Source organism: Lacerta agilis, chromosome 8 (assembly GCF_009819535.1).
Source record: "Lacerta agilis isolate rLacAgi1 chromosome 8, rLacAgi1.pri, whole genome shotgun sequence".
Classification (NCBI taxonomy): domain Eukaryota; kingdom Metazoa; phylum Chordata; class Lepidosauria; order Squamata; family Lacertidae; genus Lacerta; species Lacerta agilis.
In genome coordinates, this window is record NC_046319.1 from 82681220 (window position 1) to 82816979 (window position 135760).

At 46.9% G+C, this 135760-nt stretch overlaps 6 protein-coding genes across 6 annotated transcripts in view; 3 read left to right on the plus strand and 3 right to left on the minus strand.

The window, feature by feature from the left end:
* Nucleotides 1-17887, plus strand: part of LOC117051893 (calcineurin B homologous protein 2-like) — an 18359-nt gene extending 472 nt beyond the window's left edge. The window contains exons 2-7 of the mRNA XM_033158612.1: nt 3767-3839; nt 5137-5217; nt 6510-6619; nt 8358-8419; nt 15874-15996; nt 17760-17887. Of these exons, the coding sequence (XP_033014503.1) occupies nt 3767-3839; nt 5137-5217; nt 6510-6619; nt 8358-8419; nt 15874-15996; nt 17760-17813 (503 nt within the window). The 3' untranslated portion in view covers nt 17814-17887. The remainder of the gene's footprint in view (nt 1-3766; nt 3840-5136; nt 5218-6509; nt 6620-8357; nt 8420-15873; nt 15997-17759) is intronic.
* A 6300-nt stretch (nt 17888-24187) lies between these two features.
* LOC117051894 (ras-related protein ORAB-1-like) lies at nt 24188-31772 on the plus strand. The gene is made up of 6 exons (XM_033158613.1): nt 24188-24317; nt 24467-24539; nt 26957-27052; nt 27754-27849; nt 28870-29001; nt 31518-31772. Exons 1-6 carry the CDS (start codon nt 24295-24297, stop codon nt 31740-31742), a joined length of 645 nt encoding a protein of 214 aa, XP_033014504.1. The 5' UTR covers nt 24188-24294; the 3' UTR covers nt 31743-31772.
* A 6202-nt stretch (nt 31773-37974) lies between these two features.
* On the minus strand, nt 37975-52835 carry ADAD2 (adenosine deaminase domain containing 2). The gene is made up of 10 exons (XM_033158614.1): nt 52640-52835; nt 49678-49779; nt 48713-48757; nt 47853-47978; nt 45840-45990; nt 44459-44623; nt 42562-42776; nt 40849-41083; nt 39638-39770; nt 37975-38591 (listed from the first exon to the last, which is right to left on the minus strand). The coding sequence occupies exons 1-10, from the start codon at nt 52818-52820 to the stop codon at nt 38481-38483; spliced, it is 1464 nt and encodes a 487-aa protein (XP_033014505.1). The 5' UTR covers nt 52821-52835; the 3' UTR covers nt 37975-38480.
* A 6174-nt stretch (nt 52836-59009) lies between these two features.
* Nucleotides 59010-67603, minus strand: LOC117052096 (ribonuclease Oy-like). The gene is made up of 9 exons (XM_033158820.1): nt 67488-67603; nt 66624-66681; nt 64989-65056; nt 63306-63363; nt 61475-61539; nt 61199-61312; nt 60293-60341; nt 59278-59352; nt 59010-59194 (listed from the first exon to the last, which is right to left on the minus strand). Exons 1-9 carry the CDS (start codon nt 67601-67603, stop codon nt 59027-59029), a joined length of 771 nt encoding a protein of 256 aa, XP_033014711.1. The 3' UTR covers nt 59010-59026.
* Nucleotides 67604-70454: 2851 nt separating this feature from the next.
* LOC117052493 (cytochrome c oxidase subunit 7A2, mitochondrial) lies at nt 70455-81869 on the plus strand. The gene is made up of 4 exons (XM_033159470.1): nt 70455-70648; nt 76840-76929; nt 79700-79784; nt 81595-81869. The coding sequence occupies exons 1-4, from the start codon at nt 70634-70636 to the stop codon at nt 81651-81653; spliced, it is 249 nt and encodes an 82-aa protein (XP_033015361.1). The 5' UTR covers nt 70455-70633; the 3' UTR covers nt 81654-81869.
* A 5472-nt stretch (nt 81870-87341) lies between these two features.
* LOC117052494 (synaptosomal-associated protein 25-like) lies at nt 87342-98682 on the minus strand. The gene is made up of 7 exons (XM_033159471.1): nt 98630-98682; nt 94030-94071; nt 92250-92298; nt 91336-91453; nt 90448-90567; nt 88348-88492; nt 87342-87438 (listed from the first exon to the last, which is right to left on the minus strand). Exons 2-7 carry the CDS (start codon nt 94048-94050, stop codon nt 87370-87372), a joined length of 522 nt encoding a protein of 173 aa, XP_033015362.1. The 5' UTR covers nt 94051-94071; nt 98630-98682; the 3' UTR covers nt 87342-87369.
* Between the last annotated feature and the right edge of the window lie 37078 nt (nt 98683-135760).

Below are 135760 nucleotides of genomic sequence, written 5' to 3' on the forward strand. Positions count from 1 at the left end.
TAAAGGGAAATTCCTTTATTCCGAATAGGATTCCTCGCAAGGAAAGGGGAAAAGTTGACAGCTATGGACCAGAGAGAATCAGAATGGGGACTTCGGAGCTGAAACACTGGTCAGTTTGCCAGCTGGGAGAGGAAAGGGGCGTCAGGACTCCTGAGATCCAGATCAAAGCGCAGGGCAGGGAGCAATTTAAGAGGTGGTGAAGGGGGCGGGCAGCTGCTGTGGGTCTCTGGTCCGCATCGGCTGCCGTGATGCCAATGCACCCCTCTCACCATGAGCCAGAGAGGGAGCAGGCACTGGAAGAAGAGGCTGATCCGGATCTTCGGCTTCCAGCGCGCTGGGCCTGTCCCGTTCCAGCCTCACCCCAACAGGGCTACCTGCCTCCTGTCCTGTCCCCCCAGCTCAGGGCACAGAGCAGAGGTTAGGTGACAAAGGGAGATCAGAGATCCACAAAGTCTGTTCCCAGCCAAGGAAATGGGAGTAAACTACAGCGCATCAGCTAGCATTGTGTGAGTGCAGAACTTCTGGACAATTTGCAGCTGTGGAATAAATTGTTTTTTTTCTTGTTCTGCTGAGTAAGCCAAAAGCAGAGACTCGGGAATCTTTTGTCTGGGGTGCGGTGTGCAGTCAGTTTGGGAGAGATCTTCATGCCCCTGGGATAGGATGTGGAACCCCCCCCCCTTTTAAGACAAAGTAAAATAAAAAAAATTCCTTCCAGTAGCACCTTAGAGACCAACTAACTTTGTTCTTGGTACTGTATGAGCTTTCGCGTGCATGCACTTCTTCAGACACGAAAGCTCATACCAAGAACAAACTTAGTTGGTCTCTAAGGTGCTACTGGAAGGAATTTTTTTACTTTATTTTGTTTTTACTATGGCAGACCAACACGGCTACCTGCCCCTTTTAATAGTTATTTTACCAAGTTTTGGACGAAAACTGAGCTGTTGTTACTGAGCTTGGCACTGTGCCCCCACCCCAAAGCCTTGCATCTTATCTGGCAAGCTGGCTTCCCATTGTTTGCAAAATCTCAAGAGGAGGAAAGGGAGGGGAGGGGGGCTGACTTTGAGACTTCCGTCCTGTTCCCCACTTCAACAATTCCCTCACTGGGGGGCAGAAGGTTTGAATGCGTGTGTTTTAAACCTGGTGTGACACGGACTTCTTTTATCATGCTGGGCCTGTCACTTTTCCCTGGAGAGAAGATGCAGCGCATTTCAAAGCAAGAAATGCTGTGGCAGGAATAATAGTCACAGGGGGCCCCTCCATTCCCCATCCACCCGTTAGCATGGATAATAGGAGGTTGGGGGGGGGGGCGCAATGAGATTGGAATGGCAAACTTTGCTCTTACCTTTTCTCCTGGTACGTGGAATTTTAGTTGCTGCTAAAATTCATTTACATTCCATCGCTTCCATTTCTAAGGAACTCGTAATGTTCTTAGAACAGAAATGTGGGTTTAAATAAAGCCATTATGGCCAACTTTCTCGCTCCCTCCCACAGTACAAAATAGGCAGCGCCAGAGGTGGGTGTGGGGAGCCTCGCTGAAGGGTGCTGCAAAAGCTATCAAGCTCACCCAAAGCCAGTTGGAGGTTGTAACCAGAATCACAGACTTGCAGAGTTGGGACCACGAGGGTCATCTAATCCACCCCCCCCCCGCAATGCAGGAATCTTTCACCTAGCGTGGGATTCGAACCCATAATCCCTGAGAGGCTGTGGAGTCTCTCCACTTCCTGGTGGAGGCGCTTTGGTGCTGCCCCAAAGGGATTATATATATATATATTCATTCACGAAGAGACTGGCATGAGTTTGGCCAAACTGCGGGAGGCAGTGGAGGATAGGCGTGCCTGGCATGCTCTGGTCCAGGGGGTCACAAAGAGTTGGACACGACTGAATGACTGAACAACAACAACAATGGACAGTAAATCAAAAAGGCTAAAAACATGTTAAAAGTAATAATACAACTGAATTAAGTAAGTGAAAATATCAGTAAAGGTAAAAAAAAAAAAAGGTAAAGGACCCCTGGACGGTTAAGTCCAGTCAAAGTCGACTCTGGGGTTGCGGCACTCATCTCGCTTTCAGGCTGAGGGAGCCGGCGTATGTTCGCAGACAAAATAAATTTAAAAATCTTGAAAAGAATTATTAAGAATTATTTTAAAAAATTCTTCAAAAAAAATTCCTTTAAAATAATCAAGTCCTTAAAAAAGAAAATCTCCTTAAAAAGTCTTTAAAAGAATTCTTCCCAAAAAATTGTCCGGTAGCTCCTTAGAGACCAACTAAGTTTGTTCTGGGTATAAGTTTTCGTGTGCATGCACACTTCTTCAGATACACGGAAGCTTATACCCAGAACTGCTCTGGTTCACCAGAAGCGGCTTAGTCATGCTGGCCACATGACCCGGAAGCTGTACGCTGGCTCCCTCGGCCAGGGACGCAAGATGAGCGCCGCAACCCTAGAGTCGTCCGCGACTGGACCTAGTGGTCAGGGGTCCCTTACCCTTAACCTAAGGTACAACTGGACAATTTTTAAAAAATATTTTTGGAAGGATTCTTTGAAAGACTTTTTTAGGACAAAATTTTTTTTAAAGGACTTGATTCTTTTAAAAGAATTTTTTTGGAAGAGTTTTTTTAAATAATCCTTTTCAAGATTTTTTTATTTATTTCGACTACGGCAGACCAACACGGCTACCTACCTGAATCTGTCCACAGACAGCTTTCCGGGTCATGTGGCCAACATGACTAAACTGCTTCTGGCGCAATGGAACACCGTGACAGAAGCCAGAGCGCATGTAAACGCCGTTTACCTTCCCACCACAGTGGTACCTATTTATCTAGTTGCACTGGTGTGCTTTCGAATTGCTAGTTTGGCAGGAGCAGGGACAGAGCAACACTCAGTTGCGGGGATTCGAACTGCTGATTGGTAAGCCCAAGAGGCTCAGTGGTTTAGGCCACAGTGCCACCCGCGTCCCATCAATAGACCATCGGGGGGGGGGGGATACTCTTAATTGCCTGCCTTGGCCTGGCAGAATAGAAAAGTTTTCAGCGGGCATTTAAAATTTGGCACACTGAATCTCCATTGGCAGAGAATTCAGCAATCCTGAGCCAGTGACACTGAAGTTTCTCATCATTGCCAAATGAGCCTCCCCAGCTTGGTGAACGACCAAGGACACTCCTGCAGATGATCTCAGGGATCGAGCTGGGAGAAAGGGGTTCAGGCAATCCCTGAGGTATCCTGGTCCCAAGTTGCTCAGGGCTTTGTAAATCAATACAAGAATAGTGACCCTGTCTTGGTAGCAGACAAGCAGCCACAGGGACTGCGGATGTGCCGCACGTTCTCGACCAGAAGCTCGCTTCTGCTCGCAGCATTGTGCACCAGCCGGGGCTTCCAAACCAGGCCCAAGGGCCGCCCTACAAAGAGAGCATTGCAGTAATCCAGCCTCAAGGTGACCAATGCATGGACTGCAATGGTCAAGCTATCTCTGTCCAGCAAACCAGACAAAGCTGATCACCAGCCCTGCCTCAGGCCTGGGACGTTCTTTTCCCCAGTAACCGCTTTGCACGGTTCCCATGTGCACCCGGAGACTGCCCTGAATCTGGACACTCCGTTCCCATTTCCGTGCTCAAGCCTGCTCTCCAAGTTTCAAACAGTTCGCCTTTTGATTCGGGGGAATGTTAATTGCATCTGGCTTCTTCTTCTTTTTCCGTTCCAAGGTCATTATACCTGCTGCTCATGGCACTTCCTTGGCTAATCATTAAACCTCTTCTTTCCTCTTGCACCCAGTCTCAGAAGCTAATGTTGTGCGCCTTTACCAGCGCTTCCAGGCCTTGGACAAGGATGAAAAGGGCTTCCTCAGGTAAGGAAGAGGGAAGGGAAAGGAAGAGGGTGGCAATCTGAGAACAAGGAAGGAACTCACGAGGGCATCCGGCCCAGCCTCCTGCAGCAAGGGCACAGCCTCCGTCTGTAGGCATTGCCCCATAAGCACCACCCCACAGACCTTTACACAGTGGAGATTCAGGCAGCTCAGTTGAGCTTTGTGCTTTTGCTATCCTGCCATGTTCTGTTCACACTTGTGGGCGTGATATAGCCATGGGAACAGGGAGGACAGAATTCACATGAGAAGCTTTTTGTTTTTAAATTAAAAAATAAATAAATCTGAACTAATGTGCTTCTTCAAGCGCTATTTCCCCGAGAGCCAGTGTGGTGTAGTGGTTAAGAGCAGTGGACTTGTAATCTGGTGAACTGGGTTTGATTCCCCGCTCCTCCACATGCAGCTGCTGGGTGACCTTGGGCAAGTCACACTTCTCTGAAGTCTCTCAGCCCCACTCACCTCACAGAGGAAGGGAAAGGAGAATGTGAGCCGCTTGGAGACTCCTTCGGGTAGTGATAAAGTGGGATATCAAATCCAAACTCTTCTTCTTTCTCCTTTCAAGACAGGTAAAAGGTTTTAAAGCTTGATTCAAGAGCAGCCAGAAAATAGAGTACTAAATAAGTCAGAGCAAATTGGTCAAAAATAAATAAATGGGACATATTCAAGGTGAGCGGAGTGGCAATAGGTTCACCTGTCCAATATGACAGAGCACACGTCAGAAACACGCTGCTCTAGAAGTCTATGATTCCAAGAGTCAGCAGAGTAGAATTAAGAACAATTCACACCTGCAGAGAACTGCAGTTCTGCTCCATAGTTACTTTTTCCTGCAGGCAGAAGACCCACAAGAGGGGAAAACTGCAGCGGAGACAGGGATTTTCATAACCATGTCACACCGATGCCCCATAAAAAGCTAGTAAACGCAGCAAGGACACCCCACAGTAAATGCCTACAGAAGCCCCTTAGCCACTGCTTTTGACCACCAAATTCCTGCTCATTTGTCAACACCTTCAGTTTCACAGTGCTTCATCCAGACTTCACACCAGGAAGACAAGGAAACCTGGGGGTGGGGGGTGGGGGTCTGACTATGACCAGAACTGATTCCTTTTGTGTGTGTCAGCCACATCAGATATTCAATGTGAACAGAAAAGCTAGATGGAATAAAATAAAATAAAAAACCTAACATAAGCCCCCTTTGCATTGTTGGGGGGGGTTGGGTTAGATGGCCCTTGGGGATCCCTTCCAATTCAATACATTTTGTTATATATGTTTTCTCACTCTGCAGCAAAGATGACTTCGAAGGGATCGGAGAACTAGCAGTGAACCCCATCGGTGACCGGATCATTGGTGCCTTCTTCCCAGATGGGTGTGTATGTGTGTTGGGAAGTCTCTGGCCCTGCCCAGTACCATAAAAAACAGAAACGGCCCTCGTTTGCCCCTTGCCCTCACTTCACCACCCTGTCCTCTTCTAGCAAATACAGGGAATCAGACCGAGCGTCTCCCAGCCCCAGTTCCCAAGTCTCATGAAAGGGCCTGAGACCCAGCCAGGCAGGAGTGGCCTCTTGCAGGGAGTTCCCCAAAGTCCGTGCAAAGAGAAATCGCAGATATCAAACCCAATCCCCCTGTGTCGCAAGCACGAAAACAAGGCAACACGTGACCCAGGGGCGTAGCAAGGTAAATTGGTACCCGGGGGCAAAAATAATTTTGTCAAACCCCCCCCCCCCCGGCATAGGAAGGTCAGGTGGTACCCGGTGCAGAAAATTTCTTGTCAACCCAACCCCCATTGATTCCCCCCCCCTGCAAAAATGGTTTTACGTTATTTCATATTTTCTTACAAAGGAATAATAACAAGTAATAATAATAATAATAATACACTTTTATTTATATCCCACCCTCCCTGGCCGAAGTCGGGCTCAGGGTGGCTAACATCAGATACATAACATTGGTATAAAATCAAACAATAATTAAATTACCTCCTAAAAACATCTCAAAATCAAAGTAAAAGTTTAATTAGATGGCTTTCCACAGGGTTAGGGTTGGGAACAGTAAGTGCTCCACTGAACTGAAATTTCAGCCTTCACGACGTAGGAAAACAGCCAAGTGAACAGCTATTTTGTTGGAGGAGGGTCAAGATATTAACCGATATGCATGAAATTTCATATATAGCTATATAATCCCTAGTATAGTAAGATAAGACCTTTGGAGCAGGCATTTTCAAAAAAAAATCAAAACAAATTGTTCCTTGAAGATTTGTCACCCCCTCCATTATGGAACCCGGGGCGGCCCGCCCCCCCCCCCCGCTACGCCCCTGGCGTAACCAAATTGCAAACGTTCAATATGTAAATCAGAGGACTGAGAGGCGTGGGGCAGGCACAGGCCTTGTCCACCGTTAGCGAGTGCACAAGGCCAGCCTCTTTTGCAGCCCTGATACAAATGCAAAATTAAGAAACACCCTCAGACTGATCAGGCTTTCTCAAGGAACGGCGTGCTAAAGAGAGGGAAGGAAGTCTGTGTGCTTTGCATGCAGAAGGTCTCAAGATTCAAACTCCAGCATCTCCAGGTAGGTCAGTGAAAGCAATGGGGAGCTAGATGGGCCAGAAGATTCCTGTGTTCCTTCTTAGCAGGTAAGATTCCACGAAGGGTCTTGTTTCTCCCCAGGAGAGAGACTACGGACTTCCGGACATTCACTCGTGTCCTGGCCCACTTCCGGCCAGTGGAAGGACCCGGAGGGTCACAGAACGCAAACAGCCGGCTTAGCAAAATGAAGTGTGAGTGGATATCAGGGGTGTTCCAGGGAAAACAACTAAAGGAGGGTGCCAACCCCTTGTAGCTGTAAGCGCCACAGGTGAAACTGGAAAAATTAGAATATCGTGGATAGGTTCATTTCTTTCAGTACTTCAACTTAAAAGGTGAAACTAATATATGAGATAGACTCGTGACATGCAAAGCGCGATATGTTATGTCAAGCCTTTATTTGTTATAATTGTGATGATTATGGCGCACAGCTGACGAGAACCCCAAATTAACAATTTCAACTTTGGGGTTTTCATCAGCTGGACACCATAATCATAATTATAACAAGAAAAGGCTTGACCTATCTCGCTTTGCATGTCATGAGTCTATCTCGTATATTAAACTCCAGTAGCGAATGACAACAATTGCTTACAAAAATGGACTTTTCCACGATATTCTAATTTTTCGAGTTTCACTTGTAGACCATGAGTAGGCAAACTAAGGCCTGGGGCTGGGTGCAGCCCAATCACCTTCTAAATCCTGCCCACGGACGGGCCGGGAATCAGTGCGTTTTTACATGAGTAGAATGTGTCCTTTTATTTAAAATGCATCTCTGGATTATTTGTGGGGCATAGGAATTCGTTCATTATTATTTCCCCCCCCCAAAAAAATATAGACCGGCCCCCCACAAGGTGAAAAGGTTTGCTGACCCCTGGGCTAGACACTTGGTTGATTTCATTTAAATGAAAACTGAAACGCTCGTGATGCGGAGTTCCCCAGTCACTGCCCAGTCCCCCAGTTATGCTGTGCGGTAACAAAAGCACAACACTATCAAACCGATAGTTACGTAAATTCAACTAACAAATATACCCACAATGTAACTGACTGTGTTTAACTACATAAATTCTTTATACATCATATAACTCTTTTCACATTATCTAATTGAGAAGCAATTGTTGCTTTTGTTGTTCCGTCGTGTCCGACTCTTCGTGACCCCATGGACCAGAGCACGCCAGGCATGCCTATCCTCCACTGCCTCCCGCAGTTTGGCCAGACTCATGCCAGTCGCTTCGAGAACACTGTCCAACCATCTCATCCTCTGCCGTCCCCTTCTCCTTGTGTCCTCCATCTTCCCCAACATCAGGGTCTTTTCCAGGGAGTCTTCTCTTCTCATGAGGTGGCCAAAGTATTGGAGCCTCAGCTTCAGGATCTGTCCTTCTAGTGAGCACTCAGGGCTGATTTCTTTAAGGATGGATCGGTTTGATCTTCTTGCAGCCCATGGGACTCTCAAGAGTCTCCTCCAGCACCATAATTCAAAAGCATCCATTCTTCGGCGATCAGCCTTCTTTATGGTCCAGCTCTCACTTCCGTACATTACTACTGGGAAAACCATAGCTTTAACTATACGGACCTTTGTCGGCAAAGTGAATTCTCTGCTTTTTAAGATGCTGTCTAGGTTTGTCATTGCTTTCCTCCCAAGAAGCAGGTATCTTTTAATTTTGTGACTGCTGTCACCATCTGCAGTGATCATGGAACCCAAGAAAGTGAAATCTCTCACTGCCTCCATTTCTTCCCCTTTTATTTGCCAAGAGGTGATGGGACCAGAAGCAAATAAGGACCAGTTATGTTGTGGGTATATTTGTCGGTAACAAAAGCACAGCACGTCCCCCTTGAAGTTGGACAGATCTGTTGGCCAGCAGCACAACACAGTGCCTCGCCCTAAACCTTCCCCATTGCTAACCTCTGACCCCTGTTGTTCTGGTTCCTGTTCAGTTGCTTTTCAGCTCTACGATCAAGACAAGGATGGGAAGATCTCCCGAGCGGAAATATTACAGGTAACTGTTCCAAACAACTGGGGAAAGCTGCAAGGGCGGGAAAGGGGTGTGCATATGAAGAATTAAAATCAGGAAGGGGCAGTGCTTAAAGAGGTTACCCAAAGGCAAGGCTGCCTGCCTGCCCCCCAAATACATCCTGCCCCCTAAACCTCAATGGAGGAGAGCTGACGTCACCCTGAATGTGCTCTTTACATGCTTGGAAGCACTTTTTAAAATTCACACGTACCAGGCTTCAAACGTCTTGGGCTCAAAGCTGGCTGCTGGAAGATTCAGGGCGGGTCAAAGAAAGAACTTATTCATGCAGCACATAGTTAAACTGTGGAACTCGCTGCCGCTGGAGACAAGTGACAGTGTTCAAGAAAGAACAGAGCAATACAAAAAAAGTGTTGAGAAGAAAATAGCAGATCTTAAGAAATATAATCAGATAAAATAGAACTGGGGAAAACTTGTGACAACGAAGAACGCATTCTCTGTGCTACAAATGTCATATAATGGACTTCCGGTTAGGTGCCGGTCAATGGCGGACGGGAGCCGTATAGCTCCGTCCTTTGTGAGGCTATAGGGATTACCGTGCCTGCGCCGCGGGTCCCTTAAAGCCACGGGAAGAGCGTCCCGTGGACCTGTGTCTTGTGGGTCCCAGACGTGCCGTCTCCGCTCCTGGTCGACCCTCGTAAGGGGGGAAATCAGGCGAGCGGAGCGCCGGCACGGGACTGAAGAGACGGCCGCCTCCTCTGGGCAAAGCAGCGATCCCGCCAGACTCGAGCACCCGGCACTTCCGACATAGGAACTTCCAAAGAAACTCTGTAAGTAAAAGTTTTGGACTATTTGATGAGCTTGGAGAACACTGCTTACAGAGGAAACTTTAAAAGGAAGCCTGTTCCCTTTGAACTGTTTGCGCGAGCTTGGTAGCGCTAAAAGATCAAAGCCGCAACTAACGGGAAAAGTTTTGCGAACTCTGCCAAACTTTTTAAAAGTTGATTAAAAGTTGTTTTAAGGATGTTTAAAGATTCAAAAACAGTTGATATGGCAAAAGAAGACACCGCTCGCCCTCTGGATTAGGATTCCGGGTCGGTAGCGGGCTGCAATATATTGTTGCCATTTTTTCTTTGCTACTGTTTCAGTGACTGTTTACCAGTGGAGACATTTTAACTTCTTTGCAGCCAGATACAAGTAACTCTATGGACTTGGTGGTAACACTGCAAGTGAGAAATAGCTACTGACTTGGGCTATTTAAAATAAACTCTTCTTGGCTATAAGGAAGTTTGCAACTTGGGAAAATTTGAACTCTTTGCCTAAAAGTTGGATTTTTGGGCTGGTGTGGGACTCCTGGCTCAGCAGACTCTTTGTTCTCAGAAGTGAGCTGCTGGCCACCTGGTGTTTACTTTTGGGACTGTTGGCCTTTTGCTGTGAATGTCTGAGATAGTTACCACAGCAACTGGAGTGACCTTGAGACTGAAATTGCAGAGCCCACAAGAAATGCAAGATAGCACTAGATCCAAAACAAGCAGCTCTACACAAAGAAAAACAGAGAAGAAATTAATAAAATTGGGCAGGAGGTGACAACTTTGAAAAAAGATTCGGAGGAAATTAAAGTGGTCAGAGAAAAAATAAAAAAGGTGGAGGAGAAATTGGACAATTTAGATTTGGAGCAGATAGAGCAAATTGGAACAAGACAGAGAACTGTAGAAGAATCTCTTGCTTTTCTTCAACTCCACCAGAGAGAGGGGAACATTCGTTTGAGGAGTCTTCCAGAACTGGAAGGGGAAGACCTAAAAGCCTATATTGTGGAGCAATTCTCAACATACTGGGAGTTAGAAGAGGTAAACGTCTCAGCACGCATAGTGAAGGCCTTCAGATTTGGACCTAGAGGTTCCAGAGGAAAGAAAAATACCAAAACAGTCAGTGACTGTTTGATTGTGCTGCATGATAGACACGACAGAGACTACTTTCTGGACCTACATTATAGAAACAACCTGGTGGTACAGCAGAATAAAGTCATCTTTTATAAGGACATCCCCAAATTTTTCCTGGACAAAAGAGTCCCTTACAACGACTTGGTTACTGAGCTAAGAAGAAGAAAGATCTCCTTCAGTTGGGAATTCCCAGAAGGCCTTGCATTTACGTTCGAAGGAAAAAAGATAAGAATAAAGTCCCTGGCGGAAAAGCAAAAGTTTTTGGATAAATATCTGGAACAATTTAAAGGCACCCCACTTGATCCAGCACAGCTCTACAAGTTTCCAGAAGTATTTCCACCGCCGGGAGTACCAGGGCCGAGTCAAAAGGATCCAGAGGAAGGTAAGAAAGGAGAGGCAACTGGAGGAGAAGAATAAATAAAGGAAAATGGCGCTCAAGTTGATGACCTGGAATGTTCGGGGATTGAACCAGAGACCAAAGAGACGCAGAGTGTTTTATAGCATAGAAAAGAAGAATCTAGATATAATATGTTTACAGGAGACCCACATAGTTCGACGACACAGAAGATTATTACAGAACAAAAAATTAGGCCAAGAGTTTATATCATCGGATAAGGTCAAGAAGAGAGGAGTAGTGATTTACGCAAAGGAGAAATATAGCCCAAGACAGCTATTTAAAGATGAAGAAGGGAGATACATCGCAATTGAAATTAACGTACAAGGCGAAAATTTTTTGATTCTGGGACTTTATGCACCAAACGATGGAAAGTCGATTTTTTACAAGAAAATACATGATCTGCTGTTGGACTACTTGGATTATAAGTTAGTTTGCCTTGGAGATTTTAACGGTGCAGTTTCCACATTAATGGATAGATCTCAAAGAACTAAATTAACGAATGATGGGAAACTCCCAAAGACTTTTTTCGAAATGGTGGATAATTTGAATTTGGTGGACTCTTGGAGATTAAAAAACCCCATTGAAACAGAGGCAACTTATTTCAGTGAATCCCAGCAGTCATGGTCGAGGATAGATTATATTTGGATTTCGAATGAATTGGCTCCAAAAATACAAAAGGCAGAAATCGGTCCAAAAACTTTTTCAGACCACAATCCGGTACAGTTAAATTTAAAAATGATTTCCAAGGATTCTTTTAGATGGAGAATGGATGACGCTTTGATGAGAGATACCAAGCTAGTAGAAAGAGCGGTGAAAAAGATGAAAGAATATTTTCAAATTAACTGGAGTTCCGAAGTGGAGAAAAGGATTGCTTGGGATGCAAGTAAAGCGGTAATGAGAGGATTCCTCATAAGTGAAAAAGCAAAGAAGAAGAAGCAACAAAATGCGGAAATGGAGAGACTGTTGAAACTAATCAAAGAAAAGGAAAAAGAATTAAGAGGACATCCTAAATGTGTTAAAATTCAAAAAGAAATTAAATACTTGCAATCCCAATATGCGAATATTATGAATCAGGACATTGAATGGAAAGTGAAAATGATGAAGCAAAGAACATTTGAATCTGCAAATAAATGTGGAAAACTACTAGCTTGGCAATTAAAGAAAAGACAAAAGGCAAATGTCATCAGTAATTTGGTAGTAAATGGAAAAAACGTGGAGAATCCGGAGGAAATCAGATGGTGTTTTCAGAAATTCTATAAGCAATTGTACAAGGAGGAGAAGATAGATGAAGCAGAGATAGACCGATTTCTGGAAAAGAATGGATTGCAAAAAGTCCCAGAGGAAAAACTAATAACTCTCAACCACCCAATATCAACACAAGAGATAGAGGATGCAATAAACAACATGCAATTGGGGAAGGCCCCAGGACCTGATGGATTAACAGCAAAGTATTATAAGACATTGAAAGATTGGCTATCGCAGCCGTTGAGAGAAATTTGCAATAAAATCTTAGAAGGAGATAGGGCACCTGAGACGTGGAAAGAAGCCTTTATCACACTGATTCCAAAACCAGATACGGACAAGACTCTAATGAAAAACTATCGTCCAATATCCCTTTTGAATGTGGATTATAAAATTTTTGCAAATGTTTTGGCTACAAGGTTGAAAAGAGTGCTGAAAGACTATATACATAGAGACCAAGCAGGTTTCTTACCAGGAAGACAAATAAGTAATAACACGAGAATTATTGTGGACATTTTAGAAAAACTGGAGAGAGACATAAATACAGATGCGGCACTATTGTTTGTTGACGCAGAGAAAGCATTTGACAAAGTATCTTGGACATTTATGAAAAAGAATTTGGAAAAGATGGGAGTTGGAGAAAAATTTTTTAATGGCATCAAGGCCATCTATACAGAACAAAGAGCAAAGGTAATAGTAAACAGTGTGATATCGGAGATTGAAGTTGAGAAAGGAACAAGACAAGGGTGCCCTATCTCCCCTTTACTATTTATTACGGTCCTGGAAGTCCTCCTAAATATGATACGAAAAGACAAACAGATAAAAGGAATTAGAGTGGGAGAGAAAGAATATAAATTACGCGCCTTCGCAGACGATTTGATGTTATCCCTGCAGGAACCGGAAAGCAGTGTCCCCAAAGCCTTGGAATCAATTGAACAATTTGGACTTGTAGCTGGCTTCAAATTAAATAAGCAGAAAACCAAAGTTTTAGGCAAAAACTTGAGTGCAGAACAGACTCAAAGAATACAAGAAGGCACTGGCCTCAATTTTGTTAAAACTGTAAAATATCTAGGTATCAATCTCACAGCTAAGAATCTGAACCTGTACAAGGATAATTACGAAAAACTGTGGATAGAGATAAAGAAAGATATGGAAATATGGACAAGATTAAAACTGTCGTTAATGGGAAGAATAGCAGTGGTTAAAATGAATGTCCTACCAAGGATGCTGTTTTTATTCCAAGCCATACCAATATTGGACAAATTGGACTGTTTTAAGAAATGGCAAAAGGACCTATCGAAGTTTATATGGCAGGGCAAAAAGCCTAGAATTAAGTTTAAGATCCTAACAGACTCTAAAGAGAGAGGAGGCTTTGCCCTGCCGGATTTAAGACTTTATTTTGAAGCAGCGGCCTTTTGCTGGTTGAAGGATTGGTTTAAATTAGAGAACGTTGATGTGCTGGACTTGGAAGGACACAATAACATGTTCGGTTGGCATGCATACCTTTGGTATGACAAGGTTAAAATTCACAGAACTTTTAAGACTCATATAGTTAGAAAATCCCTGTATCAGGTCTGGACTAGATATAAAGACTTATTGGAGAGAAAGACTCCTAGATGGATTTCACCAGTGGAGGCCAAGGCCTATAAGAGACCGAATATGTCTGCAAGTTGGTTACGATATATGGATATATTGCAGCAGGAAGGGGACTCATTTAAGTTAAAAAGTTATGACCAAGTTAAAAATCAGGTCCCCGACTGGCTGCAATATTACCAGGTGTATGAAACATTCAAAATGGACAAAAAAATTGGTTTTCAAGTAGAAAAATCAAAACTGGAAACAGAACTGATAGAATCCAACTTTAAGAACCTTTCTAAAATGTATAATCTTTTGCTAGAGTGGCATACGAAAGATGAACTGGTTAAATCGACAATGATAGATTGGGCGAAAGATGTAGGACATAATATTATGATGGATGACTGGGAGAGACTGTGGCAGAAAGGTATCAAATTCACTGCTTGTAATAGTTTAAGAGAAAACATAATGAAAATGGTATATAGATGGTATTTGACACCAGTTAAGATAGCCAAGATGAATACCAAAATGTCAGATGTATGCTGGAAATGTAAACATGCGAAAGGTACCTTTTTTCATATGTGGTGGTTGTGCCCAGCGGTAAATGCCTTCTGGGATAAGATTTATAATGAGCTGAAAAAGGTAATGAAAGTTACCTTTAGCAAGAAACCAGAGGCATTCCTCCTGAGCATAACCAATGAAGAGATACCCAGTCAGGATAGAGTGTTTTTTATGTATGCCACAACAGCAGCCAGAATCCTATTGGCAAGAACATGGAAAGGTGAGGAGGTACCAACAGTGGAAGAATGGCAAATGAAGATGATGGACTATATGGAACTCGCAGAACTGACCGCCAGAATCCGGGACCAGAGGGAGGAGAAGGTGTCACAGGATTGGAAAAAATTCAAAGACTATTTAGTTAAATCAGTGAAATTGAACATTTGAGCAGAATTAAATAGAAGATTGGCTTTAGTAGGTTTATGTTAGATAAAACTGTTAGGAAGAAATTTTTGTGTGATGATTTATTTGTTAGAAAATATGTTAAGATTTGGTGTTTAAGTTAAGATTTATATTTGATTAGGTATTTGATTAAGTAAAGTTAAGCATATCAAAAATTGGGCAAATGTTAATGGAATAAGATACAAAGCTACCTAGAAGATAGATACGATTTTGAAGACAGTGGAGGGAATGGGGGAAGCCCCCAAAACAGAGAAGATAGTACCAAGAAAAGTAAGAAGATAAGTGTTAGTTTAAGGTTTGTATATGTTTCTTTTTATTGTTATTGTTTGATTATGTTTATGTATTGTGTTTTTATAGTGTTAATGTTGGTGTTTATGTTATGTTTTCTTTTGTTTTAATGGAAAATAATAAAAATCTTATAAATAAATAAAAATACAAATGTCATATAATGTACCTTCAATTGGTTTGTGCTACAAATGATATATAATGTACCTTCAATAGGTTTACCTGTAATAAACTACAAATGGTGCTGCAAAAAAATGCCAGCAGAGTCATCAGTAGGGTTGAAACATGTATACAAACACAGCCAAATTTGAGCAACTGGGATAAATTAATGGAAATTAATACACATTCCAAGAACCATAGTTACAAAAAGCAGTAAAATCCTAGCCATATCACAGTCAAAGTACAAGATAAATACAGTTGCACCTTGGCTTACATACTTAATTGGTTCCGGGTCGCTGTACGTAACCCGAAAAACACACATTGCGCGTGTGCAAAGCGCGCAAACCACTTCTGTGCATGCGCAGACCACTTGTGCGCATGCACAGATCGCGTGCGTGGCGGGTTACACTTCCGGGTTACGGGAGTTCGCAACCCGAAAAGTACGCAACCTGAAGCGTACGTAACCCAAGGTACGACGGTACTACATTCTTTTAAACTGCTTTTTAATTGTATTTTTTTTTATTTAAAAAAATGTTTTAAACTGTTTTATGGGGTCATTCAGCTATTTATATTTTATGTATTTTGTGTTTCTATGTTGTAATTTTACCCTGTGAACCGCCCTGAGACCTGTGGGAATGCAACGGTATATAAATTTAAATAATAATAATAATAATAATAATAATACCTGTATGGCTTTAAAAGAGGACAGGACAAATTCACAGAGTGTTAAGGCGATCACTGGCTACTAGCGATGGTGGCTATGCAATGCCTCCATGCTCCGAGGCCATGCTCCGAATACCAGTTGCTAAGAATCACAGATGGGGAGAGCTGCTCTTGTGCTCCAATCCTGCTTTCAGGTTTCCCACTGGGCGTTTGGTTGGCCACTCATCTCTCTCTGGCTATCCCTCTTCCCCAACGCCCAGGTGCTGAGAATGATGATTGGGATCGAGGTGACGGATGAGCAACTCGAGAGCATCACAGACCGAACCATCCAAGAGGCTGACAAGGATGGAGACAATGCCATCTCCTTTGAAGAGTTCGCAAAGGTCTGGTTGGGTCTGGGATAGGGGAGGTTCTTCCACGCTGGCCATTCCCAGCTTAGTGCCCTCCAGATGTTTTGGCCTCCAACTCCCATCAGCCCCCAGATGGGAGCAGGAGAGCAAAACATCTGGAGTAGGACCAGGTTGTGGGAGGCTGGTCTGCATGCTGCAGAGACATGGACCCCGAGGAACGTAAGTTTAATTTCTAAAAAAATTTTTTAAAAGCAAAAGATATCAGACAAGTAGATCTGTGTCTTCAAGGCAGCCATAGCCCAGGTGCAGAGAACCTCAGGCTTGGGGGTTGGTTCTATCTTCTATCTGTCCCTCAGGACTCTACCCAGAACACTCCATCCTCTCTCCCAGGGCCCCCCCCCACACACACACACACGTCCTCCGAACTCTGCTTGCCTGGATGGCAGAGACGGTTGTGTAAATGTGTGCATGTAGAAGCTGGCCCACAAAGGTAATGTTTACATTTATTGCCCCACCCAGCACATCATATAGTCACCAGAAGATTGCCCAGAAGAGGGCCATGTCCCTTGGGCCGAAGGAGGTCCCCCCACCCCTACACTAGCCCCTTGCGGACACTTGGCTCCTTAACCCCTGAGTCAAAAGATTTATAAACTGCCCTTCCTCTAAGACACCAGGGTGGTGAACAGCGAAGAGGCACCTTCTCAGAGGCACACACTGTATTATCCTTCAGCCACATTTCCAAGGACTGGGGTTCTGGCCATGAAAAGCAGATCTAGGTGTGAAAAAGGCTAAAAAGCCCCAGCAAAGCTGCTGCTGCTTCCTCTTCCTCTTCTTCTTCTTCTTCTTCTTCCACTTCTTCTTCTTAGAATAGAATCCTAGAATCCTAGAGTTGGAAGAGACCCCAAGGGCCATCCAGTCCAACCCCCTGCCAAGCAGGAAACACCATCAAAGCATTCCTGACAGATGGCTGTCAAGCCTCCGCTTCAAGACCTCCAAAGAAGGAGACTCCACCACACTCCTTGGCAGCAAATCCCACTGTCGGACAGCTCTTACTGTCAGGAAGTTCTTCCTAATGTTTAGGTGGAATCTTCTTTCTTGTAGTTTGAATCCATTGCCCCGTGTCCGCTTCTCTGGAGCAGCAGAAAACAACCTTTCTCCCTCCTCTATAGGACATCCTTTTATACAGGTGAACCTCGAAAAATTAGAATATTGTGGAAAGGTTCGTTTCTTTCAGTAATTCAACTTAAAAGGTGAAACTAATATATGAGATAGACTCATGACATGCAAAGCAAGATATGTCAAGCCTTTATTTCTTATAATTGTGATGATTATTGCGTACATCTGATGAGAACCCCAAATTAACAATCTCAACTTTGGGGTTTTCATCAGCGGGACGCCATAATCATCACAATTATAACAAGCAAAGGCTTGACATATCTCACTTTGCAGGTCATGAGTCCATCTCATATATTAAACTCCAGTAGCTAATGAAAACAATTGCTTACATAAATGGACTTTTCCATGATATTCTAATTTTTTGAGTTTCACCTTAACCTTCTCTTCTCCAGGCTAAACATACCCAGCTCCCTAAGCCGTTCCTCATAAGGCATCGTTTCCAGGCCTTGGACCATTTTGGTTGCCCTCCTCTGGACATCTTCTTCTTCTTGCACTTCTTCTTCCTCTTCCTCTACTTCTTCCTCTTCTTCTTCTTCCACTTCTTCTTCCTCTTCTTCCACTTCTTCTTCCTCTTCCTCCTCTTCTTCTGTAACACCAATCTTCTCCACTTTATTTTGCAGTCTGTGGAAAAGCTGAACATTGAACAAAAGATGAGCCTCCGGATTCTGAAGTGATCCGTCAGGGACCAGAGAAACCCCTGACAACTTGGAAAATGAACAAGCCTGGCTCCTGGCAGGAAAGGCTGCAATTGCAAAAACAAAACCATGTGGGATACTGCCGGATCTCACCTCTGCTCCTGATGGGCCGCAAAGAAACCAAATTAGAGATACCCATCTAACAAACATCCCTCACTGACAAAAGATGGGATCGGGAGCTGCTGGCCAACGGAGGCCTGCCATTCCGTCTGCCATGTCTAAGCAGACCTCCATGACAATATATCAACTAGAAGCGTCTCTGCCTTTTTGTCATTTTCTGAGCAGCTGTGCACTCCCTACGCCATGTACTGAAACACGCATTTCCTTTTTCCTAACAGGAGGGCGCAGAAAGCAACTTTGGGATTCTCCCCTCCTTATTCGTTGCAAGTCATAACCTTGTAAAGAAACTGTGGAGCATCATGCAAAGATTTCAAAATGCAGCAGGGGGCTAAAATGATTACTGGTACTTCCTTTGGAGGGTTGAGGGGGGGGAGGAGAGAGAGGAGTTCATACTTTTGTGAGCTCCCCTCCTTTTACGAAAAGCTTTGCAAAAGCAGTAAAATTTAATGCTGCCCAACAGTAAACGAACGAGTCAGAATTCATTTCCGGGAGATTTGATTTCAAGGTTTCATCAAAAAGGTAATACATACTGGAACTGAGGCAATGGTACCTGAAAACCTCCTTGGGAGTTATCTTTCCTCGATCGCATTTTCATTCATTAAAAGATACGCAGATTGCATCCACACAAAGCTAGAAGCGGTTTCAAATTATCTGCCCTATTTTATTTCCATTCTGGCATTCTGCAGCTATGTACAGGTGTACAGCTTACTGTACAGGTGAAACTCGAAAAATTATAATATCTTCACGCAGCAAACAGTTAAACTGCAGGACTCCCTCCCGCAGGAGGAAGGGGTGGCCACCAACCTGCATGGCTTTAAGAGAGGATTTGACAATTTCATGGGGAAGAAGACTATCAATGGCTACTAGCTGTGATGGCTATGCTGTGATTCCACAGTTGGGAGACAGTTACAGGTGGGTAGCCGTGTTGGTCTGCCGGTCAAAACGAAATAAAAAATAAATAAAAAATTCCTTCCAGTAGCACCTTAGAGACCAACTAAGTTTGTTCTTGGTATGAGCTTTCGTGTGCATGCACACTTCTTCATAGACACTGAGACAGAAGTCACCAGACCCTTATACAGGTGAAACTCGAAAAAATAGAATATCGTGGAAAAGTCCATTTATGTAAGCAATTGTTTTCATTCGCTACTGGAGTTTAATATAATTGTGATGATTATGGCGTACCATAAAGAAGACTGATCGCCGAAGAATGGATGCTTTTGAATTCTGGTGCTGGAGGAGACTCTTGAGAGTCCCGTGGACTGCAAGAAGATCAAACTTATCCATCCTTAAAGAAATCAGCCCTGAGTGCTCACTAGAAGGACAGATCCTGAAGTTGAGGCTCCAAGACTTTGGCCACCTCATGAGAAGAGAAGACTCCCTGGAAAAGACTCTGATGTTGGGAAAGATGGAGGGCACAAGGAGAAGGGGACGACAGAGGACAAGATGGTTGGACAGTGTTCTCGAAGCTACCAACCTGAGTCTGACCAAACTGCGGGAGGCAGTGGAAGACAGGAGTGCCTGGTGTGCTCTGGTCCATGGGGTCACGAACAGTCGGACACAACTAAACAACTAAACAACAACAATGGCGTACAGCTGATGAAAACCCCAAATTAACAGTTTCAACTTTGGGGTTTTCATCAGCTGTGCACCATAATCATCACAATTATAACAAATAAAGGCTTGACATATCTCGCTTTGCATGTCACGAGTCTATTTCATATATTAGTTTCACCTTTTAAGTTGAATTACTGAAAGAAATGAACCTTTCCATTATATTCTAATTTTTCCAGTTTCACCTGTATATAGTGGAGAGTGGGAGACAGTTATGCCTCTGAATACCAGTTTCTGGAAAGGGAAGAGTGTTCTTGTGCTCGGGTCCCGCTTGTAGGTTTCCCACAGCCAACTGGTTGGCTATTATTAGAACTGGGTGCTGGACTAAATGGGCGAATGGCCTGATCCAGCAGCCTCTCCTCATGCGCTTAAGGAAAGGGATGTGTTGCCAGCTTGGGACCTTGTGCATGCAGAACAAGGATGGCGCTGCCACTTAGCCAGGCGTCTCCCTGTCTCGGGGGTTGGACTGGATGGCCCTTGTGGTCTCTTCCAACTCTATGATTCTATGATTCCTTTATGTTTCCTACATCTTTGCTGCTCTTGGTTTACTCGCTGCATTTATACACTTTCTCCTTTCCGGATCAGCATACAGATCTTAGGATCGGGCCCAGCTCAGGCACTGTAAAAAAGGAACGAGACAATTGAGAAATATGCACAGAGCCCCTTTCTTCGTATGCTTTGCTGAGCTACAGAAAAATAGGCGGCGTGTTGTTGTTTTTAGGGGGAAACTTGCAGTTGAGAATCTTGTGCAAAGCAGCTGTGCAGGGAGAAGGTATCCTGACAGACAGGAAAAGGGGTCCCATCAACCAAATGATACTAGGGAGCAGCATGTTAAAGGCAACACAAAACCTCTTATCTGGTACGAACTGTTGCCAGAGCAAATACTTTTATATGCAAAGACCCCCACATGTCAGCTGCTAGTCAGCTGGAGACGTGGGATGAACAGCAACTACACAAAGTATTTGTGGTATGCTCTGGTACAAATCATGCAAAAAATTTGCTGGGGCATACATTTCCGCGAGAGTTCCTTGTGTCAGGCAAGAACTCGGATCTTTGTCTCATTAAGAGGCCACAACATCTCCCCTCACTGAACTGTTGCGTTGCAGCATTTCTGGAAAGCCGGGCACAGAATTATAAATCTTTGATGACACCATTAGCAGACTTTCATCCAAGGTCCATCTTCTGTTCTCCGTTCGCAAATCTGCAGCCAAATCCAACTCGGGAGACGAACCTTTCGAGAAAGCCTGCATCGTCCAAGCAATGCCTCTTAGCCTAACTGTCCTGCGGACAAGAATCGCACCTCTCGCCTCAAAAGCACACCAATGTGTGTGTGTACAGCACACACACGCCCACCCTTTACGTCATTGTAACATTTGAGGAAAAACCTCAACACAAGATCCCATCTCTGTATTCCATGCTAATGAATGTGGGTAGTCTATCACTCCCTGTTTCTGTATGGAGCCATTCAATGCAGATCACAACCACTCATAAACATGCCCTGAAACTCCACCCTGTGAGTGACCATGACACAATGTTAAGCCCTATTAAGTGATATTCACGACACGCCAGTATTTGCCCCGTATTTCCCCTTCAAGCCCACAGGCGCCCAGCCCACCCCCCCTGCCCTGCTACCCCCCCACACCATTTCTCCTGCAGGGACCCCTCCTCCCTCTTTGCAGATCCAGCCCTCCCCCTGCAAGATTAAAGATGCCAGCAGGCCGGTCCTCCCCTGCATCATCAGATGATGTCATCTCCAACAGCTGGCCAATAGGGGAGCCCCCAGCTGGGAGCATCTTTGCTGCAAGAAAGGAGGGCTGGGGAGGGAGCAAAACCAGCTGCTGGGGGAAACTGGTGGGGGGGCAGGGAGGGTAGGGTGGGGAGCTCCTTTGTTTCTCTTCCCTTTGAGGCAGAAATCCCGCTGCTGCTCCGAGATCCAACCTGGACTCTCCTCGGGCGGCTGGCTTTGACATTTGCAGGTCCTAACATATCCACCTGCGGCAGGAGCTCATTCATCCCTCTCGAGCGGATGCTTCAGAAAAAGGATTGGTCTCCCCCAGATTCTTGAAAAGAAGACACACTGCCCACCCTCTTGCCTCTGCAGAGCAAGACTCTCCGAACTGGACTGCAGCTGCTTCAGCTAGGAAAACGCAGAATCCAAGGCCGCACAGAAGGTACCTTCCCTCTTATCAACCTCCGTATCAGCATCATATTACCTTTATTCTAGAGCAGGGAGATAAATGAGGGTGGAGGTGGGGAGGGGAGAGACCAAGAAGGGAACGAAGACCCCTCTTCCTCAAGCAGGGTGGGTTTCCAAGAGGGATCACGCAGAAGAAACCGGGAGACATTTTACTGCATAGCTACCAGCTTGCGAGGTGTAAGACAGCCAAAGGCTTCCAGCGGGCAGATTAAGGGAATGAAGTGTGTTTCTGTGAATGTGAATGGATATGCCGGCAATGTTGCTAGCCTTCTTTCAAGAGACGTCATTTTTTAAAACATTGCTCTTACCTTGGCAATTAGATTCGGGACTCATTTTATTGGGGGGGGGGGGGAAGGAGGTAGAGTCAGAAATAAATCTTTTTGCAGATCCATATCCAGCAGTGCCGAGTATGGATTGCAAACATCTGCTGAAACACTCCCCCCAAGTTAACCAGGGGTGGGGGTGAGTGTTCCCAATTTTGGACAAATCTGAGCATCTCTGTTAGCTTCATGTCCCCCCCCCAACTGAAAAATCCCCGGCCTGACCAAAAATCTGCTTCACGTGTTTCTATCCTACCTCCCCTCCACCACCACCCAAAGGTTTTGCCCTTAAAAGATTGTGGAGTCTCAGCAAACTGTCGACTTGCCATGATTTATTTTCTTAGCTAAGGCAGAAGAATTAAGGCATCGCCACCAATCCTACATTTGTATTTCAGTAAACACTGGCTGTTTGCATGGATGTAAAACAAGGAGTAACTCTGGTTAAACACGGAAGAGCAGTCGGTGTCTTAACAGTGAAAATGACATAGCCCAGTAACAACTTTGTGCACATCTAAATCAAACTGGTCTGATAGTTTTTGCTCTTCCTAGGGAGGGTTCCCTGGGAACTGTAGTTCTGTGACAGGGGGTGGGATGGCTAGGGAACTCTGTCTGTTATTGCAGCGGACTACCATCCCCATAATCCTTTGAGGGAAGCCATGACAGTTAACACTGTTATAAAACTATTATGGTTTGTTGTTGCACAGAGAGGCCCTTGGAGAGTAGCCATTTATTGCGGGGCAGGATGCTTCATAGGCATGAGCCGGCTTCACCTGTGCGGTGCACAATGGGAATTGAAACAAGACCTAATTTGAGCCAGGGCTGAGCCTGGAAGAACCGAAGAAGCTTCTGTGCAGACTGCCTTTCCCTCGCCACAGTAAAGGCCCTGCAGATCTGGAAGCAATGGGCTCATGACTCTAATTTAGGAGTGGCTATTGAGAAAGCCAAAGGCAGATAAAACCACGAGACGGGGCACATTAACCAGGGGTCAGCAAACTTTTTCAGCAGGGGGGTGGTCCACTGTCCCTCAGACCTTGTGGGGGGCCAGACTATATTTTGGGGAAAAAAATGAATGAATTTCTGTGCCCCACAAATAACCTAGAAATGCATTTTAAATAAAAGCACACGTTCTACTCATGTAAAGACACCAGGCAGGCCCCACAAATAACCCAGAGATGCATTTTAAATAAAAGCACACGTTCTACTCATGTAAAAACACCAGGCAGGCCCCACAAATAACCCAGAGATGCATTTTAAATAAAAGGACATGTTCTACTCATGTAAAAACACCAGGCAGGCCCCACAAATAACCCAGAGATGCATTTTAAATAAAAGGACACATTCTACTCATGTAAAAACACCAGCTCATGAGAAGAGAAGACTCCCTAGAAAAGACCCTGATGTTGGGAAAGATGGAGGGCACAAGGAGAAGGGGACGACAGAGGATGAGATGGTTGGACAGTGTTCTCGAAGCGACTGGCATGAGTTTGGCCAAACTGCGGGAGGCAGTGAGAGATAGGCCTGCCTGGCGTGCTCTGGTCCATGGGGTCACGAAGAGTCGGACATGACTGAACGACTGAACGACGACAACAACAACAACACCAGGCAGGCCCCACAAATAACCCAGAGATGCATTTTAAATAAAAGGACGCATTCTACTCATGTAAAAACACACTGATTCCCGGACCAGCTGCCGGCCGGATTTAGAAGGCGATTGGGCCAGATCCGGCCCCCGGCCCTTAAACTAACTGCCTACCCATGACATTAACCAAGTGTAGAAGCAGGCTTAATGTGGCACAGCCAACCAGCACCAAATGCCAGAACATCAAATATATGGATGGTTTGACACCCAGCCAAAAAACAGGAAGACAATGTACTTTTAATGGGAAAGACTACCTGGTACCTGTGACAAACATAATCAGAACCGAAAACATGAATTAGAAAAATACTAAAAAGGAAAAACCTTTTGACAATTTAGTTTGAGGCACCTTGCACACGCAAATCCCAACTTCCTTCTCCAAACGCTTTGAATGCATTTTTAAAAAAACTAACAAACACGGAAAAGTGCAGATTCAAAAATTCTCTGCGCAACGAATCTTCTTGTTTATCACACAGCAGACACAAGTTGGGGAACGGCAACCTTCCACACCGGCTTTCTGAGTGCTCAAAACAGCGGGACACACCTGGTTTTCTGCATGCCTGCCTGCCTGCCGACATGTCAACTATCAGTCCTGAATAGTGAGTATCTAGCGACACAATTAAACTTGCCCCTCTTCTCTTAAGAAGAAGGGGGTAGGGGGGGAACCATGTATGTGGCTCACTTCGACCCAAACCAATTTATAGTTGCTCACCAAAACGTCTTTTCTCTTTTTCTACCTTCTCAACAGTGACTACTTGTTTAAGCTGCTGCTGATTGGCGATTCTGGAGTTGGGAAGTCATGCCTCCTGCTCCGTTTTGCGGTAAGGGGTGTTCCGGCACCTTGGCTAGCTTTTGCTGAAGTCTCAGAGAAGGGACGAGGCAAGCAGGACTCTCAGCCACATTTCCAACGTCAGGTCTTGCCCCAAGATATAGAGAGGAAGATGCCTCTGAGCATGCGCAAAGCATATTGGAAGTAAAGCTCCTTTCTTTGGCCAATCGGACTATTGGGTCTTGTGCTGTCTACTCAGGGCCTCAGCCAAGGGTCTTTCCTATCACCTACTCCCAGGTGCTAAGGGATGCGGGTGGCGCTGTGGTGTAAACCAGAGCCTAGAGCTTGCTGATCAGAAGGTCAGCGTTCGAATCCCGGCAATGACAGGGTGAGCTCCCGTTGTTCGGTCCCAGCTCCTGCCCACCTAGCAGTTCGAAAGCACATCAAAGTGCAAGTAGATAAATAGGTACCACTCTGGCGGGAAGGTAAATGGGGTTTCCGTGCGTTGCTCTGGTTTGCCAGAAGCGGCTTAGTCCTGCTGGCCACATGACCCAGAAGCTGGACGCCGGCTCCCTTCACCAGTAATGCGAGATGAGCGCCGCAACCCGAGTCGTCCGTGACTGGACCTAACGGTCAGGGGTCCCTTTACCTTTACTCCAAGATGCTAGGCCTTACTCTAGCCTGAATCCAGCGCCCAACCACCAGACGTCCACCTAGTCAATGCAAACCACAGAAGTCACAAGCTGTGCCACAGAACAAACTTACAAACAGCTCCAGACCCAGGGAAAGGAACACAAAAATAACAACACCAAGCTAATTTTGATCGGGGATGGTGGTGGTGAGGGGAATCTGCGATCCAGGCTGCCGCCTGTTCTTTGACAGCGTGCTTGGCTTAACAGAGATAGACACCAGGCGAGTCTTTTCTAAGGGTGTTCTCCCCATGTCAGAAAAAGGTTTCCTGGGGCACTTCCAGGAAGGAGCCTTATACTGTGTTCACAGGTCATAAACATCTAGTTTTTCCTTGTTCAGGCTTGGCACGTTAGCTCCCGTGCAAATGCTATCCTGTCTCTTTTTGTCCATATTAGTGAGCGGAGCTTAACAAAAATGGAGGTGTGCCGTGATCTGTTTTGTGTTTTTTTAAGAAATCCCCGACTTTGAATTCCCCAGATTTTTCATTTTAGCGTTAGGATCGCCATGAAGGTAGCCAAGGAAACTGAACTGGCAGAAGTGTGCATGCACACGAAAGCTCATACCAAGAACAAACTTAGTTGGTCTCTAAGGTGCTAGTGGAAGGATTTTTTGATTGGCAATCAGGAGATATGGTGGTTCAAGTGCTGGACTAAGACCTGGAAAGTTAGGGTTCAAATCCCCACTCTGCCATAAAACTCACTGGGTGACCTTGGGCCAGTCACTGCCTCTGAGCCTAATCTACCTCACAGGGCTGCTCTGCTGCAGGAATTAAATGAGGAGGGGGACAACGCATGCCACCTTAAGCTCCATGGAGGAAAAGGTGGGATACAAATGCAATGAATAATAGTGGGTTGGGTTTCAAGGTAAGAAGCAGACCTTGTAAAGAGACAGACCACTGGTCCATCTACCTTCACGGACAGGAAGGAGCCAGTGTGGTGTAGTGGTTAAGAGCGGTGGACTCATAATCCGGTGAACTGGGTTCGCTTCTCCGCTCCTCCACATGCAGCTGCTGGGTGACCTTGGGCTACTCACACTTCTCTGAAGTCTCTCAGCCCCACTCACCTCACAGAGGGTTTGTTGTGGGGGAGGAAGGGAAAGGAGATTGTTAGCCGCTTTGAGACTCCTTCGGGTAGTGAAAAGCGGGATATCAAATCCAAACTCCTCCTCCTCCTCCTCTTCTTCTCCGTCTCTCTCTCTCTCTCTCTCTCTCTCTCTCTCTCTCTCTCTCTCTCTCTCCTGTGTGTTGTAGTAGTTAAGAGCAGTAGACTCATAATCTGGTGAACCGGGTTTGCGTCTCCACTCCTCCACATGCAGCTGCTGGGTGACCTTGGGCTAGTCACACTTCTCTGAAGTCTCTCAGCCCCACTCACCTCACAGAGGAAGGGAAAGGAGAATGTGAGCCGCTTTGAGACTCCTTCGGGTAGTGATAAAGCGGGATATCAAATCCAAACTCTTCTTCTCTTCTTCCAAGATTTGAGGCAGAGGTCTTTCTCAACTCTACCTGGAGATGCCACCATGGAAAGAAGATGGCTGTACCTCTTCAGTATCTTACAATTTCTTAAAACAAAATATAAAATCAAAAAATCCTTCCAGTAGCACCTTAGGGACAACTAAGTTTGTTCTTGGTATGAGCTTTCGTGTGCATGCACACTTCTTCAGATACACTGAAATTTCTTGACTTGCAAACACCTTGCTCTAGTGCTCCCACTCAGGCACAGCACATTATCTCAGCAGAATGCCACCACTCACACACGCACACTTTCTTTTCTTCTCCTCTAGGATGACACCTACACAGACAGTTACATCAGCACCATCGGCGTGGACTTCAAAATCCGGACAATAGAGTTGGAGGGAAGGACCATTAAGCTGCAGATTGTAAGTATATTCACAGGGCTGTGGAAACAGGAGGAGGCTGGAGACTGAGCCTCCTGGGTTCCCTTCCTGCGGTACAGGTTGCAATGGCTAAGAGGAACAGCAGAAGAAGAAAGCTCTTGTACCTTAAACAGCTGCACAGAATCTAGACTCACAGCAGCTACAGCTCTTTCTTATCCATCTTGACAAACTGTTCCGCTCAGTCACTTGTAATTAAGGACCCCATAAAAACACCTTGAATGTTCGGTGAAAGGACAACCTTCCAGTGGAAGTTTTGACATTCTTTAAAAGCAGTCTTAGGAGTCACTTCAAATTCTAGATTTGCTGACAGGTCCAAGGGATGAATCCAAGGAGAACAGTGTGCTGAAATATACAGTATGTGTATTTATGTAAATGTTGTGGCAATTGAATATACATGCATTAAAACAGACCTGTATATAATAACTTCCCCTAGTATATAATTACACATATAGTATATATATTTGCATGCCATTCACCTTGTATACAATGCAGTGGGAAACGAAGCCACTGTCTTGATTCAGACCTGTATGAACAGAATCAAAATTTCCGTTGAGTTACATTTTGGTTTCACTCATTTTCTCATACTCTTATTACATTCTCTTGTTGAAAACCGAGTCACATTTCTAACACTGCCCGCTAGAAGGCAGCGCTGACCAGAACAAACACATTTCTTTGCCCCACAGTGGGATACTGCAGGACAGGAGCGCTTCCGAACAATCACGTCCAGCTATTATCGAGGTGCGCATGGCATCATCATTGTATACGATGTGACAGACCAGGTAAGTTGAACAGAGAACAGCTTTTCATTCAAGAAAAGCAATGGGGAGACACTACACCTTACGTAGGACCTTCCCCTGAGGGCAGCTGTGACCAGCACAGCACAGAATCATAGAATTGTGGAGTTGGAAGGGACCCAAGAGTCGTCTGGATCAACCCCTTGCAATGCAGGGTATCTTATCCCTTCCTAGCCAGCTACCTTGGGCCACCAGTAAAGCTAAGGGACCCCTGACCAGTAACGGAGGCCAAATGGCAGACTCCCACAAAAATTCACTACCACAAGATGCAGCAATGTCCACTCCACTAACTTAAAGGTAAAGGGACCCCTGACCGTTAGGCCCAGTCGTGTCCGACTCTGGGGTTGCGGCACTCATCTCGCTTTACTGGCCGAGGGAGCCGGCGTACAGCTTCCGGGTCATGTGGCCAGCATGACTAAGCCGCTTCTGGCGAACCAGAGTAGCGCACAGAAACGCCGTTTACCTTCCCGCCAGAGCGGTACCTATTTATCTACTTGCACTTTGACGTGCTTTCGAACTGCTAGGTTGGCAGGAGCAGGGACCGAGCAATGGGAGCTCACCCCGTCATTGCGGGGATTCGAACCCTGACCTTCTGATCAGCAAGCTCTAGGCTCTGGTTTACACCACATCGCCACCCGCATCCCTTAGCACCTGGGAGTAGGTGATAGGAAAGACCCTTGGCTGAGGCCCCGAGTAGACAGTACAAGACTCATGATTATTTTTCTCCTTCCTAAGTACAACAGAAAAGTTGTCCAAATATGAATGATTAACCTATTGAACTGGGGATAAAAAAACTAATATGAAAAGTTGTTATTCTAAAAATCTTCATCTACTTGCATATTAAAGTTATACCAGCAAGAATTAGTCTTTATGTAGGAAACTGATTTAAATCAAGCCTTACTGACTAGTGATCTAAATCGTGATTTAAATCAGTTTGATTTAAATCAAATCCACCCTGTCCTTAAATGAACCACTTCTCTGAACCTTGTCCCTGCCCCTTTCCAGGATTCCTTCAACAACATGCATCTATGGCTGGAAGAAATCAACCGCTATGCCAGCGAGAACGTCAACAAGTTGATTGTGGGAAACAAGAGCGACCTCACGAGCAAGAAAGCAGTGGATTACACTACAGCCAAGGTGCATCAATAGGGGAAAGGGAAGGGCATGCATGCATGCATCAAACCAGCTTTTACCCTTAAAATTGCTGAGAAAGCAATTTCACCTTCGGTGAAACTAGCTGCATTCGCACTCTTTCGTTTTCATTCATTCATACTCTTTGTTGTCTCCCCGACTCTTTTTTTTTTTTTTACAAAGATTTTATTGGTTTTCCACAAAAACAAAAAACAATACAGTAAAACAGATACATCATCAACAGATACAACAATTAAAGACAAAAATAAACAAAGATACAAACCTAGACTGGAATACCAACATTCCTTTCACTAATTAAAAAATCTTGTTTTGAATCTACTTGGGGGACTTCCCCCGTTTTCTCTCCTTTGCTTCCAATTCTACTTTACTTTAATAACTTCTCATCTCTAAAATTTAAATCTATTACCATCAAAATATCCAAATATAACTTCTTAATATTTAATTTTACTTCATAATACAACATATTACTTCTTAAATCGAATCTTACATCTTATTTTACTTAAACTGCTGCTAATAATCAATTCACATATCTCTTCACTAGTTCAAAATCATAAATTCTTAACACACTGACTTCAGGGTACCATGATGAGCCCCCCATCTCCTAAAGGGGATTTTAGATTGTACATTTCCTGATACAAGAACCTAAGCAATGAACATATCGCTTATGTTATTTCATAAACTGCAGTGGCGCTAGATCAAAAAGCAGCGTCTGCCTAATGAAAAGCTGGGCAGCAGAGAGAGGGATCAGTCACCTACTGATGGTCTCCTCTTGTTCTCTTTCGGATCACCCCATACTATTACCATTTCTACTAATAATTTTACTATTTGTACCCTGCCCATTTGACGGGGCTGCTGATAGCTACCAGGGCTGCAACATTTATTTAACAAGTTTATTTAGTTATTTTTAAAAAAAAACGGATTCCAGGGCGCTACAGAAAGAAATCTAAAATTACAGAAATGCAATTTACATATTAACATTTATTTATTTCTTATGGAAAACAACAAAGCGCCTCTTGTGACCTGCTAGAGATTCTTAGTTGCTTTCGCTGCAAAAGGCTTAGCATGGTGTGGGCGGTCACGCCCACTGGGTGGGGCAAGGCAAAGCTGGGAGGAGCCTCTGGCTTGACTTATTTCATTATTATTACTATTATTAATGAGTAAAGAAGTATTAATTTGGGGGGAGGGGAATATATTACATTACATTAGAGTCCAATCACTGCATTTCAATCAACCAAATCTTTATTACGGTAGTAGACCAGCATCAGTAAAGTGGGGTACAGTCATTTACAATCTGTAAAACGTTTTGGAAAGCTAAAAAGTAAAGTATATATAAAAGTCTAAAAGAAGCCCAAAGAATCTAAAAGAAGGGTTTAGGAACATTCAACGGATGTGGAAGAGAATAAAAGGTTAGCATATAAAGACTATGGCTATCAATTTACAGAGCACTTTCATATGAGTGTTCATTAAACCTAGTTTAATAACAATAATAATGAAAAGGTGTTGCAACGCAGGAGTGCAGGGAAAACAAAATTCCTGGCACTCATTCTTTCTTGCTACAGAATTAAAAGATTTCTCCGCTTTTCTTCTTCTTTTTCTCTTGGGGGGGGGGTGCTAAGCGGTCACCCGAAGGGGAAACAGCCCCCCCCCCCCCACTTAGAGAAAATGGACTGATCGGAACCTGTCTGTGACATCGGCTCAGAATCCCCACCTCACTTTGCAGTTGAAGCCAACCCCAGCCTTGGCCCAACCGCCTTTGGGTGGCTTAACTGCTAATACGTGGTATTAGACAGAGAGAAAGACTCTCAGCAAACTCCAAAATGTCAGCCTCTGAGGGTCCAGAATCCTGTGGCCAAGTGGCCAAGTGCAGCAGGAAGACGGTGGCAGGGAGGAGACCCCCAGACAACTTGACCTCCTGAGTCCTGATTGGGTGCCAAAACTGTCGCCATTTAGCTCACTAAGCTCAACTGAATCCTTGTCCTCCTTGGATTCCTTTTTTGATTCAATCAATGAGTCAGGGTCTGAGGACAACGATCTCCTGAAGGAGGTCGATACCAAGGAGGACAAGGCAATAGAAGAACTAGGCACCCCCATGGAATAGGAAAGTGACCAGGAGTCAGAGGATGATGAAGACCAGCGCTCTCTGCCCCCTGGCCCAGAGGAGGAAGCGGGAGAGGGGAAGGAGGTCTGCGACAAAGAGAGGCCTCCGAAGACCCCCAGCTGCCTCCCCCCCCCCCCCCGGTCCCTCGTTTCATGGGTCCGGAGGGTGTTGAGAATACCATCAGCGCCAGCAGCACCAGGGCAGAGGAGGCTCTGCACAAGGCTCAGACGCTGGATGCGCCAGCACCAAAGCTCTGTGCACCCTGGGGTGGGAGGGAATCTATAAAGGGGACTTTTTTTGTTTGAAATAAATAAGTTGATCATTAAAAAAAAAAAGAAAGGCTTAGCGTGGCTACCTCTCTGCAGCCCTCATTGTTGTTTTGTCTCGACCTCCCTGCACGCAGGAATACGCAGACTCCCTCGGGGTGCCCTTCCTGGAGACGAGTGCGAAAAACGCCACCAACGTCGAACAGGCCTTCCTCACCATGGCGGCAGAGATCAAGAACCGGGTGAGCAGCGGCCCCACCCAGAACGACAGCCATAAGTCCAACCTCCACATCCAGAGCGGCCCCCTGAGGCAAGAAGGGCCTGGTGGCCAGGGAGAAGATGGCGGAGGAGGCTGTTGCTAGGGGAGCAGCCACCCAACGAGCGAAGGAGTGGGAGCTTCAAGGAGCGTACAAGGGGGAGGGAGCGGTGGTGAGCCTTGGGCCTGCAGGACGGCCAGAGGCGACTGGACCCCCTTTTTCTTCACAGCACCCCAACGTATCTCTACGGACTTGGAATGCGCAACGGAACTTCTGCCGGCAATCTGTGTTTGCTTCATCCCGTTTCCCTGACTTTGGAGCTGTGATATCTTTTCCTATTTAGCAACCACCTCCTGACCTGCTGTACCAACAAACACACACATACACACACAGCCCAATTTCCTTCTCCTAGCAAATCTCCTCCCAGCCCAATGGAACGTGGGACCTACCAATTGTCATGCAGCATAGAAAGAGGGAGTGGAGGGTAGCAAGAGGGCAAAGAGACCCTTATACCACATTCATTCGCCTAGAATTACCATCATTACCTGGTTCCGCTTCCACACACACCAAAATGGGTTTCGAAGCCGGCACGGCCGCGCTTCGGAGCATGCCATCAAGATCACTTGGCACAGTCTAACAGCCACCAACTCCCTCTCAAGCCTTTACTATTTTTTAACAAAAATCAGTACTGTATCTAATTGCTGAAGGCTGTTTGACTGACAGAAAGGGTAGGCTTCCACCCTTCTCTCGGCCACCCCATCCCGCTACTGTCTCCCCCAAACTCCCGCCTGCTAGCTCTGGGAGCATAACTTCATTACAAACTTACATTAGTCCATGGGTCCTGGGGGGTCGCAGTTTGGTGAGGGTTCAGAGAAGTTTCTATTCCATAGAGTTCCCCACCAAAGAACTACAGAACCCAGAATTAAGGGGAGAAACTGGAGTAACTCTTTAACCCAACTTAAGCGTGTGATGCAGCCATAAGCACAGTACATCCACGCCCAACATTTCACGGGTGAAAATACGGACACTGTTGCGCATGTGTAACATGCCTATCCCGCCGCTACAGATCACTGTCTTGGCTCTCCCCAAACCCAGCAATGCACAGATATTGTTGAAGGTTCTCCTCTCCCAGTGCACCTTAATGCTCGTTCATTTATGTTCATGTAACTTAGATATGGCAGTGGAGGATAGGGGTGCCTGGCGTGCTCTGGTCCATGGGGTCACGAAGAGTCGGACACGACTAAACGACAACAACAAAACTTAGATATTGGTGGGAAGGGCTGAAACTTGAGAAAATCCTAGTCTGCGCACATGTGCTAGCTAGTTCAAAGAAGGGGAAAGGACACTCCTCGAACCCCAAACAGGGATGATGTTTCACCGTGGGCAGCTACTAGGAAACGGGGACAGGCAACCCACCTGCCAGCGTATGGTGTGCTATTTGCAATCTCATGGCGCTGCAACTGTAACCCCATGCCTGCAACAGGCCAGAAGTCCAGGGCAACGGGATTTAACATTTTCAATAATCCACTTGCCTTTTGGAGGGTTTGCAGGCCTTATGGTGCTCCTAACACCGACAGCATCAAGATATGGTAGCAACCAACTCTTGTTGGCAGAGCACAATGTCTAACTCCTTTTTCCTCATCTGTTGTTGTTTTGTTTTTTTAACATTTGGCCCTCAAGGGTTGCAATGCTAATTTGCCCTTTGTTTAAATAAGTAGGTTGGCAAGTTTTCTATTCATCCAACAACGTACATGCGTAGTATGTACGTTGGTACCCTACTGATTTATCTGTCACTCTGGAAAATACTGAAAAACTGAAAGGTGTTAAGAGAGAGCAAGCCTCTAGTCCTCATGGATGTGAAATATACAAGGCTTCTCTGTGGAAAGCTCCAAAAGGTAGGGGCCCCAGGGCTTAAAAGGGGAAGGGAGCTGCGGTCCTACCTGGTTCCCTGGTTCCCTTCTCCACATACCTATTTCCCATGCAATCCTGATTTCAATACCCCTGCACTAATTTTGAGGCCATATTCCTCACCGCCACAGATGAACGTCAACAGGAGGGCGAGGACTTTCCCACTGTCAATGGGAACTATTGAAATCAAACTGCCCAGCATATGAAACATGTGGTGTGACAGAGAAGAGGACCCTGAAGAACATCTGTCCCTGTGAACTCACTTTGCTGCTATCACCATATTCGGGGGGAACACAGCCAGGAATCACATGATACCATAGGCTTTTCTCTTTTTTTAGGTCAAAAGCATTCCCTTATAAATGTTTGTATGTGTGTCTGGGGTTTTTGCTTTTTTTAAAAAAACCATGAACTGCTTAGAGAACAAATACGGTTGAAAATATTTTGAAGGAAACTCCACTTCTCTCCTTGCCCTGGGTCTCTCACCCAAAACGAAATTTTCTCTTTTAACAGATTGGATTTGTCAGCCGGACTAAATGCGGAGCCAAGCAAATGCACGCAACGTTTATAACTCTGGCGGTTTATTCGAACGGCAGAATTCAGCGTGAATTCCTCCAGAACTTGGGGTGGGGGGGCCGGGGTATAAAACGAGGGCAAGGGTTTCGTGTGTTTCTGGACTGCGTCACAACGTCTTATGAAAACGGAAAGCGTTGCTGGGTGTAATTTGTCTGATTAAAAGCTTGACGGGGTGCAGATTAAAACAGAAAACAGCTCACCGATTAAGTGGAGTGATCCATCTGTACTCTCTTGGGACGCTGGGAAACAGAGGGCCTGGTTTCTGGCCACAGCCTCTGAGCTTAGCCCCAGTGGAGGTCACGGGTCTGCCAGCATAACAGATGAAGGACAAAAGTGCAGGGTTTCAGAGTCGCTGCATTTGATGTTTTGAACTGTACACTGCCCTGGGAGTTTTGCCCTGAAAGGCAGCCTAGAAACAGATCAATGCTGGCAAGGTCCTTTGCCAAACCCACGGAGCGACAGCAATGCAGGGGGAGGGGAATTCTCTGCAGCCATACAGCCCCTTTTTCGGTGCTTCTTGTTATTAATTTATGGATTTCTTTTGATGTTGCCTTTTATCTGCTACGCTGTTTGCGTTTTAAACCTTGCTATTGTTCACAGCTCCAGACATCTTTATTTTTAAAAAGATATTTGACATTAAATAAATCCAATGGAATTCCCCATGCAGCCTGCTGGAGAATGTAAGAACCAGCCAGTTCCTTTTGTTTCTGAGGTGTGACTATTTTGCACAAGACAAAGACTTCCTCGGTTATCAACGCCACACGCTCACCCACCCCCCAGCATAACACAGCAAATGAGCAGAGAACCAGGAAGACCCAAGAAGATGAGAGCTGCTCTGAAGTTGGGTCAGAACAAAGGCCCATCTAATCCAGCATTCAGGGGCGGAGCAAGGGGGCGGGGGGTGGGCCGCCCCGGGTACCGCTCTGGAGGGAGTGACACTTGGGGCCGCGCCCCTGCACCTCGCCTCCGCCCGGCAGCGTCGAAAAAGCTGCAGGGAGGCGCACCGGCCAAGCGAGGTTTTGGGTACGGCTGCCTGCTGGAGGGGGGGTGACACACTCCCTGGCCCCTCCCATGCCACCCAGCACCCTGTTCGCTGCTCCTGCAGGGAGCCAGCAAGTGAGCGGCAAGTCATGGGGCTGCCTGACCCGCCGCTCACTCGCCGCCTCGCGGGAGCAGCGGACGGAGTGCCAGGTGGCATGGGAGGGGCCGGGGAGTGTCACACCCCCCCCACCCGGGCCGGCAACACTCACTTGCTGGCTCAGATCCACTACGCATGCCCGGAAATTCCGGGCATGCGCAGTGCATCCGATGTGCCGTGACATCACGACGCACGCGCCCTGATGCCCCGCCCCCAGGGGTGCCTCTGCACCACCACCCCGAGCGGTGCGGAGGCTTCCTCCGCTGCTGCCAGCATTCTGTTCTCCCATTGGCCAGCCAGGTGCCCAAATGGAAAGCCCATAAGCAGGACACTGGTTCTGCCAAAAGCTCACTGCGTAACCTTAGGCAAGTCAGTTACCTCCCCAGCCCATCCTCAAATACTTTCATTTATTGCAGGGATGTCCAACCAGCAGATTGTGATCTACCAGTAGATCCCCAGCTGATCCTGGTAGATCACAGGATCCTTATCGTGTACAAAAAGTAATGGGGGGAGCTAAAAAAACAACAACCGGGCAATCCCCCCCAAAAAACTGGGCAATCCCCCCCCTCAAAAAACCTCAATAACTCTGGGCACTTCCCTCCTAAGAAAAGCTCAACAATTCTGGGCAATCCACCCACCCCATGCACGCTCCTCCTCCCTCTAATGACAATGGGTAGATCACTGCCAGTTTTTTTATACTGGGAGTAGATCACAGTCTCTTGGGAGTTGGACATACCTGATTTATTGGAATACTTCTATGCCCCCTTTTGGTCAAGCAGACCAGGCAAGTTATCTAACAATACAAAGAAGGGGGAAAGAAAACACACAACAACAACTCCCAAACAGAACAAAACATCAAGCTAACACACACACACACACTAAATTCAGCATTTCAACTCCCCAAGCTCAAAGTCTTGGGTAAAGAGCATTGCCTTCACTACCCACTAGAAAGCAGGCAGCGAAGAAGCCAGGTGCCCCCTGGGAAATTCACCAGCAAAAGACGACAGAGCCGAGTCACCCGTCTCGATCCAATTGCACCTAGGCAGATTCATCTGGGAGGAGGTGGTCCTCAAGGATAACGGTAAACTACTTGGCAAGGTTGCTGAAAGGATTGCTGCAACATGTATTGGAAGTAGTTCGAAGACTCTAAAGCAAAGGATGGCCTAACTTTGTTGTTCAGTTGTGTCCAACTCTTCGTGACGCCATGGACCAGAGCACGCCAGGCACCCCTATCCTCCACTGCCTCCCGCAGTTTGGCCAAACTCATGCCAGTCGCTTTGAGAACACTGTCCCACCATCTCGCCCTCTGTCGTCCCCTTCTCCTTGTGCCCTCCATCTTTCCCAACATCAGGGTCTTTTCCAGGGAGTCTTCTCTTCTCATGAGGTGGCCAAAGTCCTGGAGTCTCAACTTCAGGATCTGTCCTTCCAGTGAGCGCTCAGGGCTGATTTCTTTAAGGATGGATAAGTTTGATCTTCTTGCAGTCCATGGGACTCTTTTTGCAGTCCATGGGCCTAACTTAGGCCACCAGCAAATGTCCTGTCCCTCCACCCCAACTCCCCCAATTTTGACACTGGTGACAAAAGAGCAAATGATAATAGAGAATGCTGAGGGGGGGGGGTGTTAACAGGGGGTTGGGGGGCATGCAAGAGCATGTGTCCAAGAGTGTGGACTGGCCACAACCACTGCTGGCATGCAGCTCCCAGAGGACTGGCAAAGGATGAGTGTGGACCTCCTCCTCAGGCCAAAAAATATTAGCCACCACCTGCTCTAAAGTAAAAGTGCTTGTTGTTACCACTGCTGCTCATTTCTCGCTCGTGAGATCACAAACTGCTGAGCCCCTGAAGCTCCAAATCATCACCATCTTATTATCTGTATACCCTTTTCCCACAATGGTGCTCAAACCAGTGCATCAGTGTCTGAAATAAGGTGACCAGGACATCTCATTTAGATCAAGGCATTCAGAGTTTGTACGGAAAGCCTGGCAATGCGGTTAACAAGACACGCTAGGTACTATTTTAGAGTATTAAGTCAAGCTCACAGCTTTGCCTCGATTTGCACAAGCAGCCACACACCAGTTCTAAGGTTCGCAGTTCTTTACTTCAGTGGTAATGTCTGCAAAGACCGTTCCACAAAATTAGCAGCCAAAACAATTGCATTTCCAAACAAACACAAAACGGCCAGCTCTCAAACCCCTTGTCATAAAACACATCCAGTTAAGTACAACCTGAACGTGTGACAATTTCTCATTCATTTCCACCATGAAACAGAACCATGGTGTGAAAAATTGGTGGAGAGGAGCTGATGGAAACCAAACTGAAAAATTGGCCTAGGATGCTCAACTGGATCCTGCCATTAACTGTTAAAGTTTCAATTGCAAATAGCAAAATAAATGAATAAAAATCCCCAAAGCTAAGCCTTCAGATCCACAGTAATGAAATCTGAAGGTGTTTGCTTACGTGTCCTCTGAGATTAGTGTGTGCATATTTAAAGATCAAGGAAATCTTTATAGAGGTACACAGAGGTTTGTCACACAGCCTCCTTCTCACGTGGTTGTGCAACTCATGTGTATTTCACATGTTACCCTGACCTTCCTGCAACACACAGAGACAGAAACTGAATTCAGATGTAACAATAAACTATGGTTCAATAGCCCATTGTATATTATTCCAGGAATAAACTGCAGAGAGAGGCTGCCCACTGCAGGGTTGAGAGATCAGAAGATTTCACTTCCTTTTTTGATTAACCACAGCCTGTCATTATGTGCAAATCCTAAACCAAGGTTAACCTTAACTATGGTCTGTGTTGAAACAAGCCTGTTTTATTACCCATCCCAGAGGAGAGGCAGGGGAGTGGGAGAGCTTGGGGCTCTCTGTGCCTCATTCCCCTAATAATCGCCGTAGTTTGTGGCTGTGTTTGGACACAGCCCCAAAGGAGGTACAAAGAACAAGTAGAATTCTAAGTAAATGTTGTCAGAACTTTCAGCCTCAGTTACACACCCGACTTTCCTATTCCACCGTAGGAAAGGACCGCTGTGAAAACGGCATCACAGCAAAACGATGTATTTAAACATTTATAGCCCCATCCACCCCAAAAGTACAGCAACGTTTAGAGCTCTCCATTTGCTAGCTGAAGGTTTACCAGCCTTGTGCACAACCACCCATGCATCCACCTTAAGCCAGAAATGTCTTCAGTATGCAGGCAGTAGCTTAGCCGGCAGGGCACTCTAACTGGGGAAGATGTCCACCAACTTCTTTTGGGGCCACTTGCCAAAGTCTTGCGAGCTCAGCTGGGCATACACCTGGCGCTTGGCTGTCTGATAGACCTCAGCTTTGACCTAGTTGAGGGAAAGAATGGAGGAGTCTACAAGGGATGCTCGAGAGAAAGATTTGAGAGCCCACCAACACCCACCTGGAAATTCTCCTTATTTACTTATTTTCTTCATCATCTTTTTTCTCGTTATTAAATTGATATACTGCCCTTCATCCGAAGATCCCAGGGCGATTGATTCACAACATAAAATACAAAATGAGAATACAAAATACTTTGTAAAACAAATACAAACCAAAACCCCTCTCCCGCAATCACATTTTAAAAAGCCATGGAACGTTAATCAGCCGAACGCTTTGTTGAAGAGAAATGTTTCTGTCTGGCGCCTGAAGATATGTAATGAAGGCACCAGGCAAGCCTCCTGGGGAGAGCATTCCATAAACAGGGAGCCACCACCAAAAAGGCCCATTCTTGTGTTGCTACCCTCTGGACTTCTCACTGAGACACATGAAGAAGGGACACAGGTGGCTGGGCTTACCCAGTCAGATGGGTGGCATATAAATATATTACTACTACTACTACTACTACTACTACTACTACAGAGTCTGGGTCAGTTCATATGAGGAGAGGCAGTCCTTGAGGTATTGCAGTCCTCAGCTGTTTAGGGCTTCATAGGCCAAAACCATCACTTTGAATTGGGCCCAGAAACTAATTGACAGAAACTGCAGTTGGGCCAGGATTGGCAATGTATGCTCAAACTGTCTTGCCCCTGTGAGCAACATGTCCACCAAATTTTGCACCAGCTGAAGTTTCTGAACCGTCTTCAGAGGCAGCCCTATGTATAACATGTTGCAGCAATCTAACCTAGTTACCAGAGCATGGACAACAAAAGTTAGACTATCCCTTTCTAGATAGGGGCACCAGCCGAAGCTGATGAAAAGCACTCCACACCTGAGACTCAAGCAACTTCAATGGATCCAGAAGTACCCTCAAGCTACGTGCCCGGTTCTTCAGAGGGTGTGTAACCCCATCAAGAACAGACCACCTCAATGAAAGGAAAACAAGGGAACCAAAACCCACCACGCACTCTTTGGGGCAACTGAAAAGACTCACCTTGGCTTCGTAATATGTGGGCAGCAGCACCAAGTCGTCTCTCTTCATCTCCTGAGCCACCTTCCTGAAGGATTTCAGCATGGCAGCCTTGCAGAGCCGACTTGGGCGGTACTGGTCATGTGGATTTGCCATGCTGGCGGAGGCAAGAGCGATCCATCAACAAGGGGCTTGACGTGAATCAACACCTCACAACGAAGCAGGACCTCAACAACAACAAAAGCCAGTGTGTCCCAGCACACAATTCAACCACGGTACCAAGACTCAAGACTCTGACTCAAGAATCCAAATTCAATAAAATGTGTGGAATTAACAGAATCTGAATCCTTTTTACATGACCCATGCAAACTTGCATTTGTGTGTGTGTGTTCGCACACACGCACACACACTTCCTACACGCAATGTGGTTGTATGCAGGAGGAGTAAGTCCTCGTTTTAAGAAAAAACAAACTATAGTGTTCCATTGACATGCAGCCATTTTTAGCCTATCACTTTACTATTGGATTTGAATTTCTTTATGATTTTATTGCCAATGTTTAGAGCTTAGAGGTAGGGAAGACTGCATTGGACTCCCAACAGCTGGAGGGCCTTTTCTTTCTCACCTCCCTGCCTCCCAAAACACAGGCCTAAAGCAAAAATTGGCATCAAACAGGCACTCAGGTAGCTAACCCTCAACTGTTTCCCATTGCAACCCCCTGTAAAGCAGTCAATTCTCAGATACCCAAACACATAAAGACGTTCCAGTTACAGGTAGGTGGCCGTGTTGGTCTGCCATAGTCAAAACAAAATAAAATAAAATAAATCCTCCCAGTAGCACCTTAGAGACCAACTAAGTTTGTTCTTGGTATGAGCTTTCGTGTGCTGGCACACTTCTTCAGATACCATACCAAGAACAAACTTAGTTAGTCTCTAAGGTGCTACTGGAAGGATATTTTTTTTTTTTTTTTACATAAAGACGTTGTTGGTCTTTACTTTTCACTGGCTGCCCCTGCTCCTGAACAATCCAAATGATTTATTAGGACAAGACATGCCTGCATAGAGAGCATCATTTACAGAAACAGAGAAGCCACCGAATTCTGCTTGTCGAGTTCGGATCCTTTTATTAGCAGTAAAACCACAACTGATTCCTAACACACACACACACACACAAACACACACACACACCCTTGGCCCACCCCATTCCCACACCCAAGCCCTCCGTGCCCCAAACTCACTCCTGTACTGCCTTCCCGACAGCTGCATTCACTAGTTCCAGCATCTCGTCTCCCCCACACCAGTTGAAGCTCAAGGAGCGAAACTCTGCTGGCGTGTCAAGGGAAGCGACACAGGGACCCTTAAAAAGGTATATCTGTCTGTGGTTAAATGGCTTTGGCAAGCGATCCCAGGTTGCCAGGTTCAGTCGCTCATTGATGACCTTATGGAGGGTGTCATGGTCTTGGTAAGGATCAGCTGAAACGTGAAATTCAGAGAGAGAGCAAGTTACTTGCGAGGAGAAGGTGGAGAATTCCAAGGCCGATGTAGTCTGGGAGCTTAGTGCACAGCCAGCCCCACACCTGCACCCCACTAGAGGACTCTAGGGGCTGCCAACCCTGCCCAGGACAACTGAGGCACTCTTGTGATTTAAGCTGCAGCCAGAGAGAGAGGCAAGGCAGTAAATAGCTCAGCTGCCATTTAAGGAGCCCCGACCTGCCCCCGCACTTACTGTGCCATGGGGCATTACTAGAACTATTTTATTGACTGTATTTTTCACTCCATAAGACGCACCTGAACATAAGGCGCACCTAGTTTTTTGAGGAGGAAAGGGGGAAAGCCCCGTTTTTTTGAGGATCAGCTCACAGTTGTGCAGCTTCTTTAGGAAAGGAAAGGGAGCCATTTCTACAGTTTCCAGACAGATAATTTAATCAGCCAGTCCCATGTCGCTGGGGAAACAAACAGCCTCCTCTGCAGAACATTCAACAATGGAGGCCTGGGCATGAGGATGGGGCTGGAAAGGGAGCCTTATCTCTCTCCCGATCGCTTGCTGATCAGCTGTTCAGCGGCTTCCTTTCAACACCCCCTTCTCTCTTTGTTTAAAAAAAAAAAGCACAATCTGCTTTGGGCCCCTGGGCAATTCGGCTCCAGGGACTGTGCATTTGCTTCATAAGACGCACAGACATTTCCCCTTACTTTTTAGGAGGGAAAAAGTGTGTCTTATGGAGCGAAAAATACGGTATTAAATCTGTATACCACCCTTCATCCATAGATCTCCGAGTGGTTCACAACATGGTTACGATATAAAAACACAAAATACAAAATTAAAATAACAAAAACAAACCAATAATCTCCCCCCATCCACAAGACATTTAAAAGGGCATCAGACGTCAATCAGCTGAAAGCCTGGTTGAAGAGGAACATTTTCAACTGGCATCTAAAAGTGTGCAATGAAGGTGCCACACAGATCTCCCTGGGGAGGGTATTCCACAAACAGGGGGCCACTGCAGAAAAGGCCTGTTCTTGTGCTGCTACCCTCTTGACCTCTTGTGGAGGAGACAAACGAAGGAAGGCCTCAGAAGATGACCTCAGGGCCCAGGTTGGTTCATATGAAGGGAGGTGGTACCCCTGAAGGGCGTGTCCCCTAATTTATTATTATTATTATTATTATTATTATTATTATTATTATTATTATTATTATTATTTTGCAATCCCCAGAGTTGGCTTTGGGGGCATCCCCTGCAAGAGGGTCCCCTCAGAGGCTCCTTAGGATCCTGTGTACTAACATGCTGATAAAGCTCAAAAGGATTTTTGTTCATTTAGTGCCCCGAGGCAAGGAAAACCCAGTGTCCTGGGATGTACAAGCGTGGAATGGAAACATTTCTACGGTTTGGATGCCGCCAATACAATTCATGGGCTCTTTATGCGAGTTCTGTAGTAACAAAAACATACGTCACCTAGGACAATGCTGGTGATGTACACAGGGTGGATGATGTGGCTGAGAAGGGCCCCTTGCACTCCCAAGGCACTCCAGCGGGTCAGCTTGTCGCTGCTGGAGACACAGTAGACGTAGGCAGACAGCGCGCTGGGGCGGCAGTAAGAGATGGGCCTGAGCACCCCTTTAACGCTGATGTGCAGCCCAATGGATGGATTCGGCTGTGGAGACACAATCCTGCAGGCCATAGGAGGGGAAGGGGAAATTCCATCAACTCAGAGAGGGCAGTGTGGGGAGGATGCACGTACAGGAACTGGGACCGGAAGATCCAGGGGGTGGTCTGAAGAAACAGGGTGCTACCTCTGTGCTGATGCTCAGTAGGTCTGCACCCTGCCAACTGGATGCAGAGACCGCCAGGGAACCCTGCATGTTACCTGGAAAGCTATGATGGAAATAAGGCAGAATATAATAAATTAAAAGTATTATTCTTTTATTCTTAATGCCAAAAGCAGCCTCGTGAATTGGAGGAAATGCAAAAATCACCATTGGCAAAATTTCGCCAGGTGCAAGCTTGGCTGCTATTTTGTCAATTGTCAAAAAACCACACACAGAGAGAGGATAAACAGCTTTTACAGGTTTTGGGAGGTTGCTTCAAAAACCTGCCCGACCAAACACAAGAGTGGGCCAGAAGTAATTACTGTGCACCTTACAAATAGTGAATGCCTCTCTCAAAACACTTGCAGTTCTCCTATAATCTATTGCAGGGGTCCCCAAACTAAGGTCCGGGGGCCAGATGCGGCCCAAACACCTTCTAAATGCAGCCCGCGGACGATCCAGGAATCAGCGTGTTTTGACATGAGTAAATGTGTCCTTTTATTTAAAATGCATCTCTGGGTTATTTGTGGGGCCTGCCTGGTGTTTTTACATGAGTAGCATGTGTGCTTTTATGTAAAATGCATCTCTGGGTTATTTGTGGGGCATAGGAATTTGTTCATATATATTTTTTTTCAAAATATAGTCAAGCCCCCCACAAGGTCTGAGGGACAGTGGACCGGCCCCCTGCTGAAAAAGTTTGCTGACCCCTGATCTATTGCCTTTCTGCAGTCTGAGTGGGGATCAAAACCCTTCTCCTGGGTTTCTTAGCTTTCTCTAAGGGGGCAGAAGGCAAGGAGGCAGTGGCGTCGCGGGGGGGGGTGGGGGTGAGCCCCCGGTTCCAGGGGAGGGTGGGTGACACTTGGGCCGGCCCCGCCCCACCCCTCTGGCGGGCCCCAAGCAAGCCATGGAGCGAGGCAGCCTCGCCCCGCAGCCTGCTCGTAAACCTGCTCGGCAGCCTGCAAGCAAGCCATGAAGCGATGCCACTCCGCCCTATGGGGCTGCAGAGCTGCCCCCGCCCCTCAAGCCGCCGCGGAAGCAGCAGCGCCGCCCCAGGCGGAGTGTGCACGCGCGACATTTCACGTGTGCGCACTCCGTCCTGACGTCACGGCGCCCTGACCCCAGGGGGGTGCCTCCGTTCGCCACCCTGGGTGGCGAGGAGGCTTCCTCCGCATCTGCAAGGAGGCCAACAGTTAAGTGGAGCCATAATGAACAGGCAGAACCAGCTCCATCTAGTTCTGTCCCCCTCCCTCCGAAGTTCTGCAAGGGCAATGCCTAAGACAAGAGGAAGCTAAAAGAAAGTGCCAGTCCCCAGAACGGTTACAAGTAAGAAGGCAGGTGTGGCAGGGGCTGGCGGAGGTTGATGGGGTAGGGCCTCATTTGCCCTAACAGACTCAGCCTCCACTTGCCCCCGAGATCCCCACCACAAAGACAAAACAGCCCATCTGACCTGCGCACTCTCTCCCCTCTCCCCTGCTACCTCTCCCTTCCACACACTGAGGCCTTTCTGCTCTGTATCCTGCTCCGAGCCACAGGCAAACACTCACCGGGTGTTCTCTGAAGCTCCTTTGGGCCTCCGACTCAGGTAGAGATGCAGAAAGTAATTTGGTTTCAGAGTCAGATGCACCCCGTCCTCTGCCAGGCGGAAGATGCACTTCTCAAGGGTGGTGGGGTCTTGGCAGCAGAACATCAGTAGCTGCTTGTAGAAGTACCTGAGAATACCAAATATTGTAGCTTGTAAAGGCTGTTGTGTCTTTGGGCCTTCAATCAGATTGCAAGGCAACCTCCTGCCACCCATCTCCAGATACTCCCTTCTCTTCTGTTTGTTTGTTTGTTTCCTTTCTTCTCCTTCTCCTTCTTCCCACCCCCTTCCACATATACCAATGGAAGAGATAGTAGTTTGCCTACTTTGCCCTCTGTTACCATTGTTTCACATCTCAGTTGATTGTTAAGAGTTTGTTTTGATTCATAAAAAAACTAAAACTGTAAAATTCCAGATTTTGAAAGAGAGCTGTGTTTCAGTTTGCACATTGGATAGTGAACTTTGAATTCAGCAGTTTCTCATTAAAGTGCAAACAAAAATTGAATTTCTCTCCAATCCATGTAATTGAGACATGTATTTTGCAACATGACACCAACCAAAGGAACTGGGCAACCCGTTGCTCCTCAGTCTTGTTGCCAAACTCCTCTGCTCCTCTGTTTGATCAACTCCCTTTTCCAGTGTGGGGGCTATGGCTAGCTGCCAACTCCAAACACAAACTCCAATCATGGGCTTTCTAGTGATAAGAGGGTTCATTTCTACAACATGCAAGGCAGCGTTAGAGAAGAATAAAAGGACCCCGACCATTAGGTCCAGTCGTGTCCAACTCGGGTTGTGGCACTCATCTCGCATTACTGGAGGGAGCCGGTGTACAGCTTCCGGGTCATGTGGCCAGCATGACAAAGCCGCTTCTGGCGAACCAGAGCAGCGCACGGAAATGCCATTTACCTTCCTGCCAGAGCGGTACCTATTTATCTACTTGTACTTTTGACGTGCTTTCGAACTGCTAGGTGGGCAGGAGCTGGGACCGAGCAACAGGAGCTCACCCCATCACGGGGATTCGAACCGCCGATCTTCTGATCAGCAAGCCCTAGGCTCTGCGGTTTAACCCACAGTGCCACCCGCGTCCTTAGAGAAGATTACCTCTGAGCAAATACCAAGTGAGTTTCCCTATCATTAGGTTATCCCAACCAGTCCCCAACATCTGGGATTAGAAATAAGAAGTAAGAACCTCTTGCGATTTCCAGGCACGATTCATTCCTGGCCCCCCTCACTTGTAAAATTACATCCTGCCTTCAACCTGTTGCTTCCCTCCTAAATTGCTCTTCTTTAACCTGGCAAATAAAACCAGCACTGCACATCAGCGCTGGGAAGAAGGGGTGCCTTACCTCAGAAGTGCTCTGCGGGCAACCACTAGCCCATGCATATCGTGGATTCTCCTGCCTTTGAACTCCATCCAGCCTTCGTAGCATACATCTCCTGTTCCCAGGGCAACCAGCTCGTAGGTCTCCTTGTAGGAGCTTGGGCTGTTGGCAACCTCTGAAGGGGCAGGAAAGGAAGGGTGAAAATGTTAACTGCGACTTCAAAGGCTGGCTCAAAACAGGGAGGGAATTTCCAGGGAGGAAACAACCATTCCGGAACAGCCCCTTGCCTAGCTAAACGTTATGCTGAGAGCTCTGCTGAGTGGGGAACGAGCCAAAACTAGCCAAAACTGCTGCAACATCTTGCTGGGAGCTGGTATAGGACCACAACTAGATGGAGAGTTTCCATCTGTCCCACCTTTAGAACTACTTTGCATTTCCGTCCTCTTAAGAATTTAAGAAGAACTCTGATGGATCAGAGCAAGGATCCATCTAGACCAGAGGCTCCCAGTGGGCTGTACCGGTGGGATTAGCTAGGAGGGCACTAAGAGACGAGGGGTAAAAGGGGGCGTTGAAAGCACAAATGATTGTCAGTCTTGGTTGTTGTTTTTTAATATGCTTTATTGGTTGAAAACTTTTTAACAGAAATGTACAATAGATGTTATAGGCAAAATGAGAAATAAAAAATAAACAATCATTCATACTTGCTTTGTGTATAGTATACATTGGTGATTCAATTTTACAAGGTTTCTTATCTTCCCCTTGCATTCCCGAATTAAACTCCTTCAATACGTGCTTAGACTTTACTTTCTCCATGTTATTTAACTTACTATCAATTTTGTTTTTAATATGGTAAAGAACCCCCTGGACGGTTAAGTCCAGTCAAAGGCGACTATGGGGTTGAGGCTGTGAGGGATCCTATTCCCTCCCCTGTAGATTCTTCCCAACTGCCGTGACTCTCCCTAAGTTTCACTGACAACTAGGATGAATCCTTCAGTGTTTATATGGGAGTTGTCTCTGGGGGTACCTCAGTGCTTTACGTTTGAAAACCTCTTGCCACCTATGGGATCTCCCTCCTAGGGTTCCCCCCTACTGCAGTTTGCCTTCACTTTAGGCAACTACGTGGCACACTTGGCTTCACTGTCCAGCCCTCTGTATGACAGGAGAATAAGCAAACAGTTTCCTCTTCCCCAGGAAAGCTTTGTTCTCTCCTCTTAGTCAAACCTCTTAAGGTACTGATACACTGCCACAGTCAGCGAACGTTTAAGCACTTTTAACTTTATTAGGTAACTTGAAAACATGGATGTCTCAGGTTATTACTTATACAAATCTTCTTCTCATGTAATTCAGCTTAGTTATATTTCCTGCATCCCTTTAGCAATGGTAATGACTTTTCCTCCCATTCCCCAAAGCCTAACCTCGCAGTTTCTCTTTCTAATCCTCCACACCCAACTGCCAAACCTCCAACTGCCTTTCAAGGTTGTTCCCCCTCCTTTTAGAATGCCAACTAGCTCCGCCTCCCAGGGAACACCTACCTAACATGGGAGTGATAGGTTAACCAAGAATGAACCAGGCATTATTCCGCCACAGAGGCGTTCATCTCACTTTCAGGCTGAGGGAGCCGGCGTTTGTCCGCAGACAGTTTTCCAGGTCATGTGGCCAGCATGACTAAACCGCTTCTGGTGCAACGGAACACCATGATGGAAACCAGAGCGCACGGAAACGCCGTCTACCTTCCCGCCACAGCAGGAAGGGACACTGGAGATACACTATGGAACCAGAGGAACAGTGGGCCAAAAAAGTATGGGAATTCCTGCTCCAGACCAGCATCTCATTTCCCATGGCGGCCAACCGGTTGCCTCCAGAAAGCAATCCAGCAAGCCATGAAGTTGTTGCTCTTCAGCAGCTGACACTCAGCGGTATTCTGCCTTTCATCCTCTATAGTCAGCATAGCCATCATGCCTAAAATCCAGGTAGGATTCCACCCCCACCCAAAAAAACCAACAACAACCCAAAGAAGACAGGCCGCAAGTGGCTCACCTCTCTCCAGTATGAATGCTGCCACACTGCTCATACAGCCTTGGTACCGCACGTCTTCTCCAATAAGCATTTCACAAATATCGCTGGTAATAGCGGCACAGCGTTGTGTGTGGGAAACTTCATTTTCTGGTGGAGAGAAACGGGGCAGGTTGTTTTCCTTGGGGTAACTGTTTGGACACCTCTGCTTATTCCGCAAACGTGACAAAATCCAGAGGCGTCTTAGCCATAGAGGCTACTGGCGCAAGGCACCACGGCTTGGAGGGCGCCTCCGCCATGCCATGCCACGAGCCTCCTTCCTGCTGCCAGAGGAGCCACCCTCCAGCCCCGCCGGCAGCACCGCTCTCGCCCACCTCTTCTTGGGCTGCGGACGCCATCGCGGGGAAGTCGGCGAGCTTCCCGTCGGCGCAGCAGCCAGGGCTCCCTGGATGGCAGCGCCACTTCGGCGGATTGAGAAGGCGATTGGGCTGCCCACGGACCTTAGGTTGCCTACCCCTGGTCTAGGAGTATTTTGGGGGTTTTTTTTAATTAATGCAGAGATACTGTGGAAGACCTCTTTATATTACTCCTGTGCAAGCCTTAGTCAGGTAAACAACACTCTTGCACAAGGTATCAGTACAAAATATTTGTAAAAAAAACCACTGCAAATCGCAATGAGTATTGCACCACCCGTCGCCCCCCCCCCAGCATGAGCTTGCTCCTCTCTCTCTCCCTGCTCCTCCCGAGTAGTCCCTCTTTCCCTGACAAAGACTATTAAAAGGAATAAATGGATTCAACATTTGCTATGAACAACACGTGAAAGTTGTGGATATAGGAATTAATAAGTTAAAGAAAAGCCGTTTTTTGAAGAATTTCATTCTTACCAGCAGGCTGAGGTTTTACAGAAGAAACTGGGAGAACAGGCAAGCCTACAAGACACAAAAGGCAACTGAGGTGAGGAGGTGTACTGAGACACAGCAACCTTGTATTAAATGTGCCTGTTAGTTTGTGGTACAGCACACTGTGCCATTCCCAGGATAACCTCCTTTCTACATTTGTGTGCGAACCCACCCGCCCAATTTAGGATTGGAAAGGAAATGTTAAGCCTCCACCAGTTTGGAGAGACAGCACTCAACTTGAGAAACGTCTCTCGGCGCGTTGGGACATACAAGGCGACAAGAGTAGCTCTGAACATGTGCAGATCACCTGCCGCCGGGAGTCGCATAACCACAGAGGACGCACCATGCTACACACCATCAGAAAACCATAGCTCATTCCTAGCCCTTATGAGAATGGTGGGGAGGGTGCCTATCCAAGCTGTTTAGACCACTCCGCTATTCTAGAATTCAGAGTATCCCTGGAAAGGGAGTGAGCGTTTACTGGGTAGAAACTTTAGATTCAAAGTACAGTGGTACATCGGGTTAAGTACTTAAATTCGTTCCAGAGGTCTGTTTTTAACCTGAAGCACCACTTTAGCTAATGGGACCTCCTGCCGCTGTGCCGCCAGAGCACGATTTCTGTTCTTAAGCGGAGTTCTTAACCTGAAGCGTACTTAACCTGAAGCGTACCACTGTACACTGCATGCCGAGAAGTATACTGGGAACTGTAGCTCTGTGAGGAACACACTGCCATCTGTTCCCAGGATTTTTAACGTCACATCAGGCCTAGGCAGACTCGGCCCTCCAGATGTTTTGAGACTACAATTCCCACCATCCCTGACCACCGGTCCCGTTAGCTAGGGGCGATGGGAGTTGTAGTCCCAAAACATCTGGAGGGCCGAGTCTGCCTATGCCTGCTTTAAATACACAGTGTGGATGTGACCGAGCTTTGCAGTTCTCACAAAACATACTTTCATTTTGCTTCTCCGGCTGTGCCTCAGAAACATCATCGATTGGTTGATCCCATCCATCCAGGAGCGGCTCCTTAAAAGAAGCCGAGGGCAGAAGGTGTGCTGCAGAAAGAACAGCAGTGGGGGAGTGAGGAGGGGTGCCAAAGCAGAGAAACAAAACACAAGAGTGGGGCAGAAAGAGTTGTTACCCTCAACACCCACAAAATATACTGACCTTCCAGCTTCCATGGGAGCACACAGGAAGAGGAGGAAAACAGGCGGTAGACCTGCAGCAATCATGCATTTTATTTACAAAAATCCACAATTGATATAAATCTTACCACAAGGCAGGGCAAAAAGACCTACTTAAGGTGGAAACAGTTGGGTTGGGTGATGGTTACAAGACCCAGGCTGCTTTGTGAGGTCACCCGTACCTCCTGTATGGCAGAATGTGCTTTTAACCTTTACTAAGTTTAACAAGAAGGGACACGGGTGGCACTGTGGTCTAAACCACTGAGCCTCTCGGGCTTGCCGATCGGAAGGTCGGCGGTTCGATTACCCGCGACGGGGTGAGCTCCCGTTGCTCGGTCCCTGCTCCTGCCCACCTAGCAGTTCAAAAGCACGTCAATGTGCAAGTAGATAAATAGGTACCGCTCCGGCGGGAAGGTAAACGGCACTTCCGTGCGCTGTTCTGGTTCGCCAGAAGCTGCTTAGTCATGCTGGCCACATGACCCAAAAAAAACTGTTTGTGGACAAACGTCTGCTCCCTCAGCTGCAACCCCAGTCGTTCGCGACTGGACTTAACTGTCAGGGGTCCTTTACCTTTACCTTAAGTTTAACAAAACAAAATTTTAAAAAATCCTTAGAGACCAACTAAGTTTGTTATTGGTATGAGCATTCGTGTGCGTGCACAAAGCTCATACCAAGAACAAACTTAGTTGGTCTCTAAGGTGCTACTGGAAGGAATTTTTTTATTTTGTTTCGACCACGGCAGACCAACACGGCTACCTACCTGTAACTAAGTTTAACAATTACAGGTAGGTAGCCGTGTTGGTCTGCCATAGTCAAAACAAAATACTGTAACCAAGAACAAACTTATACCGAGAACATACCAAGAACAAACTTAGTTGGTCTCTAAGGTGCTACTGGAAGGAATTTTTTTTTTTGTTAAGTTTAACAAGTTCTCATTTTTTCATTGCAGAGTTGAGAAGTGTGCGCATCTGGCTACCTTTTATCAGACATTCACCTCCAGTGCTTTGTAAAATATTTATTAAGAAGTATTTCACATACAGAAAGCTTGACAAAATAAATGGATCGTATGGTTAGAATTGTGATTGCACACGAAAATGTGTAGCTGCTGCAGGTCTGCTACTTATTTTCGAACTCTTGACTTTTCTAGAAATCACTTTCTGCACTATTCACCATATATTGTAAGAATTCGCCTTTGAGCTGACACGGCTCCAGCACTAAAAGAATCCTGTGGCAACTTTTAGCGTATGTATTACAGCTTAAGTTTAGGAGGATGAGTGGGATACAAATTTAATATAAAAAATAATAATAATAGGGAAATGAATTTGTCACTAGAATAAATTAAGCCTTTGGATCCCTATGAAGACTGATTTTGCAGGAAAAGGCACCGCCAAAGAGGTCAAATTGCTAGTGTTAAAAGCATCAGAGCCCTGCAGCTGGATGAGACCAAAGACCCATCTGGTCCATCATCTTGTTTTCATGGTGGCCAACCAGAAGCCCCAAAGGAATCCCACAAGCAGGACATGAATGCTACAACATTCAGCAGGTTTAACCTGGCAAATTCACTTTCCCTCTTAGTGCTGCTAGATTAAAGCTATGGTAACAATATTCTGCCACCCCCCACCCCCCACTACAGCAATGGTAAAAAGGTAAGTCCAGTCAAAGGCGACTATGGGGTTGCGGCGCTCATCTCGCTTTCAGGCCGAGGGAGCCGGCATTTGTCCACAGTCTTCCGGGCAGAGCCGTCCTAAAGGGATCTGCCGCCCTGGCGCGGCTATCCCTCCGTCGCCCTCGCCATGCCGCCTCTCCGTCGCCTCCCTCCCGCGCTTGCCGCCCCTTGGGAGGGGGGTGGGCGGGCGGGGGATGAGGGGCGTGGCGCTGGAGCGGCGCGGGGCTCTGCGCGTCCTTCCAGCGCTTCCGGGACGGGAGGCGAGGGCGGCCGGCTCGCGCTCCCGCGCGCAGCCGGATGGCGCGGCGCAGCCAGGCAGCTCGCGCTCCGCGCGCAGTCGGAGGGCGCGGCGCGGCTGGCCAGCTCGCGCTCCATCGGGGGGCCGGCCAGCTCGCGCTCCTGTGCTCTGCTGGGCAGCCAGAGGGCGTGGCGTGGCCGGCCAGCTCCCTTGCTCCGCTGGGCAGTCAGAGGGCGCTGCCGGCAGGCGCTGCCAGCGGGGCTGGAGGGCGGAGGCGCCCTCCAGGCCGTTGCGCCCTGGCGCGCCGCGCCACCAGCCCCAATGGATGAGACGGCTCTGCTTCCGGGTCATGTGGCCAGGAGGACTAAACCGCTTCTGGCGCACGGAGGGCTGTGACAAGTGCCAGAGCGGACGCAGGCGGCGTTGTGGTCTAAACCACTGAGCTTGCTGATCGGAAGGTCGGCAGTTCGAATCCCCACAACAGGGTGAGCCCCTGTTGCTCTGTCCCAGCACCTGCCAACCTAGCAGTTCGAAAGCACGCCAGTGCAAGTAGATTAACAGGTACCACTGTGGCGGGAAGGTAAACGGCGTTTCCATGCCTTCTGGCACTCATCATGGTCCTCTGCGCGCCAGTAGAAGTTTAGTCCTGCTGGCCACATGACCCAGAAAGCTGTCTATGGACAAACGCCAGCTCCCTTGGCCTGAAAGCGAGATGAGCGCCGCAACCCCATACCGCCCAGGGGTCCTTTACCTTTACCACAGCAATGTTACATCCACAGCACTATTCATTCTCCTTTCATGCCCAGTTCGCCCTGTTCCGCATCTACCCTTTCCTTGTGTGGCACCGCTAGCAGATCCAGAGAGCTCTGGAGAAGGAAGAGGCTCCTCAACGGCAACGGTTTGAAGTTGTCCTTCCCTCCAAGGGGACTGGCTCCAATCTTTCTGCAGAGGCGCTGCGACCTTTTTTCTCTGGCAACCCTCTCCTGACGCCTCTTCTTTGTCCGACATTTTTTCTGGGAAGAAGGGAAACAGATAAAATTTAAAACTCTCTGCTAGCAAGAAGAAGGGATGTTTATAATTACACCTTTTTGCTTGCACGTCAAAGTTTTGTATCAATGTAGGGGCAATATATACTGTATTTTTCTATGTATAAGATGCTCCCATGTATAATATGCCCCCTTCTTTTGGGGACCCCCAAATTTAGAAAATGGGCATATGCACTATCTGTGCATAGGACGCCCCCAGATTTTTAACCTTATTTTAAAGTAAAAAACAAACAAAACTAGTCTTATACACGGAAAAGTACGGTAAGTTTTATTATGTACCAAGGCTACTGTATTGTTGGCATCCATCTGCCTCGAGATGCTACTTTGATATTATTATATTTGTCTATTTTCTGTGAACTGCTTTGAACAAACTATATAGCTTTGAGTTGGGAAGGGTCTGTCTGGATGCCCTTCCAAAACCTGTGATCTTGTGAGAGTGGAAGGTATAAGGGGGCAGGCGGGTAGGTGTGGGGGACTCCCTGGTCCTGAATGGGGCAACTGTGCCCTTGAAGGACCAGGTGCATAAATTGACTTTTCCACAATATTCTAATTTTCCGAGTTTCACCTGTATTCCATTACTGCCGTTTTCAACATCAGCAATTATCTTGTTTTCATACCCAATCCGTCGTTCGAATGTGTTTTCGGGGCTAAACAGCAGGGAAGCAGCACGCAAGCGGAAATGGGTTGTTTTTTAGAGACGGCCAGATTAAAGAAACATGAGTTTCACACAATTATCTGACTGACCGTGAATCATTTTGACGGGGCCTTGTTTTGTTTCTGTTTTACAATTAAGTGGCCATGAACAAAAGAATTAGGGTTGCCAGGTGTCCACTATTTGAGCGGACAGTCTACTTTTTCCACATTATGTTCACTATTTTTTTCCATAAAATAGTGGATTTTTTTTATTCAAAAGTTTTATGATGAAATGGTATTTTAATACGTGTTAAAATGTTTGTAAGAAAATACAGTATGTAATTTAATTTAATTTAAACATGCACACACACACACACGCTTGTCCGCTATTTTTTGGAAGCAGACCTGGCAACCCTAAAAAGAATTAAAACTGTGTAAACATGTACTTGTGAAAAACATGATAGATCAATCTTTTGTGTGCTTTAAAAATAATTTTTAAAACTTCCATTTTCATGGGATGATGGCACACCTGCCTTCTTCTTCCCCAGCAGCAATAAGAGATATACAAAAACAGAAAACAAAAGCAGAATGGAAATATGTAGAAGAATATTTAAGAAAAAGTTTGAAAACGGAACTAATGATTTCCTTAGATTAAGTTACGCACGTGGGGAATTTAAATTATATAAAATTATATTTTAAAAATTTGTTGTTGTTTTTTGGTTGTTTGTAAGAATGAGAGTAATTAAATTATTAGTTAGTGTAATGAAATGAGTATTATACTAAAAAAACCGTTGTAGAAGCAATATGAAGTCATATTTTAAATTTGATGTATAATTTGAAAGAGACGATTGTAAATTTATGTCTGTTATTATTTGTGTGATGTAAGATTTAATGTTTTGTTTTGTTTTATGGATGAAATCCTTAAAAAAAACACACACACACACACAAATTTAATAAAGGCTTATTTTAAATTTTTTAAAAAAAAGATGGCGCCTGAGGTGCTAAACCAAAAACTGCCGCCCATGTATTCAAATTCAAAATCTGTTGCCCGGTCAACCGATCAAACGGTTCATCCGCAAATTACTGTACTTTGCCGTGTAGAAGACTAGGGTTTATTTATTTTTTACTCTAAAATAATGCTCAAAATCGCGGCTCGCCTTATACATGGAGCCATCTCCGCCCGTTTTCTTAAATCGGAGTCCCCCAAAATAGGGGGGCGCCTTATACATGGGGGGGGCGTCCTCATAGATGGAAAGCCACTTAAGATTCAAGCCACTTAAATTTTGTTAAAAACGGAATAAAAAAAACACAGCAATGGTCGCTATTCTCTCCCCGACCCCGAAGCTTTTCCCTCACAAAATGGCCTCAGCGCACCCCAAGTCGCCCCTCAGGTTTCCCCAAATATCTGTGGAGGACCCCCCCAAAAAAAAACATACACATGGCCTCCCCCCCCAAAAAAAACCTGGAGGGAATCCCCTCTAGAAAAATGGCCCCAATTTTTGCCTCGGTGAGGAGGATTTCATAGAGAAGGGGGGCTGACTTTTAATATTTCTCCCCCCCCCAAAAAAAGCCCCACATTCCTTCTCACTGCCCCCTCACAGGGGATACGCCATCAAAATCCTCCACACAAGGGTCCCCCCCCAAAAAAAACCCTTCCCAGTACTTTAATTTAACCCAACACAGCAGCCCTTCTTTGCCCCAAAGCTCAATAGCCCCCCCAAAATAAAAAAAACATCCCCACCAAAATCTCCCTCCCTCAAATTTGAAGGTGACACACCCCGCACAAAATCCCTTAAAAATCTCTACGGCCCCCCCCAAAAAAGTTGCTTCCACACAAGCACCTTTCTTGCCTCTCTCCCCCCCCCTTAATTCGGATTAATTGGGGAGGCGCTGAGGAGAAGATGGGGCTTCGGAGTGTACCAAAGCCAGCTGCGGGGGGGAGGGAAATGAAATGGAAAGGGGTATCCTATGAAATGTGCAAGGCAGGGAAAGCGTTAACTCCGGCAGTTTGTGGGGGGGGGGTTTGCAGAAAAATGGGGCGCGTGGAAGAGAAAGGGGGGGCGCTGAAAGAAATCACACAAAAAAACTGCCTTGGTGCAAACAGTGGGAAGGGTGCAAAGGCGCCTGCTGCAAATTAAAGAGGGGAGGGATGGAGCTGGTTCAATGCAACCCTTGGGGTGCAAAGGAGGGGTGCAATGGGGGGGGAGTATTTTTTGGGGGGGGTCCCTGCTTGCAAACACAGCTACCTAGAAAGCTGGATGGGCCCCAGAGGACGCGAGATGGGTGCAGCAGGGAGAAGAAGAGGTGGGGGGGGAGAGAGTTTGATACCACGGGGGTAATTCATGGGGGGGGGGTAATTGGGTTTTCCTTGCCCCCCATGTTGGAAGGGAAGACCACGCAGGCTCGATCTCCCGCCATCTAGGAACCCCGCTCCCAATCCCCCCCTACCAGTTGCAAATGAATTAAAACAGCCGCTGCTGCTTCTCCACACGTTACGGGTTCTCCACGTGTTAAGGGAGGATCCACGCCTCTCCCCCCACTTTGCAGCTAATAAGAGGGGTGGGGTGGGCGGGAGAGGAAGAAATCTGCAACGGCGACCAATCCGGTTAAAGAAAAAGGAGGGGGGGATCGGTGTCGTCACCCTCTTGCAGGCTCCTCCTCCACCCCGCTTGGGGATCCGTTGCAACGCCTTTAAGGATCGCACGCGCCCCGAGTAATGGGATAAAGATCACCTGTAGCAAAAAGCAGGGTTAAGATTTGTGCTGCTTCAGGTTTGAAAGGAAAATTAACCACCCTCGCCCCGGGGGGGGAATCTACTTGGTTTTCTCAGCTAAAGCCAGGTGCCTTTGGTTTATTTAATTTTTATTTTGCACGTGCAATTCTTGCTGCAGTTACAGGTAGCTAGCCGTGTTGGGTCTGCAATCAAAACAAAATAAAAAATAAAAAATAATCCTTCCAGTAGCACCTTAGAGACCCAACTAAGTTTGTTCATGGTATGAGCTTTCGTGTGCATGCACACTTCTCCAGATTCTTGCTGCTGTTCACGCTCCCGTTGCTCCTAAGGGCGCTTTGCATACGGATCCCGTGCAAATGGACTCAGAAGCAATTGCAATGCTCGCCATGATCTAATCCTTGTGCACGCGAGGTTATTTTATTTTGCCTCCTAAAAGGTGTCGATGCCTTGCCTGGGCTCACGACGGTCTCTGCAAAATGCAGAGAAGCGGCTTTGATGCACAAACATTTTAGGAACAAACGCTGCAAAGAGAAAGTGGCTCCACTTCGGAGTATACTAAGCATGTGATCGCTGCAAATCGGAGTTAAAGGGGTGGCGGCAGGTGGCGTATTCATTGCAACACCATTCAAGTTTTCAAACCTTTGCAATTGCTGCCTCGAGAGTGCTTGTGTGTTAAACAGATTTTTTAAAAACAGAAAGAAAATGTCTGCTTTTCTTAAATAAATTAATTCTTCTGTGAAACTGCTATAGCGGAAGATTTATTTCATTTATATCAGGGGTCACCAAACTAGGGCCCGGGGGCCGGATGCGGCCCAATCGCCTTCTCAATCCGGCCCCGCGGACGGTCCGGGAATCGGCGTGTTTTTACATGAGTGGAATGTGTCCTTTTATTTAAAATGCATCTCTGGGTTATTTGTGGGGCATCGAAATTCGTTCTTATTTTTTTTTCCAAAATATAGTCCGGCCCCCCACAAGTTCGGAGGGACAGTGGACCGGCCCCCTGCTGAAAAAGTTTGCTGACCCCTGATTTACAGGTGAAACTCGAAAAATTAGAATATCGTGGAAAAGTCCATTTATGTAAGCAATTGTTTTCAGTTTAATATATGAGATGACATGCAAAGCGAGATATGTGAAGCCTTTGCTTGTTATAACTGTGATGATTATGGCGCGCAGCTGATGAAAACCCCAAAGTTGAAATTGTTAATTTGGGGTTCTCATCAGCTGTACGCCATAATCATCACAATTATAACAAATAAAGGCTTGACATATCTCGCTTTGCATGCTGTGAGTCTATCTCATATATTAGTTTCACCTTTTAAGTTGAATTACTGAAAGAAATGAACCGTCCCACGATATTCTAATTTTTAGAGTTTCACCTGTATATCGTACCTTTCCTCCAAGGAGTCTTAACATGGTCCCCCCCCCCCCTGCATTTTGCCCTCACTTTATCCTCACAACCCTGCAAAGTAGGATCGGCTGAGAGTCTGGCTGGGTCTCTTGCCCATGAATTCATCTAATTTTCTCTTAAACCCACCCAGGTTGGTGTCCGCCACTGGCTCTTGCGGGAGGCTTTGATAAAAAATAAAATTAACGAAAACAACCGATAACTTGATGGCCTGTAATGTTTCCTCCAAATCCATTGTTTGAGGTGGCCAAGATCGCCTTGTCGAATACAGTGCTACCCTAGTTCTCAAACACCTTGCTTCCCAAACGCCCAAAACCCGCATGTCAGTGTTCCGGTTTTTGAACGTTTTTTGGAAGCCGAACATCCAATGCGGCTGTCAGCTGTTGTTTCCGGGGCGCCTGCAGAAGCCGCACCTTGATTTTCGAACATTTCGCAAGTCAAACGGACTTCCGGAACAGATTAAATTTGACGGTTTTGTTTTTGCTATTTATTTTGCGTTTTTGCTTTTGAGGCCTTTTGGTTTAATTTGCTTTTGCGACTGTGCAGAACCCAGTTCGTCTACTGATTGATGGATGGATGGATGGATGGATGGATGGATGGATGGATTGTGTGACTGCGGAAATGGATAAAAGCCCCGTCTCCAAACAATGACTATCATCCATGCAGCTAATTGTTGTTGTTGTTGTTGTTGTTGTTGTTGTTGTTGTTGTTGTTGTTGTTTAGTCGTTTAGTCGTGTCCGAGAAGTAACAGGCAAGCCACTCCAGTATCCCTGCCAAGAAAACTACATGGACAAAGACAACAGGCATATTTTATAGTACAGTACATTGATTATTGATTATTTTATGGATCAGTGGTCTCGTTAGATAGTAAAATTCATGTTAAATTGCTGTTTTAGATGTTTGTTTTTAAAAGTCTGGAACAAATTAATCCGTTTTGCAGTACTTTCTAGGGCAGGCACGTCCAACAGGTAGATCGTGATCTACCGGTAGATCACTGGACGTCTGCGGTAGATCACTGGTAGATCATTGGCTCCCCCCAAAGAAGCTGAACAACTGTGGGTCCCCTAAAAAAAGCTCGATATTTTACCTCCTCCCTGAAAAAACTCAACAACTTTGACCCGAAACCCCCCCCCAAATGGGCCTTCCTCCTTCCTAAAAAAAAAACCTCAACAACTTTGACCTGAACCCCCCCAAAAAGGGGGTAGATCACCGCCTGCGTTTAACTCTGTGAGTAGATCGCAGTCTCTTGGGAGTTGGCCACCCAAGAGCCCAGGGAATTCTATTAAAAGAACACACACCGGAGCAAGTATCCATTCCTAAATCTTTTATTTTGATTTTAGCTGCTTTATAGCCTTTTTTCCCGCCTTGCAGAATTCGCACCTCTGCCTGCCTGGAGTCAGGGGCAGGGGTTGCGTGGATACTTCTGGCTGGCGGGGAAATAGAAAACCCTCCTCTCGCTCCTGCAGGGCTTGTAAGGGGAGATGCTGGAGTAGGAGTCTGCGATGCAGCTGGAGGAGAAATTGCTGTGGAGGGAGACCTTGATTTGCACCAAGATTTGACGCCCCTGCAAAGAGGGAAGAAGATTTGAGAAGAGGGGGTACAACAGCAGGGCGGGGTCTCTGTGCTCAGGGAGGGAAGATAACCCACCTGGACATCAGTCACACACTGGAGTTCGTATTGGTCTCCCAGGACGGGCTGCAACACGGTCACTAAGGTGCTGAGCTGAGGATGAGAATTGCAGGCAGGACGGGGCAGAGAACTATGGTTAGGACATATACATGAAGCTGCCAAGCCAGATCATCGTTGTCTACACAGGCTACCAGCAGTAGCTCCAGGCCCGTCTTAGCCATAGAGGCTAGTGGCGCGGGGAACCACGGCGCCACGTTCTGGAGGGCGCCAGGGAAGTGGCGGAGGCTGGGCGCGGCCCCTCCCAGCATCAGTTTGCCGCCCTCGCCCGCCTCTGCCATGCCGTGCTGCGCCCGGAGCCTCCTTTTGGGAAAGCGTGCCATTGCGGATGCCCCCTCCCCGGCGTGCCCCGTGCCCTCCCGGGACGTGCGCCATCCCCCATGCAGCCAGCCAGCTGAACCCGGCGTGCAAACACAAGGAGCAGAGGAGCGTGCAATCGGGATCTTGGCTATGCATATGAGGAGGCGCAGGACCCGGCGAATCCATAACCTTCTGGGGTCCCGATTGCATGCTCTGCTGTGCCTCCCTTGTGTTTGCGCAGGGTGGATTTGATTTAAATCGCGATTTAAATCACTAGTCAGTAAGGCTTGATTTAAATCACAGTTTTCTACATAAAGACTAATTCTTGCTGGTATAACTTTAATATGCAAGTAGATGAAGATTTTTCGAATAACAACTTTTCATATTAGTTTCTTTTTATCCCCAGTTTAATAGGTTAATCATTCATATTTGGACAACTTTTCTGTTGTACTTAGGGCAGAATAACAACAACAACAACAACAACAACAACAACAACAACAACAACAACAACAACAACAACCTTAATAGACTTATTGCAGGCCAGGAGGATGAGGAGATGAATTAAAACTGTAATGAGGACCCAGCTATTTTATGGTGGCTTTCCTTAACCCACCCCGCCTCTCCTCCCCAATTTCTCAGATCTCCAGGGTAGCAAAAAATAGGAAGGAATAGGTACCTGGTAGCTCTGGATACAAGTTGGGATGACGGCAGCTCTTTGAAAGGCTCTGTGTTCAGAAAGGGAATGTAAAACAGGGTCATTTAGCTACAGCAGCAACTCCTGCCCTCCCCTCTAGACCGCTTGAAAACTGACGGTGATCTTGGCGCACCACTTAAATATTTTTCTGCCTGTGGTAGCCATTGTAAGGCACACTGTACTCGATGCCTGAAATATACTCAGAGTCAAGTGTGAATTTCATGCTCTTTATTTAGCTCATAGTAGCGATGAATGAATGTTTCCCCAAAACGTCTGCTTTATATACACTATTTACACAATGGGCCCCACGTGATTGGCTAATTCCTGGCTACTCCTGTAGGCCAATCAGGTTTCACTTCCACCTGGAGCTGGATTGGGTGGCTCCTGCGGACCAATCAGACTGCTGCATTCTGGATCCTATTGTTCTAGGACCAATCAGACTGCTGCATCCTGGATCCTATTGTTCTAGGACCAATCGGACTGCTGCATCCTGGATCCTATTGTTCTAGGACCAATCGGACTGCTGCATCCTGGATCCTATTGTTCTAGGACCAATCGGACTGCTGCATCCTGGATCCTATTGTTCTAGGACCAATCGGACTGCTTCATCCTGGATCCTATTGTTCTAGGACCAATCGGACTGCTGCATCCTGGATCCTATTGTTCTAGGACCAACCGGACTGCTGCATCCTGGATCCTATTGTTCTAGGACCAACCGGACTGCTGCATCCTGGATCCCATTGTTCTAGGATTCAGCTCAGTACATAACAATGCCATATGGGTTTTAATTGCATTTTACGTACATCTTCCCCACAGAATCCAAATGGCGATACGCCCCACGGCCGCCCCGGCTGCCACAGGAGGGCGCTGCCTGTTTCCCCAGCTCACCTGTCGATGTTGTATTTTGTACGCAGGAAGAGGGCGGCTCTGAAGTATTTGCTGGGAGAACTCAGGGCTTCCATGCAGCCGGCACAGCTCCCGTGTTTCTGCCACTCTTTCTCCCTGGGCGGGAGGAAGGAGTAAAACAACGGTTTTCAGGTGCACCCGGCATCTCTCTACCCGAGCCTTCCCCAACTTCGCCCCCTCCAGATGTTTGGGGTCGCAACGTCCGTCAGCCCCTTAACCCCACCCTCCTCCTCTATTTAGCCCCCCTGCCTCGGTTACCAGAACTGGAAGTTGCTCAAGTTGATGAAGGACGGCCAATGCTTGTTCAGTTCAGACGTCAAGTCCTGCAGGAAAGGAAGGCTACTTGAGACACTCGTGTTAGAGATTTCAGAGCTGCCTACGTGCAGAAATGCAGCTGTCTATCTGCAAGCAATTAAGTAATTAAGTAGTTGGCAGAAAGCCCAGATCTGCTCTCTCTCAGACCCTTAGCAACGACCTTGTGATTGGTCAATGAGTGCCTAAAGACTCAGCTCTGTGTGAGAGCTGTGTGGTTAGTGGTTAGTGTGGAGAAAGTGGTCAGTGTAGAGAGAGAGAGACAGGGAGGAAAAGATTTTATGTTTTGTTTCTTTTATTTGTAAAGACTGTAAATAGTAACTTATGGATGCTAGTTGCTTCAATCAATAAATACTGTATATAGTTATCCAGTGAGTTGCTGAGTTCCTGCGTTGTGCTGTCTAGTCAATTACACAACAGCCAGAAGCTTCCAGAAAAGTCTGCGTCTAACTCTGCGGTGTCCAGGAATACGATATACTCCTGACACTAAATCTTAAGAAATCATGTTGTCTGGGGCCGGCCCTACTGTTAGGCAAGTCACCTCAAGGGGCAAATGCTGGGCCATGCCTTCAAAGGGCTGGTTTTGACCTTTAAAGCCTTAAACGACTCAGGGCCGCAATACCTCAAAGGCTGCCTCTTTCCATATGAGCCTACCCAGACCCTGAGATCATCTTCTGAGCCCCTCCTTCATGTGCCACCTCCTCAAGAGGTCCAGGGGGTGGCAACACGAGGACGGGGCCTTCTCTGCAGTGGCTCCCCGTCTGTGGAATGCTCTCCAACAGGGAAGTTCGCCTGGCGTCTTCATTATACACCTTCAGGCGCCTGGCAAAAATGTTCCTTTTTAACCAGGCCTTTGGTTGACCTGATTGTCAATCCTATACCCTTTTAAAATGTGGCTCTCTTGTTGGTGTGGGGGAGTTATTGGGTTACTGTTCTTATTCTGATTTTATACAGGTGAAACTCGAAAAATTAGAATATCGTGGATAGGTTCATTTCTTTCAGTAATTCAACTGAAAAGGTGAAACTAATATATGAGATAGACTCATGACATGCAAAGCGAGATATTTCAAGCCTTTATTTGTGATAATTGTGATGGTTATAATAAATAATAAATAATAAAATAATAACATTTTTATTTATACCCCGCCCTTCCCAGCCAAAAAACCGGGCTCAGGGTGGCTAACATCAATTAAAATCACAGCAAAAAAAAACCATAAACACGATCAATTTAAAATAACAGATTAAAATACAAATTTAAAAATTCAATTAAAACTGCAGGTCTCAATTTCAAAATAACCCACCAATAAAAGATGAAGCATAAATATTAAATATTATGGCGTACAGCTGACGAGAACCCCAAATTAACAATCTCACCTTTGGGGTTTTCGTCTGCTGCACGCCATAATCATCACAATTATAACAAATAAAGGCTTGACATATCTCGCTTTGCATGTCATGTGCCTATCTCATATATTAGCTAATGAAAACAATTGCTTACATAAATGGACATTTCCACAATATTCTAATTTTTCGAGTTTCACCTGTATATTGTGAACTTTTCTGTGAACCATCCGGAGACCACTGGGCGGTATATAAATCAAACCAACAAGCCACAAGGGTCGCCTAGTCCTGCAACGCAGAAATGTTTCGCCTAGCGTGGGATTTGAACCCACAATCCTGAGATTCAATGTCTCATGCTCCAGCAGCTGAGCTGTCCCACATCATTGGAAGCAGGGCCACCGAAGCCAAACTTTGCAGCAAAAAAGGTTCTACTCACCACCAGGTCGGAAGGGAAGAGGTACCTATATGGGCAGCAGTCCATAACGTTGCTGGGCCTGTTGATTTAAAGGACAAGAAGAGCAGGTGAAGGAGGCTGGAAACTTTTCTATTCCAGCAGGCAATGAAGAATGCATCAGAGTTTCTTAATTTAACTTTGTTCTATGGTTTTAATTGTATGGTTCTAAGTATAATTGTTGTAAACAGCTCTGATATTTTTAACCAGCGTGTATGTGTACACACATACCATAAAGAAGGCTGATCGCCAAAGAATTGATGCTTTTGAATTCTGGTGCTGGAGGAGACTCTTGAGAGTCCCATGGACTGCAGGGAGATCAAACCTATCTATTCTGAAGGAAATCAGCCCTGAGTGCTCACTAGAAGGACAGATCCTGAAGTTGAGGCTCCAGTACTTTGGCCACCATATGAGAAGAAAAGACTGCCTGGAAAAGACCCTGATGTTGGGAAAGATGGAGGGCACAAGGAGAAGGAGACGATAGAGGATGAGATGGTTGGACACTGTTCTCAAAGCGACTGGCATGAGTCTGGCCAAACTGCGGGAGGCAGCGGAAGACAGGAGTGCCTGGCGTGCTCTGGTCCATGGGGTCACGAAGAGGCGGACACGACTGAACGACAACAACAGTGTGTACACACACACACATTTAATATCAGGGCCGGATTTAGGTTTGATGAGGCCCTAAGGTACTGAAGGCAATGGGGTCCTTGATATGTTCAGTTGTCCTTTGTCAACAACAAATTGTCGCTGTTTTTTTGTGTGTTGAATATATGCTATATGGTAATTTATTCTTCTTGGGAGGAAAGCAATGACAAACCTAGACAGCATCTTAAAAAGCAGTGACATCACCTTGCAGACAAAGGTCCATATAGTTAAAGCTATGGTTTTCCCAGTAGTGATGTAGGGAGCGGAGCGCAAGTCGGGGCAGGGAGAGGGGCGGGCCAGCGAAGAGGGGTAGCACCCCTCCTCGCTGGCCCGCCCCTTGCCTCCATGCCGCGGCGAAAAAAGCCGCTGGGGGGGGGGCTATTTTCGGAGTTGCCGGGGCAGAGCCACAGGGGCGGCCAGCGATGGGGGTGAAACCCCACCTCGCTGGCCGCCCCTGCAGCTCCGCCCCGGCAGTGTTGAAAATAGCCTTAAAGGGGGGGGGGAAGCCCAGATGGGCAGGGCCACCGCCCAAAGTGGCACCCCCAGCAGGGCGCCCCGCCCCCCCTTCCTACGCCCCTGCCAGCTGTCCTTTGTCAACAACCAATTGTCGCTGTTTTTTGTGTTCAATATATGCTATATGGTCATTTATGGATGTAATAGGTATCTTTGCACATGTAGAATGTGGGCACCCTATATATAGAAAGGAGCAAACCAGGGATATTTTAGGGAGCAGGCTAGCAGGTGGGGCCCATGACTTACATCATAGGAGCCAACACAACACAAAACACTGTTGCTGCATGTAGGTTTTATTTTATTTGTTTTTCATCTTATATTTTGGAAATGTACATCCAGTTTGTTTCCTTTAAATTTCCTGGGGGCCCCCAAGAGAGTTTGACCCTAAGCTATAACCTGTTTAGCTTATATGTGCCTGGAGTGCTCTGGTCCATGGGGTCACGAAGAGTCGGACACGACTGAACGACTGGACAACAACAACCCATACCAGCCTGAATGAGATCGCCTCACCATAATCCATGAATGGTCCAGTTGTGTGCGTCTTTCGGCATGACGCACTCAAACTTCTTTCCCAGAGCCTACAAATGCATCGCAGAAAGCAGAAGGTGCGTTAGATTCCCGGAGGTACAGCATAGCCTCAAACCTCATTTCCCCCCTTTTTGTGAATTGTACAGTTGGAAGGGGCTCCAAGGGTCATCCAGTCCAACCCAGGAATCTTTCACCCAACGTGGGGCTTGAACCCACGACCCTGAGATTAAGAGTCTCGTGCTCTACTGGCTGAGCTATCCTCTATTTATTCATACAGCTTAACAGTTAAGTAGAGGTTTCATTCCATTTCTGTCCTCTTCAACTCATATTTCTCCTTCTGCTATTGGACCAAGTCCAAACTCCATTGAACTACAACTCCCATCATCCCTTGCCAAAGGGCATGTTGCCAGGGGCTGATGGGAGCTGGAGTCCCCCCACGGCTGCATTTTTTTAACCCCTTCTCGCGGGTGTCGCTGCGGTCTAAACCACTGAGCCTCTTGGGCTTGCCGGTCGGAAGGTCGGCGGTTCGAATCCCTGCGACGGGGCGAGCTCCCGTTGCTCTGTCCCTGCTCCTGCCAACCTAGCAGTTCGAAAGCACACCAGTGCAAGTAGATAAATAGGTACCGCTCCGGCGGGAAGGTAAACTGCATTTCCATGCGCTCTGGCACTCGCCACTGTCCTCTGTGCACCAGTAGTGGTTTGATCCTGCTGGCCACATAACCAGGAAAGCTGTCTGTGGACAAACACCAGTTCCCTTGGCCTGAAAGCGAGATGAGCGCCGCAACCCCATAGTCGCCTTTTACCTTGCCAGGGCTGGTTTAAACGACCCCCGTGGGCCGCTTGTGGCCCATGGGCCTTAGGTTGCCGACCCCTGGACTAGACTTATCCGTCCAGGGGTCCTTGACCTGTCGCAACTGCTCTGCAGCTGTCTTATTTAGCCGGGTAATACGCACAGAGGCGTAGGAAGGTCAGGTGGTACCCGGTGCGGAAAATTTCTTGTCAACCCCCCCCCAATTGATTACCCCCCCCCCGGAAAAAAATGGTTTTACGTTATTTCATATTTTCTTACAAAGGAATAATAACAATAATAAACTTTTATTTATATCCCGCCCTCCCCGGCCGAAGTCGGGCTCAGGGTGGCTAATATCAGATGTACATAACATTGGTATAAAACCAAACTATCGTTAAATTACCTCCTAAAACATCTCAAAAATCAAATTAAAGTCTAATTAGATGGCTTTCCGCAGGGTTAGGGTTGGGAACAGTAAGTGCTCCACTGAACTGAAATCTCAGCCTTCACGACACAGGAAAACAGCCAAGTGAACAGCTGTTTTGGTGGAGGAGGGTCAAGATATTAACCGATATGCATGAAATTTCATATATAGCTATATAATCCCTAGTATAGTAAGATAAGATGGAGCAGGAATTCTTTTTAAAAAGGGGTTTTATGAACCGCCCTAGTAGGGCAGTAATTGTTCCTTGATAATTTGTCACCCCCTCCATTATGGAACCTGGGGCGACCCGTCCCGTACACACACCCCTTGCTACGCCCCGGAATATGCAGAGATTTTAACTGTTCAGAAAGGGAGTCTCCCCGAATTAGAAATTCTTACTCACTATGCAGAACGTTCCGGGCCACATCTGGACAAAGCTCATGCATCGCCAAGGACAGTCCCTGCAGTCAAAGAGAGAGTCAAAAGTCTGCAGATCAGCTCATTCTCCGCACCCTCACTTCCACCAAAAGACCGATACCGATTCACTGGAAAGAAAATACTATTGCCGCCCCCCCCTTTGATCAAGAGATAGAAGATGAACAGATCGCTTTTAGACACAGATTGGGTGTGGATAAATGCATTAATACTTAGAATGCATTTATTTAAAAATATTACGACTTGTTAATAATTGTATACTCATTGGAATAATAACCTTACTTATGCACCTGTATATCGTATTACAGTTTCAAGCGTCTTTCTTTCCCATTATTTGTCCACTGAATTTTTTCAATGAAATATATATATTTGTTTAAAAAAAAAAATCAGTTCCCGACATTTCTGTACCAGTTTGCGGTTTTATTTATTTACTGAATTTGTTAGTCTCTTTATCTTGCCCAGGGTGACTTCCAAACAACCTTTTCTTTTAGTAAAAACTTTCATATTTAGTAAAAAAAAAAAAAAAAAAGGGATCCTCGTGGAAAATTTTAAGGTCGATTTCTCATTAAATACACATTTTTGCAAGCTGTTTAACCTAACGTGTTCATCTATCTTATTTTTATTTCATAGCATTTATATACTACTTGATTGTGTAGACATATGAAGAAATGTCCCTTCTACTGATTTACGTTTCCAACACTTATTTCTTTATTTTTATACATTTTTGCTAATTTTACTGGCGTTCGGTACCATCCGTACATCATTTTCAAATAGGTTTCTTTCATTGCCACACATGCAGCCAATTTTAGCCCTTGCATGAGGTTCCACCTACCTAGAGTTGTCCACCTCGACCTGCTGCTGCTGCTGCCTCCAGAGATCCTCGGGACGAACCAGCAACCAGAAAAAACTTGTGCAGAAGAAACCCAGAGCGACTGAATTAGCTAGCATCATACCTGCAAGCAAAGCGGAGCTGATGAAGAAAGGAGGGGGTGGGTGGGAAACCAGCCGCTCTGTCAACGTGAAACCCAGAGTATAGAAACCTTCAAGTAGGGTTCAGTAATCCCAATGTCTTGATGACGAAAACAGGGCACCGGCATGTGAACGCATTGGCTAGATTGTTCCCAGTCACCAAGGACTCGTAGCTCAGCCACAGAGCGCAAGCTTCAGTTCTAGTATCCCTAAATTAGGCTAGGAAAAAACCCAGCAGGGCCTCTACCTGAGCTCAGATGCGTCAATGACCTGACTTTGTACAAACCAGCTACCTAAGCTGTACCAGTAGAAACAACAACAGACAGTCACGGTATCTGTACCTCAGAAAAAATACAAAACCGTGTATATCACTGGAGGAATTGCATCAATATGAAAACTAAACTGACAGTATCGTAATGCAAAGGGCACTTATAAATATTTCATCAAAGGCAAACCTATATATGCTGTAAATCATCAAAGTGCTAATACAAAGTGCAATTACAAAGTGCAAAAATACAAAGTGCCATAAATGTTCAATATAATGATGAAGATGGTATAGCAAATGTCTATCAGACGCGAAGGTCCATCCTCACAATGTTGGGGAAGGTTATTCAGAATCCCTCCAACATGTGGGTGTGTTCTCCCGACGGGTGGCTAGCTTCAAACTTCCCGTTTCACCGACGGTTTCTTCAAGGTCTGGACTTTTCTTTGGTAACAACAATGCAAACCATCAACTTCACTACAAATATACATTCCATTATACAATAAAAATTCAATTATACAATAAAAAGTTCATGTACTCACCATCAAATCAGAACAAAGAAAGAAAACATAACTCAGCTATTCACAGTGCCTAAGCTGTACCAGGCTGGGGTCACACAGCAGCAATCCACATGCCCCGATACGATGTCGTCCTTTCAGTAGGAGAGCCAGACACCAACTGGTGTTTAAAAGGAGAAAGACGGGGCAGGTTTCACTTCCCTTTGCGACGACCGAGAAGCAAAGACTCAGTTCCTCGTGGAGTCCCAGATTGCAGAACGGTTGCTTTGATCAGACCAACTTGGCCCTCAGTAGGCAAATGCAGACTTTAGGTTACAGGTAGGTCGCCGTGTTGGTCTGCCATAGTCAAAACAAAATAAAAAATAAAATAATCCTTCCAGTAGCACCTTAGAGACCGACTAAGTTTGTTCTTGGTATGAGCTTTCGTGTGCATGCACACTTCTTATCCCTTGCTTTTTCCGGTAAGACCAATTGCAGTCGTTAACAGGTTTTCCACACCTATCAGCCGATCCCCCATTCCCACCACCCTTCTGAGTAATACCCCTCCTCGCTCTCTCACTATATATAAGGGTCTGGTGACTTCTGTTTCAGTGTATCTGAAGAAGTGTGCATGCACACGAAAGCTCATACCAAGAACTAACTTAGTTGGTCTCTAAGGTGCTACTGGAAGGAATTTTTGTGTGTGTGTGTGTGTGCAGACTTTAGGGTTTCACAGAACTCTTTATCAAGGAGATCACCAGTGTCAAAGCAATGATTCTTCAACACCAACTTCGTTGGACTGGTCGTGTTGTTTGGATGCCTGATGATCGTCTTCTAAAGCAACTACTCTATTCCGAATTTAAAAATGGAAAGTGCAATGCTGGTGGTCGACAAAAGAGGCTTAAAGACTCTCTCAAGGCAAATCTTTAAAAATGCAGTATAAACACCAACAATTGGGAAACACTGGCCTGCAAGTGCTCTGATTGGACAACAGGCTTGACCAAAGGTGTCCTGGGCTTTGAGGACACTCGAACTCAGGACGCAAGGGAGAAATGCAGGAGCAGTCAATCAGGCTTCTGGAGGAAGTGAATCCGCAACCTGATTGGCCTACAGGAGTAGCCCTGAATCAGCCAATCATGCGAGGCCCATTGTGTAATTAATGTACATATAGCAGACATTTTGGGGAAAGATTCTTTCTTTGCTACCACGAGCTGAATAAAGAGCATGAAATTCACACTCGACTCTGAGTATATTTCACACGGACTGCAAGAAGATCAAACCTATCCATTCTGAAGGAAATCAGTCCTGAGTGCTCACTGGAAGGACCAGGGGCAGAGGAATGGGGGCGGGGGGTGGGCCGCCCCGGGAACCGCCCTGGGGGGTGACACTCGGGGCGGTGCCCTGCCCCCGCAATTGGGGCTGCTGATGCTCATGGGGCGCGGCAACTTTTAAGGCTGCAGCGCGTGAACAGCAGCACAGCGTGCCGGCTGCTCGTGCCCGCCATCTTGGGTGGACTGCGCATGTCCGCACATGTGCAGTCCCCCCGGGATGCTGCGCACGCACCATGACATCACGGCACATGCGTCATGACGTCAGGGGGCGCGTGCACTAGGGAGCGGCGCCCCGTCCCCAGGGGTGTGCCCCCGCGTTTGCGGCCCCGGGAGACAAAGCGGCTCCCTACACCCCTGGGAAGGACAGATCCTGAAGTTGAGGCTCCGGTATTTGGCCACCTCATGAGAAGAGAAGACTCCCTAGAAAAGACCCTGATGTTGGGAAAGATGGAGGGCACAAGGAGAAGGGGACGACAGAGGATGAGATGGTTGGACAGTGTTCTCGAAGCGATTGGCATGAGTTTGACCAAACTGCAGGAGGCAGTGGAGGATAGGGGTGCCTGGCGTGCTCTGGTCCAGGGGGTCACGAAGAGTCGGACACGACTGAACGACAACAACAACAGCTGCTGGTGCTGCCCCTTCTCCACCGCAGGCCCTCTGAAATGTCCCTCCACCGGCCTCCGCATTCCAGTCTGAAGTTTGAACTCGCCAGCTGCCCTTACTGCTGGCAGGCGGTCAAGGAAAACAACCGCAGGGAGGAGGCAGTGCCCTTGTAAGGCCCAACTGGAGGTCGGAAGAGACACACCAGAGAGAAGCAAGCGGAGGAGAGAGAGATCAGTAAAGAAAGAAAGAAAGAAAGAAAGAAAGAAAGAAAGAAAGAAAGAAAGAAAGAAAGAAAGAAAAAGAAAGATCCAGGACCATGAAATCCCTCCTGGTAAAAACCCCTCCTCTGTCTCCGCATGTCTGCTTGCTAAAAGCAGGTCACTAACTCTGCCATGGGTGTTTGGGTGTGCCGTGTTGCTTCGTTGCGGCTAAATCTGGGGCCAGCAAACTTTTTCAGCAGGGGGCCGGTCCACCGTCCCTCAGACCTCGTGGGGGGCCGGGCTATATTTTTTTGGGGGGGAAATAACGAACGAATTCCTATGCCCCACAAATAACCCAGAGATGCGTTTTAAATAAATGGGCACATTCTACTCATGTAAAAACACGCTGATTCCCGGACCGTCCGCGGGCCGGAGTGAGAAGGCGATTGGGCAGGATCCGGCCCCCGGGCCTTAGTTTGCCTACCCGTGTCCTAACACATAAGCTACTGGACTTTTGCCGGTGTTTATAAAAAAAAAAAAAACCACTGGCAAGGCCGAAACAGGCGAAACACAGTTTCAGGGGGGTAGCCTTGCCAGTTTGTTGCAGAGTCCCCTTAAAAAGATATCTATATATATTGAAGAAGAAAGTTCTGTGTCTGGTGCAGCCTCCTTGGAGTGAAAAAGAGGCATGATTATATTTAACCCTCTCCCTGCTCTTATATATATTTTTTGTGTGTCCCCCCCCCCAATTATATTTTATTAAGTTTCAACGTTTTTAACCCTCTACAGTCAAAATGGCATTTCGTCTTTTCTCTTCTTTTTGTTGACTTTCCGCCCCGTTCTCCACGGAGTTGTTGTTCCTCTCGTTCGGCTGCACCACAAACCTCTATCTATTAAATCTATCAAACCTCAATATTATAATCTGATTGTTTCTGACGCCCCTGCCCGTGAGCTCATCGTACTGTCATATTTCTTTGGATAGTCCGAAAAAGGTACCGATTCTTCCGTAAGACACTTTCAATTCCCTACTCCTACATCATGGCGGTCTGCTCCTCCTGTCTGTCGCTGGGAAGTTCGAAACAGCTTCTGGAGGAGAGCGGCTCACCAGTTTAGTTGCATCGCTTTCTTTATTTATTGCATTTATATTCAAACTCTTCCTCCTCAATGAATCCCCACAAGAACCCTGCGATGTAGGTCAGGTTGAGGGCCACAATCAGGCCCAAGGTCACCCAGCTGAACTTCATCGCCGAGGGGGTTATTTCGAGTCCTTCCAAGTCCTTCCTCGCAGGGCTATTCATTTCACATATTTCATTTCCTAAGATTTCTCTTTGCCTGTGAAACAGACACAGAACAGAGATCAGCCTTAGCTACTTATTTAATCTGCCCCTGCCCCAAACCTTCTGCTTCCATGGGAGAAATAATTTGTTGTTCAGTTGTTCAGTCGTGTCCGACTCTTCGTGACCCCATGAACCAGAGCACGCCAGGCACCCCTATCCTCCACTGCCTCCCGCAGTTTGGCCAAACTCATGCCAGTCGCTTTGAGAACACTGTCCAACCATCTCGTCCTCTGTCGTCCCCTTCTCCTTGTGCCCTCCATCTTTCCCAACATCAGGGTCTTTTCCAAGGAGTCTTCTCTTCTCATGAGGTGGCCAAAGTACTGGAGCCTCAACTTCAGGATCTGTCCTTCCAGTGAGCACTCAGGGCTGATTTCTTTAAGGATGGATAAGTTTGATCTTTTTGCAGTCCATGGGACTCTCAAGAGTCTCCTCCAGCACCATAATTCAAAAGCATCCATTCTTCAGCGATCAGTCTTCTTTATGGTCCAGCTCTCACTTCCATACATTACTACTGGGAAAACCATAGCTTTAACTATACGGACCTTTGTCGGCAAGGTGATGTCTCTGCTTTTTAAGATGCTGTCTAGGTTTGTCATTGCTTTTCTCCCAAGAAGCAGGCGTCTTCTAATTTCGTGACTGCTGTCGCCTTCTGCAGTGATCATGGAACTTTACCTTTTGAAAAACTGATGTTTTGGGCGGCAAACTGATGTTATGGGCGCTGCTCCCTAACGCGCATGCGCCGTGACGGCACGGCACGCACCATCCCGGGTGGATTGCGCATGTGTGGATATGCGCAGTCCACCCAAGGTGGCGGGTGCGAGCGGTCAGCACCCCTTCCAACCGTGCAGGGGCACGTCAACTTTTAAGGCTGCAGCGCATGAACAGTAGTTCGCGCGCTGCGGCGCCGATCGCCCCGCCCCCTACGCTCTCCTCTCTCCGCCCCTGGTTTTGGGAGGAGCTGGAGTAAACCTAGGTTTAAGCCTAGGCTCGCCTTCGCCAACTGGGTACCGTCTAAATCTTAGCGGTCCAACTTTTACTACCAAGTGGGCTGCAAAAACACAGGTGAAACTTGAAAAATTGGAATATCGTGGAAAGGTTCGTTTCTTTCAGTAATTCAACTTAAAAGGTGAAACTAATATATGAGATAGACTCATGACATGCAAAGCGAGTTATGTCAAGCCTTTATTTTTTACAATTGTGATGATTATGGCGTACAGCTGACGAGAACCCCAAATTAACAATCTCTACTTTGGGGTTCTCATCAGCTGTACGCCACAATCATCACAATTATAACAAGCAAAGGCTTGACATATCTCGCTTTGCATTTCATGAGTCTATCTCATATATTAAACTCCAGTAGCTAATGAAAACAATTGCTTACATAAATGGACTTTTCCACGATATTCTAATTTTTCGAGTTTCACCTGTACATCAACACACAGCCCACAGGCCCCACACTGCCTTATTTTGGGGAAATAGGGGAGAAGTGAGGCCAAAATGCAATCCCCCCCCCCCAGCCCTTGCACTGCCTTCCCAAAGCCGGCTATGTGAGAATCATGCTTCCCCCCCTCCTACTCCAGAGGGTAGGACTCGAACCCAGGACCGGCGCTAGGGCTTCTTGCGCCCTAGGCGAACCACCTTATGGAACCCCCCCCAAGCCCCCCCCCCCGGTGCGCGCGGCTGGAGAGCGAGTGGGAGCGCTGGGATCCTCACCGCAGCCTTACGGGGGGCTCCGGAAGGAGCCAGGCATGGTGCAGAAGAGGTGCGTTGCATGTGATCCTGGTCTGCCGGGCACAACCCCCTGCCTCCCCGCCTCGGGTGTCAAGGGTGAGGCTCTTAAGAGGGGGGCACAGCAGAACTCAGCGCGGCTTCGGGAGAGGAGAGGGGCTAGCTGGGCAGGGGCCGGCATCGAGGGAGGGGCGGGGCGGGAGCTGCCAAGCGCGGGCTGGGCGCCTCTCGCCATCCCCTCCAAGCGGGCCTTGGCCTGCGTGGCAGCGCTTCACCTTCCAGCCCACCCGGCAGCTCCTGGCAGTGTCGGCGGCGTCCGTGCTGCTCGGGCGACCGGCAGCGTCTCTCGGCGCCCTCTCGGCACGCAACAGCCTTCAAAGCTGCACGGACCTATGCGCCGCTCAGCAGCAGCAGCAGCCACACGCCCCTTCTCTGAGCGTCAGGTGAGGGCCGGGGCGTCCGGGGGAGAGCGCGGGCGGTGCAAGCACCCGGCCACCCGTGGGGGCGGGGGGAGGCCGCTGGCGTGGCCACGTGGCTCCCCCCGCTCGCTGCGCTCAAAGACGGGGCTGGGCGGCCGGCTCGCAGACCGCCCTGGAGCAGCATGAGCGCCTGCCCGCCCACCCGCGCCACGCCACGCCACGCCACCAGCCCCAATGGACGAGACGGGGCTGGCTAGCCCGTCCCGCCCAAGCCTGGCCGGCGCCCCCTCCATTTTGGCACCCTAGGCAATTGCCCAGTTCGCCTAAATGGAATCGCCGGCCCTGCTCAAACCAATGGCTTCAGGTTACAAGAAAGGAGATTCCGACTAAACATTGGGGGGGACGGGATATTCTGACAGTAAGAGCTGTTTAGCAGTGGAACAGACTCCCACAAGAGGTGGTGGATTCTCCTTCCTTGGAGGTTTTTAAGCAGAGGTTGGATGGCCATCTGTCATGGTTGCTTTAGCTGAGATTCCTGCACTGGAGTGGGGTTGGACTAGATGACCCCAGGGGTCCCTTCCAGCTCTCAAGCTTCTATGAATCTATGATTCTATGAACTCCCATCCTCTTCTGCCTCATGTGGCGATGGATGTATAAAGCTGAATGTCGGAAGATTCGGGATAGACGAAAAGGAAGTCCTTCTTCGCGCCGCGCGTGGTTAAACTGTGGAACTCCCTGCCACAGGGCCGCAATGACGCAAACCAACTTGTATGGCCAGATCCAGCAGGCTCTCCTTAGTCTCTTATGTTCATGGCTGGTGGGTTTTGTAGTCGAAAACATCTGGAGGGCTGTATGCCACAACAGCTGCTAGAATTTTACTTGCAAGAAACTGGAAAGGTGAAGAGATCCCGACAGTGGAAGAATGGCAGATGAAGTTAATGGACTATATGGAACTCGCTGAACTGACCGCGAGACTCCGAGACCAGAGGGAGGAGAAGGTGCAACAGGATTGGAAGAAATTTAAGGATTATATAAAGAATCGTGTAAAATTGGATATTTGAGCAGAATTAGCTTGTTGAATTGGCTTTAGCTAGTTGATGTTAGATAAAAAGAGTACCTGGTATATAAGAAGTATTGTTATGAATAATTTAAATGTTAAGGAATGTTTTAGGATATGTAGTTTAAGTAATGAATTATATTTGATTAATTAATATCTTGAAAACTATTAAGAAGTGTGGTTAATGTTAAGAAAACAGATACAAAGTTACTAAAGTATATTAATATTGAACGCAGTTTGAGGGAACGGGGGAAGTCCCCCCTCCTAAAGAAGATAGAAACTAGAATTAAATAATGATAGTGTATTGTTCCTGTGTATGTAGGTTTGTATAAGTTTTTTGTTGTTGTTGTTGTTGTTTTTTAATGTGTTTATTATGTTTTCTTTATTATGTATTTGTGTGTGTATTGTGTTTCTGTTGTTTAATGTGAAAATAATAAAATATCTTTAAAAAAAAAACATCTGGAGGGCACCCGGCTGGTCTGGAGTGGGGTGGGGAAGGGGGGGGGGGACAGGTGGCGACTGTTCTGCATGTCACTAGGAGACCCAGGTTTCACTTGTGCTTTTAGGGCCCCCCAGGGACAAAGCCCAGAGCGCTTTTACATCTCGGCTTCCTGCGAAAGCAGAAGTCGCAACGCAGCTGGCTAAACCCAACCTGTGTACCTGAGTTTACAGTGAACTAGAATTTACATGCAGCGAACTTAAAGAGATTTAATGGCAAACGTGAAGCTGGTTCACCTTTACAACAGCCCCACGAGGTAGGCTGCAATTACCCATACACCCCCTGTGCCCACTTAAGAGATGTGAAGGCCAGGGAAAAACCGGAAAAATTCAGAAAAAAAACCCATTTCCCCCCTGTTTTTTTCCTGAAGCCTTTTTTGGGTTTGTTCCCCGAAAAATTGGAAAAACTGTTTCAATCTGAGCAAACATTCAGTTTTTAGAAGTCCACAATAACCGTGATAATGACACACGCAACAGAGTAGATGCAGAAGCAGAGACTGAAACTGATACGGATCGTTACAGCTCTGAAAATGATTCTGATTAAATTTCATGCCCATTCATTGAAATTTAGTTCCTTCTTCAGTTCTTTTTATGAGAATTTTTTTAAAAAAATACTGTGGAGAGGAAATATGAATAATTGCTAATTCTGGGTTTTTATAAATTGTTTTGTGGATTTTTTTTTTGTTCCACATAAACTAATAAACAGTTCAGGAGATTGTTGCTCCATTCGTTACAAATACAAATAAATATTATTTTAAAAGTAAATTCTGTTTGTAATAACTGTTTGGGTACACTACGCTAGTTGTGATAACTTTAATACGCTAGTTGTGATAACTTTATGCCCATTAAAATTGTCCATAGTTATATTTTATGTGTCTAAAGTAACAGAATGACTTTCAATCTGGAAAAGAAAAAAGAAGAGCTAATGTAGCATTTTTTTCCAATTTTCCCCAAAAAAAATCCGTTATTTTTTTCCAGGAAAAAAACCGGGGGGAAACTAGGTTTTTTTCCAGCTTCAAAATTTCCGGAAATTTTACATCTCTATGCCCTCTACTGAATGACAACTCCAGGTAAATTGGAGAGCATCAGCTTTGCACAATCCCAGGCTCAGTCACGAGGTAGGGCTTTTTCCAGGAGGGAGATCTGGCCACCAATTTAAAGGAGAATCAGGCGAATTCGTGGAGGAAAGGGTTATCCATGGCTGCTTGGGAAGAGATGGGACTTCCTAATGCAATTCTGCTTTTTTTTTTTTTTTTTTGTTCCTCTTTTCCTCTCTTCGCTAGGCTTCCCGTATCAGTTCTCTCCGGTTTTTCTCCACCTCCGGCCCTCGGGCATTGAAAAACAAAGTCCCAGAATACCAGAAACTCTTCCAGGTGAGAGATTCGTCCGTGTCGGGACAGCAGCTGTTTATGGTTCTCTCTCTGAATAGAGCGGTGGTGGGATCTCCTTCCTTGGAGGTTTCTAAGCAGAGGTTGGGTGGCCATCTGTCATGGATGCTTGAGCTGAGATTCCAGCATTGCAGGGGGTTGGACTAGATGGCCCTTGGGATGATGATGATGATGATGATGATGATGATGATGATGATAATAATAATAATAATAATAATAATAATAATAATAATAATTTATTTTTTGTACCCCGCCCATCTGGCTGAGCTTCCCCAGCCACTCTGGGCAGCTCCCAAACGAATGTTAAAACAATACAGCGTTAGATATTAAAAACGTCCCTAAACAGGGCTGCCTTCAGATGTCTCTTAAAAATAGGACAGCTGCTTATTTCCTTGACATCTGATGGAAGGGTGTTCCACAGGGCAGGCGCCACCACCGAGAAGGCCCTCTGCCTGGTTCCCTGTAGCCTCACTTCTTGCAGGGAGGGAACCACTAGAAGACCCTTGTAGATGGGACCCAGGTGTCCGGGCTGAACGATGGGGGTGGAGACGCTCCTTCAGGTATACAGGACCGAGGCCATTTAGGGCTTTAAACACCAACACTTTGAATTGTGCTCGGAAACGTACTGGGAGCCAGTGTAGATCTCTCAGGACTGGTGTTATGTGGTCCCGGCGGCCATTCCCAGTCACCAGTCTAGCTGCCGCATTCTGGATTAATTGCAGTTTCCGGGTCACCTTCAAGGGTAGCCCCACGTAGAGCGCATTGCAGTAGTCCAAGCGGGAGATAATCCCTTCCACGATTACTTTGACGAGGATAATGATGGTGATAATTTTATCATTTATACCCCACCCGTCCAGCTCGGTTTCCCCAGCTACTCTGAGCAGCTTACAGCATCTATAAAAATATGTAAAACATCAGGCATTTAAAATAAAAAAATCCCGATACATACCGAATGAAATCAAACTCCAAACCTCCCTTCCAATTACATTTCCAGCAACAGGGATCATAATCGTTGTTTCCTTTGTTCAAAATAAAGGGAGTACGGTAATTTATAAATTCTCCAACGTCATATCCTCCCCAAACTGACGATGATAATGAAGATGGTGATAATAATAATAAATTTATACTTCACCTTGTCGGCTGATGAGACAGAGGAGAGTTTGGAGGGCCCTCTGCAGGGCCAAGTCACAGAACCCTATAGTTGTGGACACCGCCTGATTTAGGTTTGATGAAGCCCCAAGCTCCTGAAGGTAATGGGGCCCATTATATGTCCAGCTGTCCTTTGTCCACAACAAATTGCGGCTGTTTTTTGTGTTGAATATATGCTAGATGGTCATTTATGGACCTCATAAGCACCTCAAACCATTTGCGCATGTTGCCCTGCAACCAGTCCATGCAGAATGTCGGCACCCTATATATAGAAAGGAGCGAACCAGGGATATTTTCAGGAGCAGGCTAGCAGGCAGGGCCCATGACTTACACCACAGGAGCCTACACAACACAAAACACAGTTGCTGTATGTCAGTTTTATTTTATTTGTTTTTCATCTTAGATTTTGGAAATGGACATCCAGTTGTTTTTTTCCTTCAATTTTTTTGGGGGGCCCTCCAAACTCTCTGACCTTTAAAGCCCAATGCGGCTTAGGACCCTCGTATTTACGGGACCGCCTCTCCTGGTGTTATGTACTGAGTTGAATAGGATCCAAAATGCAGCAGCCTGATTGGTCCTAAAACAATAGGATTGAGATTGCAGCAGTCTGATTGGTCCTAGAACAATAGGATTGAGATTGCAGCCGTCTGATTGGTCCGCAGGAGCCACCCAATCCAGCTCCAGGTGGAAGTGAATCCGCAACCTGATTGGCACACAGGAGTATCCTGGAATTAGCCAATCACGTGGGGCCCATTGTGTAAATAGTGTATATAAAGCAAACGTTTTGGGGGAACTGCATTCCTTGCTACAATGAGCTGAATAAAGAGCATGAAATTCACACTTGACTCCGAGTATATTTCACCTGGTATGTCCCACTGAGGACCTTAAGGTCCACGAATAACAATAGCTTAAGGGTCCCAGGCCCTAAAGAAGCCAAATTAACCTCCGCCAGGGCCAGGGCTTTTTCAGTGTTGGCTCCGACCTGGTGGAATACTCTGTCCCACGAGACTAGAGCCCTGCGGGACCTGACCTCCTTCTGCAGGGCCTGTAAGACAAGAGTTATTCCACCTGGCCTTTAATCTAGCCTGATCCCCTATTCTTTTCCCCCTTCCCTTCTTTCTGAAGAAACCCTTCTGGGTCCCTACATTAAAATTCCTCCCTACTGGCCTCGCATGACTAACCTGGCCAGTTAGCCCTAGGGATCCCACCAATGTTTTTTTTATGCTGTTTTTTAGCTGTTTTAATCATTGTCTTATATTATATTTAACTGTCCGGTCTTCAATTGGGAAGGGCGGGGTAGAAATAAAAATATATATATTATTATTTTGTTATTATAAGAGAGTGGGGCCCTAAGCTAGAGCTTGTTCAGCTTATCCGTACATCCGGGCGCTGGGTGTGGAGTTGGAGGGGATCCCAAGGGTCATGGACCAGCAATGCAAAGTTCAAAGATGTTGAAGTTGCTCGTCCGGAGTGAGCGGCCCCCATTGCGCTCACTTGAGCATGCACAGATATTGAAGCGGACTGGGGGGGGGAGGGCAGGCGACTAGATGACCCTTGGGGGTCCCCTCTTCCAATGAGATGGGGCTCACTCCCTGCCTCTCCCCAGGAGGACAATGGGCTGCCTGTGCACCTTAAAGGAGGCACCATCGATGCCGTGATGTACCGTGGAACCATGATCCTCAGTGTGTTTGGTGAGTGATACCTCCCCTCTTCATTCATTTCCAAATTTTGCATAATTCTTCAGAGGTGCTGTCCTCGTTTAATTTTTTTTTAAATTCAACTAAAAATATAGTTGCTGTTATAGTGGGTTGTGTTGGGGTTGTTTTTTTTTTTTTTTTTAAAGGAATCTTTCCCCTCGCTTGCATGGAAACAGATCATTTGCGTTTGGAATTTGGGGTCTGTGGCCCACGACATTGACCTGAATTCAGGATGTATAGCAAATGCAGAACGCAGACGAATCGCCGCAATTTCTCTTTTTCACTCTCGCGGTCAAAAATAGAAGCCTTCTTGCTTCTCTCTGCGGCGAGACAAACGGAGAAATGAAACACAGCAACGTGAGAGCACATGGGCATGTGTCCGTCCGTCCGTCCTCCCCAGCCCTGGTCCATAAATATTTCCTTTTCAAACTGCAGCACAATCTCAGGGGGGGCAGATTGTGCCTTTATTTGGCCTGAGAATGATAACGGTGAGAGAAATCTTCTGAGACTTTTGCGGCCACATTCTGTCCCATTCCTTGCTGGGTTTGGGGGCTAGGGAAATAAGCAAAAATTTTGTTCAGTGTATCTGAAGAAGTGTGCATGCACACGAAAGCTCATACCAAGAACAAACTTGGTTGGTCTCTAAAGTGCTACTGGAAGGAATTTTTTATTTTATTTTGTTAAGAAAAAATCTGCCCTTATTCCCTTGCAAAGTCCTTTGCAGGTTCTCCATTGACAGGAGAAAAAAAAATAGAGAATAATTAGAAGCAAAGCAGCTAGTAAGCTTGATCTTTATTGAAGCTTTATTGAACAACGGTGTTTCTCAGGGGAAAAGACCCAGAACAATGCAGGCATGCTCTTAGAAAGACATTTCAAAATCCCTCCTGGAGTCTAGCCCACCCCCCAGAAACATCATGCAATCAACAGAAGAGGTGTAACCCAAGACCACCACCACCACCCCCCAGATACATCGGAGCTACATCACAAAATGGGGAGGGTCAGAGGAGGTAACTTGGGAATTTCCCACACCTGTGCCATCTCTCCTTGACCCCTCCCAGACACACATTTCTGCAAAACAAAAGGTTTCATGCCCTGGCCGGTAGGCAGGGGCGTAGCAAGGGGGCGGAGGGGCGGTCTGCCCCAGGTTCCATAATGGAGGGGGTGACAAATTATCAAGGAACAATTTTTGGGGAAAAGGAAAATTGAATTTAAAAAAAAATCTGAAAATGTCTGCTCCGAAGGTCGTATCTTACTATACTAGGGATTCTATAGCTATATATGAAATTTCCTACAACATTAATTAAAAGCTTCTTTCTTTCGGTTTCATTGTATTTGATTGCTTCCTGTTCAGCAAAGCTAAAGAGAAGCCGTTGCCTGTCCCTTAACCCACTTCCGTTTCCCTTTTTTTAATAATAATTTGTGAAAATGACTGGCCAGCGAAATTTTTCTGGATTGATCATTGTTGCTTTAATATTTATTGGAAGCCATTCAGAGACATTATGTTTTCGGGCAGCATACAAATATCGTAAATAAAGGGGGAACGAAGGGTGGCAATTTCGGGGGGGGGGGAGGGCTGGCGTGAAACCAAGAATGCCTCAAGCCTTGCCAACTTTTTCGATAAGTGACATGGAGCTGAGTAATACCCCTCCCCAACCTCTCGCTATATATAAGGGTCTGGTGACTTCTGTTTCAGTGTCTCTGAAGAAGTGTGCATGCACACGAAAGCTCACACCAAGAACTAACTTAGTTGGTCTCTAAGGTGCTACTGGAGGGAATTTTTTATTTTATTTTGTTTTTTCCCCAGGTGTCGGCCTCACCCTCTATGTCCTGTTCGACGCTGCTTCTCCGAAGAAGAACAAATGAGAATGAAGCTTTAAGGGGGGGGAGAGACTTGGAAGTCGCCCCCAACCCAACCACCAATACCTGTTCCATCCCTCGGTTCCCCGGCAGAGAGAGAGCCTTGTTTTGTGGGGCGGAAGAATTACCAAACCTGTCGGTTCTCAGGAACTTTTCGTCAGAATGGCAACGAGCAAACGAGGTTGTTCGGAGACATAAACAAGCAAATGAATTAAATGAATTAAAAAAAAAAAACCTTTTTAAAAAATCCACACAACTGTGTTTTTAAAGACAGACACCCCACTCGCATCACAAATTTTAAAGGCTGTTAACAAAACTGGAATATCAAAATTCATATGCATGCCTGTATAAACCTGAGAGGCTGCCTCAAAACTATTTTGTCCAAGCGGGTGCCATCCAGCGGTTTTTGACTACATCTCCCATCAGCCCCAGTAAATATGTAGTTCAAAACAGCTAGGTGACACTGATGCTGCTTGACTCTGACCGGCAGCAGCTCTGCAAGGTCTCAAGGGGAGAACATCAGAAGAGCCCAGCATCCCTCCCTTCCTTCCTTCCTTCCTTCCTTCCTTCCTTCCTTCCTTCCTTTTTCCTTCCTTCCTTCCTTCCTTCCTTCCTTCCTTTCTTTCTTTCTTCCTTTTTTCCTTCCTTCCTTCCTTCCTTCCTTCCTTCCTTCCTTCCTTCCTTCCTTCCTTCCTTTTTTCCTTCCTTCCTTCCTTCCTTCCTTAATTCCTTCCTTCCTTCCTTCCTTCCTTCCTTCCTTCCTTCCTTTTTTCTTTCCTTCCTTCCTTCCTTCCTTCCTTCCTTCCTTCCTTCCTTCCTTTCTCCCCCCTCCCAAATATTTTTTATTGGATTTTAATAACAGCAAACGAATTACAGGAAAAAACAGATATCACCTCTTCACCATTTTGGTTTAATTTTATTTCACATACAAGCACAGCGGCTCAAGGAGCGCTAGGGACCACCGGTCGATGCGAGTGCCTGGGTTCCGTAAAGGTCAAGATTATATTCGAAACAAAAATTATACTATCGTAGAGTTGGAAGGGGCCCTGAGGGTCATCTACTCCAGCCCCCTTCAATTCAGGGATTGCAGCTAAAGCACCTGTGACAGGCAGGCAGCCAACCTCTGCTTCAACACCTCCACATTTCCAATTGTTTAAATTTTGGTCGCGGAGCCCTTTGCAATTATAGACCGGAAATCCTTCCCCTCGTTGTATGTTTTATCGTCGATTCCCATAAATCACAACTCCATAAAATTGTGACAACTTGCCTTTGAGACAACGGAAACACTAATTTTCATTTCATTTCTCTCTCTCCCCCCCCCAACTTTTTTCATCTAGCCCAGGGGTCAGCAACCTTTTTCAGCCGTGGGCCGGTCCACCGTCCCTCAGACTATTTTTGGGGGTGGGGGGAATGAACGAATTCCTATGCCCCACAAATAACCCAGAGATGCATTTTCAATGAAAGGACACATTCTACTCATGTAAAAACACGCCGATTCCCGGACCGTCTGCGGGCCGTATTGAGAAGGCGATTGGGCCGCATCCGGCCCCCGGGACCTTAGTTTGCCTACCCCTGATCTAGCCCAACCCCCCTGCGATGCAGGAATCACCACTAAATAATTCCCGACCGATGTCTATCAGGCTTCTGTTTAAAGGATTCCAGTGTAAGAGAGTCCCCCCCCCACCTTCAGGGCCGGATTGAGGGTGGATGCGGCCCTCAGCTCCTGAAGGCAACGGGGCCCTTTATATGTCCAGCTGTCCTTTGTCAACAACAAATTGCCGCTGGTTTGTTTTTTGTGTTGAATATATGCTATAAGTCAGGGACGGCCAACTCCCAAGAGACTGCGATCTACTCACAGAGTTGAAAACTGGAAGTGATCTACCCCCTTTTGGGGGGTTCAGGTCAAAGTTGTTGAGTTTTTTCAGGGAGGAGGTAAAATGTTGAGCTTTTCTTAGGGAAGCCACAGTTTTTCAGCTTCATTAGGGGGAGCCAGGGATCTATGGGAGACGTCCAGTGATCTACCAGTAGATCACAATCTACCTGTTGGACATGCCTGCTATATGGTCATTGATGGGCCTCATAGGTATGTTGCCCTGCAACCAGTCCATGCAGAATGTCGGCACCCTATATATAGAAAGGAGCAAACCAGGGATATTTGAGGGAGCAGGCAAGCAGGTGGGGCCCATGACTTACACCACAGGAGCCTACACAACGCAAAACACAGTTGCTGTATGTCGGTTTTATTTTATTTGTTTTTTATCTTATATTTTGGAAATGTACATCCAGGTTTTTTTCCTTTAATTTTTTTGAGGGCCCCCAAGAGAGTGGGGCCCTGAGCTATAGCTTGTTTAGCTTATACGTAAATCCAGCACTGGTCCCTCACCTTCCACAAGGGGCCGCCCCACTGCTGAACAGCTCTTAACGTCAAGAAGTTCTTCCTAATGTTGAGTCGGAATCTCCTTTCCTACCATTTGTTGCTATTAAAACCCAACAACCTGTTCTCCTGGTGGCCATCCCTTGGGACCTACCGTATTTTTCGCTCCATAGGAGGCACTTTTTTCCTCCTGAAAAGTAAGGGGAAATATCTGTGCGTCTTATGGAGCGAGTGGTGGTCCCTGGAGCCGAATTGCCCAGGGGCCAAAAGAGGATCATGCTTTTTATTTTACAAAGAGAAAAGGGGGTGTTGAAAGGACTCCGCTCAGCAGCTGATCAGCAAGAGATCGGGAGAGAAGAGTCCCGGCTCCCTTTCAACCCCACCCTCCATTGTTGAATGTGCTGCAGAGGGAGGTTGTTTGTTTCCCCAGCGACATGGGACTGGCCGATTAGATTATCTGTCTGGAAACTGTAGAAAAGGCTCCCTTTCCTTTAGAAGCTGCAGAAATGTGAGTTGAACCCCATAAAAACAGGGCTTTTCCTCTTTGCTTTTCCCCCTTTGCAAAAGGAGCTTTGCTCTTTCCCCTTTGCAAAAAAAGCTGCAAAACTTTTAGCTGATCCTCAAAAAACCAGGGCTTTTCCCTTTGCAAAAAAGCTGCAAAACTTTTAGCTGATCCTCAAAAAAACAGGGCTTTTAGAGGAGGAAAACCAGAAAAATATTTTTTTCCCCTTGTTTCCTCCTCTAAAAACGATGTGCGCCCTATGGTCCGGTGCACCCTATGGAGCAAAAAATACGGGTAATATAAATTGGGCATCTGAGACTGTTCTTAGAGAACTACGCCCGCCTGCCAGTCGCCTTGACACCACAAACTGCCAGGCACAGAGGCAAAGCTGTCCACTTTCCCCTTTTCTTGTGAGGAATCCTATTCGGAATAAGGGAATTTCCCTTAAAAAAGGAGAAAAGTTGACAGCTATGCACAGAGGTCTGTTCCGCTATCCCTGTGCTACACGCAGCCTATCATCGATCCCAGAATGCAAGGGGTCGATCTTGCTTGCCCAAGGTTGCTAACTCCAAGGTAAGTCACTTACCTGTCCAGTCCCCCAGTGGAATCTGAAAACCTCACAACAAGACACCTCCTGGCTTAGGGTACAGCCAGGATTAGATGTGGCTGACTTTTCTGGAAGACCTCAAATTGGATGGGCAGAGGGGTCAGTGGAGATCTGGTGTGGTTGGAGGGTGTGCGTAACAAAAACACTGTGGGTTTTTATTTTAATTAGTCAACGTGGGTTTTCTCAAAACTGAAATCTTTTTAATTAACTCCAATTGGAGAAAAGCAATGACAAACCTAGACAGCATCTTAAAAAGCAAAGACATCACCTTGCCGACAAAGGTCTGCACAGTTAAAGCTATGGTTTTCCCAGTAGTGATGTACGGAAGTGAGAGCTGGACCATCAAGAAGGCCGATCGCCAAAGAATGGATGCTTTTGAATTCTGGTGCTGGAGGAGACTCTTGAGAGTCCCATGGACTGCAAGAAGATCAAACCTATCCATTCTGAAGGAAATCAGCCCTGAGTGCTCACTGGAAGGACAGATCCTGAAGTTGAGGCTCCAAGACTTTGGCCACCTCATGAGAAGAGAAGACTCCCTAGAAAAGACCCTGATGTTGGGAAAGATGGATGGCACAAGGAGAAGGGGACGACAGGGGATGAGATGGTTGGACAGTGTTCTCGAAGCGACTGGCATGAGTTTGGCCAAACTGCGGGAGGCAGTGGAGGATAGGCGTGCCTGGTGTGCTCTGGTCCATGGGGACACGAAGAGTCGGACACGACTGAACGACTGAACAACAAATATCGTGTCGAAGAAGAAGAAGAAGAAGAAGAAGAAGAAGAAGAAGAAGAAGAAGAAGAAGAAAAAGAAGAAGAAGAAGAAGAAGAAGAAGAAGAAGAAAGAAGAAGCCTGGTTTAAACCGAAATCAGAATTTAATAAAGATGCTCTGCTTACAGTCTCATAAAATGGGATTGTCACGGCCATTCATCTCACAGTTAAAGCTTGGTTTCGGTTTGGTTTGCATGCACAAACGCGGAGAGAAATATCTGGCTTCTGAGGTTTGTAGGAACAAAGAAAGCAGCCTTAGACCAACTCACTTGGTTGGTCCATGTAGCTCAGTATAGTCTACACCAGTGTTTTTCAACCTTTTTTTGGGCAAAGGCACACTTGTTTCATGAAAAAAATCACGAGGCACACCACCATTAGAAAATGTTAAAAATTTTAACTCTGTGCCTATATTGACTATATATAAAGTAATTCTCTTGAATAGAAATCAAATAAACAAATTTTTCCCACGGCACACCAGGCAACATCTCGCGGCACACTAGTGTGCCGCGGAACAGTGGTTGAAAAACACTGGTCTACACTGACTGGCAGCAGTGCAGCTACAGACATGGGTTTCTCCGGACCCCCCCCCCCCCCGGGAGATTCTGCCAGTGGGGATAGAACTTGGGGGTCTCCTGCATGCAAAGCAGGTGTCCTACCCCTGATCTGTGGCCTTTCCCCTAAAAATGAACTAAGATTCCAGTCCTCATGGTTGTGGATCGAGGGATGTCATAGGGAGCTGCCTTGAGGCCAAGTCATATCATTGAACCTGGGATCTTCTGCTTGCAAATGCCCTACCACCAAGCTACAACCCTTTCCCCGACAGAAGTTGTCATGATAAATAACGAATTGTACTTTGTGTTGTGGGCTTTGTCCTGGACCAGTCCTAGGTGCCAAGACCAAGGAGATGCTATCTCCAGAATCTCACCGGGATCACCCTCTGAGCCTGTTCAGGGTTTCTTGCATGTCACCTAAACCCAGTGTATGCCAATCCTTGCTTATTGAAAAATGATGCACAGGAGCAGCCCAATCCTGTTTGTGTGTGTGAGAGAGAGAGAGAAGGGAGAATGTTTAGCAGGAAACAACTCCCACATTGATCAAAAAAAGACTTACTTTCAAATAGGACGGCAGCCATGGCCTTCCACTAAGTGGTCTTGCTCCGTGTCCCTGCGTGCATACAGAAAACAGTCTCTTGTGCAAACAGGTATAACAATTCTGCACCTGGATCCAGGAGGATCGTGTCCCTCGTGTGTGCGAAGGCTCTATCTCCCTACAATCCACTCTGCTCTCGCCTTCCCTTCCCAGCATCCTTTTCTAGTTAGCCGCATGCAAGCTTACTCCGGAAGTTGGGAGAGTTTCAAAACGGGAAACGTGATTTGGAGCTGCCTTGATTTTAAACCAATCCAAATTCAGGTGGACGGAGCCGTTTCTTCTAGGGGTGGGGCGGGGAGGATAAAAGGCGGTCGGCGGGGCGGTTCAGACGTTTTTCAGCATCTTGGTAGTCTGGTTGTTGGCTGCGCTGATGCTAATCACGTTGGCGTTGGCCTGCGGAAAGAAAAAAGGAAAGTGAGGAAACAGAGGAAGAGGCTGTTTCAAGCAGCATGGTTGAAACTACACCTCCCATCACGCTGGCTGCTGAGCCTGATGGAAGTTGTAGTCCGGAGCACGTGGAGAGCTCCAGGCTGGAAAATTTCTGGATCCCGCTGGTGGATCCAGAAATAGTCAAGAGTGGGATGTAACATAAGCAGTCAAGCAAAATAAAATAAAAAATTCCTTCTAGCAGCACCTTAGAGACCAACTAAGTTTGTTCTTGGTATGAGCTTTCATGTGCATGGTATCTGAAGAAGTGTGCATGCACACGAAAGCTCATACCAAGAACAAACTTAGTTGGTCTCTAAGGTGCTACTGGAAGGAATTTTTTATTTTATTTTGTTCGGACTATGGCAGACCAACACGGCTACCTACCTGTAATAAGCAGTCTAGTACAACACTTCCTGTTTGCCCAGTGATGAGAACCCCAAATTAACAATCTCAACTTTGGGGTTCTCATCACTTGTACGCCATAATTATCACAATTATAACAAGCAAAGGCTTGACATATCTCTCTTTGCATGTCATGAGTCTATCTCATATATTAAACTCCAGTAGCGAATGAAAACAATTGCTTACATATATGGACTTTCCCACGATATTCTAATTTTTCGGGTTTCACCTGTACTTAATCAATATATCCTCTCCTACTATTCACAACATTCCCACAGAGTGGAGCACCCAAAATATGTGCATATACCAACCCTCCCTAATGGTGTCTTCCAGTTGTGCATCTCGGGCGTAGAATTTGGAATTTTAAACTTTTTATTTATTTATTTTTTAAAAACACATTATGTTCTACTGCATATGTTCTCTGCCCTGGCCCATCCTGTGGGGGGGGGGGGGGCGGAGAGCATCACTCACCTTTTCCTTAATGCTGTCCACCTGCTTAGTCTGGACGTCGATTTCGTTGCTCATGTCCACCGCCATGCTGCGAAGGTTGCTCAGCATGCTGTCCACCTGCGTCAGGTTCTGTTCCATCTCTTCTTCCACGTCGTCTTTTGTTATCCTGAGCAAAACGCACACAAGAATGTTAAGAGCCTGGCTTCTGGATCAGGCCAGAGGCATCCTTTTCTCGCAGTGGGCAAGAGCGAGTTCGACGAATAAATTTTCAGTCCGGGAAAACAAAAAGCATGATTGAGCGGAGGAAGGTGGATGATGAAGGTGGTTGGAGGATGGATGGCGGCTAACAGATTGAGGTTGAATCCTGACAAGACAGAAGTACTGTTTTGGGGGGACAGGAGGCGGGTGGATGAGGGGGACTCCCTGGTCCTGAATGGGGCAAATGTTTCCCTGAAGGACCAGGTGTGCAGCCTGGGAGTCATTTTGGACTCACAGCTGTCCATGGACAAAACAAGATAAAATAAAAAAAATCCTTCCAGTAGCACCTTAGAGACCAACTAAGTTTGTTCTTGTTATGAGCTTTCGTGTGCATGCACACTTCTTCAGATATGGCTATCCATGGAGGCGCAGGTCCATTCTGTGTCCAGGGCAGCTGTCTACCAGCTCCATCTGGTACGCAGGATGAGACCCTCGCTGCCCGCAGACTGTCTCGCCAGAGTGGTGCATGCTCTGGTTATCTCCCGCTTGGACTACTGCAATGCGCTCTCCGTGGGGCTACCTTTGAAGGTGACCCGGAAACTACAACTAATCCAGAATGTGGCAGCTAGACTGGGGACTGGGAGCGGCCGCCGGGACCACATAACACCAGTCCTGAGAGACCTACATTGGCTCCCAGTACGTTTCCAGGCACAATTCAAAGTGTTGGTGCTGACCTTGAAAGCCCTAAACGGCCTCAGTCCTGTATACCTGAAGGAGCGTCTCCACCCCCATCGTTCAGCCCGGACACCTGGGTCCCATCTACAAGGGTCTTCTGGCGGTTCCCTCCCTGTGAGAAGTGAGGTTACAGGGAACCAGATAGAGGGCCTTCTCAGTGGTGGCGCCCGCCCTGTGGAACGCCCTCCCACCAGATGTGAAGGAAATAAGCAACTATCCTCTTTTTCAAAGACATCTGAAGGCAGCCCTGTTTAGGGAATTCTTTTAATATTTAATGCTGTATTGTTTTTAACACTCGATTGGGAACCGCCCAGAGTGGCTGGGGAAGCTCAGCCAGATGGGCGAGGTATAAACAATAAATTATCATAATACTATGATGATGATGACCATTTTCTTGTTATTATTAGGGTTTTGTTTTGTTCTGTTGTAACCATCATGCTCATATCAACCACAGAATGAAAATACATTCGCTAAGAATACTTTGCAAGACCCAAGCTCCTAATCTCTCTTTGTAGCCAGCCAGGAAGTAATTATAGAAAGTTATTTTAAAAGTCCGGTTGCGTTAGGGCTCAGAGGAATGAGCTACTAATTAAAGTACTCAAAGTAAAGAGCCACAAAGATTTTGGAATTTTATCAATAATACTTCTTTTAAAAGCATCAACCAAGATACAGCATCACATTTACCAAAAAATTATAATGTGCAGGCCAAAAATGTTAAAACACAAAAGGGTGAAGGAACTCGTACATTGAAATTGTCCAATTAAATGTATTTAAATCACCTGATTAAATCTTGGCCAATCACCTTATTATTATTATTATTATTATTATTATTACTACTACTACTACTACTACCATGGATTAATTAATTGCCTTTATGCATAAGAGAATTAAAAACACAAAACAGGACTAAAACCCTAACAACTGGGACGCTTGTCATATCAACACATTTATCCAGCTGGAACAAAAACGCCTTTCGATGGTTTCCAGAAAGGGCAGAGAGCGGCTGCCTATCCCAACAGGAATGCTATTCCACAGAATGGGGCAGCCACAGAAAAGGCCCTGCTCCGAGTGACGGAGGTGGCTTCTGACACCTTTGGCGCTTGCAGGAGAAACTCTCCCGGAGGCTGCAGAGGAGATCTCCCGGTTGTGCGAGGCGGTCTTGGAAGAGTAGATCTCCCCACTCCTTACCTCTGGATGAAGGGCCCGCTCATGACCATCTGGTTTCCATCGGCCACCACACAGGGTTGTCGAGAGACCACCTGGCCGTTGCTGGCCTTGGTGGCCTCCAAGTCTTTTATTTTCTTTAACCTACATTTTAAAAAGAACAGGTGTTCAGGCAGGAAATCCCTGTGCACCTTATGGAGCGAAGGCTTCGCTCCCGCTGTCTCCCCCCATCCCCGGCCGCGTTCGACGGGAGGTGTGGGGAGACAGCGGCGATGTTGCTGGATCGTGCCAGCACCTCCGTTCCCCGAAAGAAGCTTCTTTCGGCGAACGGAGGTGCTGGCACGATCCAGCAACATCCTCTGTGCTTCCCGCTGCCTCCGCCCATCCCCTGGGGCGTTCAGCGGGAGATGGGGGGAGGCAACGGAGATTCCTGCTTTTGGGATCGGTGGGCGGCAGGGAGGTGGGTGGAGGATTTCCTCGACCACCCCACGCGCTGCCCGCCGATCCCAAAAGCAGGCTTTTGGGGATCTGTGCAAGGCGCGGGGTGGCGGAGGAAACAGCGGGGGTGCTGCTGTGTTCTCCACCCCCCTGCGCCCCGCGTGGCGATGCCAAAAGCAGACTCATCCCCGCTTGCTTTAAAGGGACATGGGGAGAAACGGAGCGTTCTCCCCTCGACCCCATGTCCCTTTAAAGCAAGTGGGGATGGGCTGCTGTGAAGGGAGAAGGGGCTCCCCTCCAGCACCCACCAGGAGGAAAACAAGGAAAATATTTTCCCCTTTAAAAACAGGTGCGTCTTGTGGCTCGGAGCGTCTTATGGACCGAAAAATACGCTGCTGTACTTTGCTCTGATCCAAACATAAGGAGAGGCGTCCCTGGCGATTGCACCACGGCCACGTCGGCCAGGGGACTTACTTTGCGCAGGGGCAGACAAAGAGGCCGCAACATTTCGCCATGTCCGTGAGGTTCTTCTCTGCCTCCTTCATGTCCTGGATGATCTGGTCCAAGCCGTCCTCAATCCTGTCGAGCTGCTCTGAGGAAGGGAAAGGGAAAGGGAACTATCAGCAACACTCAGGAACCTACAACCATTATACACGGCCCTCTCACAGGTATTGTGAGATGGTGGAGAGGAGCGGCCAGTTTCTAGCGCTCCCTTGAGGTACGGCTGGTTTTCAAATCTCCCCTCCAATAGCAACGGAGCCTGGTCTGGTCTGTTAGCCGCCAAGGCCTAGTGGTTAAAGGTAAAGGTAAAGGGACCCCTGACTCTGGGGTTGCAGCGCTCATCTCGCGTTACTGGCTGAGGGAGCCGGTGTACAGCTTCCAGGTCATGTGGCCAGCATGACTAAGCCGCTTCTGGTGAACCAGAGCAGCGCACGGAAATGCCATTTACCTTCCCGCTGTAGTGGTACCTATTTATCTACTTGCACTTTGACGTGCTTTCGAACTGCTAGGTGGGCAGGAGCAGGGACCGAGCAACGGGAGCTCACCCCGTCATTGCGGGGATTCGAACCGCCGACCTTCTGATCGGCAAGCTCTAGGCTCTGTGGTTTCTCCTCAAGGTGCATATTTTCTGCTTGATAGAATTATTTTCTAATCACGTGGAGCCGCACTCAAAAACAGTATTTCCCTCCCACTTTCTGAAGCGGTCCCTGTTCATTCTAGCACCTTATTCTGCTGCCTGTGTGCATTCACGCCACTGCCAGGGGGTTTTAAGACTGGCCAGCCAACCCACAGAGGATTTTGATTATAGCAATTGCAAACGCAGAACCAGAACACGGCTAACACCTCCATGGTCTGCAAGCGACCTGCCATGAAGCCAGAGGCCTTACCTCCCTGGTCGTCCAGCATGACCAAAGTTCGGATTCCGGCATCTTTGCTCTGTTGGGAAGGAGAGTTGGGGAGAGAGAAGAGAGGAGAACATTAAACATCCCCGGGATTCTGCAAGGTTTCTGGGGCCTGGTGGTGCTCACGTGAGAACAAGGGATCAAACACAACGAAGGGCACGTTCACACCAGGTTTGTAGTCCTCGTGCATGTGTCCAAAAGGGGGGAAAAAACAGCCATAACTTGATAACTCTCTGCAAAACGGCCTCGGTCCAGTATATCTGAAGGTGCGTCTCCACCCCGCATCGTCCAGCCCGGACACTGAGATCCAGAGCCGAGGGCCTTCTGGCGGTTCCCTCGCTGCGGGAAGCAAAGCTACAGGGAACCAGGCACAGGGCCTTCTCGGTGGTGGCACCTGCCCTGTGGAATGCCCTCCCACCAGATGTCAAAGAGAACAACAACTACCAGACGTTTAGAAGACATCTGAAGGCAGCCCTGTTCAGGGAAGTTTTTAATGTTTAATAGACTATTGCATTTTAATATTCTGTTGGAAGCTGCCCAGAGTGGCTGGGAAAGCCTAGCCAGATGGGCAGGGTATTAATAATAATAATAATAATAATAATAATAATAATAATAATAATAACAACAACAACAACAACAACAACAACAACAACAACATGTGAGGTTTGGAGCTTACAGGGTTAAATAAGCTCAACAGTCCGCCCTGCCCATAGGGAAGATGTGTCACACATCCGGGTAGTTCTGCCGTATACAGAAGCCTATGTGATATGTGACGCACTGTTTATTTTCTGTTCAGTTCTGGTTTCACTTTTAACCGGAGAGAGACACGTCGTCGGTATCTCCGGGGAAAGAATGTCCGTGATTAATGCTTGTAAATAAAGCGTGCTTGCTTAAAACAAGCTAGACTCTGTGGGACTTATATGCTGGCAAGAAAGGCACACACACGCCGTTGCGCAGAAAGAGAAGTTTGAACAACTCTGCAAAAGCACTGGAGAAGCAGAGGGAAGCATTGCTGGACGCCATTGGTGTTTTCCAAGTGCTAAACTGTTTTTGAGGCTTTTTTGGGGGGGGCTGGGTATTAATAATAATAATAATAATAAATAAATAAATAAATAAATAAAGGCTTGCAAAGCAGAATGGACAGGTTGTTAAAGAACGCCATCCCATTACCCTCAGGTCACTTCGCAGCGCACTAATAATTGTAATAATAATAATAATAATAATAATAATAATAATAATAATAATTTATTACTTATACCCTGCCCATCTGGCTGGGTTTCCCCAGCCACTCCGGGCGGCTTCCATCAGGAGATTAAAAATACATTTCAAGCGCTATGGGGCCATTTTAAACAGCCCAGGCTTCTGTTATGTATTCAGTGGTCTGTGTTTGCCTGAGTCTGGACTAAGGATTCTGAGCTCCCGTGTTCTGATTCGGTACGTGATATCCAATCGCAGAAAGCCTCTGCCATTGGCCTTTAAACTCTGAGTCACGATTCGCGGCTTGGGAGTTTAGACAGCCAATCACGGTGGGAGTGGGAGTGGCCCAGGCCTTCAGAAATGTATATAAGCGGCTGCTTTCCCCCTGTCGTCCGGTTCTGTTAGTTCAATAAAGGTTCTTGGTGTTAAATCGCTGTGTCTTCCCTCGTGGGAAGCTTCCCCCAAGGAATCCTGGGATCTGTGGTCGCACAAGGGTGCGGAGAGCTGTTAAGAGGCCCCGCTATTCCCCCCCTCACGGAGCTCCCTGTGAAGAGGGACTGTTTCTTACCTCATCTACCAGTTGCAACATCCTCCGAGTGCTCTCCAAAGCCTGACGTGAGGATAAAAAAAAGAGCAGGAAATTAAATATTATTGATTCGTAGGTTCATAGCATTGTAGAGTTGCAACGTTGCAAGGCAGGAATCACGGCTCTGAGAAGCTCTGACGCTGGTGCTGATGGGAATTGTAGCGCAGCACCTTTTGAGGGCACCAGGTTAGCAAAAAGTGCTTTTATAAGGGTGAAAGCCGCCTCAGTCGGAAGCCAACAAGTTCTGTAAAGCCACTTCCGCCCATGAGCAGGAGGTGGCGTTGCGGGCGTCACAACCCGTGCACGCGTCCAGGGGTTGATACACAGCCCCTGCGCGATTGGCCGGATTCCCGCCGCTTCCCCCCCCCCCGAAGGCCGACAAATCCGGTTGGCTGAGGGGCGTGGCCGGCAGCCCCTTTAACTAGGAGACGGCGGGGATCCTTCCCCCTCTCCTTCGCTGCCCCCCAGCTGCATCGGTTCTCCCGTCCACCCACCCTTTAGACTAGCTATTGACCTTGCTATGGACTTCGGTTGGTCGCTGAAGTTGGCTGGAGGGCCTGGTAGGATTTTTTCCCATTTGGGCTAGCCAAATCGGGTTTTTTCGCCTACCTCGTAGCAATTCGTCACAACTATTGGTTTGGCGGCTAGGCATTGGATAACATCAATGGAGGTGAAAAGGGGAGGTAGCGCCATCACCTGCCCCTCATTGGAAGGGTATTCCGTTAAAGGTTTCCGGGGGCGTGATCCCGTCCGAAGCCTAGGGAGGTTAGGACCTAAGGCACGCCCCAACGGTGATCACAGGGGCAGTTCCACTTAGAATCCTAGAGTTGGAAGAGACCCCAAGGGCCATCCAGTCCAACCCACCGCCAAGCAGGAAACACCATCAAAGCATTCCTGACAGATGGCTGTCAAGCCTCCGCTTCAAGACCTCCAAAGAAGGAGACTCCACCACACTCCTTGGCAGCAAATCCCACTGTCCAACAGCTCTTACTGTCAGGAAGTTCTTCCTAATGTTTAGGTGGAATCTTCTTTCTTGTAGTTTGAATAAGCATCAGTTTAATAAGCATCGGTGGGGCTCCCCTTGGTGGTTAACCCTTCACGGACCTCCAACACCCGGATTGGGGGCCAGATATAGTGGTTAGGATCCAATGCCTAAGCCAATACCGCTCAACATCTGTAACCAATAAAGTTGTGGCCTTTACGCCCATTAATTCGATACCATGTCTCATGTGTCGTTATTGGGAGGGAGGGACATTGCCACGCAAGTTAATTATGCACTCTGTGAAGAGGTGAAGAAGTTACTTTCTCGTCCCTGTCTTAAGCCAAACCAAAATAAAAAAATTATTTCCAGTAGCACCTTAGAGACCAACTGAGTTTGTTCTTGGTGTGAGCTTTCGTGTGCATGCACACTTCTTCGGATGCCACTGAAGAAGAAGTGTGCATGCACACGAAAGTGCATGAAGAAGAAGTGTGCAGCATGCACACGAAAGCTCATAGCAAGAACAAACTCAGCTGGTCTCTAAGGTGCTACTGGAAAGAATTTTTTATTTTGTTTCGACTATGGCAGACCAACACGGCTACCTACCTGTAACTTAAGCCAAACAGACAATCAGTTTCGCTGGATTATTCACTGAGTAACCCCAACAAAACAGCATATCCTTTCTTGCCACCAACACCCACCCACCCCAGGGGGGCGGGGGAACCCATTTGGCAGTGCAACGCACGCTGAAGCAAATTAGTTACATAGTTCGAAGAATCTGTCTCATTTGCATAAGTATTCTTGTAGCCGTTTTGCAAGAATGAGAATTGTTCTTCGGAACAAAGCCAACTTCCTTGCAATTACATCTCTGGTTATATTTGGGCAGGAATGCCAGGCTGGGGTTGTGGGCAGGGCCGGTGCTAGGGTTTTTTGCGCCCTAGGCGAGATCACCTTCTGGCGCTGCCCGCCCCCCAGCCAATCATATTTCAGACACAGATGTATTATAGGAAGAATGATATATTTTCTCAAACAGGACACAGTTTTAGCACAAAAATCACTTTGAAAAATGTTAAATGTGATGCAGAAATTTAAGTCTCTTTAATGTTTCCATTTCAAGCAAATCAAAACCTTATTTTACATGCTTTTTCCTTTGCAAATTTTGTTAACAGTTCCAGTTCCAGGGCCCAGGTAGGGGTGACGGGACCTGAAACTCTGGAAAGCCATTGCTGCCAGTCAGTGTAGGGAGCACTAAGATAGATGGTCTGCTTTCAGTATAAAGCAGCACCCTATGTTTCTGAGGAAAGAGGGAGGGAGGGAGGGAGGGAGGAAAGAGGGGAGAGAAAGAAGAGTAGGAAAGAAGGAAGGGAATAAAGAAGGAAAGAAAAAGAAAGGGGGGAGGGAAGGAAGGAAGGAAGGAAGGAAGGAAGGAAGGAAGGAAGGAGGGAAGGAAGGAAGGAAGAAGGAGAGGGAGAGAAAGAATAAGAACGAGGGAGAGGAAGAAAGACAGGAAGGAAGGAAGGAGAGAAAGAAAGAAAGAAAGAAAGAAAGAAAGAAAGAAAGAAAGAAAGAAAGATTGTAGTTGTGGGGTGAGGGGGGAAGAAGGTTCTCCAGATTGTAGACTGGGACATAGTCGTGCTGCTGCTATAGTAAACTGGGAGCAATTTTAGGCTGGAGGAGACCATTTCTTCCAGAAGAGGAAGCTACTAACTAAAGGTGCAGTAGCCCCACCAAGTATTTGCCAGTCCACACAGAGCAGCTGAGCACGGCAATTTCATTTTATGTGCGGGGATGGATCTGAGGGCAAATCGCCACAGATCGGAAAGGATATGGGAGGACAAGGCGGAAGATATTGGAAGGCAACAGGCTGGCAACGACGTGAGCTGGATTCTCCGTGAATCGTAAATGAACAAAGGATATCCTTTCCTGGCAGGACAAATAGTGTAGAGTAAAAATCTGGCTCTGGGTTGAAATGAAAAGGGAACCCTTGTGTTGCAACTCGAACGAGAATAAAAAAACAGAGCAACACGAGACCAAACAATGTAATATGAACTCTAAAGAGCTCAATATCAATATAACCATTCAAAGGGAAATACATCCTAGAATCCTACAATCCTAGAGTTGGAAGAGAACCCAAGGGCCATCCAGTCCAACCCCCTGCCAAGCAGGAAACACCATCAAAGCATTCCTGACAGATGGCTGTCAAGCCTCCGCTTCAAGACCTCCAAGAAGGAGACTCCACACACTCCTTGGCAGCAAATTCCACTGTCGAACAGCTCTTACTGTCAGGAAGTTCTTCCTCATGTTTAGGTGGAATCTTCTTTCTTGTAGTTTGAATCCATTGCCCCGTGTCCGCTTCTCTGGAGCAGCAGAAAACAACCTTTCTCCCTCCTCTATGTGACATCCTTTTCTATATTTGAAGATGGCTATCATACCACCCCTGATAATATGACAACATATAATGTGTGTAATAGTCTCTATATATGGCACAATAAGCGTAGTATTCCACAAAGCTGAAGTGGTGGAGAAACTAGTGAATGGGATCTTCCAACGGACAGCGTTTCCGGATAAAGTTCACTGTTTTGATGTTACTTCTTCAGCAAACGTACGATAAATTTAAGTTACAGGTGGGTAGCCGTGTTGGTCTGCCATAGTCGAAACAAAATAGAAAATTCTTTTCAGTAGCACCTTAGAGACCAACTGAGTTTGTTCTTGGTATGAGCTTTCATGTGCATGCACACTTCTTCAGATACGGCTGTCTTAATACAAAGAAATTTCAGAAATAGACTGGAAAGAGAAGTGGCTGAATTGCAACTAATCACCAAACTTAAAACCATGGAGAAACCTGGTCTGAACAAAGACATTGGATTCTTATCTCATTATACATGACAAAGCTATCTTTAGCCATCTCACCCCTTGCCTTTCCCTGCAAGACTAATTGCAGCCGTTAAGAGTCGTCAACAGGTTTTCCACACCTATCAGCCAATCACCCATTCCCACCCCCCTTCAGAGTAATACCCCTCCCCACCCTCTCACTATATATAAGGGTCTGGTGACTTCTGTTTCAGTGTATCTGAAGAAGTGTGCATGCACACGAAAGCTCCTACGAAGAACAAACTCAGTTGGTCTCTAAGGTGCTACTGGAAAGAATTTTCTATTTTGTTTCGATAAATTTAAGGCCCATCTTGTGGCACAGAAAGCATGCAAAGGGACAGTGCTCATAAGAATGTCTACATAAGAATGTCCCTTAGCATGCACACAGCTGCCGAAGAAGTTGGAATACTACATTTATTGTACCTTTCAGCTTCGTTGGAATACTACATTTATTGTGCCATATATAGAGACTATTTACACACATTATATGTTGTCATATTATCAGGATATATTTCCCTTTGAATGCTTATATTGATATTGACATCACTGAAGCTCTTTAGAGTTCATATTACGTTGTTTGATCTCGTGGTGCTCTCTTTTTTTGATTCTGGGTTGAAATCAGCCTTTCCAAGTTCCTTTCTCCCCCACCCCTCGTGGCAATACCAGCAGCACTCTTATAAGGAAAAAAGGGGAATCTGGCTGGCAGAGGCCTAAAAAAAGTGTTTTCCCGACCTCATTGTTGACCTGGTGGATGCGCTGTTCAAGGTCTTCCGGCTCAGAACCCACCCACCTTTGGCTTCCATCTTGGGATCTCTTGGAAAGAACTGACGATGGGGACGTTTCCCCCTTGTATGGATAACTCCGCCGTCTCCTACAGAGAAAGACAGACGAGATCAAAGAGAAGGAAACACCCAGTTTGAGAGATCACAGGTGCCCTGCCATGGATCGTTCCACATAGCGTCCGCGCCATGAGCCCACGATCCTTTCCACGTGGCAAAGTATTCTGGAACTAACCCACAATCCTCTGGGGCATGACTCCGAGTGGTCAAACAGCAGAGTCCCGGTAGACAGCATCAGGAGAAACCATCGGTCCAGAGGCCTCCGACCTCTGCTACCAATGTTAGGAAACGTCCCGCGGGGGCAAGTTGTGAGACTGACCCCCAGGTAGGGACGAAGCCTGCATGCCCTCCTGGCTACTCGAGTCCAGGGGCACATTGATAATATGCGATTGTTCCCCAGCGTGAAGAACAACACACACAACAAACACTACTTTATTATAGATAAATGCAGAGTATGCCTCTGCTTTCCAGCTCAGTAAGTCAGAGCTGTGCATTAGCGTGTCCAGCATCTCAGAGCCAGAAACGAAAGTAAAGTACAATAGTAAAGTACAAAACATCACGTGTGTGGGAAAGCTGTTAGGACTAGTGGCTTCCCCACAGGATAAAACAGACACATGGTCATGCTGGCCTCGCTGCTGCAGCTTTAGCAGCTCGGCTTGTAATAATATCCTGACACCCGCAGCCTCTGGGTATCATAATGTAATCATAATGGTATCATAGGGTATCATCATGTAATCATAATGCAACGACCCTGGTTAATACCCTCTTATTAGGGTGGACTGCAATTGGAGCAGCTAAGCTTACCCCCGCCCCACCACCATCGCTAGCCACCTTCAGGAATCTGAACAAAGCAGACCCTTCATAGAATCAGTACAGGTGGGTAGCCGTGTTGGTCTGCCATAGTCAAAACAAAATCGAAAATTCTTTCTAGTAGCACCTTAGAGACCAACTGAGTTTGTTCCTGGTATGAGCTTCTGTGTGCATGCACACTTCTTCAGATACACTGAAACAGAAGTCGCCAGATCCTTAAATATAGTGGGGGAGTGGGGAGGGGTATTACTCAGAAGGGTGGTGGGGAATGGGTGATAGGGCTGATAAGTGTGGAAAACCTGTTGACGACTCTAAACGGCTTGCAATTAGTCTTGCAGGGAAAGGCAAGGGTGTGAGATGGCTAAAGATGGCTTTGTTATGTATAATGAGATAAGAATCCAATGTCTTTGTTCAAACCAGGTTTCTCCATGGTTTTAAGTTTGGTGATTAGTTGCAATCAGCCACTTCTCTTTCCAGTCTATTTCTGAAATTTCTTTGTATTAAGACAGCTACTTTGAGATCTTTTATAGAATGTCCTGGGAGATTGAAGTGTTCTCCTACTGGTTTCTCTGTCTTGTGGTTCCTGATATCAGATTTATGTCCATTATCCTTTGGCGTAGGGTTTGGCCTGTTTGTCCAATATAGAGAGCTGAAGGGCACTGTTGGCATTTGATTGCATACACAATGTTGGAAGATGAGCAATTAAATAGTCCTGAGATGGTGTGTTTGATGTTGTTGGGACCAGTAATGGTGTCGTCCGGGTTTATGTGGCAGCAAAGTTGGCATCTGGGTTTATTGCAGGCTCTGGTACCAGTGTCCATGTTGAGTCCTGTTTTTGTATTATTGTGGGTGAGGAGCTGTTTGAGATTGGTGGCTGTTTGTATGCGATGAAGGGTCTTCCTCCCAGAGCTTGAGAAAGAGAACTGTCATTGTCTAGGAGAGGTTCCTTCATAGAATCTTAGAGTTGGAAGGGACCCAAGGGTCATCTAGTCCAACCCCCTGCAATGCAGGAATCTCAGCTAAATCATCCCTGGCAGATGGCCACCCAACCTCTGCTTAAAAACCTCTCGCGGGAATCTGTACCTTGGGGTGACTAATCCAACCAACGACAAACCAACCAGGCAGCTTTTAGGGTGGAAGCTACTAACTAAAGGTGCAATCCTGTGTTAACGATTACTTTGCAGCCAACACAGAGCAGGTGGGCATTGCAATGCATTCAGCAGACAGACTGCACCGGTCGTCACAGAACCCCATTGCACCCACAATCTACCCTTGGGCTCTGCCATTTTGTCACGTCCCGCGAATATCCCTAGGGAGGGTGGACAGAGCCTGCCATAACTCCAGCCCCCCACCTCCTCCGCGGGCGATATGCTTCTCACCAGCAGCCCCCAAAGAAGCCGTATAATTATGCGCTTGAAAAGTGCAGCTGTTTTTCTCTTTGGGAGCTGAGAAACAGCGCCCACCCACCACCCACCCTCTCTCCCTCAACCCCCCCCCCCCGAAGGACCTTCTGGGCTCCCACCTTCTGTTGCTCGACTCTGCCTGCAAAATTCGTGGCAAATAAAAATAGACGCTTTGTGTGTGTGTGTGCTTTTGAACAAAGCGATGAGAGGAGGGGGAGGGGGCAGAGGTGTCGCTGCGGCAGCAAAACTCCCCCCCCCCAAGCTGACAGCAAAAAAAAGGGGGGGAAGGTAAAGGTTGGGTTGGATGGGAATAAAGCGGTTTAGGAATGATTCACAGGAAGAGAGGAAGAGAGGTATCCCCCTTGGATTGTGCTCTCATGAGATTTGCACTCTTGATGGTATCAGAGCGACCGATTAGTTTCTGGGCTCAATTCAAAGCGGGGTGGGGTTTTTTTGCCATACGAAGCCTTTTGTGGCTCAGGACCCCAAAACATCAAGGACGTTCTCTCCCCCTAGGAACCATCCTGGACTCTGTGATCATCGTCTGAAGCCCTTCTCCGTGGGCCCCCATCATAGGAGGTCCCCGGGGGGGTGGCAACACAAGAACCGGGGCCTTTGCAGTGGTGGCACCCTACTTGTGGAATAATAATAATAATAATAATAATAATAATAATAATAATAATGATTTATTTATACCCTGCCCATCTGGCTGTGTCTCCCGGCCACTCTGGGCGACTTCCAACAATACTAAAATACAATACAAGACACAGATTAAAAACTTCCCTAAACAGGGCTGCCTTCAGGTACCGGTATTTTCTAAATGACAGGTAGTTGTTTATCTCTCTGACACCTGATGGGAGGGCGTTCCACAGGGCGGGCGCCACCACCGAGAAGGCCCCTCTGCCTTAATGTGTTTGCTCATTGTTGAAAGCCACTTGGAGTTACCGTATTTTTTCCGTGTACAAGATGATTTTTTTTTTTTTTTGCTTAGTCAAAAATTGGGGGTCCTCTTATACACAGGTGGTTAAATTACATGTGGGCTTTTTTTAATAAAAAAAACCACAAACACAACTACTACTTACTTTCCCACGGCTACAAGATGCCCCCCAAAAAGCTCAGCAACATTGGGCGATCTGGGTATTGGTGGGTTAATTTGGGGTTTAAAAAAACAGGGGGCGTCTTATCCATGAGGGTGTCTTATGCAGGAAAAATATGGCACTTTTGTTTTTAAAAAGTGATTAATAAGATTAATTCACAACACCAACAACAACAACAGACAATCCTGTTTCAACACTGTTCACACCTGTGAACATTTTTGGGGTGCCACACTGCTTCATTTCCAGTTTGTCCTGTAACTTCCTGCTGAAATCTGGTCCCTTTTTATACCACAAATGTTCGGGGGGCAGGTGAGGAGCCGGGGGGGGGGGGTTGTCCTGATTTGTTGAGCTATAGAGCAGGCACGTCCAACAGGTAGATGTGATCTAGCAGTAGGTAGATCACTGGATGTCTGTGGTAGATCACTGGTAGATCATTGGCTCCTCCCAAAGAAGCTGAACAACTTTGGCTCCCCTAAAAAAACTGCACCCCCAAAACGGGGCTTCCTTCTCCCTAAAAAAAAGCTCAGTTTTTAACTTTGTGAGTAGATTGTGGTCTCTGGGCAGTTGGCCACCCCTGCTGTAGAGGGACAGTGACCCTCCAAATGGCAGAAGGTCCCAGGTTCAACTCCAGGTAGGGCCTGGAGAGAAACACCTCCCAGAAATCCTGCAGAGCTGCTGCCAGTCTGTGTAGGCAATACTGGGATGTACTAATCCCAACCTTCCTGTATGCCTGTGAAAACTGGGACACCTTTATAAACTCCAGCTCCAGGCTCCTCGAAAGATTCCCATCAACGGGTCTCATTAAAAAATTTTACACATCACTTGAGAAGACAGGGGAACTAATACCAGTGTACTGGAAGATGCAAAGATCACCAGTTTTGAAGCAAGGATTCTTCAAGATCAACTTCGTTGGACTGGTCATGTTGTGCGGATGCCTGGTGATCGTCTTCCAAAGCAACTAGAATCATAGAATCCTAGAATCCTAGAGTTGGAAGAGACCCCAAGGGCCATCCAGTCCAACCCCCTGCCAAGCAGGAAACACCATCCAAGCATTCCTGACAGATGGCTGTCAAGCCTCTGCTTAAAGACCTCCAAAGAAGGAGACTCCACCACACTCCTTGGCAGCAAATCCCACTGTCCAACAGCTCTTACTGTCAGGAAGTTCTTCCGAATGTTTAGGTGGAATCTTCTGTCTTGTAGTTTGAATCCATTGCCCCGTGTCCGCTTCTCTGGAGCAGCAGAAAACAACCTTTCTCCCTCCTCTATAGGACATCCTTTTATATATTTGAACATGGCTATCATATCCCCCCTTAACCTTCTCTTCTACAGGGCTAAACATACCAGCTCCTAAACCATCTCATAAAGGCATCGTTTCCAGGCCTTGGACCATTTTTGGTTGCCCTCTCTGACACGTTCCAGCTTGTCAGTATCCTTCTGAACTACTATTCCAACCTTAAAAATGGAAAGCGTAATGGTGGTCGACAAAAGAGGTTAAGACTCTCTCAAGGCAAATCTTTAAAAATGTAGTAAAACACCGATAACTGGGAAACACTGGCCTGCGAGCGCTCCAGTTGGAGAACAGCTTTGACCAAAGGTGTCAATGGGCTTTGAAGACACTCGAACTCAGGACACAAGGGAGAAACGTGCCAAGAGGAAGGCACGCTTGGCAACTCCACACCGTGATCAACTCCCGCCCAGGAAACAGTGTCCCCAACTGTGGAAGGATGTGTGGATCCAGAATTGGCCTCCGCAGTCACTTACGGACTCACTGTTAAGACCGTGATACGGAAATTATGGGGGGGGGGTCACCTAAGCAAAGTCTCCTCCCTGAGTAAACTCATTTGGGGTATGGAGTGATGCCCTTAAGGGGACCCCATCTCTCTGCCATGATCCAGTAGGCGAGAGGACCACGTACACAGGGAAATGCCTCAGCAGGTAATCTCTGGGTGCTTCAGGAAGCCACTGGGCTAATATCCCTCAACCAGAATCCCATTGTTCTCTCCCAGATTAAGTGCTCAAGGTATCCTTGCCAATACTTAACACCCATTCACACTTCTCAGGGCTATCTCCCTGATATTGCTCTGTTTCCCCCATATGCTAATCTTGTCTTTCCTGTTTTTCCTATATGCAAATCATGTATAAACCCTTCCCTTTTGTGAGGTAGTGATGATGTAGTGATGATGTTTCCAAAACTGTATTCTGGGATATGATAGGAGTTTAAAAGTCTTGTAACACTGCTCTGGGTGTGCAGTTTGACTGTAACCTATTGCGCAATAAACCCTGTCTTGTCCTTGCCCAGTGGCTGGACTTCTTTTATTTCACTCCGCAGAAACCAGTGGGCCTATCCCTAAGGGCCAGGTGGCTGGGCAGTTCCACACCTGGGATTTTTTTCCGTAACAGTTGGTGCCGAACCCGGGACTTGCGGTTCTTCCCATGTTGCTGACTGGGGGCCCTGAAATCTTCAGCCGGCACCAGGCCATTTGCCTGGGAAGATCTTTTGGACCCACGGCCATCTTCAAGGCGGTAATTTGCAAGTCTCTAAGGAGCCAGCCAGGGAGCAAAGACAAGATTCAGCCGGCTTCGTCTCAACGATCCAGGGGATCGCAGTGGAAGACGCGTGAGTATAAATCCAGTGCACTGGTGATTTGGGGGTAGGGGGGTGGTTAACCTGGCAACCGTATTCTCTACTTTCTTGCCTATCGTTCTTCTTGCCTTTCTCTCGGTCTGTCCCATAGACCGCTGCTCAACTCGGAAGGGGAAGTCCTGAGCTCTATCTCTTTTTTCTCCAATACCTGGTCAGCCGCCCCGTTAGCTGGCCTAACGAACGCAAGGGACTGGGCTCTTTTTCTACTTTGCCAGCCGCCCCGAGTAGGTGAAAGATCCTAACGAACGCAAGGGGCAAAGGACTTTCTGCACTATCCCCAACCTCAGCTGCCCCGTTAGCAGGTCTAACGAACGCAAGGGAGGTTTTTCGGACCGTTTCACTCTATCGATAAAGGGCTGCCTGATCTGGCACTGCAGTGGCAGGCGGTCCAGTAGGGCTCCCTTCCTTTAGCTGTTAAACGATAGGTAGGAGGTTGCCAGGTGGGGAAATTCTGTAATGGGTGGAAATGGTTTGGGAAAATAGGAATAGTTGAGAAGAAATGGAAGAGAAAGGAAGAGGAAAAGGAGCTCCAGAAAAAGGAAAGGAAGAGGTAGTTGTAGAGTAGATCCTCTTGGTCCGCCGCCCCTCTAGCGATCTAGAGAACGCAAGGGACCAGGACTAGTTGAATCGGAACGTCGCGTGTTTGCTCTGTGTTAAGACCCCATTTCTTACCCCTGTCTGCATAAGATCTTTCCCATCCTCTCTTTAAACCCCAGGTTCTCCTAAACTCCCAAAGGAACGATGGGTGCCAAAGCTTCGAAGCTTGGTCAGGCTCCTACTGGGAAGAAGGCTTCTCGGAAGCCTTCTGTCACCCAGCCGGAACCAGACTCTCCCCTCGAGTTTGTTTTGGATCACTGGAAGAAATTCCAGACCATGAGCTATTATCCAGGCAGAAGTGCAAAACTTCTGTAGGAACTCCTGGCCATCATTTACTGCAAATGTACCATCAGAACTCCGCTGGCCACCGGAGGGATCCTTTAACATGGATCGCCTAAATTCCATGAGAAGCACTTGATGGAAGGAAGACCCCACCAATTAGAAATTTGGGACCTTCCTACTTAACTTCGCTTAATGAAACAAAGGGAAGTGAGCCAACTCCTTACAATAACCAACTAAAGGATGGAAATCTATGTTTACATGTTACATGTTGTCTGTTGTGTGTATGTGAGTCTGTTGGTCTCTGTCATTTTGTTTTCCTTATGTAATTCAGTGATTTAAAAGGGCCTGAGAAAACCAGAAACAATTACAAAAATCCAGTCTGAGAGCATGTATGTTAGAGATCTTAAGAGAGTTGTGTTTTAAACTGGCCATCAGACTGCCATCTCTAAAGTGCGCATTGTTTAAAACTGCAAGCTTGCTTCAAATTTTAGTTTAAAGAAGCTATTTGGACCTGATCAACTTAACAATGATATGTTTTAATCCTCGGTTAGGAGCCGCCCAGAGTGGCTGGGGAAACTCAGCCAGATGGGTGGGATATAAATAATAACTTAATATTTTATTAAATATGATACTGAGGTGTGCAAATATTTATTATTCAAGAGAGGCTCCAAAGTGTCCCTCCAAGTGGTAGGAAAATCCCCTGAAGGGGTTTGAGTGTGTTCTGAGAGGGGGATTGCCCCCCTTCCCTTTGCAACTAAACAGGAAAGAAATCTGTACCTAATGAGAAATGTTTAGTTGCAACTTGAGTTTAGAGAGAGCTAGTCTACTGTCGTGTTCTAGTCTACTTTGGAATGTGCTGTGAATTTAGCCTAATGTTTCTGCTGCAGCCTGCCAGATTGAGTATAACTGCTCTCGCAAGCTAAACTGCAGCGCCTGTAATTTCATTAAGCCTTAGGTAGGTTCCCTTTGAGAGAGAAATGTGGTTGCTGTTGTTTGAGGAATTGTTATGACTACATGCCTATGAAAATATGGTGTTCCTTCTAGGAAAGTGTTATTAAAGGTAGAAGCTTCCATAGCCAGCAATTGGCTATCTGAGTCCAGTTTTAACTTTGATTTGGTTGGACAGAAGGGTTATTGTAAGGCTCCCAATATCAGTCTGTAAGATCAGCCAGGATTAACTAGCCCTTTTCTTGGAAAATGCCCCTTCAGTTTCTGTCTCTTTCTGGTCCCCAAATCGGAGTTTGCCAGGTCTCCTTTTGAGTTTGTCAGCCTTAGAAATTGGCCATAGCTTCTTAATAGTGCACAGTTAAAAAAAAAAATGTGTGAGGGCTTGATCAACCCAAAAACATGGCAAATATTGGAATGGGTGGAAGTGGTGTGTAAAGATTTGTTGTTTTAAAGAGACTGTAGAAGGCCATTTCCCCCCCCCTCCAAAGAGTACAAGAGGGTGCAATACACAATTTTCCTGCTGCAGAAGTCTTAAGTTTTACAAGATAAACTGCAGTGTCTGATTTTTCATCAGCCTTAAGCCTTAAAACAACAACAACAACAACAACAACAACAACACGAGGTAGTACAAAACTTGTGAACCCTGTAATTTAGGGGGTTGGACTGGATGACCTCAGGGTCCTTCTTTCAACTCCCACTTTATAGCTATGTGGAAGGCCATGTGTCTGCAAGCATTGGAGGGTAATTTTTAAATCCTGGTGTGGTGGTGGGTTGAAATTCAGCCCAGCTTTCCGAGTTAAGAGGAGAGTGTTGTGTTTTTTTTTTTTTTTTTAAAGGAGTGATTATCTAAGTTTTACCATTTCACCTATTATTTAAGTTTTAAAGTTTAAGCACACACATACAAAATTGACCTTCCCTGTAAGAGCCATTTTCCCATACATGAGGGGGGCAGAGAATTTAGTCTGCCTTGGCTAAAATCACTGAGAATATTTGAATTTTATGAATTCTGACTCTCTGGCCATTTTTACTCATATATAAGGGAGCAGGTATTCTGCTAAATGACCAGAGGGGGTGCACACAAAATAATGATAGCCCACATTTAATAGAGATCTGTACCCCGAAACCTGTAGATAAAGGAGGCATAGCTCCCAATTTATTTTGCCTGGGGTATGAGATGTTTATTTGATACCGTAAACATGATTAATTAGTGCTGAGACTTCATAATTAGGAATTTAATTTGACCAAACTTAGCTAGGTTTGTCTGAATGCTGAAGTTCTAATTATTTAAGTTTAAGATTTATAAGCCCATTTCCTAAGCAGTGAGGAAACAGGAAATGTGTCAGAAAATGTCTTAGGATGAAGTCCTAGAAAAATGGATTTAACCTGACCAAACCGAAATTTAATTTGACCATTTCATTGCTGTTTGGTTAGGGGTGTGAATTGCGGGTTTCTGTTTAAAATCCGACCTGTTCTTTAAAAATCTACTCCTCTACGCTTACCTTCCTCTATTCAAGGTAATTTAGCCAATGGATACAATTCTTTCAAATGGTACAATAGGTTTTCTAAATCATGAACTCTGTACATGCACAGAGGCTACTGACAAAGCTTAGCCCTGCAGGGAGATTGCTGCAGAGGCCACCTGAAAGACAAAGAATAGATTAAGTATTTGGGCTTTAAAATTCTAACATGCCAAATTCTTTCCACAGGTAAATATGAGAGTGCTCTCTTCAGTAGCTTGTATATAACATTTTTATGCATCTTAGGAACAACACATGAAATAATTTTTCCTTTCAACAGGATACATGAGGTGAGATCTAGGGTGAGAAAGAAAGGATTTGCAGTTCTTTCAGAACCTGAATTGCAAATCCCCATCTCTGAAAGGGGGGGGGCGAACCTAAGAAATTCATGGAGAATTGCTGTCTTCTCTTCATCCTGCCACAGATTTGCACCTTTGGTCAAAGTACCCAGGGACAATCACTGGGCAAATGCTTCCTTTAGACTATGCAACGCAGGCTATTGTCTTTTCCAGTCTAGTGGGTACTCAGGAGGACCTTCTGATACTTATCTTGCTTTTATGTTAATCCTGTGAGGAGATACAAACAGTAATTTATTTCCTTCCCTTACAGTCATTTTCCCCTGTTATGCGAAACAAGTTTAAATCCCTACTTCCCTATATTTTAGGTTACAAATAATCTGCTTTTCATTTATTAAGTTAGTTTTCCATTATGTCTATGAAATTGATCTAAGCACAACCAAGTATTCTTTTGTTGGTGTTAACCCATTTTTTCCAGTATTTTTGCTTAACATTCTAGCTGATGTTGTCACATAAACAAACATTTTTTTTCCATTTGGGAACCCATTGTTAGGAATTGTGTGTTTTAACATTTAATTTTGGTTCCTCATAGGTCATTTTTGGGGGACATGTCATTTGTTGCATCTCCTAAACTTATGGCTGAAATTTATTTATTTATTTTGACTAACTTGGATGGGGGTCAGGTACCATCTAAGTTTTTTCCATCACAAAGTTATCTTTATCAGATAGCACATTGTTTAAATGTGGATCTAATTTTTAATTTTGTTTCCTTCTAATATTTTACCTTTTGAAAAATCCAAACAAACTTAGCAGGTAATAACAGTAATTATCTAGAAAAGTGATGACAATATTGAAATGAATAAATGCTTAACGGGTTAAGATTTTATTTTTGCAGAGACCCAAGGAGACTTTCCCTTTGGCTCTTTTGCCCCTTCCCTCCTAACTGTCTTTTAGCCCCATTACAGGCTATTCCTTCAAAGGAAGTGTTTATGAAAACTGGACAATGAACCTACAGTCCAACTCTTCAGCAGTTGAACATCATCAGAAGTGGCCACATCTATCTCACTCCAAAAGGATATGGACTGACTGGGGGTGGGGGGGCTGGTGACAAGGGGAGGGGAGCTGAACTGTAAGGACATTTTCTCTCCTTTTGACTTCGAGACTCAGTGCCCCAGAATTGTCTCAAGATCACTATTGCTTCAAGATATGGAATTGATATATAATTGTTACGTTGTATGTTGTGTGACATTATGCAAAAAACCTTGAACTATGTTTGACAGTATATATATTATTTCCACAAAGGGGGGAACCCAATTTTTGTGTTTAATTGTTTTCATGTTTACTGTATGGTGTCTTGGTGCATATTGCTTACACCCCAATGGAGGATTCTCATGCATTTTATGTTTCCTAAAAGATCAGGCTATTTCGTAGTCCAATATTTAGGTTAGACAGATTTATGACCACATTCCTTGTCTCACATGGTATTCCAACCTTCCCTACACATTTTAGATTGTTTTAGGTCATTTTATCAAGAAGAAACTTCAAGATCAAAACAGAACCCCAGATACATGAAGGTGTTTATGCTTTGATTTAGCAGGAATGGTTCCCTATAGGTTAAATTATTAATTTGGACCACTGCCTTTTAGAATGGTTTTTCACAGTTTGGTTTGGAAAGTGAGAACCAGGGGCATATGTAAATTCTAATTGGACTTTGTTTGAATTGGACAAAGTGTATCCAAGGTGCCATTGGCTTTTGTCCCCTTAAATAGCAAGAGCGCAGGCCCACCCCTTTGAGAGCAGGACCAAAGCCACAGAGGCCCCACAGTTGGTCAGGGTGCGGCATTTCTCTCCAGGGAGTGTCACACCTAACCACATGGGGTAAAAGGCTTTAGGTCAAGTCAATGCAAGCCCTTACACCAGGGATGCATGTTGATGGGTGTTGCTGTGGCATCAAGAGACCAGAGGGACAGCTAGCTCTGACACCTGGGAACACAACACACACAAAAAAGAGAAAAAAAAAAACAAAACAAACTGCATTTTCAGTCACAGGCGGACCTTTCTGGTAAATAAGCATAAACCACTATTGGAAATGATTCTCCCAAAGTGCTAGAATAGTAATTTAGTAACAAAATGTAGCATATGTTATTTTACGTAATATCCTATGTCTCGCTAGGTACACTGATACATTTCCAAAGAGCCTTAAGAGGCGTGACATGCAAGTCCCTTTCAGGTTACATACACCCACACCTGGGAGGTTGGATGCCATGATAATATTTAGTGTATATAACATGCTACAAACATGAGTCTGGCCAAACTGCGAGAGGCAGTGAAGGATAGGCGTGCCTTGCGTGCTCTGGTCCATGGGGTCACGAAGAGTCGGACACGACTGAACGACTGAACAACAAATATAACATGCAGGACGAAAGGGGGGTGGGAAATATGTCTATCTCTGAACTGTAGTTCAGTGCGGAGAAAGGATTTGCGGTTCTTTCAGAACCTGATGCAAATCTATCTCCGAAGGGGGGAATGATACGGAAATTATGGGGGGGGGGGTCACCTAAGCAAAGTCTCCTCCTGAGTAAACTCATTTGGGGTATGGAGTGATGCCCTTAAGGGGACCCATCTCTCTGCCATGATCCAGTAGGCGAGAGACCACGTACACAGGGAAATGCCTCAGCAGGTAATCTCTGGGTGCTTCAGGCTAATATCCCTCAACCAGAATCCCATTGTTTCTCCCAGATAAGTGCTCAAGGTATCCTTGCCAGTACTTAACACCCATTCACACTTCTCAGGGCTATCTCCCTGATATTGCTCTGTTTCCCCCATATGCTAATCTTGTCTTTCCTGTTTTTCCTATATGTAAATCATGTATAACCCTTCCCTTTTGTGAGGTAGTGATGATGTAGTGATGATGTTTCCAAACTGTATTCTGGGATATGATAGGAGTTTTAAAAGTTCTTGTAACGCTGCTCTGGGTGTGCAGTTTGACTGTAACCTATTGCGCAATAAACCCCTGTCTTGTCCTTGCTCCAGTGGCTGGACTTCTTTTATTTCACTCCGCAGAAACCAGTGGGCCTATCCCTAAGGGCCAGGTGGCTGGGCAGTTCCACACCTGGGATTTTTTTTCCGTAACAACCGTGTTCATGGAAGACAATCTTACACGGCTACGAGGGATCGCCAAAGAAGAAGAAGGCGTGGACAAATGGTCTTGACTTGGTATAATGCAGTTTTCTATGTTCTAGGTGTGGCGTGGCCCTTGCGTCTTTACTTTCTACACAAAAGCTAATTTCAAAAGACAATGGGTACGTTGGTGTTAAAAGTGTGCCAGGCCTAGTAGCCACCAGCCATCAAAGGCAATTAATCTAAACCCTACAGATCACCATTGAGTGCGAGGCTATGCAAAAATCTAGAAAAGTGTGTGTGGGGGGGGGAGGTTTCCTTACTTTGCCAGGCCAGGGTGATGTTGGAGAAGGATTTCCAAAAAGCATTTTTAGCAAGGTTTAACGGCCTGTTCTTTTATTTATTCAATTTAGGTTGCCAGTGAGCAGTCCGTTTTTAAAAGGATTTCAGGTGGCTCCCTCTTATGCATGGTAATAACTGTAACAAAGTTATCGCCCTTTCAAAAAATAAGGAAGTGGAAAGATTTGATCCTTAATGCGAGCCTAGAACATTGGTTAATTAAATTAAGAGACTCCATGTGAAGAACACTGGGGAAAAAAACTCACTTCTGTCCGGGAACACGTATAGGGTGGGCTCTTCCTGACTCCCCAGAAAAGTGCCCTTGAGTAGATGTAAGATTACAACATTTATTTTTCATCCCGTGCAGGGCCATCGCAGCAAAAAGAATCATAGAGTCGGAAGGGACCTGGAGGCAGAGGCATAGCAAGGGGGTGGGGGCAGGCCGCCCCGGGTTCCATAATGGAGGGGGTGACAAATTATCAAGGAACAATTTGGGGGGGGGGAACTGATTTTTTTTTTTAAAAAAATTTATTTGGGGGGGGGGATTTTAATGCCTGCTCCGAAGGTCTTATCTTACTAGACAAGGGATTATATAGCTATATATGAAATTTCATGCATATCGGTTAATATCTTGACCCTCCTCCACCAAAATAGCTGTTCACTCGGCTGTTTTCCTACGTCGCGAAGGCCGAAATTTCAGTTCAGTGGAGCACTTACTGTTCCCAACCCTAACCCTGCGGAAAGCCATCTAATTAGTTTTATACCAATGTTATGTACCTGATGTTAGCTACCCTGAGCCCGACTTCGGCCGGGGAGGGCGGGATATAAATAAAAGTTTTTACTATTATTACTTGTTATTATTCCTTTGTAAGAAAATACAAAATAACGTAAAACCATTTTTGCGGGGGGAGGGTTATCAATGGGGGGTGACAAGAAATTTTCCACACCGGGTACCACCTGACCTTCCCATGCCTGGGGGGGGGGGTGTGACAAAAAAAATTGCCCCGGGTACCAATTTACCTTGCTATGCTCCTGCCCAGAGGATAATCTAGCCCAACCCCCTGTACGCTGCTCCTGAGCAGGGATCGAACCTGCAACCTTGGCATTATCAGCACCACGCTGCAGCCAACTGAGCTTTCCAGGCCGGCCCATCCATGTGGCAAATTGAGGCAAATGACTCAGACGGCAGGATCCCAATACAGTACAGTGGTACCTCGGGTTACAGACGCTTCAGGTTACACACTCCGCTAACCCAGAAATGACGCTTCAGGTTAAGAACTTTGCTTCAGGATAAGAACAGGAATCGTGCTCTGGCAGCGCAGCGGGAGGCCCCATTAGCTAAAGTGGTGCTTCAGGTTAAGAACCGTTTCAGGTTAAGAACGGACCTCCGGAACGAATTAAGTACGTAACCAGAGCTACCACTGTATAGTTCATTATTTCCCTCCTTGTAGATCATCACTCAGCCCTTCTTCCCTGGCAAGGAAAGGGTACCTGTGCATGGGCGTACCCAGGGGGAGGGGAGGGGGGGCAGCTGCCCCCCCGAGAAGCAAAAAAAAATTAAATGGTTATCGGCAGCCTAAAAGGAAAAAAAAGCTCAAGACTGGTCTTTCTCCCCCTCCCAAAATTTCAATAAAAATTGAGCTCTTCCGCTCTTGCCCGAGGCACAGTTGGCCACTGTGTGTGTGTGTGTGTGTGTGTGTGTGTGTTGCGCCGGCTGTTCCCCCCTCCCTCACGCCGACAAAGAGCTGGCATGCCTATCAGAGACCGGATCCTAGCCTGCACCCTGCTTGGTCAAACGGGGATGCAGGCTGAGACTTGGGCAGTGTCAGGGGCGAATCCGAGGGCTGACCATGGTCTTAGCCTGGGTTCTCGTCCTTCTTCGTCTGCCTGCTTTTTGCATCCACGCTACATCGTGCTGGCAAGTGAGGAACAGTTTCTGAATTTGCCGGGATCCATCGTTGCAAGGGAGCTTGGCAAACTGAGTTCCCTTGCATGGTGAGTAGTTCCTTTGCGAGGACTGAGGATCCTGGGAAACTGAGTTTTTCAGCCATTTGGGGCTTTCTGTTTGGGTGGGGGGAAGTTTTTCTGTTGTTTTTTTTGAAGCTGTTTTTGTTTTTGAACCTGAACGACCATGGCTTGCCCCCCCCCCCCCAGTTTTGATCCTGGGTACGCCCCTGCACCTGTGGTTCGCCTCAGGTGCCAAAATGCCTTGGGCATCACACACTTTCCTGTCTGCATGGCAGGCGCCGAATCGTTGCCAAAGATTCTCCCAACGCCACTCAGAGCAGCTTTCACAGACTCGCCCAGAGACCGTTTCATAGAATCCTAGAATCCTAGAGTTGGAAGAGACCCCAAGGGCCATCCAGTCCAACCCCCTGCCAAGCAGGAAACACCATCAAAGCATTCCTGACAGATGGCTGTCAAGCCTCCGCTTAAAGACCTCCAAAGAAGGAGACTCCACCATTTGAGTTCTTCCAGAGACAAACTACAGCAGTACCCCGGGTTACGCACACCCCGTGTTGCAGACGTTTGAGTTGCGAACGCCCGCAACCCAGAAGTGTTTTCGGAGCGCGCGCGGCCCGTGCGCGGCCCCCGGATTCTGCGCACTTCGCGCATGCGCAGAAGTGATCAAATCACGTGCTGCTTCTGGGTTTTTGTGGGTTTTTTGTGCGTTCGCGATACGCACGCACGCGTTATGCACCGCAACCTGGAACGGATCGCACTTGTAACCCGGGGTAACACTGTATTTTGTCAAGCAATCCTAAGAACGTAAGCAGAGCCAATGGCCCATCTAGTCCTGCATCCCGTCTCCTTGAAAGATTCCATCAACGGTGTCTCCGAAAAATTTTACACATCACTTGGGAAGACAGGCGAACTAATACCAGTTTACTGGAAGAAGCAAAGATCACCAGTGTCAAAGCAATGATTCTTCAACATCAACTTCGCTGGACTGGTCATGTTGTGCGGAGGTCTTCCAAAGCAACTACTCTATTCCGAAATTAAAAATGGAAAGCGTAATGCTGGTGGTCAACAAAAGAGTTTCAAAGACTCTCTCAGGGCAAATCTTTAAAAATGTAGGATAAACACCGACAACTGGGAAACACTGGCCTGCGAGGGCTCCAGTTGGAGAACAGCCTTGACCAAAGGTGTCATGGGCTTGGAAGACGCTCGAACTCAGGACGCAAGGGAGGAACGCGCTAAGAGGAAGGCACGCTTGGCAAATCCACACCATGATCAACTCCCGCCCGGAAACCAATGTCCTCATTGTGGAAGGACGTGTGGATCCAGAATTGGCCTCCGCAGTCACTTACAGACTCATTGTTAAAACCGTGTTCCTGGAAGACAATCTTACTCGGCTAGGAGTGATTGCCAAAGAAGAAGAAAGCATCCTGTCCTCACAATGGCCAACCAGATGCCACTGGGAAACCACCAAGCAGGACCCGAGTGCAAGAGCATCTCTTCCTTCCTGCGGTTTCCAGTGTCTGGGATTTGAAGCTCCGCTGCCTCCGACCGAGGAGGCATAGGTGAGCCATCGAGGTTTGAAAGCAGCCACTGACAGCTCTCTCATGGATTTGTCTGACCTTCTTTTATAGCCATCCAAGTCAGTGGCCATCGCTGCTTCCTGTGGAAGGGAGTCCCATAGTTTAACTCTGCACTGTGTGAAGAAGGACTTGCTTTTATCTGCCCTGGATCTTCCAACGCTCAGCTTCATTGGGTGTCCACAAGTTCTAGTGTTAAGAGAGAGGGAGAAACACATTTCTCTCTCTCTACTTTCTCCGTGTCACGAATCACTTCTATTTCAGTTGCTCCATCCTGATTTGCTTGCCCATGGAGACTAGACTACACCCCGGATTCAGCGACCTTAGTAAAAAAAACCCAGCATTTTGAATGCATTATAAACATGCAACACCAGGTGGTGCTGTAGAGCACAAAACTTTTCCATGCAATTTTACATAGTGGTTCCCCCCCCTTTGGTTATAACGGTTTAATTTATGACTTATTTATAGCATTTTCCTCCTGTGTGTAGATCCACCCCCTGTCTTTACAGAGCATTCTTCCTGATTTGTCCGCATGGAGGCTAGATGATGAGGATTACTCATCCCGATGTTCATAAACCTTCGCATTCGTCGCTCCGTTTGCCCCCACACTTTTCAATGCGTCTCCCCATCGCTTTCCTAAGCGCAAACAGTCCACTCCTTTTTTAAAAAAACACTGTGCACACTTGAATTTCCCAGATATGCAGTGACTCAAAAACCCACCTGCAAAATGCCAGCCCTTGAAACAACATAGACTCCCAGAACGGCAGCACCCACCCGCTATGCCTCAGTTTCCCCTTTGTCAAGGATCTGCGTCCTGGTTAATGCCGCAAGGCGGGCTAAAAGCACAGCATCAGATTTGGCCAAAGCTATCCAGCATGACTCATCGGAGCCGTTCAGCTCCCCTTCGTCCCTCTTACACTGGGGGAGAGGAGAGGAGAGCAGGTCGGTTGTGGGGGGTTGGGAGCAAGAAGGATCTCAAACGCATTAGAGCCCAGATACTTCAAAACCCATTAGCGGGGGGGCCAAATGCCTGTCAGTTTACGAGCGTCCTCCTCTGCCCCATCTTCTCTCGTCGATATAACCTTTCAGATCTTCTTCTGGCATCGGAAAGTGGGAATAATGTTGTTACTATAGATGCCCATACATCTCACAATCCCCTGGGCTGCTCCAATTATGGAACAGGATGCCGGTCTCCAAAGGAGCCGTGCTCCTCTGCCGTTCAGCGTGACGTACGGACAGAGCCCTCCGCTTTTGGCTGCACAGATCTTAAACTGCAGCCTATCCCTGGCTTAGCAGTACAGGAAACTCACCGGTACCAAGTCAGGTGAGCATGTGTCTTGGTAGCAGCACTTGTGGAAATGGCTCCTCTTCATCCTGGAGAGAAGTGACTAGTGGGGTGCCAAAGGTTTCTGTCTTGGGCCCAGTCTTATTCAACATCTTCATCAATGACTTGGATGATGGGCTTGAGGGTAACCTGATCAAGTTTGCAGATGACACCAAATTGGGAGGGGTGGCTAATACCCCAGAGGACAGGATCACACTTCAAAATGACCTTAACAGATTAGAGAACTGAGCCAAAGCAAACAAGATGAATTTTAACAGGGAGAAATGTAAAGTACTGTTGTTGTTGTTGTTGTTGTTCAGTCGTTCAGTCGTGTCTGACTCTTCGTGACCCCATGGACCAGAGCACGCCAGGCACGCCTATCCTACACTTGGGCAAAAAAAATGAAAGGCACAAATACAGGATGGGTGACACCTGGCTTGAGAGCAGTACATGTGAAAAGGATCTAGGAGTCTTGGTAGACCACAAACTTGACCTGAGTCAACAGTGTGATGCAGCAGCTAAAAAAGCCAATGCAATTCTGGGCTGGATCAATAGGAGTATAGCATCTAGATCAAGGGAAGTAATAGTACCACTGTATTCCACTCTGGTCAGACCTCACCTGGAATACTGTGTCCAGTTCTGGGCACCACAGTTCAAGAAGGATACTGACAAGCTGGAACGTGTCCAGAGGAGGGCAACCAAAATGGTCCAAGTCCTGGAAACGATGCCTTATGAGGAACGGCTTAGGGAGCTGGGTATGTTTAGCCTGGAGAAGAGAAGGTTGAGGGGGGATATGATACCCATGTTCAAATATATAAAAGGATGTCATATAGAGGAGGGAGAAAGGTTGTTTTCTGCTGCTCCAGAGAAGCGGACATGGAGCAATGGATTCAAACTACAAGAAAGAAGATTCCACCTATACATTAGGAAGAACTTCCTGACAGTAAGAGCTGTTGGACAGTGGGATTTGCTGCCAAGGAGTGTGGTGGAGTCTCCTTCTTTGGAGGACTTTAAGCGGAGGCTTGACAGCCATCTGTCAGGAATGCTTGGATGGTGTTTCCTGCTTGGCAGGGGGTTGGACTGGATGGCCCTTGGGGTCTCTTCCAACTCTAGGATTCTAGATCATTGGGTCCACCTGGCTCAGTACTGTCTGCACTGGCCGGCAGCAGCGGCTGTCCAGTGTTTGGGACGAGGTTCCTCTCCCAGCCCTACCCAGAGACGCTGTTGAGGATTGACCCATGCTCTCTCGCTGACCCACAGCCCTTCCTCGCCTTCTTTTCTCTGCTTCTGCTGCATGACCTAGTCTGGCCCTTCTGCTAAGTGGTTTCTTTTGCGGCCCAGCCAATCTCCCTCTGGAACAGAGATGAAGAGCAGCGCGCGGGCAAAGTGCCCGTCCAACGTCCCTAAGGACGCGGGTTCGAGACCCGCTGCCGACTAGAGCGCCAGCGCATCGGTGCAAAAGAAAATCTCCTTTCTACGTACCTAAGCGCCTCGCTGCTGCTGTGTGGCTCAGGCGCCCAGGGGGGCTCGTTTCCTTAATGAGCAGAGCGGTCTTGTAAGTGCCAGTGACGAACAGGCTCCCTTTTATCAAGTGCTAATTTGCGGAAGACCTCGCAAGCAGCCGCTTAAGGCATCCGTTCCCTAATGACTCCCAGCTTAAATTAAAAGGCAAGTGAAGAGATCCAAGCAAGATTTATCCAAGCAATTACAAGCTTCGTTGTTCGCGGAGGGCAAGGCGATCCAGGGCTGCCAACCACCATGGCAATGCTGCCAGAGGCCTCGTGGCTCGGAATACCAGTGGCTGGAAACTGCAGGAAGGGGAAGAGTGTCGGTCTTGTGTTCGAATCCTGCTTGCCACTTTCCCGTCCAGTCATCTGAATGGCCACTGTGAGAACAGGATATTGGAGCCTTCTTATGTTCTAACCGAACCTCCAGGTCCAAAGGCAGTCTACCTAGATTCCTAGGTTCACAGGGCTTTTGGTCGCCGTGTGAACAGGCTTTTGGACTAGATAGGTTGCTGGCAGAAAGTGAGGAGGAATGGAAGACCCTTTTAATGAGGGTGAAAGAGGAGAGCGCAAAATATGGCCTGAAGCTCAACGTCAAAAAAACTAAGATCATGGCCACTGGTCCCATCGCCTCCTGGCAAATAGAAGGGGAAGAAATGGAGGCAGTGAGAGATTTCACTTTCTTGGGCTCTGTGATCACTGCAGATGGTGACAGCAGTCACGAAATTAGAAGACGCCTGCTTCTTGGGAGAAAAGCAATGACAAACCTAGACAGCATCTTAAAAAGCAAAGACATCACCTTGCCGACAAAGGTCCGTATAGTTAAAGCTATGGTTTTCCCAGTAGTAATGTACGGAAGTGAGAGCTGGACCATCAAGAAGGCTGATCGCCGAAGAATTGATGCTTTTGAATTCTGGTGCTGGAGGAGACTCTTGAGAGTCCCATGGACTGCAAGAAGATCAAACCTATCCATTCTCAAAGAAATCAGCCCTGAGTGCTCACTAGAAGGACAGATCCTGAAGTTGAGGCTCCAGTACTTTGGCCACCTCATGAGAAGAGAAGACTCCCTGGAAAAGACCCTGATGTTGGGAAAGATGGAGGGCACAAGGAGAAGGGGACGACAGAGGAAGAGATGGTTGGACAGTATTCTCGAAGCTACTAACATGAGTTTGGCCAGACTGCGGGAGGCAGTGGAGGATAGGTGTGCCTGGCGTGCTCTGGTCCATGGGGTCACGAAGAGTCGGACACGACCAAACGACTGAACAACAACAAGATTGCTGGCTGATCCAGCAGGGCTCTTGGACAGCTCAGAAGGAGGGGTAGAACATGGTGCTGATAATGCCAAGGTTGCGGGTTCGATCCCCGCATGGTCCAGCTGCATATTCTTGCATTGCAGGGGGTTTGACTAAATGATCCACAGGATCCCTTCCAACTCTACAATTCCATCATTCGTTTCCCATTGGCCTACATATATCATCCTGCCAAGCTACAAGGGGAATTGCTTCCCCAAAATTTCTAAACCAGGACCGTAGCTCAGCGCAGGACCGCCTGCTTGGTATGCAGAAGGTCACAAGTTCGATCCCCGGCATCTCGGAGAGAGCCGCGCCTAAAATCCTGGAGAGCTGCTGCCAGTCAGTGTAGGCAACCCTGAGCTAGATGGACTCAGCTTAAATAGGGCGGCTTCCTTTGTAAGCATGGCGAGGGCCTGCTCACAGTTTTGAAAGCTTCCAGTCGGCTGAGCGGCTTCTGCATTTTGCCTTCCATTGCAGCCGCAGACCAGGAAGAAAATTGCAATAACAGAACCCTAAGGTGTGGCTGAGACAAGGAAGGTGAACCTGCAAGGTTTACACCAGTTATTTCTAAAGGGTCTGGCTGAGGTCCCTCCAAAACATTTAGGAGTGCCAGTGGATCGGTATGTGGGGAGACCAGAGATTCTCCCCCTCTCCAATTCCTTGCAATATGTCACAGCGAAGGGGGTTCCCGGGTAGAATTTGTGGACCGCAAGCTACCACATGCTTAAATATCTTGGGCTAGTCGTGGTTACTGCCGTCCCAGAAGGGAATTCCTTCCAATATACCTGAAGGAGCGTCTCCACCCCAGACACGGAGGTCCAGCTCCGAGGGCCTTCTGGCGGTTCCCTCCCTGCGAGAAGCGAGGTTACAGGGAACCAGGCAGAGGGCCTTCTCGGTGGTGGCACCCTCCCATCAGATGTCAAGGAAATAAACAACCACCAGACTTTTAGAAGACATCTGAAGGCAGCCCTGTTTAGGGAATATTTTAATATTTGATGAATTATTGTATCTTAATATTTTGCTGGAAACCGCCCAGAGTGGCTGGGGAAACCCAGCCAGATTGGCGGGCTGTAAATAAATTATTATTATTATTATTATTATTATTATTATTATTATTATTATTATTCCTAACAATGGCAATTGCTTCTAATTCATTACTATGCTGGTATCTCACTTTACAAGCTCAGCGGGGCAGCTGCGGTTCTCACTCTTCCTATTTCTATCCTCACAACAGTCCTGCGAGGTAGGCGAATCGCCCAAGATCGCCCAGTGAGCTTCATAGCTGAGTGAGGATTTGAACCCTGGTCTCCTAGTCCAACACTCTACCCATTAACGGTAAAAAAGGTAAAGGACCCCTGGACGGTTAAGTCCAGTCAAAGGCAACTATGGGGTTGCAGCGCTCGTCTCACTTTCAGGCCGAGGGAGCCGGCGTTTGTCATGTGACCAGCAGGACTAAACCGCTTCTGGCGCAACAGAACACCATGACGGAAACCAGAGTGCATGGAAACGCTGTTTACCTTCCCGCCAGAGTGGTACCTATTTATCTACTTGCACTTTGACGTGCTTTCGAACTGCTAGGTGGGCAGGAGCAGGGACCAAACAACGGGAGCTCACCCCGTCATTGCAGGGATTCGAACCGCCGACCTTCTGATCGGCAAGCCCTAGGCTCTGTGGTTTAGACCACAGCACCACATCATGGTCACAACAGCATCAACTCCCTGGTTCTTTCAAAACAAAGGAGAAAGGGGGCGTTCAGCCCTCCACATGCACCTGTTTTGACACCAGCCTCTACTGCTGCCTCTCAAATTAAAAACACAGATTTTCCACCTTTACATTTTTCACACAGCCAACGAACCATTCCAAAAAAAGACCAGGCTAGCCAACCTCCTACTTGCGACCGAGCTTTGCAATCTCGGCGCTGCAAAATAGTTTTGTGCCGGCCTCGATTCCTTCACGAGTTTTCTGAAACGTTTCTTGCGGCAGTGAAGGTAAACAATGCCTTTGTAAGAGTTGATGTGCTCGAGAAACACTGGCGCTTCGAGAGCTCCCTCCATCTGCCTCCAGGTGCACTCTGCAAGAGGTCAGCTGCAAGCCGTGTAAAATTGGAGTTTGTAAGCAGAACCAAGCAGCAGAAAAAGGATTTACAGGTCTGCATTTCAAAATGTCTGGGTATTCTGGGAATCTTCAGGTGGAAGGGAAAACATATGGGGACTTCTTGTTGTTGTTGTTCAGTCGTTCAGTCGTGTCCGACTCTTCGTGACCCCATGGACCAGAGCACACCAGGCACGCCTATCCCCCACTGCCTCCCACAGTTTGGCCAAACTCATGCCAGTCGCTTCAAGAACACTGTCCAACCATCTCATCCTCTGTCGTCCCCTTCTCCTTGTGCCCTCCATCTTTCCCAACACCAGGGTCTTTTCCAGGGAGTCTTCTCTTCTCATGAGGTGGCCAAAGTATTGGAGCCTCAACTTCAGGACTTCTAGACTGTCGCTATTTTCCAAGTGGGATTCAGTCAAATACCAGCAAATTCATGTTGCACAATTACGGTGGAACTGATGCTCTTTGAACAAACTCATTTCCAAAAAATAAACCGCACCCCAAACATTTTGCAGGAAGGAAAGTGATGGTGAAAATGCGCTGGAAAGTGTGGGGTGGCAATACTTAAACAGAGACATAATGCCCAGACCAAGGGAAGTAATAGTTTTGCTCTATTCTGCCTTGGTCAGACCACACCTGGAGTCCTGTGTCCAGTTCTGGGCGCCACAATTTCAGAAGGATATCGACAAGATGGCAGGTGCGCAGAGGAGGGTGAGGAAGATGGTCAAGCCTGATGAGGAACAGTCGAGGGAGTTGCGTGTCCAGCCTGGGGGTGACATGGTAGCCATCTCCAAACACCTGGAGATCGGACACATGGGAGAGGGAGCAAGCTTCTTTTCTGCTGCTCCAGACAGGAGGAGATTCCGACTAAACGTTAGGAAGGACTTTCTGACAGTAAGAGCTGTTCAACCGTGGAACAGACTCTCCCTTGGAGGTTTGAGAGCACAAGTTGGTCAGGGATTCTTTAGCTCTCATTCCTGCACAGCAGGGGGTTGGACTAGATGACCCTTGGTGTCCCTTCCAACGCTACAGTTCCAAATGTTCTAGCGGATTGACACCATGTTGTGTAACCTACTTGCAAACAAATCAAAACAAATGCTCAATAACCAGATGGTGGTTATATACAGGGAGGTTAAGATGGTTCCCCTTAACCTCCCTGTATATTTGGCGTCTCTCAGCCTAACCTACATCGCAGGGTTGTTGTGAAGATTAAATGGGGAGGGGGAGAAAACCATGTATGCTGCCTCGGGCTCCTCGGAGAAATGAATAGACGGATATTGAACAGCAGATTAACTTCACAATTACCCTTTGCAACGATTGTTTCAAAACGATCCGCACTACTACTTCCTGCATTTCAGGGGGGTCAGACTAGATGGCCCTTGGTAGTCCCTTCCAACTCTATGATTCTATATGATTCTGCTCCATTCTCCAGCCCCCTAATTCCAGCCTCATTTTAGACCCTCAGAAGCACCTGTTCCCCAATCACTCGTATTCAGAATTAATCCCAGGAAAACCTCTGGAGACCTGCTCCAGATCCCCGCATCTGGCACAAACACACCCCTCCTCTTCCCTCCTCCTCCTCCTCCTCACAACCCACCATCCATTCAACCCCCAAAATCTCCCCCTCTATTCAATTTCAGATCCAAGACGCACCTCTCTCCCCCCCCCTCCCCAAGGCACACAGCGCGCAATCCACCTCTTTTATAACGGGTGAGGATAATAAAGAACTTTGCCCGTTCGCTCACAGCTCCCGACAAAAGGAAACAAACAACAGGTTGGTGGTTCAGAGCGAGGAGATTTTGGGCCACTCTCTGACGCATCACAGAAACGGCTTCAGGATTCACGCAAATGAAATGAAATAAAAGACTGAAGTTTGTGAAAGGCTGGAATGAAAACGGCAAGAGCAAAATTCCTAAGGAATTACGCGCTGCCTTTGAAGTTTACCTGCTCATTTTCTCTCTCAAATCAAACAGGGGTTAAAAAATATATCTTCTTTTAATGAAGACTCACTTTCTTGAGGGGAGGCTCCCCAGCCTCCCAGCGCGCGCCCCCCCCCATCTCAACAGCTCCCCCCTCCCGCCCCCCGTGTCCTTTTTTTACCTGTTTCTCCTCCTGTCCCAGACTCCTGCCTCGGAGTCCTCCGTCATCAGCAACAAGCCCGGCGCTCAGGATGGAGCCACGCCTTCTCAGCCTGGGGGCTGCAGACCCCCCCCGACTGCCCCGCCTCTGGAGCGACTCCATTGGGTGGGGAGCCTTGAAAGGCAGCCTGGGGAGGCCTCTGGTTGGTTGGCTGCCGGGCTCGGGGAAAGGGACAGGGCGGAGTTGGGGAAGCCTCGGGCTGGTACCCGCCCGCCTTTCCTTCCCTCCAGGGGATGCTGTTGCCAGGGGCAACCTGACGTGAGCCAGGGGAGGATGGAGATAGCAACTTGGCACACAGTCACTTGGGCAACTCTGCGTCTGCCAGAATGAACTTCAATTCCCAGGGGAGTTTGGGCTTCAGACTGGGCATCTAGGCGACGTTGAGCGGAATGCAGTGTTTTAGTAAATGCAGCGCAAGAAGGCTGCCATCGCTGCGTGGAGGAGGGCAGTCGGAGCATCTTGGCACCTCAGGCGAGGTTGGGTGACACCCTGGGCATCTTGGTAACCTGGCATGGTAACCCAGGCAACTTGGACCTCTCTTTGTAACCTGGGCAACTGGAGCGGCTTGGCAACCCGGCAACTGGGATGTCTTAGTAACCTGGGCAACCTGGGGGCATCTTTGGATAATTGGGCAAAGTGAAGCTTGAAAATCTTAGGGCTTTGGGAAGAAGTGGGGGGGGGGGGAGTCGAGGGTCTTGCTGTGTCCACAAATGCTCATGGCATCTCAGAAACAGACTTGAAACCTCTCAAGAGTTGCGAGCGCTGGGAGAGATCCAAAAGCCGTTCATGTTAATCTTTTCGTCTGTCAGGCTAATCGTACACCTGCCTTCCCTTCCCGCTTCTGAAATTGTTTCCTTTTGCACAGCCTAGACCAGTGTTTTTCAACCTTTTTTGGGCAAAGGCACACTTGTTTCATGAAAAAAATCACGAGGCACACCACCATTAGAAAATGTTAAAAAAATTAACTCTGTGCCTATATTGACTATATATAAAGTAATTTTTCCCACGGCACACCAGGCAACATCTCTGGTTGAAAAACACTGGCCTAGACCACACTGCGTTTGCAAGGCAGCGGAAAGCTACGCATGGGGGGAAAGTTAGCGTCAGATATATAGGCAACTCGAGGAAGTAAGACCAGCCACATTTGGCAACGTACACCCTCTAGGGGTCCCTCCATGGGTCAATTTTTGATCTTAGGTCTGGCTTGGACTGAAAGGAAAACTCTCATAGTCAAAACCTTGCTATAAAAATATTATTTAATGATTCATTGGCCCATGTTCATAGCTTGCGGGTATTCCTGGATCCTTTGCTGTCACTCAAGGCTGTCACTCGGAGTGCCTTCCATCAGCTTCGGCTGGTGGCCCAGCTACACCCCTATAGGGACAGGGATGCCCTAACCACTGTTGTCTATGCTCTGGTAAACTCAGTGTTAGATTACTGCAATGCGTTCTGCGTAGGGCTGCCTCTGAAGATGGTTCGGAAACTTCCACTGGTGCAGAATTCAGCGGCCAGGTTGCTCACCGGAGCAAGACGGTCTGAACATATTACACCGACCCTGGGGTGGGATTATTGGGTTGTTGTTTTCATTTTGATTCTGTGTTCTGTGGTTTTATATCTTGATTTTATTCTGTGAACCACCCTGAGACCCCCGGAAATGAATAGACGGACATTGATGAACAGCAGATTAACTTCACAATTACCCTTTGCTACGATCGTTTCAAAACGATCCACACTACTACTTCCTGCATTTCAGGGGGTCAGACTAGATGGCCCTTGGTAGTCCCTTCCAACTCTAAGATTCGATGATTCTGCTCCTGGAATTGAATTGACACCGCTCTACAAATAGCTCCTTCCCTCATTCTGTTTCCCAGGTATAGCCCTCCATCCTTCAAGCGCTGTTCACCTCATTAGGAAAAAGCAAAAACATTGTTGCTGCTCCGGATGGGAAACACCGCCCTATATCAGACCTGAGATCTGTTTGACAAACAACTCGCTTGGATCAAATTCCGGAGGTGTCGTTGTGTTGACAGTTGCTGCCGCCGCAGACAAGAAAAAAACAACCACCTTGTGACAGCTTAAAGACTCACCAATTTCACGAAGCAGAGGCCACAGACTGCTTTGTCGGGCGCGTGACAAAGGATTTGTGTCGTCTAAATGAGGACAACAAATTGCGCACCTGTCGGGAGTCAGATCTAATCCGCTGCAGCTTCCATCAATCATATCACTGAAACACAGGTGGCCAACCTGGTGCCCTCCAGATGTTTTTGGACTCCATCCGATGCCTCTCTTGTCCTTTTTTTGGCACCTGCTGAAGATGCTCCTCATTCAACAAGCCTTCCAAAAGTTGATATCTGTCTAGGATTCAAGTTGAATCCTTTTTTTTTAAGCTATCGCCTGTTTTTAACATTGGTAGCTTTTAACATAGTACAGCTTCCGGGTCATGTGGCCGGCATGACTAAGCCGCTTCTGGCGAACCAGAGCAGCGCATGGAAACGCCGTTTACCTTCCCGCCGGAGCGGTACCTATTTATCTACTTGCACTTTGACGTGCTTTCGAACTGCTAGGTGGGCAGGAGCTGGGACCGAGCAAGGGGAACTCACCCCGTCACAGGGATTCGAACCGCCGACCTTCTGATCGGCAAGCCCTAGGCTCTGTGGTTGAACCCACAGCGCCACCCGTGTCCCACCTATATATAGAATGGAATGCAAAGAAATCACCTGCAGCAAGGCACAGCTTAGAGAGAGTTCTATGTTTGCTTGCTCAATGTATATTCATTAAGGAAAGATGATAAGATAAGATAAGATAAGATAAGATAAGATAAGATAAGATAAGATAAGACAAGACAAGACAAGACAAGATAAGATAATCTTTATTGTCATTGTCCCCTTATGGGAACAACGAAATATAAATATAAAGGTACCATATATATATATTTTTATGAAGAATTTATTGGCATTTTCATAACAAAATACACACCCAAACCCACACCTACAAATATAAAACAAATACATATATTGCCAGGATTCTTCTTCTTGTTTGTATACATAAAACAAAAAATTTCTATTTCCGAATCTTGACGGTTGACTTCCCCTGCCTTTTCACCTTCGGTTTTAGATCCATAATCTACTTTTTTAACAACTTCTCTCTAGAAAACTTAACTTCAATTAAAAATAACACAATTATCTTAATCATCATATTCTATCATAAATCTTAACAAAATATTCTCATAAAATCTAAACTTATTTCTTCTGTCCTTTATCATGCTGCTATTAACATAAAATCTCAATATCTCTTTACTTATTCAGAGTAAACTTACAATTAACAACCTTTACCCTCCGATTTCAGGTACCATAACAGACCATTTATATTATACATTTAATATTTCACCCCACCCCCCCCTCTGTCCATTGTCTTTCTCTGTCTATCGCCGGAACCAATCTTCCAATTATCTTCTTTTCCCAAATGTCCACAGATCCAGGCAGAGTTTCCAGCAAACCTTGCATCGAGCTTCAGGGTCCACCTCTCCTCTCTTCTCGGCTCCTCCGCTTCTTTGTAGCATTCTTCTTCTTCTTGTAAATATCTTAATTCTTTGTCCCTTGCCCCCGAGCTCAAACCTCGGGGTCTGGATATTGCAAATTTTACCGTTCCGGGACTGCCACCCCCAAAGAACGGGTCTTTTTTCCGGAGTCGCCCAGTCATCTCAATCCATCCTTCAAGCATCCCTTCTAGCTCTTTGCCAAGGTTTCCTTCCATTGTGTAGAACTTTTGGAAAGCCTCCTCTGTGGGAAGTAGATTTTTTTTATTTATTATCCCACTCAAGACTTTCAGTTTCCGATTTAGCAGTTCCAGCCTCAAGACAGTAAGTCTTTCTTCATCCGTTAGTCCAGAGTTCAAGGCAAGTGCAAACACAAAGTCCAGCATGTTGGGGGAGGGGGTGAGTGTCAAATTTCAGTTCCTGTCCCTATATTCCTCCCTTTGTTTCAATTGTTTCCCACGTCAGTCCAAATTTTCCATCGCCATTTTTCTGAAGCCAGAGCGTAAAGACCAAAACTTTAAACGGAGATATTTTCTGCAAACTTAATCCCAAAAGGGAAATCTCAGCAGTCTCACTTTTAACAGTTCAAATACTTTGTATCCATTACTGTAGCAGCAGTCACTTAAACTGGTTATTTTCTTTCCCCCGAAGGGAGGGAAGGCAGGCTTCCTTTCCTCTTCCCCCCGGATCGTTCAAAAAATATAGAAATCAAACCAATTCATATACTCACGACCACCGGGTTCTTTAGCTCCATTAAAGACAGGTAGAACTTAGACGCTCATCGCGGGGGCGACCGCCGCATTTACATCCCGGTTGGGGCATGTCCCCTATAGCCCGGCTCCGTCGTCCCTTCACCCCCACTCCCCCTTTACAGGGGGAGCGAGGGAAGGGTTCGGAGCACTAATGGGCACAGCCGGGGAGCCCAGGGTGCGGGACGCTCTTCCCGCACCCCACCGGAGCCCCGCTTTGCGGTAGCGGGGCTCCAACCCCCGGGATGGACTGGGTCGCCTCGCAGCCGAGGCAGCCCACGACCTCCCGCTATGGCGTCGCCGCTGGAAGTCCCATAAAGGTACCATATAAATGGTATCCTTCTTGAACTGGGGTGCCCAGAACTGGACACAGTATTCCAGGTGAGGTCTGACCAGAGCGGAATACAGTGGTACTATTACTTCCCTTGAACTAGACGCTGTACTCCTATTGATGCAGCCCAGAATTGCATTGGCTTTTTTAGCTGCTGCATCACACTGTTGACTCATGTCAAGTTGATGGTCTACCAAGACTCCTAGATCCTTTTCACATGTACTGCTATCAAGCCAGGGGTCACCCATCCTGTATTTGTGCCTTTCCTTTTTTTGCCCAAGTGTAGTACTTTACATTTCTCCTTGTTAAAATTCATCTTGTTTGCTTTGGCCCAGTTCTCTAGTCTGTTAAGGTCATTTTGAAGTGTGATCGTGTCCTCAGGGGTATTAGCCACCCCTCCCAATTTGGTGTGAGCATTGCCTTAGGAGATAACAGATAACCCTTTCATGGGTTGGGCGCAGACTTTGGAGTTTATTCCTCTGTGCCTATTTTGCTGGCTTTGTTTTCCTCATTTGCTGCGCAAGTTTTTCCTTCGGCCCCAAACGTTGATTTTTGCAACAACAGAACAGCCTGTTTCGTAATAAAGCCTGCTTCGTGGAAAACTTTAACCAGATGGAGGGCCCCTGAGGGTTAAACCACCTGAGGGTGGGTGTTGGATTTGAATAACAGCAAATTACAAGAGTTGCAAGGTGGCGCTGTGGTCTAAACCACAGAGCCTAGGGCTTGCTGATCAGAAGGTCGGCGGTTCGAATCCCCGCAATGACGGGGTGAGCTCCCGTTGCTCGGTCCCTGCTCCTGCCCACCTAGCAGTTCGAAAGCACCCCAAAAAAGTGCAAGTAGATAAATAGGTACCACTCCGGCGGGAAGGTAAACGGCGTTTCCGTGCACTGCTCTGGTTCGCCAGAAGCGGCTTAGTCCTGCTGGCCACATGACCCGGAAGCTGTACGCCGGCTCCCTCGGCCAGTAAAGCGAGATGAGCGCCGCAACCCCAGAGTCGGACACGACTGGACCTAACGGTCAGGGGTCCCTTTACCTTACAAGATGGTTTAGTTAAAATTCCTGCATTGCAGGGGGTTGGACTAGATGACCCTCGGGTCCCTTCCAGCTCTACGGTTCTGTAACTCTACGAAGCTGAATTGCTACAGCTCCTCCAGCAAAGCTTTGTAGTTGTATTGTTAATTTTATTTGATGTTAGCAGCTGCATTTACCAAGGATGTGCGACTTTTCGGTTGTTCTCCCGGATCCTTGCGGAGGTGGACTTCAAGGGAGCCTTGACCCAGATTGTATGCCATTCAGTACTTCCCAAAGACTCACCTAGATCCTCTCTCCTAACGAGCTTTTAGCGTTTCAAGATGAGCTAACGAGACAACGGTCCATGGCTTTTCAGATCTTCGAAATGAAGCCTTTGCCCAGCGGGTTGCAGGAGTGCTCCACAGGAGTCAATGGGCAGGTTTCCTTGCAACTTGGTGGCTTATAAACTGTACGATTTGGTGCACAGCAAGCCAATTATAATTTAGGTTCCCAAGTTTTTGCTGTATCTCTGGGGCTGCCAGCTGCTATTAAAATCTCAAAACTTGCAGAAACCTGCTTGTTCCCATTTCCCCAAAAGTCTGAATAGCACCGGCTTTGCAAAAGGAGGGTGAAATATTGAGAGTGCCGTGGGGGTGACACTGCAAAGAATGAGTTTATTTGCCTATATGGGGGTTGCGGTATTTATGTTGTGATCCGTGCCGGATTTACGTATCAGCTAAACAAGCTATAGGTTAGGGCCCCGTTCTCGGGGGGGGGGGGGGGGGGCAAAAAATTTACAGAGGGGGAAAAAACATTTCCAAAATGTAAGATAAAAAACAAATAAAATAAAACCTACATAGAGCAACGGTGTTTTGTGTTGTGTAGTTTTGTTATGTGCAAATGGCTTGAGATACCTATGAGCTCCATAAATGACCATCTAGCATATATTCAACACAAAAAACATCTGGACATATAAATGGCCCCGTTCTGGGCACCACAGTTCAAGAAGGATACTGACAAGCTGGAACGTGTCCAGAGGAGGGCAACCAAAATGGTCCAAGGCCTGGAAAAGATGCCTTATGAGGAACGGCTTAGGGAGCTGGGTATGTTTAGCCTGGAGAAGAGAAGGTTAAGGGGGGATATGATAGCCATGTTCAAATATATAAAAGGATGTCATATAGAGGAGGGAGAAAGGTTGTTTTCTGCGGCTCCAGAGAAGCGGACACGGGGCAATGGATTCAAACTACAAGAAAGAAGATTCCACCTAAACATGAGGAAGAACTTCCTGACAGTAAGAGCTGTCCGACAGTGGAATTTGCTGCCAAGGAGTGTGGTGGAGTCTCCTTCTTTGGAGGTCTTTAAGCGGAGGCTTGACAGCCATCTGTCAGGAATGCTTTGATGGTGTTTCCTGCTTGGCAGGGGGTTGGACTGGATGGCCCTTGGGGTCTCTTCCAACTCTAGGATTCTAGGATTCTAAAATAATTGGGAGCGCTCTGGATCATTTTGCCCTGCTGCTGTGTGCACAGAAAACAGTAGATCCAGCTGAAAGACAACACATTGAGATCTGCATTGATCGTTATCATGCATCTTTCATTATTATCACTGTATAATTATATAAAGGTTGTATAATCTTAGAAGCGAGCCTGGCTGTGAGGGGATGTGGTTGCAACTACCATGTTTTGACCCTACACCTCCATATGTCTTGTGGCAGTGCTGTACCTCAGAGACCAGGGTTCGAACCGCCACCCGGTCATGTCAAATCAAATCAAATCAAACTTTATTCAAGTAGCCAACAGGCCATTGCGACTAAGAATACAGATAAAACTACTGGAGAAAGACCAGTCAAGTACACAAATATATAAATATACAGTACTGATAAATCATATGAAACCCCCAGGCTAAAAGGCCGTTCAAATAGTGACCTCGTTCTCAGAGAGTCAAACGATTTTCTCTGTCATCGTTTCTGTTCCTGCTAGAAATAAGGTAGACAATGAGGCCCTAATTTGGCGGCCTGAATAATAATATTTTTATTATTATTTACACCCTGCCCATCTGGCTGTGTTTCCCCAGCCACTCTGAGCGGCTTCCAACCAAATATTAAAAACACAATACAGCATTAAACATTAAAAACTTCCCTAAACAGGGCCGCCTTCAGATGTCTCTTCTGAAAGTCAGATAGTTGTTTATTTCCTTGACATCTGATGGGAGGGCGTTCCACAGGACGGGCGCCACCACCGAGAAGGCCCTCTGCCTGGTTCCCTGTAGCTTCGCTTCTCGCAGGGAGGGAACCGCCAGAAGGCCCTCGGAGCTGGACCTCAGTGTCCAGGCTGAACGATGGGGGTGGAGACGCTCCTTCAGGTATACTGGGCCTTTGAGGCCGTTTAGGGCTTTCTAGGTCAGAACCAAAACTTTGAATTGTGCTCGGAAACATACTGGGAGCCAATGTAGATCTCTCAGGACTGGTGTTACATGAAGTTTGCAGGGTGACCTTCGGGGCCAGTCTCTGCCTCCCACCCTAGCTTAGCTCACAGGGTTGTTGTGAGGAAATAATAATAATAATAATAATAATAATAATAATAATAATAATAATAATTTATAATTTATACCCCGCCCATCTGGCTGGGCCTCCCCAGCCACTCTGGGCGGCTTCCAACGCAATATTAAAATACAACAATTCACCAGACATTAAAAGCTTCCCTAAATGAGGAAGGGGCAGAACCGTGTACATGCCGCCACTGTGGGATGTAAACACAGAGCGGTCAAAACACAACATTGCTAGAGTGGACATGAAGGTAACTCAGTCCTCCAGGCATAACTTCCTGCTACCTGGACTAAGTTAACTTCCTCTGTGACCGGAAGTAGGTGTGGTCTCACCTGGGAACAAGATCCCAAGACCAGTCACCATTTTCTCTCCGTCTGTTCAAGAAGCAACAAGCATGTTCTCCTTGGCTCCCAGCCAAGAGAACAAAGGAAGCTACTTTTCCCTATGGAAGTAGCAACCACATGTAAATACCTTTTACTAAGCATGCCTGCCCTTCTGAGAAACGCTGTGTGACTCAGGAAGTAATGTGAGTAAACTCTTTTATATCTTATAAACAGTACTGTGTTGTGTCTTTACTTTTAAGAGGGAAGAAGGGGAATATACCAGGAATATATATTTCTTATAGAGGCTTTAGCAAGCCTATGCAACTGTCTCTGCTGTGTTTTAGAAAGGGAATGGAACTCTGCTAAGTTTGGAGCTTGTTAACTCAACCTGGGATGAGATATGTAAGTTAATATATACTCATTGATGCTTTTGAATTGTGCTTTTGAATTGTGGTGCTGGAGGGAGACTCTTGAGAGTCCCATGGACTGCAAGCAGATCAAACCTATCCATTCTCAAAGAAATCAGCCCTGAGTTGTCACTGGAAGGACAGATCCTGAAGCTGAGGCTCCAGTACTTTGGCCACCTCGTGAGAAGAGAAGACTCCCTGGAAAAGACGCTGATGTTGGGAAAGATGGAGGTCACAAGGAGAAGGGGACGACAGAGGACGAGATGGTGGGACAGTGTTCTCGAAGCTACTAACATGAGTCTGACCAAACTGCGGGAGGCAGTGGAATACAGGAGTGCCTGGCGTGCTCTGGTCCATGGGGTCACGAAGAGTCGGAAACGACTGAACGACTGAACAACAACAATATACTCATCCCCTTGCAGGAAACGATGGGACAGAAATGCTATCCTGAAATCAATCAACGTGAAACACACCTTGGCAGCCTGATAGCACTTAAACGTGATCATTTTTGGCAACTCACAGTGGACGTTTGGACGGGGGTGGGGGATATGGCCGGGTGTGAACACCAAACACTCAGGCTTTTAGCTGCAGGTGCCGTCCACCCCCCGCCGGAGAAAGGATTGCGCCAGGGGGGTGCTGGCAGGGGAGGCAGAAGGCCCAGGCGGAGGACGGATGCTCCTTGTTATGCAACTTTTGTCGTTGCTGTTAGAAAACAGAGTGGGTGTCAGGGAGAGACGCAGGCAGCTGGCACATTTGGAGACAGAGCCCGACACAGGATGGCAGTGAAAGGATCCTGTCTCTCTCTCTCTGACCCAAAGGAGAGGCAACCCTCCCCGCTTTCCGTCTTAAAAACAACCACCACCCCAAAAGCCATGCCTTCTCTATACATCCATCCCGCAAAGTCGTCTCAGGGTTGATGCTGCAGACAGGCTCTTGCTATTTTTGGAGAGAAAATAGCACACTGGGAAACTCAATCCGTGCAGCGAGAGTTGATGGGCAGATTCTGGCACAATGATTCCCCCCCCCCCCCAAAAAAAGATCGGACCTATTGCAATAAGAATTTGAAAATGCACCCATGCCCATAAGGAGATATAGAGGAAGCATGGTGGGGTTTGGGACAATCTAAATCCTTGCTGGGTTTGATATTTTGCAAGAGTTTTACCTAGGGATTGGTGTGTGTGTGCAGTGGTTACCTAGGGAGAGCCAGGGTGGTGTAGTGGTTAAAAGTGGTGGACTTGTAATTTGGTGAACCGGGTTCAATTCCCTGCTCCTCCACATGCAGCTGCTGGGTGACCTTGGGCTAGTCACACTTCTCTGAAGTCTCTCAGCCCCACTCACCTCACAGAGTGTTTGTTGTGGGGGAGGAAGGGAAAGGAGAAGGTGAGCTGCTTTGAGACTCCTTCAGGTAGTGAAAAGCGGGATATCAAATCCAAACTTGTCCTCCTCCTCCTCCTCCTCCTCCTCCTCCTCCTCCTCCTCCTCTTCTCCTCTCTCTTTCTCTCTCTCTCTCCTGTGTGGTGTAGTGGTTAAGAGCAGTGGACTCGTAATCTGGTGAACCAGGTTCGCGTCTCCGCTCTTCCAAATGCAGCTGCTGGGTGACCTTGGGCTAGTCACACTTCTCTGAAGTCTCTCAGCCCCACTCACCTCACAGAGGAAGGGAAAGGAGAATTTTAGCCGCTTTGAGACTCCTTTGGGTAGTGATAAAGCCGGAAGATGGAGGGCACAAGGAGAAGGGGACGACAGAGGACGAGATGGTTGGACAGTGTTCTCGAAGCGACTGGCATGAGTTTGGCCAAACTGCGGGAGGCAGTGGAGGATAGGAGTGCCTGGCGTGCTCTGGTCCATGGGGTCACGAAGAGTCGGACACGACTGAACGACGACAACAACAAAGTCGGATATCAAATCCAAACCCTTCTTCTTCTTCTTCTTCTTCTTCTTCTTCTTCTTCTTCTTCTCCTTCTCCTTCTCCTTCTCCTTCTCCTTCTCCTTCTCCTTCTTCTTCTTCTTCTTCTTCTTCTTCTTCTTCTTCTTCTTCTTCTCCTCCTCCTCCTCCTCCTCCTCCTCCTCCTCCTCCTCCTATTCTCTCTCTCTCTCTCTCTCTCTCTGTGTGTGTGTGTTCACCTTGCTTCAAGGGGCCATGTCCTCACACCAATTTAGCCGCGATTCCTGCATCGCCCAGGGTTGGACTAAATGCCCTTTATAGGTCCCTTTTCAACTCTACAATTCTGCGATTCTATCCGCTCCTTGGGCTCTGCCATTTTGTCACGCTCCTCGCAAATACCCCTAGGGAGGGTGGACAGAGCCTGCCATAACTCCAGCCCCCACCTCCTCCGTCGGGCGATATGATCCTTCACCAGCAGCCCCCAAAGAAGCCGTATAATTATCTCGCTTGAAAAGTGCAGCTGTTTGCTCTTTGGGAGCTGAGAAACAGCCGCCCACCCACCCACCCACCCTCTCTCCCCCCCCTCAAAGGACTTTCCCAGGCTCCCACCTTCTGTTGCTCGACTCTGCCTGCAAAATTAATGCACATTAAAAATAGACGCTTTGTGTGCTTTCTTAACAAAGCGAGAGAGATGGCGAAGAGGTGTAGCTGTGGCAGGGACATTTATTCCAAGCTGGCAGAAACAACAAAGAGTCTCTTTGCTTTTGGGGGGGCTTAAGGGTTGCCAATGTTTGGCAAGGGGGTTGCCCGCTAAGTTTGTTTTTCTGCGATTTCCTTGGAGCGTGTGTGTTTCACGTGTTGTTTGGGCAATTTTGAGCATCGCCAGTTTTGCTTCCAAGTATTAAACGGGTGTGACGTGGTACCCACACCAATCTTTTTTAGACTTCCAAATGTCTCTCTGGTTGGCCATCTGTTAGGGATTCTTCGGCCGCGGTACCCGCATTGCAGCGGCCGGGTTACCCTGAGCGTGCCTTCCACATTTACGGTTCTGCGCTCCGATGTAGACCTTCAAGGCTACATTTCGCACTGCAGCTTGTTGCATTTCCCTACTGGTTTCTGCATTTTATCTGAGCTTAATTGCTTTATCTAAGTGTTAATTGCTTGCAGAAATAGCCCAGCGCCCGTCGTTGTGCCACGTCACACCTACTGGTGTGAACGAACTTTAGCATGACATTCCGGATTGTATCAAGTCAAAATGGCACTAGTTCCCCAGATCAGACCAGCTTGTTGTTGTT

Bases quoted from the DNA above. Each gene is read 5' to 3' on its own strand.
- LOC117051894 (XM_033158613.1), top strand. From the start codon at position 24,295: ATGTCAACTATCAGTCCTGAATA. The intron at 27,053-27,753 runs GTAAGTATATTC...TTTGCCCCACAG, and splicing joins GGACCATTAAGCTGCAGATT to TGGGATACTGCAGGACAGGA. The intron at 29,002-31,517 runs GTGCATCAATAG...CCCTGCACGCAG, and splicing joins TGGATTACACTACAGCCAAG to GAATACGCAGACTCCCTCGG.
- ADAD2 (XM_033158614.1), bottom strand. From the start codon at position 52,820: ATGTCGGACAAAGAAGAGGCGTCAGGAGAGGGTTGCCAGAGAAAAAAG. The intron at 39,771-40,848 runs GTGAGTTTGGGG...TGCCTCCGCCAG, and splicing joins GTCGGGAAGGCAGTACAGGA to CATGGCAAATCCACATGACC. The intron at 38,592-39,637 runs GTGAGTCTTTTC...TCCCTCAACTAG, and splicing joins CCACATATTACGAAGCCAAG to GTCAAAGCTGAGGTCTATCA.
- LOC117052096 (XM_033158820.1), bottom strand. From the start codon at position 67,603: ATGCTAGCTAATTCAGTCGCTCTGGGTTTCTTCTGCACAAGTTTTTTC. The intron at 61,540-63,305 runs GTGAGTAGAACC...CCTTTCCTGCAG, and splicing joins TCTTCCCTTCCGACCTGGTG to GACTTGACGTCTGAACTGAA. The intron at 60,342-61,198 runs GTGAGCTGGGGA...TTCTGAACACAG, and splicing joins ACAAAATACAACATCGACAG to AGCCTTTCAAAGAGCTGCCG.
- LOC117052493 (XM_033159470.1), top strand. The intron at 76,930-79,699 runs GTGAGAGATTCG...GCCTCTCCCCAG, and splicing joins AATACCAGAAACTCTTCCAG to GAGGACAATGGGCTGCCTGT. The intron at 79,785-81,594 runs GTGAGTGATACC...TTTTTTCCCCAG, and splicing joins CATGATCCTCAGTGTGTTTG to GTGTCGGCCTCACCCTCTAT.
- LOC117052494 (XM_033159471.1), bottom strand. From the start codon at position 94,050: ATGTTGCAACTGGTAGATGAG. The intron at 91,454-92,249 runs GTAAGGCCTCTG...TCCCTTCCTCAG, and splicing joins CATGCTGGACGACCAGGGAG to AGCAGCTCGACAGGATTGAG. The intron at 88,493-90,447 runs GTAAGGAGTGGG...CGTTTTGCTCAG, and splicing joins AGCGGGCCCTTCATCCAGAG to GATAACAAAAGACGACGTGG.